The sequence below is a fragment of the Coptis chinensis genome, chromosome 4 (genome assembly GCF_015680905.1).
Source record: "Coptis chinensis isolate HL-2020 chromosome 4, ASM1568090v1, whole genome shotgun sequence".
In the NCBI taxonomy this organism is placed as follows: Eukaryota; Viridiplantae; Streptophyta; class Magnoliopsida; order Ranunculales; family Ranunculaceae; genus Coptis; species Coptis chinensis.
This window is the reverse complement of record NC_141459.1, coordinates 31,764,846-31,909,024: the sequence shown is the minus strand read 5'-3', so window position 1 is coordinate 31,909,024 and position 144,179 is coordinate 31,764,846. Positions and strand designations below refer to the sequence as shown.

The 144,179-nt window shown below is 38.6% G+C and overlaps 2 protein-coding genes, 3 long non-coding RNA genes and 2 pseudogenes across 10 annotated transcripts; 6 read left to right on the top strand and 1 right to left on the bottom strand.

Moving 5' to 3' along the window:
* Positions 1–25,941: 25,941 nt before the first annotated feature.
* Positions 25,942–26,035, top strand: LOC147503213 (small nucleolar RNA R71; annotated as a pseudogene).
* Positions 26,036–48,900: 22,865 nt separating this feature from the next.
* Positions 48,901–52,462, top strand: LOC147503212 (uncharacterized). The gene is made up of 6 exons (XM_086604739.1): positions 48,901–49,514; positions 49,702–50,324; positions 50,505–51,064; positions 51,182–51,526; positions 52,255–52,314; positions 52,454–52,462. Exons 1-6 carry the CDS (start codon positions 48,901–48,903, stop codon positions 52,460–52,462), a joined length of 2,211 nt encoding a protein of 736 aa, XP_086460865.1.
* Positions 52,463–56,205: 3,743 nt separating this feature from the next.
* LOC147503211 (uncharacterized) lies at positions 56,206–58,816 on the top strand. 3 transcript variants are annotated; one of them, XR_015220147.1, is made up of 4 exons: positions 56,206–56,388; positions 58,101–58,336; positions 58,603–58,662; positions 58,767–58,816. It is a non-coding gene; the product is annotated as an uncharacterized LOC147503211 (long non-coding RNA). The 3 variants fall into 3 exon arrangements; XR_015220146.1 differs by having other exon boundaries at positions 58,583–58,662; positions 58,767–58,809; XR_015220148.1 differs by having other exon boundaries at positions 58,564–58,662; positions 58,767–58,785.
* Positions 58,817–58,910: 94 nt separating this feature from the next.
* LOC147503210 (uncharacterized) lies at positions 58,911–60,954 on the top strand. Of its 4 annotated transcripts, XR_015220144.1 has the most exons (6): positions 58,911–59,296; positions 59,453–59,538; positions 59,854–59,964; positions 60,295–60,387; positions 60,466–60,546; positions 60,634–60,954. It is a non-coding gene; the product is annotated as an uncharacterized LOC147503210 (long non-coding RNA). The 4 variants fall into 4 exon arrangements; XR_015220142.1 differs by having other exon boundaries at positions 58,912–59,538; XR_015220145.1 differs by lacking the exon at positions 59,854–59,964 and having other exon boundaries at positions 58,914–59,296.
* A 20,252-nt stretch (positions 60,955–81,206) lies between these two features.
* Positions 81,207–81,924, top strand: LOC147503209 (uncharacterized). Its single transcript, XR_015220141.1, has 4 exons — positions 81,207–81,281; positions 81,404–81,536; positions 81,629–81,690; positions 81,795–81,924. It is a non-coding gene; the product is annotated as an uncharacterized LOC147503209 (long non-coding RNA).
* Positions 81,925–82,586: 662 nt separating this feature from the next.
* On the top strand, positions 82,587–83,744 carry LOC147503208 (uncharacterized protein At1g76660-like; annotated as a pseudogene).
* A 58,622-nt stretch (positions 83,745–142,366) lies between these two features.
* Positions 142,367–143,218, bottom strand: LOC147503207 (uncharacterized). Its single transcript, XM_086604738.1, has one exon. It carries the CDS (start codon positions 143,216–143,218, stop codon positions 142,367–142,369), a length of 852 nt encoding a protein of 283 aa, XP_086460864.1.
* Between the last annotated feature and the right edge of the window lie 961 nt (positions 143,219–144,179).

Below are 144,179 nucleotides of genomic sequence, written 5' to 3'. Positions count from 1 at the left end.
GAGTGAAGAAAGAAGAAGAGAAAAACCTGTGTAAACAAAAATTAGTTAGTTGCTTCAGAAAAAAGAAAAGAAAAGAAGTTTCCATCCAAGGAAAAGAAAAAAAAAAAAAAATAGAAATAAAATAAAAACTCCAAAAATAGAATAAAAGGGAGTCAAAAGCCAAAGAAAAAGAAAAAAAAAATATGGCTAAGGATGGAAACAAAGTGTAGAAGCAAAAGTAAATAACAAGGTTTTCTCTAGTTACATAATATGAAGACTCTATTATCTCAGACTTGTCCTTTAGAATATCCATTTCCTTCCTTCTTAAACCATCTCCTAATCCCCGTAACACCTAATAAAGACCTCTAGCTCAATTAGAAATAGGTTAGTGTGATAGTAAGTGGCGATGTGTTTGATCGACTCGCTTCCCTGTGTTATTTATTGATTGTAAGGTAAAAGTGTGCCCAATGTATTAATCGGAGTAGTGAAACTTGAGTGGAAAAATCAGAGTGTTGTTTCTTGACTATTATTGTGAGAACCTACTTAAGGACGCTATTCCGAGTTCTCAGAAACAAACCTGCTAAACATTTTATAGTACTACTCATTGTGTATATGTTTATTGTAGATGATAGATTATTATGCATATATTAGCTTAGGTTTTTGACTTGGTTATTCTTGTTCATAGCTAGTGAGACGTATAGATAATTTGGAGCATGAATAAGGAAACAATAGTTTTATTTTCTTAGTCGTTGTAGTATAGATGAAGTTTGTGAGTACCTTCATTGGAAAACTCTCACGAGGCTATAACTCGTCCACTAGGGAATTCCTAGTGGTTTAAGGCCTTGTTGCATATGGTCAATGCAATCGCACTCAGCGAAACGAGATTAGGTAGAACTCCATTTTTGGTCACTTATTCTAATTTCTCATCTTTGCTTGAGGACAAGCAAAATGCTGTTTGGGGGTGGTTTGATAAGAGCCCAAAACTGTAGTTTTAACCCCTTAATAATCATACTGTTAGACCAATTATGTGAATAATAAGTAAGAGTTAATACTGATTACGTGTTTTTATGCATTTCGGGCTTCAAAGTCCATTATGCGTAAATGTGCCACTTTAGCGAGATAAAGGAGCAAAAGTCAGCAGAACTTCCGAATGCCATATCTTTGGACTCAGACCTCGGATTGAGGCCTACCTTATGTCAAAACGACCGGCTCGGGAAGAGCTTTGCAATGATCCAAGCCTTGACCCAATCAGAGGAGCAGAAGTGGACGAAAAGTCTGTGGAAGCCAACTGCAGCTGAAGAGGCCTTTTTGGACTGAAAGAATTGGGTTTTGGGCCTGATTCTTTGGCCCAAAACATGGCTCCAAGCCCATGCACGATTTTTGGATCTGGATGTATAAAAACAAAAGCTTGACTCAGTGTTAATGGCAGTCAATGGCAGTTAGGTTAGGTAGATAGCTTAGAATAGAAAGTAGCCATTAAAATAGCTTCTAGATCTAGATTTAATTGTTTTATTTAATTAGTAGTCAAATCCTTTATTAGATTAAACCCTTGGATCTTGTTCTTCATTTGATTAGATCAATAAAGTAGTATTTTTTATCAATTTCGATTTTGTTATTTCCATTTCTAGATCTAATTTCAATTATTGTTCTTATTTCATTTTAGTCATTAATTTAGATTTCATTATTGTTTAAATTAGTAAATTTTAATGCTTATTATTATGTGTAGTTTTAATTTAAATGGAAATGATTGCGGAATGATTCAAGGCTAAACCTCCATTAGAGGGGGTTGAGAAGCCTTGATGAAAGCTTGATTCCGTTGATCGTAGAGTCGTCGTAATTTCTATTCCACGCCAGAAATAATTAGTTCACCATGAGAATGGGTTTAATTGTTCACATGCTAGTTATTAATTGGTAGAAATGCCATGTGTAATTAGGGATTAGGAAGAACCGCTTGTTCTGCGTAGCAGTTCAATTCGGGTTACGACGACTCGTCGTTAGTGGATTAAGTTGAGTTAAGGTGGAATCAATCCCCCTCTAACTCCTTATCTTAGAATCACCGTAGCATTCTCATAGTTGTCTGATAATCGACTAGTTGCATCTTGTGGGTAGTTGCACCATAGTTTAGTTGCCCCTTCGTAAAGCTCTCATTGACTTTAAGTAGAGTATTGAGACTAGAAAACAAGCATACGGAAGGACTAAGAGTGGAACGAACTTCCTACTCCACTTTATCTCATAGGATTGAGAGTAGAAGAAAACTTTGATAAATAAGTAACAAAAGTCTAGTTTTAGTTTACTTACGTTGTGAATTCATCGTTCATGTCGTAGGTAAACTATTCATTATTCAGTTATCAATTGTCTCCATTCCAATCGACCGACCATCACTTTGATTCTTCAATGAAATTATGTTAAATTGAAGTTTGGTTTTTCTTTTTGAAGTTATTGATATTGGTTTTCTTAGGTCGATTTGTGTTTTTTTTTTGGGATTTTTATTTCATTTGGGGAGTTGGAAAAAAAAGAATGAAAAACAACACGAGATAATCTCTCTAAAGAAAAAAGGACCAAACAGTTTCTAGAGTAACTACTTTTTGAGTATCCACCACTTGTTTTCCATACCCTAAACATGGTCGAGTACTATCGAATTTCACATGGCCAAACAGAGCCATAGTGATCAAGAAAGTGGACTTGTGATTTCTCTATTCAGAATTTACTTCTCCCTTATATCACTACTCACATATTTCACTCATATAAGACTTTAGGCTATATTCTCACAAGATTTGTAGAATAAGTACTCTAGCCTAGATTTCAGAAACTTACTACCAATACAAACATAGATGCTCATGCAATATATTTATAGAAAGATGCAATGACTATTACCTACATATTAACCTAAATTTCTAAAAACTATTCTAATTTAAGAGCTAATGTGAAACTTCTAGACTAATATCATCATGGAGAAAGAAACAATACCAATATTCCTAAGTGCATAGTGAATAGTATAAATAGTTATTATTAATATATTTTTATTTTTTTTTCCAGTTTTACTAGAAAACAAGTGCATATGTATAATATGCACTTGTTTTCTATATATATATATATATATTCCTAATAGGTGTTTTAAATTATGTGTGTTTTATGCCACCCCCAAACAAAAACATGCTTGTCTTCAAAGTATAGAAATAAGAAGGATAGGAAATATCATGGAAACGCGTGAAAATTTTAGAACACCTGCAAAATAAATTTAGAACATACTAATATAGATAAAGAAAAACAGATGCAACTTTATATGAGTTTCACCCATTATGGGAATAACAAAAATTAAATTGCTTGGGACATAAGCAGACACTAACAAAAAGTAAAACTTACCTCATATCCATCATTTAAGCGTTGTCCTCCTCTTCTATAAAGAAGTGAGGTTCCTTTGCATCTTGCCATGCCATGATAATTTGCCAGGCCTCACGCCATGTATCATCAATCCTTGCTAACCAGTTAAGTGTTACTCGGTCTGATGGGGTGTAAGGGGCAACCCAATGAGGTTGTAGCCTCCATCCCGGCCAAGTCTTAGCATGAAAAGATTGTATAATGCAATTGGTGGGTCACATAATATCAACCCCAACCTAATCAGTATAGCGGAATGCGAAATCAAAAAAGAAACATACCATGATGCGGCAAACCAAGACAGGCATAAGAAGGTACTTATGCTTCATACTATGGGCTCGTGCTAAACTAGGCACTAAGGTCTGGGGAATGTCATATAGCATACGTCCCTTAGCTAAAGCAAGGAAGACGTCACCGGCGGCGTTATTCACAGAAGAAAACCGCCATTCCCCTAAGATATTCAGCATAATAAAAAACATGATAGTGCCTACATTAAGGGACAGGCTACCAAGGGCTACATTAAGATGCCCTTGGTCCTCTACACGAAAAATCCCCGCCCCATAAGTCTCTTGGAAATACTCATAGTTATAGAGGTATATATTAGCAGACATATAGGCCCATGAGTTTCGGGGAGCAGGCATATCCATCCCAACAACAAAGGCTACCAAAAACTTGTTGAAATCCATTGTTATATCATCAATGGTGACAAAGAACACTTGTTCCCTACGGTCGATAAAAAAACTTACAATGATCATAGAAATAAGTAGTAAGTTTAGGAGAATAAGAGTCATTGGCACTTACCAGTAGATTCTGCCATCTTGACTACACAATCCTGTCATGAAACTAGTATCCATACGTGTTACTATCGAGCAATTCATCATTGGACTGCTCCGGTATGATTTGAGGAGATTTCATAGCAACCAAATACACTACTAGACTCCTGAAAGTGAGTGCAACAAAACCCAAAAAATAGAACTGGAGGTGTGTTGAGGTCAGGGCGCGGGCGGGCTCAAAATAGCCTATGGAAAGGGTGCGGGTGCGCTCATCTCTGACCCTGCGTTCCAGGTCCTTGGGCACGGGTGTGCTCTGTTGTAAGGCAGTAGAGAGGGCGTGCACGCTCCGAGTGCTGTTTGTAGGTATGAAGTGAGAGGTGTGGTGTGAAGTGTATGGTGTGCCATGTATTTATAGAGCACTAGTTTCTTAAACAAAGGTTCCCTAATGGATACGGAAAGCGATGGAATAAGAAAAGGCTTCTAAAACCAAAATAGAAACAGGCTCCAAAATCAAACCTATAGCCTTTAGGTTGGAATTAAAAATAGCAATCATCCAAATTCTAATCCTTGAGGTTGCACAACCCAAGAGTAGGTAATTCTAGCTACACCATATTAGCAACATGCTCACATAAACCATATTATAAAAACCTTACAACATTAAATTCCAAATACAGGTGGATAGGGTAAAATACAATGCTAAACAAATAATACCACCCCCAAACAAGTCGGGAAGGTGGGATTCATGAAAAATAGATAGCATGCTCGGACAAAAATTAAACTAACTTGAAATTTAAATAACAACCAAATACATAATCTAATATTAACTACTTAACTAAACAACTGGGAATCAAATTCTACAAAAAACAGGGAAATTTCCTAAAACAACAATAATCCAATCAACAACTAGCCACGAGATGAGGATGGCCCAGAGCCATCCATCCTAAGTCGATGACGCTTATGCCTACCAGAGTCAGTAGAAGAAGAACCTTCATGAGGTGGAAGGCATCGTAGAACTTCTACTTGAAATGTGCACTGTTGTTCCATAAAGACATCCATGGCTTCCTAACGCTCCGTATTAGTTAGATCGAGAGTCTCCATGTTATCCTAAATATCCTGGTGACTATCACTGAGCAACTGAACATTTTGCTGCAGCTTAACTTGGTTACTGAGAATGGTACCTTGCCGAGTCTGGATAGCTTCACAGAGGTCACTCAGAGAATGTTGGCCTGTACGAATCATCTCATACTCGGTATGGAGAGTCTGCAGGCCACGATGAAGTAATGAGATGCGCTCTATATCCGTAGTAGCTCTTTCCAAAGCATCTACATCAAAACATGTCGTGTCGTCCTCATCTTCCTTATCTGATACCATCTCAGCACCCCTAACCTCAGGCAAATGGCAATCCCTTTGAATACATTCCTGATAGATACGTGCATTTTCATTCAACTTCAAATTAATCTTACCAGTCTTCGGAACACATCCCTAATACAACATAACCTTTGTAATCAGTGTAGAGAAGGCTGCGGTCAATTTACCAACTGCTCTAATCTCATTCAACAAAAATTCAAGAATGCAAAACCCATACCTCTTTTCCTGAGGGGTCCAGAGAACGTGCAGACAACTCAAATTGATGTCACTGGCTTCCGTGGTGGCAATCACATTTCTACCAACCCACTGAGCCACAGCCAGCTAGTTTTGTCTCAGAGACGTCTGACGAACATAGTGCGAGTTTGGATTGTAAACTCCTTCTAAGACAGTCTCTGTCATCAACGAACCGATTCCACCAAACTGAGATTCCTGTATTGTGAATACGATGGGTCTTTGGTCAATGCTAGTAATCTCAGACAACACTGCTGTAGTCAATTCCTTCCGACTACCATTCACCTTCACAAAAATCCGACGACCATCAATCTCCCTCTTCTTGTAAAAATCACACACCAAATTAGTGTGATAAAAATCTTCTGGAGAATACCACAACCCTTCCCACTTCCTAATACGCATTTCGTGACCGAAAAAGGGTGAAAATTGTTGAAAAGTAAAAACTTGTTCCGGAAGAATTTTTGGGGTTTGAGGAGCCATTGGGTTTTGAATTTCAAAATTGGGGTGAATGCAAGGTGGGGGAGAGTGAATTAAACACTCGATCGAAATTTGGATAGGGGTTTTGTAGAGGTTCAGGCGCGGGTACGCTCAAGTTTAGGCTGGAGACGAGGGCGTGCGCGCTCAAGGTTTTCTGGGTTCGAGCTGTTCTTGGGTTTTTGGAGGCGGAGAGAAAAGAAAAATCACGTTTTGATTTTTTTTAAAAAAAATGGGTCACGTGACCGCGTAGGGTTAAATTCGTTTGGGCCCAAGCCCAAAACAAATCCTGTAATGCCCATCCTGTCCCTATGCCTCGTAAAACTTAAAACTAAAATTCCCGATTCGTTAACGGTCTGATTTTTGCGAACGAGCTATGAAAACGATCAGCAGAGAAAATACAATCCAATGATCTATAGAAAACTCAAATTTAACTATGGTTGACATATAAAAATATGGAAAATACTTTGGAACGCGTGAATGACATATGTTATATGATCGAAAGAAATCTAAATTCATAGATAGTGTCAACCTGAATCAAAATATGACTAAACGACATAAATAACAAGAATAGGAAGTTGAGCAATCAAGAATGGAATGAAAGACCAAACACCCCACCCCCAAACAAATTTTTGAAAACATAGTTTAGAAAATTTGTTTTAAAAATGTGGATATTTTAAAGTCAGATTCTCGAGACTTGCTAGATTACTGTTTATAGGGTTTTAATATTTTTTAATTTTTATGAATAAGGTTTAATATAAAGGAAAACAATAAAACAAATAAGACATAAATCACTCCATAGATGAAGCATGACTCAAAAACTAAGAAAATATGCAAGAGTGGAAAACGTGAATTATGCCAAACGTGGACTTAGGATCTGGTACTTACATCCACACACTCCAAAGGAGGGTCTGGTTGCCTTAATGGTGCACTCCCATAATATAAGATTGAAAAGGAGTACACCAAAGAATAAAATGAGTCTTTTATAGTCAGATACTCAAGACTTTATCTAAAACAAATATTAACATGCAGTTTACCATATATCAACAATCTAAAGAGTTGCGGGTCTGTCCATAAATAATTAACATAGACTGCAAACCCAAATATAAGTAGGCACCAAGATTTCCTACGACGTGGCGTAGTGGAATGAGAGTGAATACTGATGGATCTAGAACCAAATGTAGCATGCAATTTCTTTTTTTTTTCTCCAACAAAAGGGTGGCCAAGTGAATGATCGTGAAAATATGGATGGTTGTGGAAGATATGTGGGATATGGATAAATTTTAGAAGAAAGGAATGAAAAAAATGAGAATGTGGGTTTAGTACAAAACTCATTGGTGGCATGGGTTGGTATTATCACACATCTGAAAATGAAGATGTCAAGTGGCTCTTTTTTTGGGTATTATGTCGTTACCAAATGGGTTTAGGAAGTCATGAAGCACAGAAAAAGTAAGAGGGTCAAGTGTAAACTCAGAGTTCCTTGAAAATGTGGAGGGAGGGGAATCGAGGTGGTGGTAAATGATTGGATTTTATAAGGGATTAGCTCAGGTAGGTGATGGTCGGGTGGTGCGCTAGGTTGTTCTTGAGAGGGGGGATCATCATAGGCTCTTAGAAACTCGTTGAAATCCTCATCTAGCTTGGTCGCATCCATATAATTATGGTATTCATCTACATCTTTGAGAAAGTCATCAATCTCGTCCTAGAAGTCGAAATTATGATCTTTGTCTTCGTTCATAAGAGGAGTATCTACTAGTGTGGGGATGAAAGCGTCAGAGTCGGAACTTCTGAAGGAAAGGAATTGGTGCATCTAATTATCAGGAAATGTGTTGTCGAAATCATCTTGAGCTAAGCTCTCGATCATGCTAACTTCTCCATCGATAGTCGTATCGGGTAACTGTTACATCATTTTGAAAACATTTACCTCAATAGAAAGATGGCTAAAGGACATGGACATTGAACCATCGCGGTAGTTTATGAGCGTGTTGGTAGTTGCCAAGAAAGGACACCCTAAGATGATAGGAATAAAGTTATTAGCAACTTCTATGTCGAGGATAACGAAGTCGGCTGGATAGTAAAAATCTTGAACTTTAACCAGCACGTTTTTAACCATACCCTTAGGATACTTAATAGAACGATCAGCTAATTGCAACATCATTTTAGTTGGTTGCAGCTCTTTTAGGCCTATTTGTTTATATAGATAATAAAGGAGTAAGTTAACACTCACCCCCACCCCCACTTAGGTCTAATAAGCCTTGAGTCGTCGTGTGGGTATCCCCTAATGTGCATTGTACAGTAGGACTACCATAGTCCTTATACTTAACGATTCAATTATATTCAGATAGAGTTGGAAACTGTTCAGTTAAAAAGGCGTCTTTTGGAATGTTTGTTTTCCGCCTAGTAGTGCACAACTCTTTTAGAAACTTAGCATGTTATGGTAATTTTTTAATAGCTTCAAGAAAAGGTAGGTTTATCGTTAGATTTTTAAAAGCTTCCTTAATCTCGTCAAAATTTGTATCTTTGTTTAACATGGCTAGTATCTGTGAAAATAGTGGTTTCTCTCTATATTTAGCATATGGATCAATATGAGTTTTAACCTTGGCCGCTTTCCTCTTGGGTTGTGGTTTAACTGGTACTTCTATAGGAGTAGGATCTTCAGTTTCTATATCAGTATCTAGTAATTTTTCATTTTCAACGACCACTGGTGGTGTATTAATGGGCATAGTTACGGCGTTATCAACCACTTTGCTAGAACGGAGAGTGGTGATGGCATTTAACTCACCTACGTTTAAATTTTCATTACTAGTATTACCGGTTACTTCAAAGGCTGTATTTGGCATTTTAGGATTAGGTATAGCTTGACCTGGAAACACACCTTTTCGTTAGGCTTTCTCTTGGGTTAACTGTTGTATGGAATGATTAATGGATTGTAAAATCTGTTAGTTAGCTTGCATGTAGGCTTCAAAACGATCTGGTTGTGAAGGTGAAGTGGCCACTGGTAGTGTGACTAGAACTATCTCACGTTGATTATTAACGGGTGGGTTGTGATAGTTATTATTAACCGGTACGATACCTCTATTGTTATTATTATAATTTTTGTAATTATTATAATTACCTTATTCTTGTCCTTGTCTTGGTAGAGCTTGGTTGTAATTGTTTGATGGCCTAATATTTTGATTATTAACCCCAGAGGTGTAACTTATTGATTATTTCGCCAATCGTAGTTAGGGTTTTGTCTCCAAGGTGCGTTAGTTTCGCTATTTATGGAGCAAACATTACCCGGCTGTGATGGTGGTTGTGATAGTTGTTCAGAGACAAGAGGACAATAGGAGTCAGTATGCTCAAGGCTGTAACAAAAATTACATGGAAGAGAGTTGATGTTCATGACAGGAGTAGGCTTATGTTGAATAGAAATGGCTTCTACCTTTTTTGTGAGGGATTCGATTAGAGTTATAAGCTTGGGATCAGATTTAACCTTAAACATACTGGCAACCTTAACTGTGGAAGAAGAATTAGCGGAGCGGGGGATGTCATTACCCCCCAGTTATTATTATGCTTAGATTGATCTTCTAAAAACCTATAAACCTCTGAGGCCATTTATGATGATGTAAGGAAACTATAAACTTATAAACCTATAAACCTCTGATCTTCAAAGGAAACTACCCCTAGTCATTATATCAAGAACCTCTTTATGATGATGTAAAAGCCCTTTGAAAAAGGCACGAACAAGCGTGTCTTTCGCAAGGTTATGATGTGGACACTCGATGAGAAGATCAGTGGAACGATTCCAGGACTCTGAAAAAGATTCATGAGGATTCTGGCAGAAGAAATGAATCTTTTGAAGCATTTCATCTGTCTTCAGTGGTGGGTAAAATTGTTCCATGAACAATTGAATAAGTTTGGCCCATGAGTCCACATAATTAGGCATTTGGGCAGTTAACCAAGATGTCACCTTATCAGTTAGGGTGAAAGGAAACACCATTAGTTTAATTTGTTCTGAACATATGGTAGGATGATGAAATGTAGTAAGAACTTGTTTTATTATACGCATATGCTGATAAAGCTTCTCGTGGTCTCACCCATGAAAAAACCGGTAACAAATTAAATATATTCGGGGGAATTCGAAAATCCCCCACTGGGTCTGCAAGAACGATGCATGACTTAGGGCTACCATTTAGGGCTTTGTAAAAATCAGAGAGAGGAGTCTCTGTTTCTTCAGCCATTGATGCAAGTGTAGTGTATGATATTCTAGATAGGCGTGTGCGTTGATGTTTACGATAGATAATTTTAGATGGTTTACTCTTACCAGACCTTAATCTCATGCAAGGCTAAGGCCAATATCAATAAAAAAAAACCACTAGCAGCAGTCAAACAACAACCTGATATACTAGAATTAAACTCCTCTAACAGTAGAGACGAGGAGTGAAAGAAGGAGTACCGGAATGCCACCTTGCTATGCGTATGAATAACGTCTTTGATACGGGATCTCAGTGTATTGAAGAAGTTCGGAACACTGAATAGTCAAAATAACTTGAACAAAATGAGAGCCTGTGACTATCCTGTGAAAATCGGGCTTTTCAGAAGGGGCGCGGGCGCGCTTAAGGTATTGTTCGAAAAAAAAAATTCCAGTAACAAGAGGGTGGGCGCGCTCAAGGTACTATTTCGAAAAAAAAATTCTGAAAAAACAACAACCACAGTTAGAACCAAACAATTGGGTGGGTGGGTGAAATGGGATATTGGTAGATTGAAAGCACAACGAGAAAGTAATCTAACAAAACTAAGATGGCAGCGGCGCCATTTGATAAATGTAAAAACTAGCTTTTACTCCTACTTAACTAATTAAACTCGGTAGAAGTAAAAACATGAATTTAAGCTATTAGTTGTTTATCAAAGTTCTACTCTCGATTATCTTATAATAAAAGGAAGTCAGAATTCATTCCACTCCTAGTTTCTTAGACGTAATAATTTCTCTAAATTAAACAATCCTACAATATCAATGAGAGCAATAATTGAATTATACTAATATGGTGAAATTAACTAATTTAGATATTCTAACTTATACTATGGCAATTTAATACTAAGAAGTGAATAAGAAGAAGAGTATTAGAGGGATTTGATTCCACCTTGATTAATTCTTAATATGCTAGTATAGATTTGTTGTAATCCTAATCTTTCTGTTTTCACATAAAGTTTAGGTCTTTTTAATCCCTAATTATTCATGGAAATCTCTACCAACTAATAATTAGCATGTGAGGCAATTTAAACCCATTCTCATTGTAGGGGAAATTCCGAGTATCCCCTGATCTTCCTCTGTGCCTTGTGATCTTGAAGCCTCTACTGAATAGAGAAGGGATGAGATGATGGTGAGTTCAGGGTTGAATCGTCTGACGGCTGCCTACGTATCTCCTTTGTTCTTAAGGAGAATCAAACCCTTTTTTGCGTAGTTCCTAAGAGCGAATCCCTATGGTTTATATAGGAAGAGCTACGAGAGTATTAGGGTTAGGGCTGTCCTTATCGCTTCTGAGTTCCCTTCCATCTTTAGACTTTGCCTTCCTATTAGGATTCCTCTTCTTATGGAAGTATAAATCTAGACCATATCCTATGAGAGGTAAGTTTCCTTGTTGATCATAATGTCCCATCGTGTATGGGAGGATTATATCTAAAAGGTAACTCTTCAGATATGTCATCAGGATTCCTTCCTTATCATCATAGATCGCCATTTTCAGTTTCCTTATGTTAAGGAACTGTTTATATCAGTTCCTAACGACTTGGAGAGTTGTTATATTTAGAGGCGGTCAGCCACGTGCCTAGCACATGTCTACTAAACACTCGTGCTAAGCACGAGATCACTTATTCACGAAACTAATCCAATGGTCCTCATCTCATTTTGGACATCTATAGTCTTAGGTTATTTCCCATACACATGTCATCTGTTTAATGACGGAAATCCCCCTATAGATTCCCCCTCTCATGCCATCTAGCATGTGGGTGCTTTAAGCGACACTGCTTTTGGCGCGAGAATCTTTTTCCAAACTGTTACTAGAATTGCTGATGTATCCAACTAATTAAGGCTATAAAAAGACGTCTCGAACAGACACGCTGTTTCCTGAAAAAGGTAATAATGGCAGTTTTATCCCGAAAAGACGCGATGCTTGTGCTAATCGTAACCGTCCATCTTATCTGTATATAAAAAGATCTGGTGAGAGAATTCTCATTATCTCTTCTGCTACTTTTTTTCTGCATACTGAACCTTTTGATCTCCCATTAGTTTTTAACCAAAACTTGAAACTTTCTCTCTTTTCTGATCATGAATCCCAACTGGTCACTTGTAAACTTCAAAAATCTTTCCTCCCAAGAACTAATCCCAGAGAAATTTCACATCCTAGAGAATATCGGCCTGAAGTGGGGGATGTTATTTGATAAGTTGGCCTATAAAGAAGTGGCACTCATCACCATTGGTCAGCTTAGGGCCGGACTCACTCTTCCTCTTCACCCATTGCTGAGAGAGTGTCTGATTCACTTCAATCTTGCTTTTGGTCAGGCAGCACCCTTGTTTTACAGAATTGTCATGTATTCTACCCTTCTTGCCAAGAGGCATGGATTCACTTTGAACCGTTGGGTGTTTGGTTACTTTTATGAGGTTTGGCGTATTCGGGACCAGTCATAATATTATCTCATGACTAGAGACAAGAACTCTCCGATTGTCTTTTTTGAGGGGAAGCAGAGTGGCGAAGGCTGAGCTGATTACCACCTTCGTGTGCTGGGTGATGCATGGGATGTTTGTCCTTCTGATGCTGATGGTGAGCCAATGGGGATTCCTGTTCCCAGAAAACACACCCATGCTCCAACTAGTAAGTCTTCTTACTCATAAACTTTATAATTTGATATAAGAGTCTTTCGCTTGAATTTCTTTGCTATTGTTCCTTAGATGACTTTTCCTCTTGGAATCAACTAACTGCAACTGATGCTGTCATGGTGGACTTCATCAAGATGATCCCCAAGGAATAGAGGATGTCTTGGGTGATAGTTCCTGATCGCACCCGTCTTTTGGAGTATTTCAACATGTCTACTGAAGAACTGCTACAACTTGTCCTTGGTTTTCCCCTTTCGGGATAAACACTATGAATTCTGGGTGCACAACACTCCCTCCTCCTGTAGATCAGGATGCTGGACTTCTTCCTCCCCCCGTTCAGTATGACTCCTCTTTGATTACTAGAATAAGAGGAAACCGCAAGGAGAAGAGTTCTGGGGCAGTTTCCAGTGATGCTGCGACATCGGGTTCAGTTCAGGAGTCTACTGTCAGTGATGATTGTGTGATCACTGGCAGGAGGGGCTCTGAACTGCCTCATGAATTGCTAACGGCCAGCAAATTTAAAAGGGAAGTGCGTGCATCCAACCGTTCTAGATTGAATAGATCTGATATTGTTTCTACTTTTGAATTTGCCCCCTCTAGTAAGAAAATGAAATTTCGTCCTCTCACCGTAAATGAAGAAACACTTTTCAAGGTCCCTGCTAGTATTCCCCCACCTGTTAAGTCTTGTAAGAATGTAGCTGTACCCCTATCAGTTCCAGATCCTCCTGCACATTCTGAATAAACTGGTGATAATATCCCTCTGACTGTTGACCCTTCCCTCCCTAGTAATCGTAAGGGGAAGGGTATTACTAAAACAACCACCGTAACTATCGCTCTCCCTCCTCCTCAATTTGGTGATAGGAGGAGGGGGAGTGATGACATCCCCTTCTCGCCTCGATCTCCGGATTCCCCTGAAAAGGAGATGATCCTAGAGATGAGGCATTAGGGACGAACTGATGAACTTCCTGTTACCAACAAGCATTATGTAAATGGTGTTCACATTGCGTTTGGAGTTCTGGAAGCTACGCAACTTCTTGTTGACAAGGCTGAGGCCAGCATGGTTGGGAGCCTGGACCTGTCCTTTCGTCGATCTGCTGTTCATCTTGCTAAGGTAAAACTTTCCCTCTCTGTTTAATGTTCTATTTCTCTCATTGTGTCACTTACGCACTCTGCATCCTTTTCCAATTAGTGAATGACTTTTTAGCCATGAAAGAGCCTATCTTTGCGGCCTCAACCGGTACATCCACTGATGGCATGGCTACTGGCGAGCTGATCTGGGCCAAAGAGGCTGCTAAGAAAAGAGTTGAGGAGCTGCAGATCCAGGTTGAACAACTCTTGGCCAGAGAGAGGAAATCTGATACTGGTTTCAAAAACATGAAAGATATGATCTCCAACCTTCGGGGCTCTCTAGAAAAAGCCCAGAAAGGAGCTGCTGATGCTGCTACTTGGAAGGTGAAGTTCTTGGAACTGCGCTCCAATTTCACCACCCTGCAAGCAAAGCATGACTAGGTCCAAGGGGAATTTCACCATAGGAACACCGAGATAAGAACCTTTGGTCAAGTCATTGCTCATGCAAATGAGGTCATGTCAGGTTATGAGAGAGCTCTGAAAGAGAAACGTCTTCGTTCTGGTAAGAAGGCTGATAACCTCCTGGATAAGATCTCCGAGTTCTATTCCAAGGTAGTACAGGAGGTGAAGAAGAGATCAGCTGAAAATGCCATTTGTTTTGCTCTGAGAGTACTGGATGTTTCTGAAGAGTCCTTCAATGCGGCCAAACAAGTAAAGTTCGAGGAGGCAATTGAGGCTACTGGGTACGTTTCTAAGCTGGATGATCAAGGGCAGGTAACCAACCCTTTTGTCTTGTTTCCTTACCTGGACACCAGTATCTCTTCTCTATTCAATGTTCGGTTTCTCTCATTGTGTTACTTAGACATCCTATATTCTTTTCCAGTTAGTGAATAACTTTTTGGCCATGAAAGAACCCATCTTTGCGGCCTCTGCCGATACATCCACTGATGCCATAACTACCAGTGAGCTGATCTGGGCAAAAGAGGCTGCTGAGAAGAGAACTGAGGAGCTGCAGATCTAGGTTGACCAGCTCTTGGCAAGAGAGAAGAAATTTGATACTGGCTTCAAGAATATGAGAAACACTATCTCTGACCTTCGGAGCTCTCTAGAGAAAGCCCAAAAAGGAGCTGCTGACACTGCCACTTGGAAAGTAAAGTTCTTCGAACTATGCACCCACTTCACCACCCTGCCGGCAAAACATGACCAGGTCCAAAGGGGACTTCACCGTAGGAACATCGAGATGAGGACCCTTGATCAAGCCATTGCCCATGCAAATGAGGTCATGTCAGGCTATGAAAGGGCTCTAAAACAGAAACGTCTTCACTCTGATAAGAAGGCTAGTGACCCCTTAGCGGAGACCTCTGAGTTATATTCTCAAGTGGTGAAGAAGGTGAAGAAGAGGTAAGCTAAAAGTGCCATTCACTTTGCTCTGAGAGTGCTTGATGTTTCTGAAGAGTCATTCGACGTAACCAAACAAGTTAAGTTTGAGGAGGCGATTGAGGCTACTGGATATGTCTCACATTTGGATGATCAAGGACGAGTGACCAACCCTTTCATCTTGTTTCCTGATGTAGACACCAGTATCTCAGCTATCGAGGAAGAACTTATGAAGAAGACACCGATGATGACATGCCTCCAGTTCAACTTCCATTTCTGCCAGTTCCAGTTTCAGGTGAGTGTTCTATTCAGCCTTCAACCGTTCCAGCTAATCCAACCACAAAGTCTATTCTTAAGAGTGAAACAAGAGTTTCTGATGATGGTGTAGCAGCAAGCACTGATGGTGAACCAAAGTTTGATTCTACCCCTGCTTCATAGCCCTTTCAGTTGATGATTCATATAAACAATTATTTTTAAACAATTATTCTATGGGTCTGTAATATTGAGCTATGTAGCTTACATACAATTTACTCACTGAGCTCTGCAGCTCATTTATTTTATGCATGCATGCTGATAAAACATAAAATTGAATAGTTTACCTACGAAATGAACGATGAAACTCAAAACGTAAGTAAACTAAAACTATCTTATGCTGCCTATGTTTATCAAAGATTCTACTCTCAATCCTATGAGATATAGTGGAGTAGAGTGATTCGTTCCACTCCTAGTCCTTCCGCATGTTAATGTTCTCTTCGTATAAGTACTCTTACTCTAAAGTCTAATGAGAGATTTACAAAGTGGCAACTAGACTACGATGCAACTACCCACAAGATGCAACTAGTCGACTATTAGAACAACTATGGGAATGCTACGTTGATTCTATGATAAGGAGTTAGAGGGGGATTGATTCCACCTTAACTCGACTTAATCCTACTAACGGAATGGAATCGTCAGAATCCGAATTGAATCGCCGCTAGAGAACAATATGGTTATTCCTAATCCCTAATTACACATGGCATTCTTACCAATTCATAACTAGGATGTGAACGATTAAACCCATTCTCATGGTGAACTAATCGCTTCTAGAGTGGAAAAGGAAATTATGCGACGACTTTACGATAATCGAATCAAGCTTTCATCAAGGCTTCTCAACCCCTCTAATGGAGGTTTAGCCGAGAATCATTACTAATCATTTCGATTAAATTAAAACTAAACATAATATAAAGAATTGAAATTTACTAATCTAAATTAAACAATAATTAAAATCTAATTAATAACTAAGAATTGAATAACAAGTAATAAATGAAATCAGATCTAACACAAATGTAAATGACAAGAATCGAAATTAACAAACTAGCTATTTTATTAATCAATCTAATTAAGAATAATGATTCTAGAGTTTAATCTAAAACAAGAATTGGATTTGAAACTAAACTTAACATAAAGAATTAAATCTAGATCTAGAAGTTATTCTAATGGCTACTTTCTATTCTAAACTACTTTTATTTTCTAACCTAACTCTCTACCATTAACTATCTACCATTAACCAAGAGTGAAGCTTTGGTTTTTATACATTCAGATCCAAAAATCGTTCATGGGCTTGGAGCCATGCTTTGGGCCAGAGAATCAGGCCCAAAACCCAATTCTTTCATGCCAAAAAGGCCTCTTCAGCTACAGTTGGCTTCAACAGACTTTTCGTCCACTTCTTCTCCTCTGATTGGGTCAAGTCTTGGACCATTGGAAAGCTCTTTCCGAGCCGGTCGTTTTGACATAAGGTAGGCCCAATTCCGAGGTCTGAGTCTAAAGATACAGCCTTCGGAAGTTCTGCTGACTTTGTGTGTTGTTTCTGCCCGCGTCGACTTTTCAGCTTTTGACCGGGCTTTAGAAAGGCTTTGTATTCTTCAATCTTGGCCTTTAATAACAGAACTCCTTGGCAACCGACCTTTGCTTCTTTATCTAGCTAAAGTGGCACATTTCTGCACATAATGGACTTTGAAGCCTGAAATGCATAAAAACACGTAATCAGTGTTAACTTTTAATTATTACTCACATAATTGGTCTAAAAGTATGATCATTCTGGGTTAAAACTACAGTTTTGGGCTCTTATCAAACCACCCCCAAACAGCATTTTGCTTGTCCTCAAGCAAAGATGAGAAATTAGAATAAGTGACTAAAAATGGAGTTCTAACTACTCTCGTTTCGCTGAGTGCGATTGCATTGACCATATGCAACAAGGCCTTAAACCACTAGGAATTCCCTAGTGGACGAGTTATAGCCTCGTGAGAGTTTTCCAGATGAAGGTACTCACAAACTTCATCTATACTACAACGACTAAGAAATAAAACTATTGTTTCCTTATTCATGCCCTAAATTAACTATTCCTCTCACTAGCAATGCATATAGAGTAATCAAGTCGAAACCTAAGCTAATATATGCATAATAATCAATCATCTACAATAAACATATATACAATGAGTAATACTATGAAATGCCTAGCAGGTTTGTTTCGAAACTTCGGGATAAGCGTCCTTAAGTAGGTTATCACAATAATAGTCAAGATACAACACTCGATTTTTCCACTCAAGTTCAATTACTCCGATTAATGCGGTGGGCACACTTTACCCTACAATCTCAATGACAACAAGGAAGCCGGAGTCGATCAAACACATCTGCCACTTACTATCACACTAACCTATTCCTAATTGAGCTAGAGGTCTTTATTAGGTGTTACGGGGATTAGGAGATGGGTTAAGAAGGAAAGAAATGGATATTCAAAAAGGACAAGTCTGAGATAATAGAGTTTCATATTATGTAACTTAGAGAAAACATTGTTATTTTCTTTTGCTTCTATACTTTGTTTCCATCCTTAGCCATATTTTTTTTCTTTTTCTTTTCTTTGGCTTTTGACTCCCTTTTATTCTATTTTTAGAGTTTTTATTTTATTTCTATTTTTATTTTTATTTTTCTTTTCTTTGGATGGAAACTTCTTTTCTTTATTTTCTGAAGCAATTAACTAACTTTTGTTTACACAGGTTTTTCTCTTCTTCTTTCTTCCTCATTCTATTCTCAGACTTATCTAAATTGGGTAGGTTGATTTTTTTTTTTTATTTTTTATTTATTTTTTATTTTGTTTTGTTTTGTAATAGGGTAAAGGATTTGTGGTTTATGAAAGGCTAAAGAAAGGCTCAGAGGGGCGACTAGCGGAAAATAATTCATAGGTTTGAATTTCTGGCTATATCGATCCAAAGAGGGCCTAAATTCTCGCTTAGGATATGGCATAGTGATCAAGCAAGTGGACGTGTGATTTCTCTATCCGGATTTTACTTCTCCCTTGTGTCATTTCTCAAATGTTTCGCTCATGTAAGGCTTTAGGCTATATTCTCACAGGATTTGTAGAATAAGTACTCAAGCCTAGATTTCAGAAATTTACTGCTAACAATCATCGATACTCATGTAATATATTTATAGATAGATGCAAAGATTATTACCTACATATTAACCTAAGTTTCTAAAAATTATTCTGATGCAAAAGCTACGTGAGATTTCTAGATTGTTAAGAGCATAGAGAAAGAAAACAATACCAATATTCCTAAGTGTATAGCATAACTTATTTATTTATATTTTTGAATTTTTGAAATTTTAACTAGAAACAAATGCATATTATACATATCTATATCCTAACAGATGCCTTAATTACACGTGTTTCTATGCCCCCCCCCCAAACAAGAAGCATGCTTTGTCCTCAAAGTATTTTAAATAAAGAGGGTAGGAAAAATACCATTGAAACGTGTGAAATTCAAGAACATCTGCAAAATAAAGTTAGAACGTACTAAAATAGGAAATAAAAACTAACGCAACTCTATACGATTTCTACCCATTATGGGGTTAACAAGAATGAAATTGCTTGGGACATAAGCAGACACTAACTAGAATGAAAACTTACCTTATCTCCCGCATTACTCATCATCTTCCTCATCCTATTCTTCCATAAAGAAGTGAGGTTCCTTTGCGTCCTGCCATGCCATGATAATTTGCCAGGCTTCCCGCCATTTATCATCTACTATTGCTAACCTATTAAGAGCCACTTTATCCGACGGGTGTAGGGTGCAACCCGATGAGGTTGTATCCTCCACCCTTGCCAAGTCATTACGCACGGAAGGATCGAATAATACTATTGGTGGGTCGTTGATTAATCGGCGTAATCCAATCCGTGAAACGTGTACAAAAAATAGGAAAGAAACATAGCATAATACGGAAAATCAGAACATGCATAAGAAGGTACTTATGCCTCATGCTATGGGATCGAGCTAAACTAGACATCAAGGTTCGGGGAAGGTCATGAAACATACATCCCGTGGCTAAAGCAAGGAAAACGCTGCAAGTGGCATCATTCACAGAAGAAAAACGCCATTCCCCTAAAATGTTTAGCATGATCCAAAACATAACAGTTCCTATGTTCATGGACAGGCTACCAAAGGCGACGTTATATTCCCCTTGGTCCTCGATACGGAAAATGCCTGCCCCATAGGACTCATGCAAAAACTCATAAGTGTAGACATACATATTATCTACCCAATAGCACCATGGGTTTTGTATTTCAGCGGGCATAGCAAGTCCAAGAACAAATGCTAGCAAGAACCATAAGCGGCTCCCAGCCAACGTATGTGATCGCTTCGCGAAACCAAGCACCATAAGTAGTGCTTTGGAACAAATCTTCGAAAGACTGTTCCGGTATCAATGTTGGAGATGTCATCTCAAAATTACACTATGGAATAGCTGCGAATGATCCGGAAACTACCCGCAGAAAACTGGAATTTTTCTGGTCCACGGAAGTCAGGGCGCGAGTGCGCTCTAAAGCTTTGGAATTCTAGTGTTTGAGCGTGGGTCGTGCTCACCTTGGGCACGAGTGCGCTCTGACAAAAAAACTGAAAAAAAATTGCAGAGCGTGAGTGCGCTCGGAGTTGCTGAAACTCGAAAAATGAGACGAAACGTGGGAATCGTGGGAGTGAAAGGTGAGTGATGGAAGTTAGGTGTAGTGTGAGTTGTGAGTGTAGAATGTATGAAGTTTATATAGGTTTTAAGTTGGTAAAATGGATCGGGAAGTTGCCAAAAGGTTTTTACGGCAGTTTCCGGAAATACCAAAATTTCCAAACCCGAAAACGGAAACAACTCATTTTCTTGATTCTAAAACAAACCTAGTATCTTTTAGGTTGAATTTATGATAGAATCTACCTATTTAATCGAGATTTCATCCTACAATGATACTTATTCATAGATATGCCTAAACGGCCATATTTTCACCTTGACTCCGCAATAAATTCTAAGACGAGGGTCATATAAAAATCATGCTGGAATAGATAAAACCACCCCCAAACAATTTGGGAAGGTGGGATCAATATTAAACAACCACGCATAATGAAAATAACCGCGTTATATTAAAATTTTCATTCGAAGTACATTTCACTACAAAATTCAAATTACGGAAATTAAAACTTACATGAAAATAAATGACAATAATGAAACTACAAATAAAAATAGAAACATCAAACAATACTATCCCTAACCACTCCGGTACTGGTAGCGGAGGGCACACGGTCCGGAGATGGCTCCTGAGCTCCCGATGGGTCGGCACCATTCATCCTTCGGCGACGACGCTTGTGCCTCGATGGTGTGTCCTTAGAAGGAGAATCCCCGTGAGGTGGGAATCGTGCAAGCATGTATGTCCGGAACTGGCGCTGAGCTTCTAGCTCGGCCCTCATCTGTTCCCACCTCTCATCCTCTCTCTGGGTACGGATCTCGGTTATGATGGATAGTTGCCTGTCGAGTCCGGAGGTCTTCGCAGATAGTGTTGAGCTTAACGATGCCACGATGAATTACGGCCATGCGTTACGATCCCGACCAACACCTCTCCGGGCATCCGCATCAAAACAAGTCAAGTCCTCCTCATCCTCCGAGGCATTCTCGATTTTCCCCATCCTCCTCGTCTTCTTCTATATCTTCACCAACCTCCAAACTCGTTGGACACACTCCTTATAGATCGCGAGAGTTTCGTTGTAGGGGTGATGTAAGACCTATCGACGCCTTTGCTGCTCTCAACTTCAAAGATGATCTTGGGATTTATCAACACGGGGAGAGGTGCAAATGACTTCCCTACTCCCCTAATCATGCTAAGCAAAAATTCCAAGATACGTAACTTCGTACTTCTGCTCCTGGAGTATCCATAAGATGTGGAGGCAGTTCAGGCCGATGTCGCTGACCTTCTCCTTCCCCAGGACGTTCCGACCAATCCACTGAGCTGCAGCCAGCTGGTTGGTTCTAAGGGATGCCTGACGAACACAATGTGATCTCGCATTGTAGTTCCCTTCGGTAACTGTCACGTTCATCAATGGCTCTACCCCATTATATTGGGACTGTTGTAACATGACATCCAGATAGATTCTAGGCGGAATGCCTAGAATCTCCGCCAACAACCCAGTAGTTACTTCCTTTCTCCTTTTCGCCACCATAACAAAAATCCTAGTCCCCTCCAACTCCCTCGTATTGTAGAACCGTCGGACTAAGTCTTCGTGGTAATAGGCTTCAGTCGAGTACCACAAACTATTTCAGTCTCTACTGATCATTTCGTCACCGTAAAACGGCGCGAAGTGGTCGCCAGTAAAAGCTTGCTCCGGCAAAATTCGGCGATGTTGAGCCATTGGAAGTTTGAATACGGTTTGAGGTTTGTAGAAGGTAGAGGGAAGCAATGAGGGACACCTCACTAAAAAGAACGATGGTAGTGGTGGTGTGGTGGCGGCGGCAGCACCGATTTTTTTTTTTTTATTTTGATTTTCCGGTGGTTTTTGTTGATGTAAATTGGTGGAGGTTGTGGGGCGGCGCGGTTGGAGTAGATTTGGGTTGGGTCTTGGATTGTGGGCATGGGTTAATTCGGTTTTATTTTTAATTTATTTTTTTGGTCGGGTTTGAAGCTTTGTTAATGGCGGTTTGTGGAAAAAAAAATGATGAACTGATGGTGAAGGTAAGGGCTCTAAAAGTCTTGCCGGTGGGCGGGTTGGGTTGGGCTGCCCAAATCGAAATTTGTGAATTTTTCGATTTTTTCGTGAAACTTCAAATCAAAATTGCCGCTTCGTTACCGATCTGATTTTTACGAATGAGATATGGAAATGATCAGGAGAGAATTTCCAATCCAATGATCCATAAAACACTCTATTCCGACCGTGGATGACATATAAAATAGTGGAAAATGCCTCGAAGTGCGTGCGACGACGTTATATTAACGACCGATCTCTAAATTCAAGATTATGTCAACCCGATCGTAATACAATTAAACGCCTAAGCAACTGTAATGGGACATAAACATTCTAGGATCGGAACACGAACACCCACCCCCAAACAAATTTTTTTACAACGGCTTAGAAAATTTGTTTTAGCGATGGTCTTTTAAAGTCGATTCCTCGAGACTTCCTAGATTACTTTATTCTTTATTATATATATATATATATATATATATATATATATATATATATAATATATATATATATATATATACTTTGTAAAAAGAAAAACAATAAGCAAGAAAGACATAATTCACCCCATAGAGAAACATGACTCAAAAATTCGAGAAAAACATGCAAGAGTGGAAAACGTGAATTATGTTAATCGTGGACTTAGGATCCAGTACTTACAGCCACACACTCCGTAGGGAGGGCCCGGTTACCTTAATGGTGCACTCACCAATATATGGAAATGAAAGGAAATGCACCAAACACAAAAGTTGAGTCGCTTATAGTCGGATACTCGAGACTTTATCTAAACATATGCATGAATATGTAGTTTATCATATATCAACAGCCGAAATAGTTGAGAATCATTCCATAAATAAATATCATAGAAAACATATCCAAACACAATCAAGCACCAAGATTTCCTATGACGCAACCTAGTGAATTGAAAGCGAAGTTGGATAACCCTATTACGTAACCTAGCATGCACCTTTTTTTTCATTTTTGAATGAGTGGGTGTTCTAGTAAATAACTGCGGAAAAGTGAATGGTTGTGGAGAATATGGTGGATATGGATAAGTTGTAGAAGGACAGCATGTAAACAATGAGGATGTGGTTTTAGCACAAAACTCATTCATGGTGTGTGTAGGGACTGTTTCAAGTCTGAAAATGAAGGTGTCAAACGCTTTTGTCTTCTGAAGTATTTGTTTACTAGGTGGATTTAAAAAATTATGAAGCACAGAAGAAACAAAAGGATCGAGTGCAAACTCGAGATTCCTTTGAAAGGGTGGAAGGAGGGAAGTCGAGGTGGATGTTGTGGAAAATAGTTCTTGATAGGGTGAATCATGACCTGCTCTAAGAAACTCATTGAATTGCTCATCTAGATTGGTCATATCCTCGTTACTATGATAGTCCTCTACATCTTTGAGAAAGTCATCTATCTCATCCTCATCCGTAATATGTGTATCGACTAGTGTAGGGATGGAAATGTTGAGTCCGAACTTCTAAAGGAAAGAAATTTGGGCATATGATTATCGTGGAACGTGTTGTTGAAATAATCTCGAGCAAAGCTCTCGATCATGCTAACCTCTCCATCCATAGACGAATCGGGTAACTGTGTCTTTGTTTTAAAAATATTGACTTCAACAGCAAGATGGCCAAAAGACATGGACATTGAACTATCACGGCAATTAATGAGCGCATTGGCAGTTTCCGTGAAATGACGCCTAAGATGATCGGGACGAGTCGTTAATCGACTTCTGTATCGAGGATGACAAAATTAGCCGGATAGTAAAAATCCTAAACTTTTACCAGAACATTTTTGACCACACCCTTAGGATACTTAATAGACCGATCAGCTAATTGCAACGCGTCATTTTAGTGGGTTGCATCTCGTCCTAGACCTATTTGTCTATACAAATAAAACGGAGTAAGTTAACACTAGCCCCCAAGTCTAATAACGCCGTCGTCGTATAAGAATCTCCTAAGGTGCATTGTATCTCTAATTATGGTCCTTGTACTTAACAATTCCATTATGTTCAAATAGAGTTGGGAATTGTTATGTTAAAAAGGCGTCTTTTGGTATATTGGTCCTACGCCTAGTAGTACACAACTCCTTAAGAAACTTAGCATGGTGTGGTAGCTTTTTAATAGTTTCGAGGAAGGGAAGATTTATAGTTAGATTCTTGAAAACATCCCTAATCTCCTCATAATTTGTATCCCTAGTTAACACGGCTAATTTTTGTGGAAACGGTGGTTTTTGTCTATATTTAGCAATAGTATCACCGGATGTTTAACCGCGGGCTTTCTGTTTCTTAGGTTGTGTTGTAACCGGTACCTCTACTAAGGGTAGGCTCTTCAGTTTCTATTTCGGTATCTAGTAAAATAGTCGTGTAGGGGCTATCGGGTGGGGTAACTATAGGCATAGTTACTTTGTTATCAACCACTCTGCCGAATCGGAGAGTGGTGATGGCTTTTAGCTCACCTACATTTTCATATTCATTACTAGTATTATCGGTTACCTCAAAGGCTGTATTTGTTGTTTTAGGATTAGGTATTTCGCGACTGAAAACACACCTTTGGGTTGGGCTTTATCTTGAGCCAACTGTTGGGGTTAAATTATTAACGGATTGTAGAAGCTGTTGGTTAGATTGAGCCATGGTTTGGAAAAGTTTTTGGCTCACTTGTATGAAGGTGTCAAGACGATCCGGTTGTGTGGGTGTAGTAGTCACGGGTGGTGTGACTGGAACTATTCCACGTGAATTATTTATGGGTGGATTTTGATAGTTATTATTTACCGGAACGATACCTCTATTAGCATTATAATTATTATAACTACCTTGACTTTGTGCTTGACCTTGTCGAGGTTGCACTTGGTTGTTATAATTATTAAAATTATCCTGACCCTGTCCTTGTCATGGTGGAACTTGGTTAAAACTTTGTGTTGGCCTAACGTATTGATTATTGTACCTTGGAGGTGTGACGTGTTGGTTATTTCTCCAACCGAAGTTGGGATTTTGTCTCTAAGGGGCGTTAGGTTCACTATTAATTGAACAAGCCTGTTCATAGGCTATAGGACAGTGGGAGTCGGGATGCTCAGGGCTCCAACAGAAACTACATGGATTTGAATTTACGTTCATGACGGGATAGACTTTTGTTGAACGTAAATGGCCTGCCTTTTTAGTGAGTGATTCGATTAGAGTTTTAAGCTCGGGATCGTGTTTAATTTCAAACATACCGCGCCTTAATCAGTATTTGATGAACTAAGCGGAGCGGTGGATATCATCACTACCCCCTAGTTGTTATTTCGCTTAGGTTGATCCTCTAAAAATTTATAAGCCTCCGAGGCTCCTTTGCTTAAGAAACTACCCCCATTCATTATGTCTAGGACTTCTTTATGGTGGTGTAGAAGTCATTTGAAAAAGGCACGAACTAACGTGTCTTTCGCTAAGTTATGATGTGGACACTCTATAAGGAGATCGGTGAAACGATTCCAAGCCTCTGAAAATGTTTCATGAGGATTTTGTCGAAAGAAATGAATCTTGGAAAGCATCTCATCCGTCTTTAGGGGTGGGTAAAATGTTCCATAAACAAATTACAAGTTTAGCCCATGAGTCCACGCATTAGGCGCTTGGGCAATTAACCAAGACGCCTTTATCGGCTAAGGTGAAAGGGAATACCCTTAGTTTAATTTGTTCCGCACCAACCGTAGGATGGTGGAATGTTGTTAGGAGTTGTTCAATCCCACGATAAAACCGATAAGGTTTCTCATGGTCTAATCCATGAAAAACGGGTAACAAATTAAAAATTTTGGGGAATTCGAAATCCCCAATCGGGTCCGCTAGAACGATGCAAGATTTGGGGCTATCGCCAAGGCTTTGTAGAAGTCGAGAGAGGAGTCTTTTCTTCGTCGGGCATTGGTCGTGATGTGTGTGAAATAGTAGCTAGAGGTGTAGTGGGTGGTATACTAGATAGACTTGTTTGTTGATGTTGTTGTGTAATTACGCTTCGGTGTTTTGTTCGCCGCACCTTAATCTCATACAAGGCTAAAACCAAACTTAGCTAAACACATCAACACTCCAAACAATTCGATATACTAGTATAAACCTCTAACAGAGATGCGAGGTGTGGAAGAAAGGAATACTTGATTAAGGCCCTTGCTTCACTTATGAATAGCGTCTTGTTTACGCGTGTTCGTGTATATAACAAGTTAGAACACTGAAAAACTTGAAAAATCAAAGTTCAATCAAAACCGTAGAATTCTGAAAAAATATATCTTAGTAGCGGGTGCCGCCATAGATCAGATGGTCGGGTCGCCATGTTCCAAGAACTTAGGCGGGTCGCTTTCGGTATGGGGGCGGTCGCGACTCGTGTTCCGTGCTATAGGCAGTGCGCTCCCTTATAGGCCTGATCGCTTCGTGTAATTTTGTCGCGGAATTTTTCAACGATGAAACGGAAAACCACAGTATGAATCAAACAAGGGTGGGTGGGTGAAATGGGACTTTAAGAAAAAGTACTTACACTACGAAAACAATGCGAATGTGAAACTAAGATGGCAGGGGCGCCATTTGATAAAACATAAAATTGAATAGTTTACCTACGAAATGAACGATGAAACTCAAAACGTAAGTAAACTAAAACTATCTTATGCTGCCTATGTTTATCAAAGATTCTACTCTCAATCCTATGAGATATAGTGGAGTAGAGTGATTCGTTCCACTCCTAGTCCTTGCGCATGTTAATGTTCTCTTCGTATAAGTACTCTTACTCTAAAGTCTAATGAGAGATTTACGAAGTGGCAACTAGACTACGATGCAACTACCCACAAGATGCAACTAGTCGACTATTAGAACAACTATGGGAATGCTACGTTGATTCTATGATAAGGAGTTAGAGGGGGATTGATTCCACCTTAACTCGACTTAATCCTACTAACGATTTAATCGTCAGAAATCGAATTGAATCGCGCAGAACAATATGGTTATTCCTAATCCCTAATTACATATGGCATTCTTACCAATTCATAACTTGCATGTGAACGATTAAACCCATTCTCATGGTGAACTAATCGCTTCTAGAGTGGAAAGGAAATTGCGACGACTCTACGATAATCGGAATCAAGCTTTCATCAAGGCTTCTCAACCCCCTCTAATGGAGGTTTAGCCGAGAATCATTACGCAATCATTTCCGATTTAAATTAAAACTAAACATAATATAAAGAATTGAAATTTACTAATCTAAATTAAACAATAATTAAAATCTAATTAATAACTAATAATTGAATAACAAGTAATAAATGAAATCAGATCTAACACAAATGTAAATGACAAGAATCGAAATTAACAAACTAGCTATTTTATTAATCAATCTAATTAAGAATAATGATTCTAGAGTTTAATCTAAAACAAGAATTGGATTTGAAACTAAACTTAACATAAAGAATTAAATCTAGATCTAGAAGCTATTCTAATGGCTACTTTCTATTCTAAGCTACTTTTATTTTCTAACCTAACTCTCTACCATTAACTATCTACCATTAACCAAGAGTGAAGCTTTAGTTTTTATACATTCAGATCCAAAAATCGTGCATGGGCTTGGAGCCATGCTTTGGGCCAGAGAATCAGGCCCAAAACCCAATTCTTTCAGTCCAAAAAGGCCTCTTCAGCTGCAGTTGTCTTCAACAGACTTTTCGTCCACTTCTACTCCTCTGATTGGGTCAAGGCTTAGACCATTGGAAAGCTCTTTCCGAGCCGGTCGTTTTGACATAAGGTAGGCCCAATTCCGAGGTCTGAGTCCAAAGATACGGCCTTCGGAAGTTTTGCTGACTTTGTGTGTTGTTTCTGCCCGCATCGACTTTTCAGCTTTTGACCGGGCTTTAGAAAGGCTTTGTCTTCTTCAATCTTGTCCTTTAATAACAGAACTCCTTAGCAACCGACCTTTGCTTCTTTATCTCGCTAAAGTGGCACATTTCTGCACATAATGGACTTTGAAGCCTGAAATGCATAAAAACACGTGATCAGTGTTAACTCTTAATTATTACTCACATAATTGGTCTAAAAGTATGACTGTTACAGGGTTAAAACTACAGTTTTGGGCTCTTATCAAATGCTATTTTTTTACTGAGCACTGTAGCTCTTCTAGTTTATGTATACATTAGAAGCATTTTATGTTATATAACATATGTTACTAGGCATACTCTACCCCTGATGCCCCCAAAGTTCATTTGGAACAATAATAGGTGACCTTAGTAAGCTAAACAGATTAAAATGAGGCATGACCAGAATCTGATCAGGATATCATGGAAGCCATTCAAGTTAACTGTAATTATGAGTTCGATCGCAATAGAGTCATATGTCTTTGCGAAAGTAACTTGGTGCCATGAGCACGACACTGTGTTTAATAAAGATAGGTTCTATTTATTTAAAAAATAAATAGGATATCGCCAAAACAGCAATGGGGGAGTCTTCCTCAGTGCCATCATGCTGATACAAATCAAGGCCTATGATTTGCGTGCTAGGATCTGGATCCAACCCAGATCTTCCTAGGAACTCCTATGTTGATGTTTCGAGCTCCCCAGGAACTGGCATATAGTTCAAGCTCTCAAGAACACTATCTCTTGCCCCAAGTCAAACTGGCATACAGTTTACTGAACAGTTAGTGTGGTCCGATTCCCTAAAGGCTTAACCCATCGAGGATAATCGCAGTTTGAAAGAACTGGCGTACAGTTCCAGCTGCATGGAAATGGGAAAGGATCTAGCATACAGTTCAACTTTCCCATACTCAGTATCATTAGTTCTAAAGCAAATTGGCATACAATATTCTTAACCAGATAGTGAGAAGATAATTCCCTAAAGGCTTAGTCCATTGTGGATCATAAATAAAGAACTAATGCAAGGAATAAATTCAATGGCAATGTGGAAAACTTTATTAATGACTTGGAGAGGAGTAAACAATGCGTAAAAAAACATATAATAACAATTTTACTGATAGTACTTGCGAAGGTGCTGCGCGTTCCATGGTTTGACAAGAATGGCCCCTTCAATAGTGCATAGATAATAAAAACCAGTTCGACCAACCTTGTCGATGATGTATGGTCCTTCCCAGTTAGGCCCAAGCTTGCCATTGGGCTCTGGGATCTCGCACAAAACCAAATCTCCAGATTTGAAAGATCGAACCGGACTCGCTTGTCGTATGACCACTTCAGAATCTGATGGTTAGCAGCTAAGTGAAGTGTGACACCTTTTCACTTTTCATTTAGGAGATCCATTTCTCTACATAACAACTCCTCATTGTCCAGAGTGTGCACAACATCTGACTTCTGAGTGGGAGCTACCAGTTCTGGAGGTATGACAGCTTCCGTTCCATAGGTCAGTGAAAATGGGGACTCACCAGTTGACCATCTGGGTGTAGTTCGGTATGCCCATAGGACCTTAGGTAGTTTCTTGACCCATAAACCTTTCGCGTTGTCTAATTTACACTTCATATTATCCAAGATGACCCTGTTAGAGGCTTCAGCCTAGCCATTGCCTTGTGGATACCTTGGAGTTGAGAACAGATGGGTGATGTGAAACTCCTCACAGAGTTCAGTGACCAATCTTCCAGCGAACTGTTGCCCATTATCTAAGATGATAACTTTGGGTATGCCAAACCTGCAGACAATGTTGTTCCAAATGAACTTTCTGAAGTCCTGTTCTCGAATGAAGATAAAGGAAACTACTTCTATCCACTTAGTGAAGTAATCCGTCGCAACCAGTAAGAATCAGACATTGCTATGAGCAGGTGGTAGAGGTCCTACAATGTCATTTGCCTACTGTGCAAATGGCCATGGGCTGGCTAATAGGTGCAATTCTATTGCTGGAGCATGGATTAGCGGAGCATATCATTGACATTTTTCACAGTTGTGGGAAAAAATATGTACATCCTTTTGCATATAAGGCAAAAAGTACCATTGCCTTAGGATCTTGAGAGCTAGTGCTCTGCCCCCAACATGGTTGCCACAAATTCCTTCATAAACTTCTCGCATAACCTATTCAACGAGGTGTGGAGAGAGACATATGAGATGAGGTCCCAGAAAGAACTTCTTATACAGATCGTCTCCAACGAGGGTGAATCTTTATATCTTTGCAAGCAGATGCCTTGCTACATTCTTATCCTCAGGGAGTGTCCCGTCTTTGAGGTAGGACTTATATGGATCCATCCAACTTGGGGTAATAGCTGGAACAATACAAACTGTTGTAACTAGGATGTGAATGCTAGATTTCTCCTAGAACTCTATAGGGATGGAATGTGACTTGTTGTTGCCCAACATCAAGGCAACATATGCCAAAGCATCTGCGTGTCGATTTTCGGATTGAGGCAGCTGATAGAACTGAATGTTCTCAAACTTTCCTTAAAGACCCCTCACCAGTTCCAGGTATTTGACCATTCGTTCGTCCCTGGCCTCATACCCTCCATCAACTTGGAACACAACCAGCTGTGAGTCACTAAAAACTGTGAGGTGTGTTGGGCCCAGGTTGAGGGCCATTGTGAGGCAAGCAAATGTCGCCTCATACTCTGCCTCATTATTGGAGGCATTCCAACCTAATCGAATGGATTTCTCCAGCCGCATATTGTCAGGAATAACTAACACAGCTCCAACTCCTGCGCCTCTGTCATTTGTAGGAGTGTCCAGCTCAATAAATAAATAGATTTTTCAACCTTCTTTTCATCCACGAGTATCAGTATAGAACTAATGATGTAGTCAGATGAACAGAGATAAAGACCCAGGACTTCTCCCTCAACGGGCTTTGATAGGATTGGCGGTGCCCCCAGGTATGTTTTGAGTTGATTGAACGCCTTTTGGCATTCTTCCGTCCATGCAAAGGAGGTGTTCTTTCACAGTAACTGAAATAGAGGTTTGCACTTATCTGAACTCTTGGAGATGAACCTGTTCAGAGCTGCTAAGCTGCCTGTAACTTTTTGAACCTCTTTCATATTTTTAGGTGAGGGCATTTCTATGAGCGCCCGGATCTGATTTGAGTTCGCCTCAATCCCTCTCTTAGTAACTAGGTACCCTAGAAACTTCCTTGATGATACAGCGAAAGCACATTTTGCAGGGTTTAGCTTCATGCGATACTCTCGAAGAACGTCAAATGCATGTTGCAAGTGGGAGAGATGATCTCCCCATTTCAGACTCTTAATAAAGAGATCGTCTACATGCACATCCACAATGTCACCTATCAATCCTTCAAACATTTTGTTCACCAAACGCTGGTACGTGGCCCCTGCATTTTTTAGTCCGAACGACATGACCTAATAACAGTACATGCCATCCTCGGTTATATAACTTGCATGCTTGTGGTCTTCCTCATGCAATGGGATATGTTTGTAACCAGATGATCCAGTAGTGAAAGATAACAGTTCATGTCCAGCTGTCGCATCCACTAACTTGTCAATTCGTGGCAAAGGGTAGCTATCTTTTGGACATGCACGGTTCAGATCTGTAAAGTCAATACAGATTCTTCATGACCCATTCTTCTTTCTTATTGGGACAATATTAGAAATCAAGGTGGGGAAATTGATTTTTCTGACAAAATTAGCTGCCTTTAGTTTTTCAACTTCAGCTTTTACCGCTTTGGATCTGTGAGCACCTATCCTTCTCGATTTCTGCTTGACTACTACTACATCACTGCGGACATTGAGCTGGTGGCATGCCACGTGGGTCAATTCCTGGCATTTCTTTGAATGACCAAGCAAACACATCTCTGTGCTCTCGGAGGAACTGTATTAGAGCCTAGCACTCTTCAGAACTCAATAAGGTGTCGATGAAAGTGGTTTTTGGCAAGCTACCTCATCCAATTTCCATTTCCTCTAACAGCTCCAGTAAGGGGGGATCCTCCCTCTCTCGTGGGACTAAGTCTAGGAGAGGTGGATTCAACTGTAATTGCTATTTGGCGGGTCGCCTCACCTCCATTGGTTCAAAAGGGAGTGAGGACTGCTTCGTCGCCAGCATATAGCATGTTTTGGCAGCCACCTGATCCCCTCTGATTGTCTCAATTTCCCATTATACGGGAACTTCAGACATTGGTGATAGGTGCTAGGAACAACTCGGAGTCTGTGTAGCTAGGTCCTGCCCAAGATAATATGATAGGGTGTGTTTGCTTTTACCACAACAAAGTTTATGATGAGAGTTACCGAAGCAGTAGCTACAGGTAGTTGGATCTCCCCAACTGTCAGAGCTTTGTCCCCACTAAATCCATATAGGTTGGAGTAGGTGGCAACCATTTTAGTGTCAGGAATCTACAGCTTCTTGAATGCGATGTAGTATAGCACATCTGCTGAGCTACCTGGATCAACCAATATGCGATGCAAATCATAATCTCCAAAAAGAAGTGTCAGAACAAACGCATCCTCATGGGGGCTCTGGATGCTACAACAGTTAGCCTCAGTGAAAAAGATGAGTGGATCTTTATGTGGTACTGCATTAACCTAAGCTTGATAAGAGCCTAAAACTGTAGTTTTAACCCCTTAACAATAATACTTTTAGACTAATTATGTGAGTAATAAATAAGAGTTAATGTTGATTACGTGCTTTTATATATTTCAGACATTGAAGTCAATTATGTGCAGAAATGTGTCACTTTGGTGAGATAAAGATGTAAAGGTTGGTTGCTAAGAAGTTCTGTGATTAAAGGCCAAGATTCAAGGAGAAAAAGCCTTTGTAAAGCCCGATCAAAGCTAAAAAGTCAAGGTCAACGCGGGCAGAAACAACGCACAAAAGTCAGCAGAATTTCTGAAGTCTGTATCTTTGGACTCAAACCTTGGAATTGGGCTTACCTTATATCAAAACGACCGGCTCCGAAAGAGATTTCCAATGGTCTAAGCCTTGACCCAATCAGAGGAGTAGAAGTGGATAAAAAGTCTACTAAAGTCAAATCTAGCTGGAAAGGGGTCTGTGGACTGACGAAATTGGGCTTTGGGCTCAATTTTTTGGCCCAAAACATGGCTCCTTAGCCCATGCACGAAAATGTGGATCTGGTCTCCTCCATTTCAATAGACAAGACTTAGCTCTTAAGATATACTTAGGTTAGGTAGCAAGTAGCCATTATAGGATAGTTCTAGATCTAGTTTTCTTCAATTAATTAGTTTTCATACCTTGTTTTAATTTAGATTATTGAATCATTGTTATTCCTTTATTAGATTAATAAAAATAGTTAGTTCTTCATAATTTTAGTTTTGATTTAGTAAATTACTTAGATTTAAATTCATATCTTAGTTGTTAATAATTTCTTAGAGTTAATTTAATTTTGAATTATTGATTGGAATCATTATATTAATAAAGTTAGAATCTTTATATTATGTCTTGTTCAATTTCGATTGGAAATGATAGCATAATGATTCTAGGCTGAACCTCCATTAGAGGGGGTTGAAGAAGCCTTGATGAAGCTTGATCTTTGTTAACTTAGAAATCATCGTGATAATCTATTCAATTCTAGAAAGTAATTAGTCCACCATAAGAATGGGTTTGGTTGCTTCACATGCTAGTTATTAATTGGTAGAGATTGCCATGTATAATTAGGGATTAGAAATACCATTTTGATATGCGAAAGCATTGAAATTTGGATCACGACGAATCTTTGTTAGTTGATTAAGTCGAGTTAAGGTAGAATCAATCCCTCCTAATTCCTTATCATATAGTTAATTTAGAAATTCCGTAGTTTGAAGTATCGTATCTCGTTAGTATAATTCACATCGTAGTATAATTTCCCACCATTACTCTCATTAACTTTGGATTGGTCGATAGTCGTAGAAAACATTGAATGCTAAAGAACTAGGAGTGGAACGAATCTTTTACTCCACTCTATTTTGATAGATTCGAGAGTAGAAATCTTTGATAACACACACGAAAATAGTTTTAGTTTTACTTGCGTTTGAGCTTCATCGTTTATTCGTAGGTGAAACTATCGTTTTACTATTATCAAATGGCGTCGTTGCCATCTTAGTTCCCTTTAGTATTGTTTTCTTTTGTATTGTTAGTCTTCCAAAGTCCCATAACCCACCCACCCTTGTTTGATTCTAACTGTGGTTGTCCGTTTCAGCATTGAAATTTTCCTCGCAGAATTAAATGGAGCACGACCAGCTCCCTAGGCAGGCTAAATTGGAGCGCCACCCGCGCCCAAACGCCTGGAACTCCAGTTTTTACCTGAGCGCGACCCCCGCCTTGCCAAGGCAAAACTCGAGCACCCCTAGCGCTGAAGCGCCTGGAAGTTGAGTTTTTACCTAAGCGCAAACCGCGCCTTACCAAGGCAAAGTTCGAAGCCCCCAAATACTGAGCTCGGAGCTCAGGTTTGACTCGAGTGCGCGACCTGCGCCCTACCTAGGCCTATTCTGAGCGCGACCCGCGCCCTCTGCTGAAACTGCCCGATTTCCACAGGTTTGTTTCAAACTTCCATTTCTTCAAGGTTTTTAGTGTTCTAACTTGTTATATACACTGAGCACGCGTATACAAGACGCTATTCATAAGCGAAGTAAGGAGGCATTCAAGTACTTCTTTCTTCAACACCTCGTATCTCCAGTTAGAGGTTTATACTAGTATATCAGGATTTTTTGGAGTGTTGTCGTGTTTCGTTAAGATTGGTCTTAGCCTTGCATGATATTAAGGTCAAGCCGAAGAAAAACGCCTAACGTAATCAACCGACAACGTCAACAAACACGCCTTTCTAGTATACCACTCACTACACCTCTAGCTAGCATACCACACACCACACCTGAAATAATGGCTGAAGAAAGAGAGCCTCCTCTCTCTGACTTTTACAAAGCCTTGAACGATAGCCCTAAATCTTGCATCGTTCTATCAGACCCAGTGGGGGATTTTCGAATCCCCCCAAATATATTTAATTTGTTACCCATATTTCATGGGTTAGACCATGAAAAACCTTATCAGCACATGCATAGGATTAACCAAGTCCTTACTATATTCCACCATCCTACTGTTGGTGCTGAACAAATTAAACTGAGGGTGTTTTCTTTCACCTTAGCCGATAAGGCGGCGTCTTGGTTAAGCCTTCTAATTCTTCGGGACTCGTGGGCTAAACTTGTTCAACTATTTATGGAACACTTTTATCCACTATTGAAGACCGATGAAATGCTTTCCAAGATTCATTTTTTTCGACAGAATCCTCATGAATCATTTTTAGAGGCTTGGAATCATTTCACTGATCTTCTTATAGAGTGTCCACACCATAACGCTATGAAGAGTTAGTTCGTGCCTTTTTTCAAAGGATCAATTTACACCACCATAAAAAAGTCCTTGACATAATGAATGGGGGTAGTTTTCTCAGTAAGGGAGCCTTAGAGGCTTATAAATTTTTAGAAGATCAAACATAGTGTAATAATAATTGGGGGTGGTGATATCTCCCGTTTCGCTAGTTTTTCTACAACAGTTAGGGCCGCCGGTATGTTTGAGATGAAACCCGATCCTGAACTAAAAAATTTAATCGAATCCTTAACTAAGAAGGTAGAGGCTATCTCTGTTCAACAAAAGCCTATCCCCGTCATGAATCTCAACACCAATCCATGTAATTTATGTTTGAGTCCAGAGCATCCCGACTCCTATTGTCCTCTCGCTTATGAACAACAACAATCACAACAAGATAATGTTTGTTCCATTAATAGCGTACCTAAGGCAGCTTGGCGACAAAACCCCAACTTCGGTTGGAGAAATAATCAACAACCTCCAAGGTTTAATAACCAAAATGTTAGACAAGCAAACAATTATAACCAAGCTCCACCACGACAAAGTCAAGGACAAGGTCAGGGTAATTATAATAATTATAATGCTAATAGAGGTATCGTTCCAGTTAATAATAATAACTATCAAAACACACTCATTAATAATCAACGTGACATAGTTCCTGTCACACAACCTATAACAACTACTCCTTCATAATCGGATCGTTTTGATGCCTTTATGCAATCTTAACAACAGATTTTACAAGCCATCCAACTTTTCTTACAGTAGTTAGCACAAGAGAAAGTAAAACCCGAAGGTATGTTTCCAGGTCAAGCGATACCTAATCCTAAAACAACAAACACAGCCTTTGAGTTAAACGGTAATACTAGTACGGAAAATGAAAACGTAGGTGAGCTAAATTCCATCACCACTCTCCGTTCAGAAAGAGTGGTTGATAACAAAGTAACTATGCCTATAGTTACCCCACCTATAGTCCCTATACCGGATATCGAACTAGATACCGAAATGATAACTGAAGATCCTACCCCGGTAGAGGTACCAGTTAAACCACAACCTAAGAAACAAAAAGCCAAGGTTAAGCATCCTGTTGATCCATATGCTAAATATAGAGAGAAACCACCATTTCCTCAGAGATTAGCTATCTATCTAATAAAAAGCAATGGTGTGGGGTAGCAAGGCCTCCATCCAATGGTTGCCATTGTCTTTTCTAAGTTGTAACATGGCAAAATAAGCCAATCCCAAAGAGTATGCTTCCTTACGCCCTAACACTCGGATCTACTAGATCTTATTTCCTCATATCTTCAAACAAAACATCTATGCCCTATTCTTCCTGCCGCCGTCAAGAGTTGCTTTTTCTAAGTTTTTTCCGGTTAGATTCATTGATGCACCAACTGCGGTCGGGAGCACCAACCACCAGTAGCATTTCAAATCACCAAGTTTCCTGAGCTGAACGAATTTTTCACTCAAGAGGTTCTGCCTTTACACTCAAACAAAAGGGTGATCAACCACCTCAGACGTTTATCACTCTATCGTCCAGCATTATAAGGGGGTTTACATCTGCCCATTTAATCGATCTTGAGAGGCGCTAGCCAGAGATGAACCTCTTTGAAGATCTGGCCTCACATGAACTGTTGAACTGAGATGAACCTCTTTGAAGAGCTGGCCTCGCATGAATTGGAATCCTTGATGGAAGAGGTCTTTCTCATCTTTCAAGACAGACACTGTTGTCTGTCTTCCTTGATGTTTTTCTGTTACACTTTCACTCTAATAAATTGTACACACATACTTCACTACTTCTCTCTGCTTCAACAAAACTTCTTTCGAGGGTATGTATGTTCACACTATATTTATTTTTTCTGCATGATTTGTAGATCGATAAGAATACAGGCAAGAAGGGAGGGTCTGTGTCTTTGTAGTCTACGTGTCCAGCAAGAGTCGAGAGTAAATTTAGTGATTTGAGTTTATCTGCTATTGGAGGTGGTTTGAGTACTGACACCACCTGTTTAAGCGAATCTAAAGGTTTAACTACTAAAAAAAAAGGTTTTTATCTCGGTTCTAAAATTAGTCTTATCTCAGTTTTGCTTATAAGAGAGATAATATGTCTTGTAAATGAGATAATATATCCCATAACTTAGGTACTAACTTTGAGTATAAATATGTTATCTCGCTTTTTACTTAACCGAGATAAAATATATGGATTTTACCACTGGTGGTATGGAACTGATATAATAGGAAATTTCATTTATCTCACCATTGTGGAACTGATATAATAAGAAATTTCATTTATCTCACCATTGTGGAACTGATATAATAGGAAATTTAATTTATCTCATATTGAACTGATATAATTGATATTAAACCAAATATCTCAGTACTCAAATGATATAATTGTTATTATACCAAATATCTCGGAATAAATTTGGCAAAGAAAACAGAAATCCCAAAAAAATAGAAGTATCAAAAAAATAGAAGTCTCGCTCTACAGTACTCTTTCATGACTAGCACGAACTCACGATGGCAACTGCCGTTCTAATCCCAACTATCTCGCCTCTCTATTATCTCTTCCTATATATTGCCCTCTCTTCACCTCTCGCACCAACTCAGAAGTGATTTTCACGATGGTTTTTATCTCTAAGAGACCTGACTAAGAAATTTAAGGTACTATATTCTACTAGTGTTATATGCATTCTTTCTTTGTTTCTTTCTGTTTGTTAACCACTCTCTTTGTAGTGTCATGTGATTTATGGTGCAGATATTGCCCAAGACCTGAAGGATTTGCTTGAAGAAGATGACTTAGCCATTGTTCTTGACTCAAAGGATCGTCCACGGTGCATCATAGAATTCATTTCTCAGAGCCTTCAAATGCTACCTTTGGAGGATTCAAAGCGAGATATAGTTCAAAAAAATTAACAACTACTACTACTTCTGCATGAAGATTTTCTTTTAAGGAGACAATGGAAGTCTCACCTACCGTCATGGCATGTCTTTCAGTGGCTGCTGCTGCATGCATTGGGAGGAAGATTTATGATTACAAGATTTTCGCGTCCTCTAATCCGGAACTTTTATAAAGGTGGGTTTGAAGAAGTCAATCAAGTCATGACAATGTAGAAGCAAGAAGAATTCTGAATGTACGAGGGAGTGCTGATACGGAGAAGATTAAAGAGGCTTATAAGAATGTTATGTGTCTTAATCATCCTGATGTTGGTGGTAAAACAAGTAGAGGTTTCGTCCACCTATGGCAAGGAGACCAAGATCTTCTTGTGTCGGTTACCTTACAACGCTACATTGCCGAGAAGCTCCCATGGATTCAGTATCACGAACTAACAGAGGCAGGTCACATGTTCCCATATGATGATGGTATTGGTGAAAAGTTTTTGAGAGCACTTCTGCTTGGGATGCAGTGACCTCTATCACAAACTAGGTCAGCGCAACATTTATATGCTTTTGCATAGCTGTATTTTAGATTTTTTGGTGGACTTTTGTGTTGTTTCTTTTGTTTCCATCACAGTCTGATATATTCTTATCGATCATTCTCTTGTTTGTTGTTATAATTTATAAGAGGATTGTTTCAAAGCTTCTATGGTCAGTATCTCAAACTAGTATTCCAGTTTAGCATTAGATGCATTATTGCATTTTGATAACAAAGTTGTACAACTGTAGGTCTCCTAAATAGTACACCCAGTTTTTGCTCATAATTACTCTATATTTTAGCTCAAGTTTACATAGCAAATCAACAATGCTTACATGTAAACCAGCACAACCCAAATTTACTATCTGCAAATCGACCACAACTTACTGATTGTGTTTGTTATTTCCATCACATCTTGTTGATTTGTAGCATCTGATTTATCAAAAAGGATTTGAACTTTTAAGTAGGGTGGTGTGCAACGGTGATGCTTGTCCAGTACATTATAATTAAAAGAAAACACATTAATAAGTAAATCAAGAAAAGGTTTAAAAGATACAAATTACAAACATCAATACAGCAATACCCCCATGCCCTACTACTCATAAACTATAAATTCAGTAGCTTGTCTAAAAAAGCGCACCCGCACCTATGACCTCTTGGTATATCCATCTTGGCCTAGCAAAGCACTTCATTATAGTCATAGGATTTGATTATGCTTTGGCTTATGGTAGGCTCAATGCACTGCAGGAATCCAAATTTACTTGTTTTCATGAAGAAATTGCTATCTGTGAACAGCTCATTGGTATCCTAATTCCTCTTTCTTACACTTGCTTGCCCTCAAGGTTTTTAGTGCTTTGGCATCTCACCCTTCCGGTCATACTCTGGGACAACTGCAGGTGGATCGTTGTCCCTTCCACTTTTATCAGCGCAGCCTCCTTGTTCTGCATTGAGGAAGTATGTTTCTCTTTAACAATTTTGCATTACATTTTACTTAATTACATTCAGAGTGCATCCTGTGCTTTCTTATGTTATTTATTCATTTCTGACCTGTGAATCCTGTGAGGCATTCTTTATCTCCTTCTCATTGCATTTTGTTTGCTGGTTATATTGATTCATGTATACATGCATCACAGTATCCATATGCATTTATCTATACAGACGATTCCTATAAAACATAAAATCTATACAGACGTACAGATAACTGTATATATTTGTTAAGTTTATTTACTTCTTTCTTGGTAACTCCTTTGAGTAAACCTAGGTCAGCAATCTGCATGACTACCTCGGTAACGTGTTTGGGTTTGGTTATACATGAACCAAAACGTTGGAGGGCACAATTTATGACGGGGAATTATTTTGAGGGCTTTGTCCACTTTCTTATTGCTGAATGAAATACGTAACTATGATGCAAAACTTAAATAGAACTTTGTTGTTGCTGCTAACAAAGCTGCAAAGGTTTGATGAAGTTCTGCTCACCTGTGGCCATGGCTTTGAAGTGAGACTATATACCAAGACTCTATATGCATTCATTTAAAGTCGCCAGCTAGACTATGGGGTGTGCCTAGGCGCCTCTAGTCTTGAGGCACAATAGTTAAACCTTGAGAATAGGCAATGGGCCTAGGGGCATGCGTATCTAGAGCGCTGGTGTTGTTATCTAGAGCGCTAGTGTTGCGCCTATCATACGAAAGAGAAAGTGTTACTGATTGCACAAGGACACAAACTTAAGTCTGGTCATTACAGAAACAATGACCTGTAATCAACTACAAATGCCATTTAGTGGTAAACTGGATCAATTCAAAAGGTGTTTAGCTGGTGGAAGTAGAGCAACTACACCCCGAAGAGGATGTGTATACTTCTTGAAAATGGCTTGGAGCTTGTCCTCGCTGGCCACCAAGTGGAAGTGAGCCAAAATCTTGGCACAGTCCAGAAGCTGTGATTCAGAGAAACCAGTGTAATGTTACCAAGATCAGCAGCAATCTTCACCACAAGGTATATGGTAATGATTTACCATGCATATAGAGAATATAAGGGTGGTTTGTCATTGAGTCTAGGTGAGTAAGTGCATGTCTGAGAAACCCGAGCTACATGACACCTCTAGGCACTGGTGCATTGCCAGACTAAAAGAGGACATTGCTTTGGTTCTTAGTGGCCAAGTCTCTAAAATAGGACATTGCTTTGGTTCTTAGTGGCCAAGTCTTACAACTTTCCAATGAGAACCTTGGCTGTGACATACAAAAGTATTTCGGTTAACCTCAGCTAATTCTTACAAGAGTAGTCAGTCGACCTGCACTCACCGAAACATAAGACGTTAACATTTTTGAAATCCACCCTTCCAGACAAAACCAAATATAAGTTTTTAGCTCGATTGAACTTTGCTTAGTGTTTTACTGAAAATGTTCAGCTAACCTTAGCTAACTTTTTAAAAAGGTTCGTTGAAAGTTGATATAATTCCTCACCTCGGGAGATGTTTATAGACATTGCCACTTTTCTTTTCCTTTGCTTGCATGCTTTTACTATTGTTTTCACTACTCTTATATATGATACGAAATAACAAACACTTGTTGGTATCAAACTAGTGGTTGACGTTGTAGTTAGCAATTAGAATGCAGTAACCACATGAAAGTGGTGTTTGAATAGGAAGCACGTGAACATATTTTTGTGTCTGATTTTATATGAAGTATATTTTTTAGTTTCTTAAATTAGCTTAGCTTTGTGATCGTAAGTGGGTATGCATCAAGTCGAGCCTCTGCCCAAAATGTCCAGTGCGATGAATACTTTATCAACACAACAGTGAGTCATATGTTTATACCCATAAGCATTTTGCCGTTGATTACTTATGCAATTTGGTGTCAAAAAATTTTCTTTTATTGTAGATTTATGTTAGAGGATTAGATCCAAGTGTCAGTTTTGAAGATCTCAGGCAGACATTTTCTCAGTATGGAGACACTACATTTTCTCAGTATGAAAAACAAATAGTTTATCTCTCATGGTGCAAAAATCCAGCAAGCAATAAGCAGGTACAATTAGTATCCACACACATAGATACAAGAGAGAGAAGGAAAATAAAATGAAACTGACAAAATGGTTACGAAGCTGTTTTTCATCATCAAGCTTCGATCTTCACCACATTATCGGGTTTTGTGATGATTCTTTTATGTTTGTTTGCCAGCTGAGGGTGAATCGTGGAAATCATTGGAGTGGAACATATTATGGAAGTCAGATTTCTGAAGGATATGGGTATGCTGCAACCCCACTTCCAGACTCCAGCTGACGATTGATGTGAATACCTTGGGAGTTGTCGATTCTTAGCAGGAACCATCTGTAAGGAGGAAATTCAGCAGGAACCATCTATCTCCTTTCCTGAATATATAGAGAAAGGTTAAAAAAATGTCTTATTATAGTTCGAAGAATAGTAATTGATACAATATTTGAGTTTTTATAAATAATTGACTGATCACTAGTACTCTTCGAAAGTTAAGTTCATGCTCGACATTGTTCTTTCTTATCTTAATGAAATAAGTTCTTCAAAGAATTTACGGGTTGCTTTTGTTAATTGGTGTTGATGTTTATGAATATGAAAGGGAATGTGGTGGTTTGGGACAGGTTTTTATTTGATGGTTAATTGTCATGAGCAATACCAGCAAAAAATGACAAAGGGTGAGATAAAAGGTTGTCCAACAATCTCCCTTTCCAAAAGAATTTATCACGGTTAATTTTTGATATTATCTCGGTTTCAATAAAAAAAAACATCTCAGTTTTCTTCTATACTAATTGGTTTCAATCAACAATTCATCTCGGTTTTATTCTATATAATATCAGTTTCATTTAGAAAACTGAGATAATATATTTAGATAAGATGTCAGACTTCTGAGATAATTTAGTAGCTTATTATCTCGGTTTTATAGAACTCTATTATCTCAGTGGATTTTACCTCGATTGTTTTTCCCTAGAAAACTGAGGTAAAAACTCTAACATCTCACCTTTTAGCTGAGCTTATAATCCCTTGTTTTAGTAGTTCGGCGTTAATTTGTCCTATTCATACCTATTCAATGATTTTTGAAGTTTTGGTAAGTGTTTCCGAAAAAGATAGGAGTTTGGTTGTATTATGAATTGTTCAAGTTGGTTGGTTCTTGTTGAAGGTGATTTAAAAAGCTGTAAGTGGCCTTCTTGGAGCCAAATAGCTGAAATTCCTGTTGCTTTTCGATGATTCTAACATTTTATTTGCTTAAGTGGTGGTCATCTGTTTAGACATTATGATGCTTCTGTTATCAAGTTAATTGTTTAGGTATATGGACATACATATTACACTCTGTTTGAGTAGTATAAACATTGTAGGTGCAGATATTCACAGGCACATCCACTTTATATTGTTGAGGAAACTATTCTCAGTTATGGATTCTTGGTCCTTTGTGCTCTCTTTTGTAAACCGTATCAAACATAACAGACCCAACTGAAAACAGTTGTTACCAGAGAACATCACCATGTAATTTACAACTTACAAACTTACAACCACAGACATGTGACCCAACTGAAAATAGTTTTACTCGGAGAATACCATATATAATTTACAACTAACGTTTGCCATCAAGGCTTCGTTGCCATACCAGTTCCTTTCAGAAGGTGAAGTTCCTTCTCCTTACTTTTGTTTTAAAGTCTTCATTTGGGAACAGGGGTCTTCTTATATGGCCGTTGGAACTCAAGGTGTAGAACGAAGGGACACCTATGCATCACTTGATTTTCCCTTTCCACCTGGGTTTAAAACTAAGGTACATTGACACTGGTATGTGTATCACTATTGGATACACATGTGAAGTGTCCGACACAGTGAAATACCAAAAACTAAAATATCTATCTAATAAAAAGCAATGTGAAGCGCTCGCACAGAGGAATCAGACGAACAAAGGAATTAGTTACTGGATTTTTTTCCTCAAAAGGTTATTACCTGATTGCGCCACTCCTCTTTTCTTTCAGAGCTCACTCTCATCAATACAAATACTATCAATGGCTAAAGCAAAGAATACCTTTAATATATACAACAGGAACCAAACTTCCAGACTTTATCAACGTTTTTTTGTTGGTATTCGAAGTCAATGTCTACCAAACTCCAAAAAAATAAAATGTTTTTTTACTTTCTTTTACTTTTATATATGTGCTCCACCCTCCACTACCCCACTACTTTTATATATGTGGCCCTTTCCGCTTTTAGGCTCTGTGTGGTCATTATCCTTTCCAATCCTTAGTGAGATGTAGGCATCTATTCTGGCATCTTTCACTAATCAATTTACTAATTTAGTGTATTTTTAAGTTGCCTTTAGGTCTTGATTAAGCTGATGCCATCTAATCTGTACGATCATATCTCCACATTCCAAATTTCCAAGTACAATGGACACATCTGTTTTATTGATATTAAAAAGCTTATTAGCAATAGATTAATCATACAGTGTTATTATCTTTATTCATTCCTCTAAATTCAAATCTAAAGTTTTTTTTAGAAGCATTGAATAGACTGCTTCTTCCAGTTTAGAATCATGTTTTGAATGCATTTAAGTGTCTGCTCAGAGGGGTTGTAAGTCACAAGTTTATGGAAAAGCCTCTTCAAAATTTTAGCAGTGCCCATCTTTGGGCTTTAGGAGTGTGAATGAGCTAAAAGTTTGATCATGGAAGGTAGTGGGAGGTTATTGAGCCACTGGTTGCCATTAACATATATGTGGCACTTTTATATATGTGGTCTAATTTACATCTGTTTGCTATCGTCTGATTTTTATTTCTCATTTGTTTTTTTTTTTTTTTTTTTTTGGCATGGTTTACTATCGTCTAATTTTTTTAATCCCTTTTGTTTTATTTACTGCAACTTAATTTTTATCTGTGTTTACGCCTAATTACTACTACCTTTACATGCAAAATAATCACTGCTCATGGTTTACTACCGTCAGCTGCCCTCTAATTTTTTAAATCCCCTTTGTTTTATTTATTGCCACCTAATTTTTATCTGTGTTTACGCCTAATTACTACTACCTTTACATGCGAAATAATCACTACTGCTTTGTCTTTTTTTTAGGCACCCTTTTTCATTGCAGATTCGACTTTCAATGGTATGTTATCCCCACCTATCTTTTTATGTTTATTTCTGCATGTTTTATTGAGTATCTATTTCTATTTGTTTCTACAGGATCCCATAGATAAGGGTAAACATCCAATGGACCCTTATAAGGATCCTTCGAACAAGAAAAACAATATTTATGTTCCCGTTCAAGATGGACTCTACCTTCAACCACATACTCCTCAATGACCTTCTTGCCCCCAGGTATTGATAACTTCTATTAACATACTTTGAGTTACCCAAATTGTCCTAACACTCTTATTGGTTTCACATCACATTTTTGAACTCTCTTTCAAATATTTATAGCTTCTTACGCGACCAATTCTTGACAAAGGAAAACACCCTATGGACTCCTTTAAGGAACCTTCAAACCAAAACAAACATGTCTTTGTTGCCCCCCAAGAGAGGCTCAATCTTCAACCGCCTCTTGGCTTCTAGGTATTTCTTGCTTGCATTGCCTTATTTATTCTTTTGTTTTATAAATGTCCTCTATCTAATATCCCGCCATCCGGTTAAAAAAAATGTAATGGCCTGATGTATCGTGTCCATAAGGTGTTTCACTGCCATTTAATATACTGACTTTATGAATCTCATTTCCCCACTTGCGAATTATTTTCTACACTGTTGCTTATGTATATTGCATTGTCTTATTTCTTCTTTTATAAATAAATGTGCAAATTTCCATCGATAGTGTTCCTCTATCTCATCTCCCGCCATCTGGTTCTCATGTAAGATGAGCTTTAATTAAAATGTAATACTATAATTGCTCGATCATGCATTATCCAAAAGGTGTTTTTGTACACTATAATCGAAGTAAATTCACTGCCATTTAATGCTTGCTTATATGTATAATATTTACCCACTAACTGTGTTGCATGTGGTCATCCATCTATTCATTTACAATTTGCTTTTATTTTTGGGTCTTCGATCACTTATTATCCTTGACTACTTTATTCATATCTTTACATTCCATGTTTTCTAATTTTAATACTAACTGCCATATTTGCTATTATCCATTCATTCATATCTTTACTATTCGGCTGATTATACTTATAATTAGGTGCAGATAACAAATAGAATGCTAGGACAACGTGCTCGATGGGAAAGAGAAAGGAGCACTAAACTAATTGGCAACTGTCATGTCATTGACCACCAACCGATGGGTTCAACATTGAATGGCTCTCCTTCACTTCCACAAACTCCACTTCAAGCTGACAAGCATCAAGCACTTCTCCCGCCATCCGGTTCTCATGTAAGATGAGCTTTAATTAAAATAATATTATAATTGCTCATGCATTGTCAAAAAGGTGTTTTTGTACACTATAATTGTAGTAAATTCACCGCCATTTAATAACTTCCATTTAATGCCTACTTATATGTATAATATTTACCCACCAACTGTGTTGCATGTGGTCATCCATCTTTACATTTCACGTTTTCTAATTTTAATACTAACTTGCCATCTTTGATATCATCCATGCATTCCTCTTTCGCCCAATCTATTCGGTTGATTATACTTATAATTAGGTGCAGATAACAAATAGAATACTAGGACAGCATGCTCAAAGGGAAAGAGAAAGGAGCACTAACCTAATTGGCAGCACAAACTTCACCATCCAAGGTGCACAAGTAGTCACACGTCATGTCATTGACCACCAACAGATGAGTTCAACATTGAATGACTCTCATTCACTTCCACAAACTTCACTTCAAGCTGATAAGCATCAAACACATAATAGTCTAGTTACACCTCATGCAACACCATACCAACGTCTTTCTTCTTCAGAGTCTCTTCGAAAATCTCTATCATTCCTTAATCCTGTAAGGCTATTTATGCTCCCCGAAGAATGTGTCACATCAAGTGCCCATGCTGATTCATCGGATCAAAACAACACGTGAGTACTTCACTTAGCAGTTTTCCTTAATCAAAATCTATATATAACTCACCTGTGCAAGTTTCATTGCAGTACATGTATATCTTCTGCTTCAGTATCCTTAATTACCTCATGCAATTCCACATTCAACCAATGAGAACTTTGTACCAACACCGTCTCACCAAAATGTAAGGTTACTACGTAGTTTATTACATCTTTCTCTTGGTTCTTTGTGGTTTGGTTTATAGTTTCAAAGAAAACCATAAGATCCTACCTAACATCACAAGTTTCTTCGCAGTACGCGTAATTGTAGGTCTTCTACCTCATCCTTTGTCCATCCAACATCACATTCGACAAATGCAGCTTCTACATCATCATCAACTAACCGAAATTCGCGGTATACTTCTTCACACTTATTGAAATTGGAATACCAAAATAATGGCACCTTTGTCTAAATATATACAATTATTTCTCTTGCGAACAACAACTATTTGGGGATCCTGCACAATATTGTGAGGAGTTTCACCATAATGATTTTGACCGTTCAATCTCTGCTAATAATGCTGACATAAGTGATGATGAAGACAAAGTTGACAATATTGTTTCTAACCGTCTGATTGAACAAGGAAGACACTCCTTGGGGAGAATGGATGTTCAATGTCCATTTTGTACTGCACTCCATTGGATGGATGAATGACTAAAAGATTCATCATTATCACGTCCTCAATTCGGGACTTGTTGTTCGCAAGGGAAAGTCAAATTGCCTCCACTATGGTCATTACCTCCAGTCCTTAAAGCTTTATATGATGGAAATGATCGCAAGTCAAAGTCATTTCGGAAGTACATGAGACAATACAACCAAGCTTTCGCATTTACGAGCCTTGGAGGAAATGAGCGTGTCTTTACTGGACGAGGTCCAAGGCCTTTTACTATACATGATCAGTTGCATCATAGAACTGGATCTCTAATTCCTGACACTGGGCGGCAGCCAACTTACTCTCAGCATTACATATATGATCCCAGTGCTGCATTGGATATAGATTAACTTCGTAATCCCCGTTTGAACACAGATGTTCTGAAGATAATTCATGCAACTATGCTCCAGTATAATTGTTTCTCTACTACTTTTCACCACACATACGATGTTCTTAGATCTGCCTCTCTTTAACATGGTGAGAACTTCAATGTACCTGCTTATTTGCATTACAGTGCTACTAGAGACAGACGTCGTTACAACTTGCCAAGCGCAGATGAGATTGCTGTCATTTTACCTGGGGATGGCAGTGAGCGAGATAATATGAGGGATATTGTGATATATCTTAAAGGAGGGCAAGAATTCATGCAGATCAGTGAATGTCATCCAACTTACTTGCCTTTGCATTATGTGCTAATGTTTCCTTATGGAGAGCTTGGGTGCTCACCTGATATGAGGCGTTCAAATACTAATGACTGATTGACACAGATGGATTTCTACTGTTACAGGATATTTGAATGCCCTGGAGAATATTCTGCAATCTTACGCGGGCACAAACTATTTCAAGAGTTTCTGGTGGATGGATGGGCATTGACTGAACAAAACAAAATGAGAAGTTATAGGCTATAGCAAGACAAGCTTCGGGCTGAACTTTATCAAGGTACCACTGATGTTGCAGCTGAAGCTTTCGACCCAAACCAGATTGGAAGATGAGTGGTCTTACCAGTATCTTGTGTCGGCATCCCTAGGCTCATGTTCGAAATTTTTCAGGATTCAATGGCCATTACACGTTACAATAAGCATCCTGATATATTTTCACAATGACTGCAAATCCACACTGGGACGAAGTTGTTGAGGCATTGTCTGAGCACCAAACTGCAACTCATCGATCAGAGGTTGTGTCTCGTGTCTTTGAACTAAAGCGAAGGGCCTTGATGAAGGAAATTAAAAAGAAAGGTGTGCTTGGTACTGTCATTGCACATGTCTACACCATTGAGTTCCAGAAACGCGGGTTGCCCCATATGCATACACTTATATATCTCCGACATTCCGACAAGATCCGTATACCTGCTCAAGTTGATCGCATTATATGTGCAGAGTTTCCTGATCCAGAAACCGAACCTGAGTTATTTTGGACCGTCCTCACATGTATGGTTCATGGTCCATGTGGACTAAATAATCCTAACTCTCTATGCATGGTAAATGGTAGATACAAGCATCACTATCCCCAGACTTTTGTAGATGCTACCACCATGGATAAAGATGGATATCCTATCTACCGTTGTCGTAACAATGGTAGATCATATATTGTGAGGGGGCATACAGTTGATAACAGGGATGTTGTTTCTTATAATCCTTATCTTTCTAAGATGTTCAACTGCCATATTAATGTTGAAGTTTGTGCTGGGATCCATTATGTTAAATATATTCACAAGTATATATTTAAAGGGCATGACATGACAACAATAGTGTTGAATGAGTTGGATGAGATCCAACAATACTTGGATGCGAGATACATTGGCCCACTGAAAGTAGTTTGGAGATTATTAAGTTTCCATCTACATGAGGAGATTCCCACACAGTTGCTTTGGCACTTTCATCTCCTCGAATGCAATGCACAGAGTTTATAAAGTTGATGAACCAATACATGATATACTATCAAGGGCGGAGCGCCAAAAGTCAACTTTGACTGCCTTCTTTGATTGTTGTGCATCAGATTTAAGAGCAAGAAGCCTCACTTATCAAGAGTTCCCCGAATACTATGTTTGGAACAAACAATCTCAGACTTGGACAAGAAGGATACGAGAGGGAAAATTTGCTATTGGTAGAATGTATTTTGCCAGTCCTAATTCCGGTGAGCGATTTTACCTGCGCTTACTTCTAACCGTTGTAAAAGGACCTCAATCATTTGATGATCTGAAAAGGATTGGTAATGGTCCTCCACTTCCAACTTTTAAAGATGCATGTGTTGCACGTGGACTTTTGGAAGATGACAGCGAATGGGTGCAATGTCTACAGGAAGCTTCAGTCATGCAGACTGGATATCATCTTCGCCGACTATTCTGTGTTATTCTCGCAGAGTGCAATCCTTTGCAACCCCAAACATTGTGGAATGATTTTTGGGAAAATATATGTGATGACCTTCCACATAAGCTTCGCACAATGTTCAACATTCCAGAACCTACCCCTGCTGAAGTGCAAGATTATGGTTTATTTCTCTTAAATGAGATTTTGATAGTGTCAGGTAAATCACTAGATAATTTCCCTTTAATGCCGCTGCCTCTGTTAACTACAAGATGGAACTTAGTTGCTGCAAACCGACTCATATGGGACCAGCGACAATTTTAGTTTAATCCTCAAAATGCAAAAGCACATGGCAATAGGGTTCTCCTAAATGCAGAGCAACGGTTTTCATATCAAACAGTGATAGATTCCATTTCCCAAAATCTAGGAAAACTCTTCTTTTTGAATGGAGCAGTAGGAACAGGCAAAACTTTTGTTTACAACACAATCGCTGCTACGTGTCGTGCTAAGGGCCATATTGTTATTATGGTCGCTTCATCTGGAATAGCTTCATTACTAATGGTTGGTGGTCGTACTGCTCACTCAACCTTTCGCATCCCACTAGATATTCTTGATACCTATGTTTGTGGGTTTAGTAAGAATTCAATGCATGCCGAATTATTCAGGGAAGCTAAACTTATTATTTGGGATGAAGTCCCAATGCAAAATAAGTTTTGTGTGGAGGCAGTTGATCACACACTTCTAGATACTCGCGACAATAATAAACCTTTTGGTGGAATAACAGTTGTACTTGGTGGTGACTTCCATCAATGCCTTCCAGTTATACCAGAACAGATTGTGCGTGCTTCCTTGCGGTCTTCCTTCCACTGGAGTCACATTCATGTTCTAACTCTTGCCCAAAACATGCGATTGGAAAATGGAAACTCTGCAAATATTGCGTTCACAAATTTCTTAATGGAGGTGCCAAACTGTGTATTTTTCTTTGTACTATTTTGCTTAATATTGATATTCATTTGCATCATTCTTTGTACTATTTTTATTCGTACTAATATTCATTACTATTTTCTGGTTAATTAGATAGGAAGTGACCCAAGTGAGATAGTTGAACTACCATCAACAATTCATCGATGTGCAAATCTTCAGGATCTCATTTCTACTACATATCCTCAGCTAAATCAACCTACCATAGTTACACCGAAATATTTAACTGAGCACACAATTCTATCTGCACACAATGATGATATCAATGATATTAATGCATCAGCTTTAAATATGTTCCCAGGGGAAAATACTCTATTTCTAGCTGCAGACAAGATGGCAGACGAGGATGCAACGAATCCAGCCAATATTAATCAATACCCAAATGAGTACCTAAACTCACTTGATCCAGCTGGTCTACCACCATTTCGTCTCAACCTAAAAGTCGGTTGTCCTATAATGTTGTTACGAAATATTGCTCCCAAAGATGGATTATGCAATGGAACCCGATTGATGGTGGTCCACTGTTGACCTCACGTTCTTTTTGCAAGAATTTTGACTAGTGAAAAAGCGGGTAATCATGCATTTATTCCAAGAATATCTTTTTCACCGTCGTCTTCTGATTTTCCTTTTCATATGACAAGAAGACAGTTTTCTGTGCGTGTTGCTTATGCCATGACTATAAATAAGTCACAAGGACAATCGGTGAAGTATGTGAGGATTGACCTTCGCACTGAAGTTTTCAGCCACGGTCAATTATATGTTGCACTATCAAGGTGCACTTCTTCGCATTTAATCGATATTCTCCTCCCTCCAAATTCGGAAAGTCACACCCCAAACTTTGTTTACCCAGAAGTCTTACTATAATCCGTAAGTTCTTTTCATTTATAGTCACGTGTTGAGTAGTTTCTCATTGAATTTATAGTCATCAAATTGATACATTTGTATTTGCTCTTACTTGGTTAATTTGCTTCGTTCAAATTATGTAGGTTTTGCTAGTTGGTGTGTAATTACATTTTGTCAATATTTCATTGAAGAACTTTTTGCAAACCTTGGTTAGTTTTTTTTCCCCTAATTTCTTATTTTTGATCTTACAACACCTGAATTTATAGTTCTATACAAATCTATTTCAATTCCTACTAAATGGTGACGTCTGTTTATATGGTATTTAGCTGAACAAAGAAATTTCAATTCTCATATCTTCAAACTTAGTGATCTCTACTGATTCTCAGGTATGTTCCTTTTCATTTGTTTCATTTTTCCTTCCCTGGTCTTTCTCTACTTATTGTGTTGTTTATTTTTTTCATCCATGAACGTGGCGATGGGACCTTGGCTAGTCACTATAACTTAGTGATCTCTGCTGATTCTCAGGTCAAGTGAAACAGGTAACATCTCTTCTCTTATAACTCAATCTCTTTGATTTTCCATGTAAAGATTCAGTTTGTTTTAAAATCGTTTAGCCAGAGATGAATTATTTGTTTTCTTATATGTAAAGGTTTAGTCTGAGCTTCTTCTAGTGTTGTTACAGGTATTTATTTGCTTATTTATTAAGGGTTCTATTTTTTGGTTTTGGGTTTGTCGAAAAATAATAATTTTGATTGATTTGAGCTTTGATTTGGTTCTGCTGCTTTTATAGGTATTTTAGTGCAGGTAGCATTTCGGTGGTTATTGTTTGTTCTTTGATTTATTAGTGTTGTTACAGAAAGTCGCGTTTATGGAATTACCCCAATGGAAACTTTAGGAAATATGGTATATTTATACATTGTAAATATCATTTGTTAAGGGTGTAGACCTTTTGATAGTTATGGGACTCGGATGCATGTATTTTACTTGTGTTTTCGGTAATAACTTTGTACGAGGTGCTTTGATGATCTGGCATTAGTCGAGACATTCAAATACTTTGGCGTACTAAGTCATAATGCTGAAGTGGTCTCATTTTTGTAAGCCAGTTATTTGACTGCTCTGGCATCTGTCAAGACGGTTAAGTAACTGGATTAACCAATGAGAAATATATGATTGTGATTTTCAGGTTATGATAGGTTTATATTTATAAAATGTCAAAAATACAGAGGAGATGCTGCCAAAATTTTACTATAAAAACCACGTGTCATAGGTTTGTAATTGTTTGAGTTTTGGGGCGTTACATATTTGCTTGTTCCAAAACTAGAAAAGAGTCTAGAGGTGAATACAATCGTTCATTGTTTCACTTCTAAATTGTCAATTTCTTCTTCCCTTCAGTACATATAGTATTTCCTACTCACTCTATTTAACGAATTTAAAACATATAATTACATACTTCTTCGATGAAGTTTCCTTAAGGCTTGGGATTTATGATAATGACCTTGACATTGGCGAATGAGGATGGGGTTTCTGGAAGAGTTATGATTGTCAACAATGTTATCTGTACTTTCGCTACTTTTTTTTGTACTTGGCGTACTTTTGTGGGTGCTCTTTTTGGTACTGTTTTGATGTCCTCATTCAAACCACTTGTGGGAGTCTGATTATGTATCTGTTTCTCATATTGTTCTTATTTCATTTGGTTTAATTGGTGTTCTTCTATGTTTAAGTCCATTTAGATGAATGAGTCTAGAGCATCTGTGCAAATCACTACCGGATTTATTGATTGAGAATTGTCTTTGCAGCCTTTTAACATGATCCAAAACATTGGAAAGTAATAAAATAATGGGGAGGTTCTATCCAAATTACCCTTCAGGTGGTTCAAGTTAGTGTGATGTCGAGTTTCTCAGCCTAATAATCATTCCTGACCATAAATAGAACAATAGCCACTATAATAGAATCAAAACGGGGGAGGGGGGTGTGTTCAAGTTTAGGCTGCTTCTACAGAGTTAGCGTCGCAGGCGACTCTATTAGTGTCGTACGGCACGGGCATACCCTATGTTAAACAAGGATACAAATTTTGACGAGATTAGAGACGTTTTTAAAAATCTAACGATAAACTTACCTTTTCTTGAAGCAATTAAAAAGTTACCTCACCATGCTAAGTTTCTCAAAGAGTTGTGCACTACTAGGCGTAAGACAAAGATTCCTAAAGACGCCTTTTTAACTGAACAATTTCCAACTTTAACGGACCACAATGGAATCGTTAAGTACAAGAACCCTAGTCGTCCTACTGTACAACGCACTTTAGGGGATACTCACACGACCACTGCTTTATTAGACCTGGGGGCGAGTGTTAACTTACTCCCTTATTATTTATATAAACAAATAGGTCTATAGAAAATGCAACCTACAACAATGACATTGCAATTAGCTGATAGGTCTATCAAGTATCCTAAGGGTGTAGTGGAAAACGTGCTAGTTAAGGTTCAGGATTTCTACTATCCGGCGGATTTTGTTATCCTCGATACAGAAGTCACTAACGACTCTGTTCCGATCATTTTAGGGCGCCCTTTCTTGGCAACTGCCAACACGCTTATAAACTGCCGCGATGGTTCAATGTCCTTGTCCTTTGGCCATCTTTCTGTTGAGGTCAATGTTTTTAAAATGATCAAACAGTTTTCTGATACAAATATCGATGGAGAGGTTAGCATGATCGAGAGCTTAGCTCATGATTATTTCAAAACCACGTTTCCGGATGACCAAATGCACAAATTCCTTTTCTTTGGAAGTTCCAACTTCAACAAGGACTCCTTGGACGTAGATGAAATTGAGGAAGATTTCCTTCATCTCTTTTGCAACTCTTCCCTGCCACCTCACGAGTCCCACCCTGCCAACATCCATTTATCTCTTGACGCTATGACGGAAGATGAATTTTTCACCCTCTATCCCAGTGATTCTTTTGACCTGCCTATTGAGGAATGTCTGACATATCTCAAGGCTTCTACTGATCTAGACCTGAGAGCTCTAGTTGACACTCATTCATCTTCTATCATCAATTTTCCCCACCTCCCACCTTTTCAAAGGAACCTGGAGTTTGAGCTTGAGTCTCTTGTTTCTTCTGTGCTTAATGATTTTCTAAATCCTCTTAATATAGAAATAATTCTCAAGAGAAAAGCACTTGACACCTTCATTTTCAGAATTTAGATAGTTCCCACCTACACCATGAATGAGTTTTGTGCTAAACCCACATTCTCATTTTTTCCATTCCTTACTTCTAAAACTAATCCATATCCAACAGATCTTCCACAAACATCCATTTTCTTATAATCATTCACTTGGACACCTTCTCGTTCAAAGATGAAAAAGAAGGTGTATGCTCGGTTACGTTTTAGATCTATCAAACTTCGCTTTCATTTCAATAAGTTGCGTCGTAGAAAATCTTGGTGTTTGATTCTGTTTAGGGGTGCATTCGATGTTATTTATTTATGGAAAGACCCACAACTCTTTAGGTTGTTGATATATGGAAAACTACAGGATATATATATATATATATCAAGTTATTTGTTAAAGTCTCGAGTATCTGACAATAAACGGCTCATTTTGTTGGTTGGTGTACTTCCTTACAATTCTATATATTGGTAAGTGCACCATTCAGGTAACCGGGCCCTCCCTATGGAGTGTGTGGCTGTAAGTACCGGATCCTAAGTCCACATTTAATATAATTTACGTTTTCCACTCTTGCATATTTTCTCGGTTTTTGAGTCATGTTCTTATATGGTGTTAATTATGTATTAATTATTTTTCCTTTTTCTTATATTAAATCTTATTCATAAAAAGTTAAAAATATCAAAACCATAAAAATAGTAATCTAGGAAGTCTCGGGAATCTGACCTTAAAAGACCCACGTTAAAACAAGTTTTCAAACTTTATTGCCAAAAATTTGTTTGGGGGTGGGGTCACTACACCATAACACTGATTTTGCAACATATAGGAAAATTGATTCCTAACACATATTCAACCGTTACAAAGCGTGTGACACATGCATTCCGTTAGAAATGTTACCAACCGTTACATATTATATAAGCAAATACTTGATTTATTTGGTCACGTTTAGATAGATATTATGTAACAGATACAGAAGCGTGACCAAATATAAAAAATAAAATAAACCTGAAAATAAAAACAAGATAAGGTGGATGGAAACTTTGAGGGAGAATGCTTTTCATTCTCTCGCTCACTGGAAAAGAAAACTTAAGACATGCCGGTCTTAGAATTTCTTTGTTGTTCTTCTTATCGATGTTGTTGCTTATTGAGGTAACCCATCATTTTGCTTTTCTCCTTCATTTTCTTCATCTTCTCTTCTCCCCATTTTATAACAGTTAGGGTTTTGGCTACGGTTTTCGATTTACGCAATCAATTACACAAATTGTTCAATCTACTCAAGGAAGGATTCTCTTTGGCCAAAGGTAACGTGCAATGCTTATCATTTAGTGAAGCCTCCTTTATGTAGGGTTTCTATTTTTCGAAAAAATGAATTAGCTTTGGCTAGACATGAAATTAGTATGGTTTTTTTCTTCTTGTTATTGGTGTAACCTGTCAAACATGGCTAAAGGTTGCATCTTTGAATGTTAGATTTCAATTCCCTTTAAATTTTCTTATGTATCAAAGACAAGGGTAAAAAATCTGCTTGTGTTGGCTTCATTCCCTTTCATTATTCGAGGGAACCTAATTACTATAGAAATTTTGTTAAATTTCCACTTCAATTTTTTTATAATCTAATTGAACTAAGTTGTATGTTGATTCTTATCTCTTTGGCTTTCGAATTATGTAAAAAAGCTTTGTTCTCAAAGTGAAGTTGTATATTTTGAAGATGGTTGATTGTTTAAATGATGGGTTACTTCACTTACTTGTGTTGATACTTAGATCTGGCATGTACGTTGTTATTGTTGGCCTTTTCCAAATGTGACTAATTTGATGAGGACCTTGTTTAAATACATGATTATTTGATTGTATAGTTTGTATGGAATTTGCTTTTATGTTACCATTTGCCCTTCTTGAGAATTGTATCTCTGTTTCCTCTATGTTAGGGTTGTTGTGCTTACCGGGAAAGTCTTGGCACTTCACCTGTCCAAATCCGAAACCACAAAGGTTCAAATAAAAGAGCAGGCAATACATGTTAATTTGAACAATATATATATAGCGTTGATGTTAATAGAATCTATTGATTTGAGGAAGACAAAAAAAAAAAAAGGAAAGGAGTTTATGCTGAGAGTGGTGAGTATGACTGAATATAGTTGTAGTTGTCTTATTTTTTTTATTGAATTAGTACTATCTTATGGGTTTACCTATTCTTGGCATTTCTCTTTTTATTGAAAGTGGTTGTACTGAGTGAATATATGACCACATGACCCAGTTTCATTCACCTACTCAATCAATCTTTATAAGCCAAGGACTCGTAAGCGAAAACTAAGTCAGCTAATTTATACACCTCCACTTTTAAAATTAAGTATAGATTTGTAGTCATTTGAAGAAATTCATTATTAGGATGCATGGATGATTTGTATGTGCTCCTTTTGGCCACTTGGTCACTTGATTGTTGTAGATATTTTGGAAAATTACTATTAATGATTGTGAACAAACAATGTTTTGACATTAAATTAGATTGTAGAATAAGAATTTTATCATTATGAAGTCGATTGGATTGAATTGAATTCGTTGATCTTGTCTTTGCACTCTTGCTATCGATTTCGGATGATAAATTTAAGTATTGAAATTATACATTATGTAGATTAGGGTAGTAAACTTGGAATAGACTTGAGATAAACACGTTATTATCTCAAGTCCAATATGTACCTTAAAAGGCTTAAATACTTGGGTGTCGATCTTGAATTTGTTTTCAGTTATTTGGCCATGAATAGATGTGAAACTAGCCTAATAAAGTGCTATTTAAAAGGATTGGGTTTTACCCAAGGAAGTCAATAAATGGATAGTAACGCATAACGAACAAAATGGTTCGGTTGGATTTTCAAGATGTCGAGTATGGGTGAGGAGAACTACCAAATGTTGTATCTTGCTAGTCAATTTAAAATGTACTCTAATTGTTGCATTTACTCCTAGTATACAATGAAATAAGAATACATGGAATGAGGTGGATTGAATTTAGTTTCTTTTTTTGCAGAGTTCTAGTTATGGCTGGAGATATCAATGAAGGAATGGTAGAGGGAAAAATTTATGTTTTGGCCTTTTAATATTTTTATGTATTGGGCTGGAGATATCAATGTCCTATTTGGTGTTTAGGTAACAGGGGCAAGCTAACGTTGAGAATGGTCCAGTGTATAATGTCTGAGTGTTAACAAGTGAAGCGTCCTTGGTGCTTTCATGAGATGCTCATGATTTCGATATGAGTCCCCTGAGGTATCTTGTATTCTTTTCGTTCATTAGTCATAGCTCGTATCCTATTTGAGGCCTCATCCTATTTACTTATTCTATTAGGGGATACATAACAGAATATTAGGGAATACATAACAGAATAATGGTTGAGAAGATTTGGAGGTTGTGCACTGAACAAAATATGGTTGATAAGTTAGACTTCTAACTTCTGTGTGAAACTGTTCACTCGAAAGAAACTGATATTTTTTTAGTTCTATGCGAACTTTTAAGGTTATTTTCACTCACTACAGAACAAAGCTGCAAGGAAGAGTTGTGCAAGAGACGCACTGGTATATGGCATCTTTAAATAGGTATGCCTTCAAAAGAATAAGAAATTAGTATTGATCTTAAATCCTTTGTGAAAAGGCATGGGAATGGCTGTTTGTATTCTGTAATTCTTATCTTTGCTTTTCAGCCTTGAATACTGATGGCAATGGCTAGAGATGGATTGCTACCATAGTTCTTATCAGATGTTAATAAAGCGCTCAAGTTAAGTGTCAAGAGTACAATATTGACCGGAATAGGTCTTTGACTCTTTGGCCTTCTTTATGGATGTTTCACAATTAGCGGGGATGGTAAGTGAACTTCATCATCATGAATCTTTTGTGTGTCTTACTGTATGTGCACATGTTTGAAATTAGGACTTGGGTACCATGTAAGATTTTTTACTTCTCTAAATTAGGCCCAAGTAAAAGTAAAATTATTATATTCTAACTTAAATCCACTGGGCCAACACACTAGGGACTGGTAGTGGTACCTACCATTAGATGGGCCAAATTGGATTTTTTGTTAGCATTTTCTAGTCTGCATTTTGATAAACTTGTTCACCACTAATCAGTTGCTCCCTTCACTCACTCCAATTCATGATATTTCGTTACCTGCTTCACTCACTCCAATTCATGATATTTCGTTACTATCAATGCCTGGAAACTTGAGTGAAATAAGGTAAACTCAACTTCTCGTTCACTTATTTTATTCCCACTTCTTATTAGTTGGCTTGATATTATGTTTAATCTCTGTGTAATGAAGGACCTTTACTCTTTCTTTTCAAATTTGTTGAATATTTATCTCGTGCCTCATGCCTGTTTTACTAATTTACAGCAAGTTGGCGGTGCTCTTATAAAGAATGACGATACCGCCTCTGAGTTGCGAGGAATTGCTCCCACCAATGATAAAAACAAGTCCAGGTTAGTGATATATCTTCTTTTGTGATAAGTGTATTGAATTAAATCCAGGTTATTATACGTAAATTCCAAGGATGTTACAAACAGAGCTATTAGTGGGGCCATATGAGATGCAATTCGCTGAAGAATGAAAGGTTGCATGATGCATTTGAGCTCATAGCCACATTATATGTTGGTCACTCAATGACGTCTTGTTTTTGTGGTTTAATTGAAAATAGAAATTATCTTTTGCTGGATACTTCTAGTACCAAAATTATTAGTATCTTAGCAACTTAGTAAGTTTGATTCAACTATCTTTGTTTTGAATATTGTTTCTAGGATCACACAGCGTAATAAAAGCAATTTACAACGGTTCTAAGTTCTTGAAGAGCTCATTTTGAATGAGTAAACACCATTTAGAAGGGACTTAGGACAGCACACAACCTTAAGGTATATTTTAGAATCTATGAAGTCGATGTATTTATATTTTAGTGCACTATTGTCCTTTTTGACGAGGACTATATATACAATGATGCCTTTATATTAATCGTATGATATGATGTACCATATTCATTTGTGTGATAGCCAACTCTTGTGTCTTATATTACGTATATGTCTTATATTACGTAAGTATTATAGAGGTGGCATGATTACAGCCCATTAAATAGCATAAAACATACCCCGCGGCGATCTTGTGTGAGTAGGGTAGAGTAATTCAACAATTGGTATCAATGCACCATCTTTTTTATTTTGTTGATCGATTTCATACTTGTCCAACAGGCAGAGGTTGGTCACAAGAAAGGCTTTGAAGATGCATTACAAAGATTTCGAGGAAAGGATGCTGATATCTCTGAAGAAGCCGCTGAGATTAGTGTATGTTGTTCATTCATAAGGTTATGAGAAAATGATTGGGAAGACATGAGATTAGACCATCTCCCTTTTTTGGTACAGGATTACACGGAAACCCTTCAACGCCTCTCAGAAGCTCGTGTATTAGACTTGTTTCAGAGGAAATATGCTCATTCCCTCCTTGTAAGACTTATGCTTTGTACAAGTTGTGGCCTGTTGACTATACATGATGTCACTACTGATCTTCTGTTTCATTCAAATTCGTTCTAGATTGGAGTTGGACTGATGGTATCTCCGCAGCTTGGAGTTGATACCGTTCCAGTCCTTGTAGGCCCTGTATCTTACTTGTTGCTCTCTAAACCTGCAAAGGGTGTAGAGAAATCATTCTCGCCTCTGTCCTTTCTGGGGAGAATCCTGCCAATTTACAAGTGTTGACAGCACCCTTGAAGTCTATATGTTGATGTTAATATATGATAGACAATCCTTTGTAGGGAAGTTGTGGCTGAATTGAAGGCACCGGTGCTTCTTCTTGGATTCAATTTGATGAACCCACTCTTGTGAAGGATCTTGATTCTCACCAACTACAAGCATTTACTCGGGGCTTACATCGAACTAGAAGCAACTTTATCCGGTCTAAATGTTCTTATTGAGACCTACTTTGTTCGATGTTCCTGAAGCATACAAGACTATCACCTCTTTGAAGGTTGTTACCGGGTTTGGATTTGATTTGGTTCATGGAGCAAAGACCCTAGATTTGATTAAAGGAGGCTTCCCATCGGGCAAATACCGCTTGTTGGCTTTGGTTGATGGAAGGAATATTTTGGCTAATAATCTCATTTGCTTCTCTTAGCACACTTCGTGCTCTTGAGGGCATTGTGGGCAAAGGTATTCCTCATTGTGTGTGCGATCACGGATATTATCTTTTATTTTGAGGAGAAGTGTTGTTTGAGTTGTTCATTTTCCTCCTGCAGATAAGCTTGTCGTTTCCACTTCAAGCTCACTTCTCCATACTGCTGTTGATCTGGTCAATGAGACTAAGTTGGACGATGAAATAATATCATGGATGGCATTTGCTGCATAGAAGGTTGTTGAAGTGAATGCTTTGGCGGGGCGCGTTATCGCCAAAAGGATGAGGTATAAAACTTATTCTGGTCACTTGCTCCAGGCATCCCCATTTAGATCTATGAGTGCCTTATCTAATGGTGTGGCATGTTTTGGTAGTTTTGTTTTCTCAATATGTATTGCTATATTTTCAGGTTTTTTTCTCTGCTAATGCTGCTGCTCAAGCTTCTAGGAAATCCTCCCCAAGGGTTAACAACGAGGCTGTGCAAAAAGTTGTAAGTGTTCAAGGATTATTTTATTTTGCTTGTATCATCATTGTACGGAAAATAAACCTGGTATTTACCCTGTTATTGTTCTCGTGGCTTGTGCAGTTTCTTTGCTTTGAAGGGTTCTGACCATCGTAGGGCTACAAATGTGAGTGCGAGGTTGGATGCTCAGCAGAAGAAGTTAAACCTTCCCATCCTTCCAACAACCACTATTGGGTCTTTCACTCAGACCGCAGATCTTAGAAGAGTACGTCGTGAATACAATGCCAGAAAGTGAGTGTGGAACAACATTTTTATAAGAATTGTTTATTGATTTGTTGTGACAAACTTAAATTTATGGTTTGACTGTATCTACTTTTTTAGGATCTTGGTTGGATGAAAAATGTATGCTATTTGATGGAATGTAGTAATTACTTTGTTAGCATCACTGTTGGTTCACTTTGAAGAGATTGTTCTTGTTGAATTGTAGTTCTCAAATCTGTTTTTAAGTGTAGATATACCAATTGTAGGGCCAGAGAAACCAATTTATTTTTTTTATACAATGGAAAATCGTTAGTAACGGATACAGAACCGTTAGTAATAGATTTTTTTTTATAGAATGAAAATTCGTTAGTAACGGATACAGAACCGTTAGCAATGGAAAATCAAAGTGACGCTTATATCCGTTACTAATAGATGATAAACAAATTTGATAACCGTTACTAATAAATTATAACGGTTATATATCCGTTACTGAAATTAATTTTAGTGACACTTTATAACCGTTAGTAAATTTTGTAACGGATAATAAGTGTTACAAATATCCGTTACTAATATTAGTCACGCTTTTGTGTCAACGAAAAATAACCGTTACTAGTATTTTTTGTAACGGATGCATATCCGTTACAAATAGGCTGTTATGGTGTAGTGGGTGTTCGTTTTTCCGTACTGGATTGTTCAACTTTCTATTTGTGTTGCTTAGGCCGTTTAATCGTATTTCAATTCGGGTTGACATTATCTATGAATTTAGATTTCATTCGTTCGCATAACTTACGTCATGCACGCACTTTGAGGCATTTTCCATCTTCTCATATGTCACCCACTGTCAGAATAGAGTGTTTTATGGATCATTGGATTGGAAATTCTCTCTTGATCATTTCCATATCTCATTTGCAAAAATCGGACCGGTAACGAAGCGGCAATTTTAGTTTGAAGTTGGGTGAAAAATCGAAAAAAAAAAATTTGAAAAACCAAATTGGGCTTGGGCCGAATCTCGTGCGCACGTGCCATGCACGTGCGTCTCCATCTTCAAACCAACAGTCGCGAGTTTGTTTTCATCACCGCCATTAACAAGCTTTAAACCTTAGCACCAAAATTTAAAAAAAAAAAAAAAAAAAAAAAAGAAAAAAAAAAAAGAAAAGAAAACCTAACTTAACCCACACCAATTTCAAACAATTTCAACCATCGAAAAGATCCAAAAAACTAAGAATTTTGAACTGCCACCACCACCACCGCGCCTCTTTCCATTCTTTTAAGTGAGTTTGATTTTAACTCCATTCCCCACCTTATTCAAACCCACAAATCCACTCAAAACTTCAATGGCTCTAAGACGAAGAATTTTCATGGAACAAGCTTTTACTGTCGCCCGCTTTACGCCGTTTTTTCGTGACGAGATGATTAGGAGGAATTGGAATTGGTTGTGGTACTCGACAGATGATTTCTACCACTCCAATTTGGTCGAACAATTCTATAAGAAGAGAGAGTTGGATAGTCATAAAATTTTCATGAAAGTGGGTGGGACTAGGAGAGCATTATCGAGAGAGAAGTTGGCTGAGATTGTAGGCATTACGCCTGAACGCCACCTCGAAGCCACCGTGCAGGAATCCTAGTATATTAGAGTTCCTGCATTGATGAAAGACACTCTCATGGAGGGTCAATACAATCCGAATTCTCATTGTGCTCGACAGTCATCTCTGCGAACCAACCAACTGGCTGTAGCTCAGTGGATTGGTAAGAATGTCATTGGGAAGGAGAAAGTGAGTGACATCGGTTTGATATGTCTGCACGTTATCTGGATATTGCAAGAGAAGAGGTATGAATTATGTATCCTCGAGTTTTTATTCTTTTTAATAAATATGATTAGCGGAGTTGGGAAGAGTATTACACCATTTCCTGCTTTAATTACGAAGATAATGTTGTCTTGGGGGGTGGAACCAAGAACTGAGCGACTATGTTGAAATTGCATTCAAATGAAGTTATTTATACGGAGTGTATCCAAAAGACTTGGATGTTGCCGGAGGATAGGGTGGTTGATTCGGATGAGGAAATGGAGGACATGGCATGTTTGGATGAAGATGCCTTGGAGAGGTGTACGTCTGATTTAGAACGCATGTCAGTGTTGCATACTGGCGTGCATTGCATTTATGCTATTTGTGAAGATGTACGGGATAAGCAGATTATAATTTGAAATAAACAAAAGAACCTTCAGACGAGTTTTGAAAACCTCGAAAAGGGTCAGGATGATCTCTTGTATAACATGGGGACACTCCTTCAGCATCACGATGCGCATTATAAAGAGATGAAAGTAGAGATGAAAGCAGCAATGGAAGCACAATGCCTGTTCTAAGTAGAGATTCTACGACGCATGCCACCCTTGGAGGTTTCTATTTCAGATGAGTCTGAGAGGCATGAGCGTCATCGTCAAAGGACGGATGGCTCAGGCCCTTTTTCATCTCATGCCCCATCTTCATCCCAGGCCCAATCTCCATCTCAGGGTCCATCTTCATCATGTGGCTAGAGTTTTCGAAAAATTTGTTGTTTCGATGTTATTTAGTTGTTTTTATTGTTTTTATTGTTTTATTAGTTCGGATATTAAGTTTTGAATTCAGTAGTTAAATTTGAATTTGGTAGTTAAATGTTGTTTGAATTTCAATTTTAATATAATGTGGTTCTTTTCAAATTGTGCATTGTTTTTATTGTTAATCCCACCTTCCCGAATTGTTTGGGGGTGGTATTATTTACTATAGCATGATTTGTTATATGATCCTCCATTTTAGAAGTTGTTTTGGAGTGATGGTTGAGAATATTGCCCATATTGGCATGCCTAGGATTAGATGTGGTGTTAGGATGAAATCTCAATGAGTTAGGCAGTTACTATCCTAAATTCAACCTAAAAGATATTGGGTTTGTTTTAGAATAGAGAATATGGGTTGCTTCCGTTTTCGGTTTCGGAAATATTTTGTTTCCGGCAATTGCCTTAAAACTTTTTGGCAACTTGCCGATTCATTTTGGAAGCTCACAACCTATATAAACTTCCTTCATTCTTCACTCACAACCCACACTACATCCCACTTTCATCTCTCACCGTTCACTCCCACATTTTCCTTCTTTTTCCTTCTCACTTCCGCATTTCAGCACCTTGGAGCGCACCTGTGCCCCAGTGGAACGCCACCTGTGCCCTAGGCACTGTCAGTCAAAATTTCTTCAGAGCATGACCCGTGCCCTACCAAGCCCAAACTTGAGCGCGACCCGCGCCCAAAACATTGAAATTCCAGTTTCATCCTGAGCACGACCCGCTCCTTACCAAGACTACACGTGAGCGGGCCCTGTGCCTAAGTGCCTGGAACTCAAAATTCACCAAGGCGCATCCTGCGCCCTACCCAGGCATAGGTTGAGCGCACCCCACGCCCTGACCCACGTGGGCACGAAAAATTCAGATTTTTTGTGGGTTGTTCCAGGATCGTTTGCAGCTATTTCAGCGAGTAGATTGGTGATGACATCCCCTCGTATCATACCGAAACAGTCTTTTGAAGACTTGTTCCAAAGTAACACCTATGGTGCGTGGTTTCACGAAGTGATCATTCTAGCAGGCTGGGAGCCACTATTGGTAAGTCCTGATGAACTTTATTCTCCCGCTCTTACATCTTATTTTTATGATAATTGTAAGTTCTTTGATAGACCAGATGAAGAACAAGTGTTCTCCATCATCATCGAGGATGAAACGATGGAAATTTCCAGGTTCTTGCTTGCCTTTGTGCTTGGACTTGCTATGCCTGCTGAAATACAAGACTCATGGGCCTATTTGGTGGATAATATGTACATGTATAACTATGAGGATTTACATGAGCATTACGGGGCATGAATATTTAGGATAGAGGACCAAGGGGATTATAACGCCTCCCTTGGTAGCCTGTCTATGAACGTGGGCACTGTTATGTTTTGGATCATGCTAAACATTAGAGGGGAATGGCGTTATTCTTCTGTGAATGATGAAACTTGTGATATTTTCCTTGCTTTAGCTGGGGGACGTACACTCTATGATATTCCCCAGACCCTAATGTCTAGTTTAGCCCAAGCCCATAGCAAGAGGCATAAGTACCTTCTTATGCCTATTTAAATTTGTCGTATTATGCTATGTTTCTTCCCTATTTTTTGTGCCCGTTTCACAGATTGGGTTGGGGTCGACATTATGAGACCAATTGTATTATTCGATCGTTCCATACAATGACTTGGCAAGGGTGGAGGATACAACCTCATCAGGTTGCACCTTACACCCCATCTGACCAAGTGGCACTTGACAGGTTAGCTATAGTAGACGATAAGTGGCGTGAAGCCTGGCAAATTACCATGGCATGGCAGGATGCAAAGGAACCTCATTTCTTTATTGAAGATGAGGAGGATGAGGTTTAAACGGGAGTTAAGGTAAGTTTTTAGTTTCAGTTAGTGTCTGCTTATGTCCCAAGCAATTTGATTCTTGTTAACCCCATAACGGGTGAAACTCATATAGAGTTGCGTCTGTTCTTCTTTTTCTATATTAGTATGTTTTAACCTTGTTTTGCAGATGTTCCAGAATTTCACGCGTTTCCATGGTATTTCTCTACCCTATTTATTTAAATACTTTGAGGACAAAGCATGCTTCTTGTTTGGGGGCATAGAAACACGTGTAATTAAGGCATCTGTTAGGATATAGATATGTACAGTATGCACTTGTTTTCTAGTAAAAATTCAAATTTTTTAAAAATATAAATAAAAAATTTATGCTATACACTTAGGAATATTGGTATTGTTTTCTTTCTCTACGCTCTGAATAATCTAGAAGTCTCACGTAGCTTTTGCATTAGAATAATTTTTAGAAACTTAGGTTAATATGTAGGTAATAATCTTTGCATCTATCTATAAATATATTACATGAGTATCTATGATTGTTTGGCAGTAAGTTTATGAAATCTAGGCTAGAGTACTTATTCTACAAATCCTGTGAGAATATAGCCTAAAGCCTTATATGAGTGAAACGTTAGAGAAATGACACAAGGGAGAAGTAAAATCCGGATAGAGAAATCACACGTCCACTTGCTTGATCACTATACCATATCCTAAGCGAGAATTTAGGCCCTCTTTGGATCGATATAGCCAGAAATTCAAACCTATGAATTATTTTCCGCTAATCACCCCTCTGAGCCTTTCTTTAACCTTTCATAAACCGCAAATCCTTTACCCTGTTACAAAAACAAAACAAAATAAAAAAAATAAAATAATAAAAAAATAAAAAATCAACCTACCAATTGTAGAATGAGTCTGAGAATAGAGATGAAGAATAGAAAAGAGAAAGACCTTTGGAATCAAGAATTTGTTAGTCACTTCAAATAAGAAAAGAAAGTTTTCATCCAAATAAAAAAAATAATAAAAGAAAATAAAGAGTTAGAACTCCAAAAATAGAATCAAAGGAGTCAAAAGCCAAAGAAAAAGAAAAATATGGCTAAGGATGGAAACAAAGTGTAGAAGCAAAAGTAAAGAACAAGGTTTTCTCTAGTTACATAATATGAAGACTCTCTTATCTTAGACTTGTCCTTTTTGAATATCCATTTCCTTCCTTCTTAAACCATCTCCTAATCCCCACAACACCTAATAAAGACCTCTAGCTCAATTAGGAATAGGTTATTGTGATAGTAAGTGGCAGATGTGTTTGATCGACTTCGGCTTCCTTGTGTGTCATTGAGATTGTAAGGTAAAGTGTGCCCACTACACACTGGAGTAGCGAAACTTGAGCAGAAAAATCCGAGTGGTTTTTGTCTTGACATTTATGTGAGGACCTACTTAAGGGCGCTTATTTCGAAGTTTTCAAAAGCGGACTGCTAGTGCATTTCATAGTATTACTCATTATATATATGTTTATTCGTAGATGATTGATTATTATGCATATATTAGCTTAGGTTTTGACTTGATTATTCTGTATTCATTGCTAGTGAGATATATAGATAATTGGGAGCATAAATAAGGAAACAATAGTTTTATTTCTTAGTCGTTGTAGTATAGATGAAGTTTGTGAGTACCTTCACTGGAAAACTCTCACGAGGCTATAACTCGTCCACTAGGGAATTCCTAGTGGTTTAAGGCCTTGTTGCATATGGTCAATGCAATCGCACTCGGTAAAACGAAATTAGTTAGAACTCCATTTTTTGTCACTTATTCTAATTTCTCATATTTGCTTGAGGACAAGCAAAATGCTATTTGAGGGTGGTTTGATAAGAGCCCAAAACTGTAGTTTTAACCCCTTAGCAATAATACTTTTAGACCAATTATGCGAGTAATAAATAAGAGTTAATACTGATTACGTGCTTTTATGTATTTCAGACATTGAAGTCAATTATGTGTAGAAATGTGTCACTTTGGCTAGATAAAGGAGCAAGGGTTGGTTGCTAAGAAGTTTTGTGATTAAAAGCCAAGATTCAAGGAGAAAAAGCCTTTGTAAAGCCTGGTCAAAGCTGAAAAGTCAAAGTCAATGCGGGCAGAAACAGCGCACAAAAGTCACTAGAACTTCCGAAGTCTGTATCTTTGGACTCAGACCTCAGAATTGCACCTACCTTATGTCAAAACGACCTTCTCGGAAAGAGCTTTCTAATGGTCCATGCCTTGACCCAATCAAAGGAGCAAAGATGGATTAAAAGTTTGCTGAAATCAAATCCGACTGGAAAGGGGTCTGTGGACTGAAGAAATTGGGCTTTGGGCTCGATTTTCTGGCCCAAAGCATGGCTCCTCAGCCCATGCACGAAAATGTGGATCTGGTCTCCTCCATTTCAATAGACAAGACTTAGCTCTTAAGATATACTTAGGTTAGGTAGCAAGTAGCCATTAGAGGATAGTTCTAGATCTAGTTTTCTTCAATTAATTAGTTTTCATACCTTGTATTAATTTAGATTATTGAATCATTGTTATTCCTTTATTAGATTAATAAAAATAGTTAGTTCTTCATAATTTTGGTTTTGATTTAGTAAATTACTTAGATTTAAATTCATATCTTAGTTGTTAATCATTTCTTAGAGTTAATTTAATTTTGAATTATTGTTTAGAATATTTATATTAATAAAGTTAGAATCTTTATATTATGTCTTGTTCAATTTCGATTGGAAATGATAGCATAATGATTATAGGCTAAACCTCCATTAAAGGGGGTTGAAGAAGCCTTGATGAAGCTTGATCTTTGTTAACTTAGAAATCGTCGTGATAATCTATTCAATTCTAGAAAGTAATTAGATCACCATGAAAATGGGTTTGGTTACTTCACATGCTAGTTATTAATTGGTAGAGATTGCCATGTATAATTAGGGATTAGAAATACCATTTTGATATGCGAAAGCATTGAAATTTGGATCACGATGAATCTTTGTTAGTTGATTAAGTCGAGTTAAGGTGGAATCAATCCCCCCTAATTCCTTATCATATAGTCAATTTAGAAATTCCGTAGTTTGAAGTATCGTATCTCGTTAGTATAATTCACATCGCAGTATAATTTCCCACCATTACTCTCATTAACTTTGGATACACCGATAGTCGTAGAAAACATTGAATGCTAAAGAACTAGGAGTGGAACGAATCTTTTACTTCACTCTATTTCGATAGATTCGAGAGTAGAAATCTTTGATAACACACACGAAAATAGTTTTAGTTTTACTTGCGTTTGAGCTTCATAATTTATTCGTAGGTGAAACTATTGTTTTACTATTATCAAAGCTCCTGTAGTCAGCTCGCTGTTCATGATCCTCATCTGCTTGGCGATGCGCATTTGATATCGCACACTCTTGTCAGTGATATGTCTACTTCGTTTGCTTGTTTTTCTGGAAATCATATTTATTTCGAGTCGGCCATTGAACGGTCCAGTACCTGGGGGATCCTGAATTGACGTGCTGATCTTCTTAGACTGTAATGCGTTCGCCTGTTTGTGTGCCACAAACTACTTCAAATACCCCCTTTCAATCAGATCTTGTAGTTCATTTTTCAAGGTCTTGCAGGCTCTGGTGCTGTGACCCATACTCTTATGGAACTTGCAGTAGGTCTTTTGGTCTCTGGTACCCAAGGAGCCTGGCTTTAGCGGAGCTGGCCATTTGAGGTAACTCTGATTTTTTATCGAGCCCAGAACCTCATCTGGCATTTTGTTCAAAGGAGCGAAGTTTCTATCCATTGAGGGAAGAGCTTCTTCAGCTCCCTTCACACGTGGCTTCTTCTGTGGTTTTCCATCTGCACTATTGGCTACATTTTGGTATTGCCCTCTGGGCATTTGTCCCTTTGATGGGGATTCGGCCCTTTGGCGACCACGATTATGGTCTCTCTTAGATTTTTGAGGGGAAGAATATCCATTCCCTTCTCGAGGAACCAGGAAGTGTCCGACTAGTCTTCTTTGCTTCCTGACGTTTGTTCAGGACATCCTCTTCCCACCCCGTATAAGTTTCAACCCTGTCAAGGAGTTCCTCTAAATTGCGGGGTGGTTTCCTGGAGAGAGATCTGAATAACGCGTTCTTTTCATCCAACCCTTGTTTGAAAGCTATTATAGCAGTCTGTTCGTCACAAGACTCTATTTGGATTGAAACTTCCATGAACCATTGCATGTAGGATCTTAATGCCTCTCCATTCTTTTTCTTGATATTGAACAATGCATCGATCCGTTTTGGCTGATGCTTGTTGTCTATGAAGGTCCTAAATAGTTATTCTGAGGACCTGATTTGACGCTCAGGTAATTTGTGGTACCACTAGAGCTTAGATCCAGACAGGGAGGCTTTGAACTCCTGACATATGACATGATCATATCTCTCATATTATCCCATAATGGCACGATACCTGAATACGTGATCCACCGGATCTGACTTGCCACTAAAGACACTGAACTTCGGTTGTCTGTAACCACGGGGATATGGTTTCCTCATCACCTGTGATACAAATGGATCTGCCTGCCCCCATGATAAGAGCCCAAAACTGTAGTTTTAACCCCTTAATAATCATACTGTTAGACCAATTATGTGAATAATAAGTAAGAGTTAATACTGATTACGTGTTTTTATGCATTTCAGGCTTCAAAGTCCATTATGTGCGTAAATGTGCCACTTTAGCGAGATAAAGGAGCAACGGTCGAGAACTTCGGAATGCCATATCTTTGGACTCAGACCTCGGAATTGGGCCTACCTTATGTCAAAACGACCGGCTCGGAAAGAGCTTTCCAATGGTCCAAGCCTTGACCCAATCAGAGGAGCAGAAGTGGACAAAAAGTCTGTGGAAGCCAACTGCAGCTGAAGGGCCTTTTGAATTTGAAAAGAATTGGGTTTTGGGCACGATTCTCACGCCCAAAACATGGCTCCAAGCCCATGCACGATTTTTGGATCTGAATGTATAAAAACAAAAGCTTAGCTCTTTGTTAATGGTAGCTAGTTAGACCTAAATTAATATATAGAATTCTAGATCTGTTTTAATTAATTAATTAAGTTTTAGTTCCATTACAATTCTTGTTTTAGATTAAATTCTTGAATGATTGTTCTTGATTGATTAGATAAATAAAATAGTTATTATTCAATTTCGTTCTTGTCATTTCCATTCTAGATCTAATTTCAATTCTTGTTATCATTCAATTCTTAGTTATTAATTAGATTTATTATTGTTTAATTAAGTAAATCTCAATTTCTTACATTATGTTTAGTTTAGATTCAATGGGAAATGTTAGTTTGATGACTCAAGGCTAAAACCTCCATTAGAGGGATTGATGAAGCCTTGATGAAAACTTAGTGGTTAGTATAGAATTGGTAGTAGAATCTATTCCACTCTAGAAGGTCGTGTTTTGCCATGAGAATGGGTGGACGACCTCACATGCTAGTTAGTGTCCGGTAGGAATGCCATGAACACTAGGGATTAGACTCGAAATTCTTGCCGTGAAAACGTAAGAATCGAGATACGACAATCTATACTAGGTTATTAAGTTGGATTCGAGGTGGATTTAATTCCCCTCTATTTCTTTATCTAGAGTCAAACAATCGTATTCCCGTAGCTTTCATAGATTAACTTTAGTTTATATTATATCTTGTTATTTAAATTAACGCGTCTTGTTAGCATAACATTTCGTAAAGCTCTCATTGACTTAAGACTGATTTCTTAAACTTAGAAGACAATCCATGCTAGGGAACTAGGAGTGGAACGAACTTCTTACTCCACTTAGTGCAATTCGCATTGAGAGTAGAAGCTTTGATAATTGAGATAGTAAAAGTTTAGTTTTAGTTTACTTACGTTTTGAATTCATCGTTCATTTCGTAGGTAAACTACTCATTTTACTTTTATCACCCCATTATAACAGATTGAACAAGAGAGTCTTGCATTTTTCTCCTCTTGCCTGTCATCCGATGCATCTGACGGATCAGGTCATTCTTTTCAGTTTCCCATGCACTTCTTTGGTAGAGAGTTTCCTGTTCTGAGGTCTTTTACGGTGTCGAGGGTCGACATCACGATCCTGGTCAGGGGACTCCAGTTCTGAGGCTGTTCCTGAGTCCTTATATGAGTTGTTGTATTCTGACTCAGATGGCTCGCATAGTAATGGATCCCCATGCCTTGGGTTCCTAGCACGACCACCTTCCAGAAGGTCGTCATCATCGAGATCGATGAGTGGCTCCTTCCCTGTGTCAGACTAGTATAAGTGCCTTAGCAGCTGTAATTCTCGCTCAAGGTTGCTTCTTTGCTGTTCTAGAGCCTGCACCGCCTGACTCGCCTGAACAGACTCTGGGTTGGTGAGGACAGCATTCTCACCAATATAACGTTCCTCCTGAGAGTTATTCCTGGGACCTGCTCTGAGGAACAACTAGTCCATCAGGGTTGGTTACAGGTCCTTGGGAGGGATCATTCTCATCGTGGTAATCGACATTCTCACCCCCTTCAGGCATCTCGTGTTCTTTTTCTCTGATGGCGACGCTGCATGTGGTAGCACCACCCTTTGTTTCTTTTGCTCCTACCATCACAACATCAGTAAGAGTTTTTAAACTAAATCAATCATTTAAAATGAATATTTACCTGCTTTCATCCGCACAGACGACGCCAAAAGATGTAGGGGAAATTCCGAGTATCCCCTGATCTTCCTCTGTGCCTTGTGATCTTGAAGCCTCTACTGAATAGAGAAGGGATAAGATGATGGTGAGTTCAGGGTTGAACCGTGTGACGGCTGCCTATGTATCTCCTTTGTTCTTAAGGAGAATCAAACCCTCTTTTGCGTAGTTCCTAAGAGTGAATCCTTATGGTTTATATAGGAAGAGCTACGAGAGTCCTAGGGTTAGGGCTGTCCCCACCGCTTGTGAGTTCCCTTCCATCTTTGGACTCTGCCTTCCTATTAGGATTCCTCTTCTTATGGAAGTCTGAATCTAGACCATATCTTATGAGAGGTAAGTTTCCTTGTTGATCATAATGTCCCATCACGTATGGGAGGATTATATCTAAAAGGTAACTCTTAAGATATGTCATCACGATTCCTTCCTTATCATCAGAGATCGTCATCTTTAGTTTCCTTCTATGTAGGAACTGTCTATATCAGTTCCTAATAACTTGGAGAACTGTCATACTTAGAGGTGGTCAGCCACGTGCCTAGCACATATCCACTAAACACTCGTGCTAAGCACGAGATCACTTATTCACGAAACTGATCTGATTGTCCTCGTCTCATTCTAGACATCTATAGCCTTAAGTTATTTCCCATACTCGTGTCATCTGTTCAATGGCAGGAAATCCTCCCTACACTCATGGTGATCTAACTACCTTCTAAAGTGTAATATTTTACTACAACTTATTCTACACTAACACATCAAGTCTTCATCAAACCTTCAATCAAACCCCTCTAATAGAGGTTTAGCTATGATTCATTAGAATATCATAATTAAAAGAATAAGAATAAGAATAAGACATAATGAAGAACCACTTTATTAATAATAACTTGAATTGAATTAATGGTGGCTAGGCTAATAAATCAATAACTTGGGTTTAAAACTAAAGAAAACTAATTATAGAAAACTTAATTAACTAAGGGTGAGATCTAAATTATTATATCTAATGGAAGGGTTAGATTATAAAGTTTAGCCTTACTTCTCTTTATATAGGAGAGGGCTAGGTTTACAATTTCATGCATGGGCTTTGGAGCTATGTTTTGGGCCATTAAATCAAGTCCAAAACCTAATTACTTAAGTCTAAAAAGGGTCTCTCTACTGGAAATTATTGCAATAGCCTTTTTGTACATTTTTACTTCTCTGATTAGATCAAGGACTAGACCATTAGAAAGCTCTTTCCACGCCGGTCATTTTGACATATAGTAGGCCCAATTCCGAGGCCTGAATCCAAAGATACGGCTTGCGGAAGTTCTGTTGACTTTTCTGCTCTATTTCTGTCTGCGTTTACTTTGACTTGTCAGCTTTGACTGGGCTTTAAAAAGGTTTTTTCTCCTTGAAACTTGGGCTTTAACCATATAACTTCTTAGCAACCAACCTTTGCTCCTTTCTCTTGCAAAAGTGACATATTTCTTCACATATTTGACTCCAAGACCTGAAATATACAAAAGTACGTAAACAGTACTAACTCTTATTTATTATACACATAATTGGTCTAAATGTAATATTATTAAGGGGTTAAAACTATAGTTTTGGGCTATTATCATATATCACCTGAAGAGACACATTTAATCATTGCAGAATTACACGAAGGAGAGTGTGGGAACCATTCAGCTGGAAGGTTATTGGCGAATAAAATCACGAGGCAAGGATATTTTTGGCCTCAAATGCACGAACCCATGGCCTTTTACGCTATGGTGAATGGAAATTGTCGGACCTCTAGCACCTGGAAGAGGGAAAAGGTGATTCATGCTTGTGGTCACAGACTGTTTCACCAAATGGGTAGAGGCCATAGCCTTACAGCACATAAAGGAGCAAGATGTGATAAAATTTCTTTTCAAAAGAGTAATATGTCGATATGGGTTGCTATATGTCATTATATCAAATAATGGGCCACAGTTCAAGGGAGGAAAGGTACAAGCTTTCTTGGAATCATACAAGGTGAAGTATTTCATGTTTGCACCATATTATGCTCAGGGTAATGGGCAAGTAGAAGCAACAAATAAAACCATTATGGATAATATCAAGAAAAAGTTGGATGACAAGGAAGGTCTCTGGGTGGATTAGTTAAATAGCGTTCTATAGGCTTATAGAACGACACCTCGAACTGCCACGGGTGAATCTCCTTTTATATTAGCTTATAGAATGGAAGCAGCCACCCCATCAGAAATGGTGGTATCGACATCCATAACCAAAGTCTTAACGACTGGCCTAAATAATGAAGTAATGGCAGCAAAAGTCCTCAATCTTGAGGAAACAAGAGACCAAGCAAGATTAAGGCTTGACACATACCATCGGCAGCTCAGAAAAGTTTTCAACAAGAAAGTGAGAGAAAGACATTTTCAAGAAGGTGATTTGGTCTTGAAAGTGGGTACTCAAGCAACTAAAAAGAAAGGGGCTGGCAAACTAGTAGCAAGTTGGGATGGGCCTTACATCATTCACAAAGTAGGAATCAATAGAGCTTACTACTTAAAAATGGCTAAAGGTGTAATATTACCAAAGCCTCAAAATATAAGTAATTTGAAAGCATTTTATCAATAAAGAATATTTTGAGTATCATCATGTGTTTTTTTCTCAAAAGTTATACATTCAATAAAAAGATTGTTATTTCCAAAAGCAATATCTATGCAAATATCACAGATGCTCGTATTTCTAGAATTATATATTGATAGTAGGTCAATCAAAAACCCTGGTGATCTGTAGATCCTCATCTCGATACTAGGTCAAACCTAAACCCTGGTGATCTGTAGATCCTCATCTCGATACCAGGTTAAAAAATCTAGTTCTTGACAACAATGTCGAGTTCGGGTAAAAAAATCCAGTTCTTGGCAGAAATGTCGAGTTCGGGTAAAAAATCTAGTTCTTGGCAGCAATATGAGTTCGGGTAAAAAAATCCTGTTCTTGGCAGCAATGTCAAGTTCGGGTAAAAAAATCCAGTTCTTGGCAGAGATGTCGAGTTTGGGTAAAAAATTCAGTTCTTGGCAGAAATGTCGAGTTCGGGTAAAAAAATCTAGTTCTTGGTAGCAATGCGAGTTCGGGTAAAAAATCCAGTTCTTGGCAGCAATGTCGAGTTCGGGTAAAAAAATCCAGTTCTTGGCAGCAATGTCAAGTTCGGGTAAAAAAATTCTGGTATTGACAGGAGAATCGATATCAGGTCAAAATCGTGATAAGAATCCTGGTATTGGTAGAGATGTCGATATCAGGTCAAGATTGTGAGAAAAATCCTGGTATTGGCAAAGATATCGATATCAGGTCAAGATCGTTATGAATTTTTTTGCATATATAGTATCGTATGCTCGATACCAAGTCAAAATAAAAAGAGGGAGACGCCTAAAGTATGTCACAATAAGGAATACTTTTCTATCTTATTTTTCAGTTCCAAATATATCAGGGGAATAGTATTGAAATTCAATTTTGTTCTTTTTATTGTAATGAAAGCTTGATGGTGAAGCAATAGTAGGCGGATAATAATTCATTAAAATAAGAAAAACATAGGCCAAACAAGGCTGTTACATGTTAAAGGAAACACTAAAATAACATAAAGAAAAACATTAATCTTCATCTTCATCGTCGTCACCCTCGTCCTCATCTTCATCCTCATCATCACCATCGTCACCATCATCCTCATCATCACTATCATCTTCATCGTTATCCTTTTCATAACAGTACGGGTCGGAAGCCATTCATCTTCATATTCTTCTTTTTCTTTTTCATCTTTTTCTTCTTGTTCTTCATAGTCATCTGAGTAATCGGTGGTAGGACAGTCAGACTAATGAGGCCAGTCGGGGAGAACCATAAAAATGGCAAGAATAATAAAGAAGTTTGAGATAAGAGACATTTTTTTTTTAGGATTGGGTATTTTCAGAAAGAGGTTTACAAAAGATTTTTTCAGAATCATGCAAATGATGGTCTTTTTTTTTTATAGCAATAAAAATTATAAAAATGAGGTAATTTAATGGGGATTTGCAAGAAAACGAGGTAATTTAATGTGGATTATTAAGAAAACAAGGAGAGTTAATGAAAAAGTAATTCTTGGGTACGGGAAAGTTTTAGGTTTTAATGATAGTAAAGTTTAAATGCATGTTGGACTAAGAGCCAGTTGGTTGAGTTTATTTATTGTTAAAAATGAATGTTTACATTGAGTAAATGTTACAAGGTTCATTACCAAAGTGGGATTCAAGCAAAGTGACGAGCTCGAATCCTGGTATCTGTACCAGGTCAAACAGAAAATCCTGGTGATTTGTAGATCCTACTCTCGATACCAGGCCAAGAATATTACTAAGTATCAATCTATACTGCTTTTAAATGGAGTGGTATCGAAAGTCGAATTTTCTTTTCAAAATATTACTAAGTATCAATCAATACTGCTTTTAAGTGGAGTGGTATCGAAAGTTGAATTTTCTTTTCAAAATATTACTAAGTATCAATCGATACTGCTTTAAAGTGGAGTGGTATCAAAAGTCAAATTTTCATTTCAAAATATTACTAAGTATCAATCAATATTGCTTTAAAGTGGAGTGGTATCAAAAGTCAAATTTTCTTTTCAAAATATTACTAAGTATCAATCGATTCTACTTTTAAGTAGAGTGGTATTGAAAGTTGAATTTTCATTTCAAAATATTACTAATTAAGTATCAATTGATGCTGCTTTTAAGTGGAGTGGTATCGAAAGTCGAATTTTCATTACAAAATATTACTAAGTATCAATTGATACTGCTTTTAAGTAGAGTGGTATCGAAAGTCAAATTTTCATTTCAAAATATTACTAAGTATCAATTGATACTGCTTTAGAGTGGAGTGGTATCGAAAGTCAAATTTTTATTTCAAAATATTACTAAGTATCAATCGATACTGCTTTAAAGTGGAGTGGTATTGAAAGTCGAATTTTCTTTTCAAAATATTACTAAGTATCAATTGATACTGCTTTTAAGTGGAGTGGTATCGAAAGTCAAATTTTCATTACAAAATATTACTAAGTATCAATTGATACTATGCTTTAAGTGGAGTGGTATCAAAAGTCGTTTTTGTTCTATTTTCAGATAGGTGTTTTAGTATAAATGATTAGTAACTGATGTAGAGTAAATATTAAACAAGCCAAAATGAGCAAAATAGATCCATTTCATATATCGAACCAAGTTTAAGAAAAGAAGACAGTTCATTGTATCAATATTACAAAGCAGAGTAAATTTCAGCTCGGGGTGAAATTTTTGGGTGGATTGAGAACTTTGCATCTGGCTTCAAGTGCTTGGTCGACACCAGCAAGCATATCGATTCCCTCTAAAGTAGAAGAATCAAGACGAAATGAACCAAGATCAAGAGGTGGGATGGCCACATTATCTTTAGTGCTGTTTTTCTCGTTCTTGATAGCCTTAGTGATAGGGCTAGCAGATTCGACAACATCTTTCTCAAGATCAGGGGCAACAGTTTTAGATGGCATATCGCTTTCATCATCAGAATCAAGGTTGTATTCAGTAATAACATCAGTAGGAAGGTATGATCTAAAACTCTTCATAGTTGAAACACAATATTTCATATTGTCCTCAGCTGCAACTAGCTCAACTAGCTCGAGATTAGCTTTTTTAAGTTCTGCCTCAAGACCAGCTATTTTTGTTTTTTCTTGTTTGAGTTTCACCTCCATATCAGCAGAAGAGTTCTTCATTTTCTTAATCAACTTGGTATTCTCGTTAACGAATTTCTTCATATCGGCATGCGCAACATGATGAACGGTTTCAGTAGCATTGAGTTGGGAGAAAGTGAGAGCATGTTTTTTCTTTTCTTCTTCAAAAGAATGTTAGAGTTTTTCTTTTTCTTTTTTCAATTTGTCATTATCATCCCTAAGAAGGCGAAAGGTACCCATATCATGCTCAAACTGACCGACAGCAGCAACTTTAGCCTAGAATCAAGATATAGTAGATAAGTATATTATAAATAATGGGCAAATAGAGATAAGAGTAAGGCCAAAGGTATATACTTACTTTTTCGAGGGAAGAACACAAAATTTGAAATCGTTCAGTTGTGGTGATTTCAGCCATCACTGATCTATCTCGAGGAAGAATTGTATTCATAATAAGAGCTTCTCCGAGTCCAAGTGTCGGAGGATTAGAAAATAAATAAGTAGATTTCATAACCCTTTTCTGGTTTTGAAGGACAAAATCAACCACAAAAACTTCAGATGGAGAAGAAGAACCAGAAGCAGTGGATGGAACAATGGGTTTATGAGTGGTTGGAATAGTTGAAGATTTAGATGGCACAAGGACAGGTGCAATAGTAGTGGTAGTTTTTGCAGCCTTAGTCACTTTCGAGGTTGGTGGTGCTTCAGTGGAACAAGGTTCTTTTCTTTTTCTTTTTTATGAAGACCAGTATCAACATTTTTTTCTTTGGAAGAGGTAGGAGCTTGGGAGGAACTACCACCTGTTGCTTTTTTCGTGTTCAGAAACTTGTTAAGAGATTTGGTTGATTTGTCTTGAACATGAGGAATGCGAGATTCCATATCTGTGTACAATAAGCAGTGGTGATCAAACACATCTTGCAAAAGTGGATAATTATAGAAGTCTAGAATTTCTTGTTTGATTTTTGGAAAGAGATCTTCGGTCATTTTAAAACCATTTATCATATAATCAAAATAACATCGAAGAGTGTTAACAGGCAATTCAAAAGAATCAAAAGTTTTTCTAAATTTTTTTTCATACGAACATGGCTATTTTTAAAATGGAGCAGTTTTGGAAGGGATAACAGGTTGGGGAGTTGAAAGATCTTTACCTCTAAGCACATTACTCTTTAAAGTGTATAAGGGAGCAACATAGTTGTTGACATCGGGTAAATCGACGTTTGAAGCTGGATTGCCATATTATCAGCACCAGTTCTAACATATATTTCTTCATCAGTGCCTTTCAGAAGCTCCGTTACTCGAATGAATTCTCCAAGACTTCTCGAGGTTGCAGGTTTTAGTACTGAAACAAGGTCACAATGGTAGACCAATCAGATAAAAGGTTCCAAATGGAGGGGCGAAAGATTGGTTCAAAAGATGGGTTCGTAAAATAACGTACCTCTAACATTAAAAATAGGGTGAACTAAGGAAGGAATAGCGATCGAAACAGATGACTCCCATTGACCAGATACAATGATAGGATATAGTGGCCATCTAAAGTCACTATCTCGATTTATTCTTATGATACCTGGTCGGTTGCTTCGTCTCTTGGGATAAAAATAGTCACTAGGCTCAGATATACCATTTTTGTTCTTTTTAGTACGTTCGACAAAAGTGTAGTGGTTTTGAATGTTGATAAGCCGAATTCTTTGGGTTCTCCGTACATCGGGTTCAAGATGAGAATTATAATAGTTGCAAATATACAGCAATCTCCAAAAATTGTCCGTGTCTTGGCTATAACCTATAACTATCATGGACCCTTAAATTCATCCGGATATTTTTCTTACGCATGATACCCTGGATAAATAATTAAACCAAAACACTCCAATACCATTTAAAAGGATAACTTTGTCTTTTTATGCTTTTGTAAATATATGATACCCATATTGTCCTTAAATAAAACTATTGCTTAGTACTTTAATTAGGAGTAATTGGTCATTTCATTTCATGTGGCTGGTGAATAAAAAAAACCAAAACCATGCATCATTTCAATTGTACGCCACCATAAATGCATTTAATTAGCCATTTAATCAATTAATTTATTAGACGTTAAAAAAAAACAAAAAGTCCTTCAACCTTCTCTATCACCAATGGAGAGGGTTGCTCTCATTTTTTCATGTGACCAGATAAGAAGAACAAATAAAAGAAGAAAGAATCATCGTATATTCGTATCCATCACTCCATCGATTAGCAAGTTGCATAATTTGAAATCAGGTATGTTTATTTTTTTCCTCAAATCTCTCAGTCAATCAAATTTCAAATTTCAAAATCAATTTATATTTTATTAGTTCTTATGGTTTTTACCTTCCATCGGATTTGGTCCTATTGCAGGTACGGGATTATCGAAAGGCTTTATCTGACTCAGAGATATTTGTTCTTGATTATCTTTCATGAAATACAAGGTTTGTGGTTTTGTCAATATATGTTCTTGAGGTATTTGAACAAACATCTTCAAGAAAATGATCTTTTTTTTTGCCCCTTTCTTTGTTGTTGTTGTTGTATTAGGACAGTTTAAAAAGATGAATACTTCGAAAGAAAACAATTCAGGACTAATGGGACCCAAGAATTTGCAAGGTAATATTTTTGATCTTCTACTTGATGATGTGGGTGTGTTTTGGATTGAGCTGTAAAACTAAAACTAAAACCACGGTTCTGATTTGAATTTTTTTTGTTTGGTTTGTGGTTGATTAATAAAGGTGGTGCAAGAGTGGGATTTGGGAAGGTGGTAACAGCTGAAGTTGGACGTAACCGACGAGCTTTGAGTACGATTAATCTGAATGTAATTAGAAATCAGTCTTGTGTCGTTGTGAACAAAAGAGGATTACAAGAGTAAGTTCTAAAAACACTTGATAAGTTCTCTCTTTTAACCTAATTGTAATACTTGATCTTTTGCCTTATATGTATACTGTTTGATTTTGAAGGAAAAGCAATGGAGTTAATGATAGAATCTAACTAATGTTCCGGTTCATCGACCAATTACAAGGTTAGGAGTGAACAATGTATTAAGTTTTGTATTTCTTTCTGAGCTGGAATGAATTAAATGTGCTTTTATCGATAGTTAATGATCAGTTTTTGCTGTTTTATAAGGCGGTTTGCGGCGCAATTGGCAAACCAGAAGGAGGTCAAGCAACCTTCTCCTCTCAAGATATTTACTTCAGAGGTACATATTTGTTGTATCCTTCTTTTTCGTTTTATGTTACAACTATTTGCAGGGTACTGATATTTCTAAATTGTACTGAAACATAAGAAAATAATATAGTATGAGTTTGTTTTTTGTTTTTCTACTGAAAATGTTGGACTTGGGACTCATTAGAAAGAATAATAGTCCATGGTCGAGGAACTTGTATAAACCAGTTTGAGCTAGCCACAGTAAAGTGTCCGAGTCTTTCTACTGATGGGTGAATTCACCTCTTGTAGTTGATGATTTTCTCTTGATCAACATCATACTTTGCATTTTATTGGTAAATCTTATTATAAATTACGAAGATAAATCAACTTATCAAGCCAATTTCTGGTTTCTAAGTCATGGAATTTTGAATAGCTACATGTACTCAAGTTTATATTGTTCGAGTCCTCGCTTTCAAGACGCACATTGAGGTGATACACTGGATGTTATCTGTACTTTCTTGTGTTTAGTTCTTGTTTATATGGAAGCCAAATATTACTGGATTTTAGTGAGAAAAAAATGCACCCTCTTTATTTTCTGTATTTCTCTTCCCCACAACCCGTCAGCTAGAAGCTTTTAACACAATTTGATAAATAACAGATGCTAAGTTTTCAGAGTAGGTTATGCTTTTCCAATTACAACATTGATTCTCTTGAGACCCTTAGTTTTTGAAAGTTCAATTTTGTTGCTCAAGTTGCTTTGTAATTCTAATGATGTTGGTAATATTTGGCTGGCAAGTATGGTGCATCGGTTGTTTAAAAGGAAATTAAGTTGGTGTTTTGTTTTTTTGTTTTTTTCCTTTGTTCAAAATACATCAGAAGATTTTCAAGTAACTTAGTTGTATAGCTGTAAGTTATTTTATATCTCAGTCATGAGAACTAAATTCTGCCGTTGAGGTCGTTCAGCATGCTCAATTTTATATGCTTTTGATCTGCCCCATTTTGTTACTGTAAATATAAATTGTTACTAGACTTATTAGTTTCTTGCATTTGGCTAGCACGGGGGTGTAGGATTCAGCCTTCATTTCGTTACTTGCTTCAACTTTAACCTTTCTTTGGATGATTTGGTGCAAGTCTACCTTTTCTTGATATCTCTTTTCTTTATTTTTTTTAAGTATTCATTTTCAAGATTTATATATCTACAGAAAGTATGTGCTAGCTTACTGAAATTTCTCTTTACAAGCTTACATATGTAACTGTATTGGGGCACATTGCAGAAAAGAAGATGGGGGATTCGCTAGAGTGGATATTGGTGTTTTGGATCTCATAGAAATGGGAAGCGAATTGGCCATTCTGCCTTAGTCCCTGAACATGTAGTGTCAGAAACTGCTGGGGCTTCCACCGGAAATTCAGCCCATCCACCTACTATTGCATTACCCTTCACCACTCCTCCCTCTTCCCCTGCTTCATTCCTTCAATAACCCCCTTCGCTACCGGTCCACCAAAGCAGAGATTCTTATCCTTCACTTCTCTATTTACAAATGTCTATTCCCCTGGTCCCAATTCCATCTTTGCCATTAGGCCTTATGCGCACGAGACCCAGTTAGTTTCTCCACCTGTTTTCTCAACCTTCACCACTGAACCATCCATCGCTCCCTTTACTCCCCTCGGAACCTTTGCATCGGACAACACCTTCGTTACGGAGGTGCCATTTGCTCGACTACTAACATCCTCATTTGGATGCAAGTTGCAGAAATAGTGTAGCCAGTCGAAATTTCCACCTTCTCACTATGAATTCCAGTCCCTATTATCTCAGATCCGGGAAGCCCAGTTGGCCACCTTATCACCCGTTCAGTGATCTCTAATTCGGGCACTTCTTCTCCTTTCCGGATAATGAGTTCACTTCAGCGGACATCCTTTTCTCGAGTTTAAGTCTTTGACCGAGAACCTCCTAAGCTTTGGAGTATTGATGGGTTCTCTACACGCAATTGGGGGCCACATCAAGGTTCTGGTTCCATAACACCAGATCTCGTGACACCACCTTCCGGAGACAATTTCCATCTGGAGAATCAGATTTCGGAGGTTGCATCACTTGCAGACTCAGACAATGGGTCCCAAAATGATGACATTGTCATTGGTCACAGGGTATCGTTTGAGTTAACTGCAAAAGTGGGTACCAACTGTATGGGAATGGATCATCTGGCATCAGTAGAATCTACAGCAGAGCCTTTATTAGATAGAACAATAGCGAGAGCTACAACTGAAAGAGATTGCCATTCCAATGGAGCAGAGAACTCAATCAACTGTCATGAGAATCTTTTAATAAGATTGTTTTGTATTACAGGAAGCTAAAAAACCAAAACTATCAATACTACCGAAAGACTGTACTATCATAGATGTGGATGAGTACAAGGCAGCTAATGACTTGCCTTTGCCGATGTTCACAAAACTCACAGAAGTTGAGATTGTATGTACTATCTATGTTGTTGATTAACTAAGACAGCTCTGTGAAATGGGTTTTAAAAATTTTAACTGATGATCTTACACGTTGGGATTATTGTAGGAGGAGGTTGAAATGGAGGACGTATCGCCAGATCCTATTATTGATATAGACAGCTGTGATTCGAATAATCCACTTGCCGTTGTTGAATACATTAAAGACATTTACTCCTATTATAGGAAAACTGAGGTACACTAACTTTAGTCCTGTTTTGTTTCAATAAGCTATTTAGCCGTTTTAACGTTCATCAGAAAAAAAATTCCATATTCAAAGTAAATTTCTATAAGAACCTAGCTTTATGTGACCTTAGATAGAAACTATATAGGGATCGATGGGAAATAATATATGGTCGCAAACTTTACTATTCACTCAAATTTTGTTTAGAAAAAGATTTGTTTGTCTTCTCAAATACAAAAGCCCCTTTGAAGAATTGTTTTGTTGGTTGAGTTAAATTGATTTTAATAGTCCTTGGGTACTCTATGAGTCTGATATGTTTTGGAATTTTTTTTTAAGGAAGGAAATTACATATCTTCCAGTGGTTTCGTCATTGAAGCAGCTCATGCACTACAGCCTTGGCTCTGTTGCTCTTGGTTCCCTGATTGTACCATTTGTCCACTTAATATTAATTACGTGTCTTTAATTACCATAAATACATATAGTCCTTTCACATTCCGTCTCCCTCTCAATCTCCGTCTCTCTCTCTCACTTTCTTTTGCCAACAGTAAAAATAACAAAATGAAAAAAAATCATATTTTCTCCAGAGACAACAAGATATGTACCACTGTACAACTGGACTACTTATGAAGAAGCTTTAAGAGAAAATCCTGTTTTAGCTAAAATGATGATAAGTGGAGTAGTCTACTCTCTGGGAGATTGGATTGCGCAGGTAACTCTTTGACGTTCATCAGAAAAAAAATTCCATATTCAAAGTAAATTTCTATAAGAACCTAGCTTTATGTGACCTTAGATAGAAACTATATAGGGATTGATGGGAAATAATATATGGTCGCAAACTTTACTATTCACTCAAATTTTGTTTAGAAAAAGATTTGTTTGTCTTCTCAAATACAAAAGCCCCTTTGAAGAATTGTTTTGTTGGTTGAGTTAAATTGATTTTAATAGTCCTTGGGTACTCTATGAGTCTGATATGTTTTGGAATTTTTTTTTAAAGAAGGAAATTACATATCTTCCAATGGTTTCGTCATTGAAGCAGCTCATGCACTACAGCCTTGGCTCTGTTGCTCTTGGTTCCCTGATTGTACCATTTGTCCACTTAATATTAATTACGTGTCTTTAATTACCATAAATACATATAGTCCTTTCACATTCCGTCTCCCTCTCAATCTCCGTCTCTCTCTCTCTCACTTTCTTTTGCCAACAGTAAAAATAACAAAATGAAAAAAGATCATATTTTCTCCGAAGACAACAACATATGTACCACTGTACAACTGGACTGCTTATGAAGAAACTTTAAGAGAAAATCCTGTTTTAGCTAAAATGATGATAAGTGGCGTAGTCTACTCTCTGGGAGATTGGATTGCGCAGGTAACTCTTTGAGGCTCTCTGATACATTTAGTTTCTATTTCCATAGTTTTCTTCTCATATTCTGTTGATTTGTAGTGCGTTGAAGGAAAACCTCTTTTTGATTTTGATCGGACACGCATATTCAGATCAGACCTTGTTGGGTTCTCTCTTCATGGATCTCTTTCTCATTATTATTACCAATTCTGTGAGGTGATTATTATCTTTTGATCTTTTGTAAAAGTCGTTAATTATACCTTAATTTTATCTTATTAATTAAAATTGAGTGGAAGCCTGACACAGGTTTTGTTGCTTTGCAAGCTCTATTCCCCTTCCAGGATTGGTGGGTTGTTCCTATCAAAGTTGCCTTTGACCAAACTGCACGGGCAGCACTTTGGAACATCATCTACTTTGTGGTTCTGGGGTTGTTGCGTTTCGAATCGCCAGCCAGCATCTCAAGTGAACTAAAGGCCACATTTTTGCCAATGCTTACTGTAATGATATTTCTGTGGTTTCGTTTTCTTCATCTCCTCATTCAGTTGTTTACTGCAAAATTTTTAACTATATGTAGCCTGTGTTGTCCAAAATTACAACCTATAAACTCTTATCTCTCTCTCTTTTTCTTTCCTTCTCTCTCCTTTTTTCATTTTATACCTCCTAACTGCTCTACTTCTCTAACCGCTCCCATCTTCTCTAACCGTTCTTCTATCCGCATGACCTCCTTCCATGTCCCATGTCCAGGAACCGTCCACCTGTCTCCCCAGAGATCGTGTCTTGGCTACTGTGCTCCAGCTCTTTCTTTCCCTATTCAACATCTCCCTCAAGTCATACTAACTCTGCCGACCTTCACGCATTTCGAGATTCTGTGGCCTTCATATTATTCGCGGACTATACCCTGTGCTCATTCGTCTTCTTCCGTTATGGTGCCCCATCCCATAACACACCAGTTGTCTTAGTAGTCATTTATTAGGCTGATACAGATGCCCCCTCTCGGTCCTCGGACCCTTAGTTCGGGGTCCGAGATACTTTCTGCCAAATTAAGCCGCGGAGCTCGGGTACATGTCCTGGAGCTCATAACCAAACAAGGGGAGGGGGTCCGGTTAGTCAGTGTTGGGTCCTTTCCTTATGGCCAGGTGTTCCCCTGGCTTTGATTTGAGAGCTCTATACCCCTCGAGTGCCTCGCACACTTCTAGCAGTTATGATGGCATGCAGAACCTGTTGCCTCGTTATTAGCCCCTCCACGTGTCACCCCCTGCGGGTTTGGGTTCTCCGTACATCGGGTTCAAGATGAGAATTATAATAGTTGCAAATATACAGCAATCTCCAAAAATTGTCCGTGTCTTGGCTAGCACTATAAGAAAATTGAGCTTTGGCCACAAGTACAACCTAGCTTTGGCCACAGTCATTAGCTATTGCTAGGGTCCCACGAGCAATAGCCGTGGCTAAGTTTTTAGTGGGCCGTGGGGTATTGTTTATGTAGTTCGGCTTTTACCTCCCATATTGCCCACGGTTGTGTCCATTGTTTTGCCAACCGTTGGATTAGATGTCCGGTTAAGATCTCATAAAACCTTTGTGAAAATAAAAGGAGCCGCAAAACAATTACCAAAAATCGAATATAACCAAATGTCTTCTCTCCTATAAACTGCTAAAAAACCAACCCAAAATCCTTAATCTCAACTTCAGGCGAATTATCTTCACAACTCAACTATGGTTTCTCTTCAAAGTCAATAACTTCAAGTGAAACCATAACCATAGAAATAAGAACTGAAGATCCTGATTCAGTGCAGTGTTCTCTTGCCCTCTCTTCTCTTACCCCAAGGGTTAAGAACTGAAGATCGAGAACAAGCATTTATTTCTGCCCCCTCATTGCCTCTCTCCCATTTACCAACGAGGACCAGGTCCAGTTTCATTCTCATATCTTTTTTTTTTATCTTATTTTGATGTGAGATTCTAATTTAGGTTTTTCTAATTTTAATTGGTTTCTTCTTACAACAATTAGTATTAGTATTAGTAAGCTTAATATGTTGTATGTGATTGTGTTGATAAAGTATCAAATTTAAGGTTTTGAGATGTTGGGTATTGTGGGGGTTATGGATCTCTTTTGGTTGTTGTGATTAGGGTTTGACAGTTAATTTTTTGGTCAAAGGTTTGATTTTGATGTTGTTGGTAGTTGTTTGACTTGAGGAATTAGTTTGTTTTATTCAAGTGTTAGATAGATATGCTTATTTGGTTGAAATTACAAGTTTTAAGTTTGCCATCTTTTGAAGAAAAAAATTGTGCATTGCTTTTTTGCGTATGTAAGAGAAAAATTGGAGTTGGGATTGTTATGTTGCTATGTGAAGAATGTATGTAAGGATGCCACTGGTAACTAACTTTCAACTTGCGACCCTTACGCTCAATTGGGACGATTCTTAAGAATGACGTATATAGTGGTGTGATGAAATTTCTTGTCTAGATGATTATTTAAAAGTTTGTGGACAAACTCCGTCATTATTATTATTTTTTTTCACTGATTTTTTAGAGGAGCACTAGAGTTGTAGGTTCCATCTTTTTGTATAGGCTTATCCAATTGATGGGCCTATATAGTCTGCTATTCATTTGCCCAGTTCTGCAGCATGTGCTGCTAGACTTACTCTCTAGTTTCTACTCCATTCGAAAGCATTTTATATTCAGTCCACGCATATGGGCCTATACTATTCATAGTATTATTTTGCTTCCAGCCATGGTATTATGGCAACAATGTCGAATGATTAAGCTTAGGGTTTGGTCACCTTTAGGGTTTGAAGAACTCAATTATATGATTAAGGTTATCTAAATTGTATGTTTCAATTGACAGATTTTTTCTACTGATACAAAGTTTTACAAAAATTGAAGTCATTTCAATCTATAATTTATGCTAAGGAGGAGCTTGTTTTAATATATAAATTAACCATGGGAAATTTGATAATTTTCTATGTTATTAGGTTATTGTGGCATTTTTATTTCAAACTAGAGCTAACTCATTTTAGAATGAAAAATGTTTATTTTAGACTCTCGTCGCTGTAAATTGATGGTTAGTTGCGCTAGGTGTGTATTGGTTATTAGTTATTTTAGACGCATAACAGTTTTACATGGTTCGCTTGGTTTATTGCTAATTCGGTATAATTTTGTTAAGTTGCAATATAATATTGTGGTAAACTCAAATACTCAATCTGTTTGTGCTTGTGTTTAGTAGTAAATAGTTGGTTTGCTTGGTGTGCGAGCACCGTATATTGGATGCCCAGCGAGTATATAAAGGATAGTAGATATAGTGGCATGGGTATAAGGCTATGTGGTGTGCAAACACCTAATGCTAGTACATAATCCCTTATAGTGCCTTTAAGGGATGGGGCATCTTCTAGTATTAGAATATGATAGGATTTAGATCCTAATTAGACATAATCCAATATGCCCTCATCACTAAACATTAAACTACATTCCAATTCTTTGTACATTTGAGGTATGCATATCGGTACCTTCGTCATGCTTCCAAAAACTTTTCGGAAAAGGGAATCCGAATTTCAACAATTCAAGGTGTAGTAGTTAGTCTTTCTTAATTAATGGTAACAAGAAGATCATTATCTGGATTATCGTGATACATAATGAGTATGCAATGTAATTATTCTGTTCAAGATGCATCATTATTCTGTTTTTCTTCACACGTGGTATGATATGTTTTTCAGTATTCATACTAATATCTTTATAGTATTTGTTTTCCGCAAACTTTTCTAATTCCTTGTATTAGTTTTCTGGCCTGTGTTTTCCAAATTCGCCTCTTGCCAAGTATTGGATCTGAACATTTTTAATGTCTTATACAGTTATACTAAATGCACAAGGTAGCCTATGCACTAAAATGAAACATATTTGGATGGGAACATGGTTGAACCTAAAATATTTTGCTTCATGAAGTTCAGGTCATTAATTCCTTATGATACTTCTACTTGTTGTTCAAAGATATTAAGGTACCTGTCTCAGACCTGTCGACTAATTGATGTGCAGGAGGCATGATTTTTGTTATTAGTTTTCAACATTTTTGTTAGTATCTAATGCCTAAAGAAAAATTTAATCTTACTTCACTTAAATGAAATTACAACGATTTTAAGAGCTAGAAGCCCTTGTAGACCGATGAGGAAGGAAGTTTCAATTGTGTGTAAGAAGATCGACACAGTGAACAAAGAACTCAAACCACTAGGACAAAGCTGCCAAAAGAAGGTGAACTAATCGAAGAATGATTTAGGGAAAGATCTCGACAATAAGAACACCTTTTTTTGCCTTGAACTATGATATTGAATTATCTTTTGTGCCTCCTTTATGTTTTCTATTTCTTTTCAAAGTATGAAATCAGGATGGCTGGGAGCTTAATCCATATATGTAGTGATGCTAGCAGTGAAAATACTTGTATGATTCATAGAGAGTGGATTGACTTTAGCTTTATATCGAAGTCAAACACCAATCTAGCTGTTTCTAAAGGAGTGAAGCTTGCTTCAAGTAAGCATATAGAACTTTCATATAAACTTTGAACATAGTTTTCATTAGGATTTGATGTAAGCTAGCTAGCTATTTATTTAGAAAACATGTGTTAATGGCTAGCAATACGTCCATACCTCATGTATGCGATTAAATATTCCGATGTCTTCTTTTGATGGAACTTCAAGATAGTGACTATTTTAATACTCTCTATACTCACTTTTCTTAGAAATAGAGGATTCAAGAAGGATGTATGGTCTTATACTGAAAGATGTAAGTTGTTGCTACTTCATAATTCATTATATAGTTATGTTCTATTTTTAGTTTGCCACTCCTTTCCTTTATTGTTGATACATTTGTTGCATTTCCATGTTGCTAGAGTTACTACTGAAGTTAGTCCCACTGAAAAGGTGTGGTTTAGGTTTCTTAATTCATTTTTAGGTTATTCTAATGTTAGTGCCCATTTTTAATTTTGGTGTTTTTTATACTTACAATTGAAATAAATTAAAGTTAACTTTCTACTATAAGCTTTTATGGGAAAAAGTAAGTGTGCATATGAGAGTAGCTATATTAGAGATTTTGACTTACCCAATTCAAATGAGAACTCACAAAAGACAATACCTGACCTAGGTGAACTATAAGATGAAGAGTATGAACCTTTGAACAATACCAGCTAGTTTGGTATTGTAACAGACCTTGGTTTGAATCCTGCACATAGAACACCTTGGCCGGTTTAATTATAAATAAGGATGGCTTTTACAATTTGATGATTAGGGCTTTTATTTTATCTCATTTAGATTTACTCTCCCAGGTTGTTTGAAATGTAAATGAAGCAAAGAAGTTGGAGTCAACAACATTACAATGCAGACTTTGGCAAGGATTATTTTTAATTTGATCTTTGCTATATCACATGATTTTCTGTGAGAAGCTATATTAGAGATTTTGACTTACCCATTTCAAATGAGAACTCACCAAAGACAATACCTGACCTAGGTGAACTATGGGTCGTGGCAAAAGGTTAGCCACAGGCGCATTGGCAACGGTTTTCCGACAGCTTATAACAGTGGCAAAAAGTCTTTAGCCATGGTCTATGGTCGTGGCAAATGCTCAGTATTCTTGTAGTGCAGGTAGTTAAGTACCTCTCGATCGAGGTCAGTTAAGGGGGCCGTAAACCAGCAGCCAGTTGCCCAACAGTAATGATGATTGTTTGGGAATCGCCACTTTGGCATCTAGTCCCTTTCCTACATCCAGCACAATGTCGAAGAATGACAATGTCTGGTATTTGGTATGCAGCTCTAACTATGTCTAAGTTGGGTCTTTTTGGAAAGTGAGGATTCAAACCACCACTACATATGTTGTTATCTTCCATAATTTCGCGTTCTGACTCTGAGGTCACAGTCTCGAAAGGATGGCAAGCTAAGTCATCAACCAAATCGTTGAAACCAATCTGGTTCATCGATTCTGATTCTTTGTGATGTTGAAATTTGGAAAAGAAGCATTTGCCGAGTTGTAGACTCGATATTTTCATTCGACATGACGGTATCACTAGAAACAATAAATTTTTTATTAGAATTATATCCCTCATCTATACTACTATCGATATACTCTGTATAATTGTATAATATATTATTTGTGATACACATGTCAAGGTTTCGTGGTGACAATGTTGAGTTTCGAGGTAAGGATGTGTGTCTCAAAAGCATACGTTCTTGACATTGAAACCAGGATCATTTTGATAGGGTGCGCCTAATGTTAACACAAGTTTTTCTCCTAGCCATACTGTCAAAAATTATAATTCAAAATCTAGTTAGTATAGGTGATTGTACAAATAAAATATTTAAGTTCAAAACCTAACCCTAACCTTAACTATTTTAATTTAAGAAGGGGAACAGATGCGTTTTTAAAAGTAAATAGATGAAAAGAGAAGGGTTTATGGTATCAAAAAGTATATTGATGTTTATTTTAACTAACCTGACAAGATTGCAGGTAAATCTGGTGAAGAAGACAACGAATAAATCCAAGATGAAGCTTTTCAGAGGTTGTTAATGGTGGTGGGGTTTGAGTGTTTCAAGCTTTTTATGCGATTAAGTGAAGAGAGAGAAAGTGAAAGCGTGTTTTATAGTCGGTATTTCGAAATGATTTTTTGTTTCTAACAGTAACCGCTTGATAATTTGAAATTTGAAAGTTGAATTTGAATTTTTAAATGTAATTTTTTTTATTTTGCTCAGTTGTTTCTCGAAGCATTCAAATTTTTATATTGAAATTTGAAAGTTTCGAGAGGGGGCAATGTCTGGGCAAATATCGTCAACCCGATATTCCAGCCAGATATCATAATTAAACGCGAAATATAGACATAAATGTCGATATCTCGAGCTTAAGTCCATATGTTGTAGGTTAAAAGCGGGAAAAGGAGGAAGAAGAGAAGGGACACATGGCAGGAAATGATTGGGCAAGACTACACCTGAACCACTATATAAAGACTAGATGGAGGAAGATAGAGGAGATTGGATTCATTCTAAAAAAACTGTAAACCCAGAGCGAAATAGAGAGAGATAGAAAAAATGTTGTAACCGCCATTGTTGATCAATAACCAAAGTTTATTCTTTTATCATTTCAATTCTAAATCTTCATCAGTTCATTGATAATCAGATAGTTTTCTTGATCACTACAGTTTTTATAGACATTGGGGGTGTACATATGGTAGGACACGTGTGGTGGTATGGACAGATGTGTGGTTACGACGAGCACGTTTGTAGTAACACTAGGTGTTAAGTTGTTTGAGTTGACATGTGACGTAATGATTTGGGTATTACGGTGGATGGGGGCCTAATGCTAATGATTGCAATGAGAGTAGTAGGTAATGATGTCACGAGATGAAGTCGAGTGACAAGTCATTGATGCTGATCTAATGTCGAATGAATCATTGATACTTTGATGAATGTGCGAGTCACTAAGCATGGGCGAGTGTTCAGCTTGATGAGTGTACGAGTCATTGAGCTTGACAAGTGTACGAAGTTGAGTCAGCTTCGAGTGTGACGAGTATCCGTATGTATGGGGTCGTTATGAGTTGGTGGAGTCAATGTGATCGACTTAGAGTAGGAGGTTCCTTACATCTACCATACTTGAAGTTCTAGCCTTCATAATCGGTGGATACTTGAAGACTCCCTACTATTTCGCAAGATAAATTATCAAGTATACTAGAAAGTAGAAACTAGACTAGTGCATCTGTGTATATTCCCTGGGCCAAAGCACCCATGCAAATTACAAATAGAAGTTTCTTATTAAAAAAAAAAATCTCCTTCCATTGAAATGAGAAATCCATTTTTTTTCCTAGTATTTGTAGCGTTCTCTTGCCAACGATATATGTTAGTATGTATCTATATAAGGATGTATAGTACTAGTGTCTGCATAAGAGCTTGATTTAGGTTTTTCTTCTTTTGGTCTCTAGAAACAATCCTCATTTTCATTGCTAGTGGATGATATCATTGTGTTCTTGCCGTCTAAGGCAAGTACCGATATCGCATAGATAAACACAAATTTGCAGCTTCTGTGGTTGTATAATCTTGTATTTCAACATATCAAAGTTGCTTTTCTTTTTCTTTTTCTTTTTTTCTCACTAAAATACTTGACATGTATATATTATAATAGAGAGGGGTCTAGGGACATATCTTATAAAAATACGTAAACAAACTCTTATTTGTTAGGGCATTTATAAGTTTTAGATTAGGCTAATTTTTTTTATAGATGTGATCTCCTAACTATTCTAAATATTGTCATAAATAATCAAAAAAATTATAAATTTTTAAACTTGCCAAATATAATATAATAAATAGTAAAAATGAACGGTCCATAATTAGCCAAATTTTGTAATTTGTTGAGTAAATTTGGCAAATTTTGAAATTTTTGATTATTTGTGACAAAGTTTAGAATAGTTAAGAGAATATATCTACAAAAAAAAAATAGCCTAATCTAAATATTATAAATGTCCTAACGAATTTGAGTTCGTTTACGTGTTTTTATAAGATATGTCCCTAGAACCATTCCCATTATAATAATATAGGAATACACTTAAAGAGTTAGAGTCCAAATAACATTTTGAAATAGTACCCATATCAGATGAGCTAATCGCCCATTTTGCAAGATCATGAGCCTCTTCCATTAAAACAAAACATATCAAAGTTGTTTAACTTCACCATTCATTTTTTTTAATCAAGTTGTTCATATGAATTTGGGCATAAAATAGGAAGCATGCCCGGAGAAATGTTTCATTGGATGCATATATATAAGATTCTATTAGAAATGAATTAGCTAGATTATAGAACTGCAAAAACAATATTTGGGTATTTAGGATGACTTGCAGTTTAATGATCGACACACGAAGTTTATAATCAATTCCAAGGTCAAATTGTGAAAATGGATAATTGTAGTCTGTAGATCAGTACTTCGAATCCGGGGATTTAGTTTAAAGCTACAAGTCTACAACAGAAAATCATTCTCTGCCCCTTGCGTGACACGGAAACACTAGAACAGCATAATTCCTTCTTTTGAAGTTATTATAAAGGGGCGTTTTAGTATTCCTTCACATACAAGATCAGGTGGGGAAAAGGGATTGATTATTGGACAGACTGAGTTCGTTCTATGAGCGAATTGCCTACGTATCTTTCTCTCGATTCTGGGGGGAGAGAAGAATCAGGTCTGGCGTAGTTCATATGGGAGGTATTTATAGATGGTGAAAGTGAATCTTAACCCAACACGTGTAAAGATCAACGCAAATGTAGAGTAGAGATTGAAAAGGCATGTGAGAACTATGTTGGTAGGCATGCTGTAATTATGGGGATTAGTAGCAGTGGTTAGTAGCTTGCGACAGTGGTTAGTAGCTTGTAACAGTGGTTTGTGTAAGTGCAGTTTTGGTCATGATTGCTTCTAGAAGATAGGCTGAGTCATGATATAGAACGATCTGCGTAGTGATACAATATATTCTAGAGCGATCTCGTAGCTCGTGGACGCGAGCTAGTGACGTAGGTTAGAGAAGTAAGTCAGAGGTCGGTGTGGTGTTTCCACCATGCTGATCACGTGCTTGATATTCCTGAATGAGAATGTCACTCCCTCACACATCCCCCTCTCAGTAGGTCGTGCAATTCATTGAAGCGATCTGCTGAGAGAACGCAGTAGCGCGTGTTGAGCATGCATGAAGAGACGAACTGATGTAAATGGAAATACCCAAGGAACTATAGAGATCGATTCGTACTATCTGGTGAACTGGTATGCGGTAATAGCTCACACGTGTATGGCACATGATCAAATCTGAGCAGTTGCGGAGAAAACGTGCCTCCCCATTTCTTTGGGATTTGAAAAGATAGGATAGCTTATTGGAAGTCGTGTGCGGCTAGGGTTAGGGTGTAATCATAACGCTTTGGGAACTGGAGGGGCAGTTATACAGAACTGGAGGGGCAGTTATACAAAACAACGCTGGCTATCTGAATCGCCATTTCTTGCTTCTCTTTTTCAGAAAAATTCACTACATCAAGAGTCTTCAGGTTAGTTTTCTGCCATTGTTAATCTTCCACTCTCTGCTTCATTCTTGCTTTTTGTTGTTGAGTTGTTAGGTCGTTCGTTTTGTTGCTTGTTGCTGGAGTTGTGAGTGACAAGAGAAAGATGTCTGACTCAGACGATACACGATCTAATGAGATTGGCAAAGTTTCTCTTGGTTGGGATGATGTGGAAGAAGAAAAGGAGTCAGTTTTTGGTGTGAGTGAGGGTGGTGATGATGATGAGGTTAAGGGTGGGGAAGATGATGCCCAATCTGCATCTGTGGTTGCTGTAACTAGCACTTCACGTCGCGATGAGAGATCATCGTCCAGTGGGCTGCCGCCTAGGACTGTATACAAACACGCTTTGAGGCGTTCCACTACCTGAGAAAGACTTATGGGATAACCGTAAGCAGTCTGGAGATCTACGAGCCAGGACATGACGCACAGGTCTTTAGTGATAGGTAGAATCCACCGAACTACGGGGTTATAGTTTGTGAGGGGCAATTGAGGGCTCATATGACGATACCATTCTCTAAACTGGTCTATGCATTTTTGAACTTTTGTGGCAAAATGCCTTGTCAGTTTGTGGGTAACACGTGGCGGTTGTTCAAGGTGTTTGACCTGCTGAATGCCAACGGTGAGTACCGGATAGGGGTTGCTGACATTATTAAGCACTTCTCAGTAAAGCGATCTCAGGCTCTTAACTTTAATTTGCAAACACGAACTAAGAGGTCAAGCGTGCTGGACGGTGTGAGTAACGAGTCTTGGGACAAAAGGTCGTTGCTATTAGTTGGGAACTTCTGTGATAGAGGGTTTGGTGTGGAAAATAGGATATGTGACCTTACTGGTGGGTACCAGTATGCTATTTGAGTGGTACGATATTGCATCTGTTGACTTTGTATTGACACTACTTTTTTGTTGTCTATGCAGAGCTCGCTATAGAGAAGGGAACTGATCGGAAGGTGATTGAGAAGTTCACAAGGCTAACTTGAGCACAGAAATAGGTGAAGCTTCCTGAGGTTGCACATTTCTTTGTGGAACGGGGAGGGCCTGTGATTAGGGAGAAGAGGAAGGTTCAAAAGAAGAGAGCTCTGGGTGAGGTGATTGGTGAAGCATCTAGGGGACCTGTAATAGAAAAGTGCAAGAGCGACCTGGTGACAAGGGAAGATAAGAACCAAAGTCGTGCTGGTCCGAAGCGACCCCTTGGAGGTGCTGGGGTTGAGAGGGGTCTAGAGGGTGCACCCTACGATCTGGATGATATCAGCTTTGATATTCCTGAGCGAAGTCACACTTACCGAAGAGGAAGGGCGACGAACCTGAGGCCTGGTCTGCGAATGTTGCGAGGGTAGTTGAAACGTGTTTGGGGGTAACTCGGGACCTGGCGGTGAAAGGTGAACTGGGGGGCTCGTAGTTCGAGGTCTAGGCCGCTGGTCGACTTCAACGTGCTGGGTGAGGAGACCATGGAGGTCGCTCCGACCAAGGTCACTGGAGATACTTCTGATAAAATGAAGGGAAAGGCTGCTGTTAAAGAAACTGGCAAAGGCCACTATGGTGGTGGGAAAGATAAGCTGGAGCGCAACCTGTTGTATGTAGATGAGACGTCTGGCAAAACACGCTTTGTAAAGAGGTCGGATTGTAGCTACAAATCCGCACCTATAGTTGCTTGTTTGCTGGAGGGGATCACGCTGGATGGTGATAGGAAGGATTTGGATTCCAAAGAGTTAAAGTTGAACTTAAGGGGAATGGATAAGGCATGGCGCTTGGTAAGTACCTCCTGTGTTGTGATTTGTTTGCCTTGTTCCGCCTCATGTTATTGCTTGATACTGACGCGGTGTACTGTTCTTATTGATGCAGCTTATTGCTGGGTACCAAAAATTGAAAACTGCTGCGCTGTTCACTGAGATGGAAAAGACTGAGGTCAAGTCCTTGAACGACGAGCTCTCGACTCTTCGAGAAGTGGAACAGTTTAAGAAGAAAGAATTGGACACTTTGAAGACACAACTCACTTCATTGACTTTGGAGAAGACGTCAGTTGTCAACGAGTCGGTCGAGCTGAGGCATAAAGTGGACGACCTGAAGAGAAAGTTAGCCGCAGCGAATACCTTTGCTGAAAGATGCAAAACTGCCACAGTGCAGGCAAAGGAGGCCTATTTGGCCATTCGTACTGAGGTAGAGGAGCTGGAGAAAAAATATGATGTGCTGTAGGAAGAACATGAATGTGGGGCTTTGGGTGATCGTAGGAACGAAACACTCGAAGATGCTAGTAATGTTCCTGAGGTCGTGCCTCCTTCCGCTACTGGTGCATTAGCTGATCCTTCGCAGGTTCCGATCGACTTGGACGTGACCGTTACCGATGTGGCTGTGGCGACCTCCGGCAAACCTAGTCCCTCTCAAGTACTGAATGCACTTATCACTAAAAGCTTTGAGAATGTTGTTTAGAAATGGGGATTTAAGTTTGTGTTTATGTGTGGCCTTTGGCCTAAAACAATAGAGCTGGTTTCCTGGGGTAACCTGGGAGATTCGCTTTAACTATTAATTTTTGTTTGTATCGTACTTGGACGACCTGGACCTCCGGATTGTTCTGGAGAGTTCGGGAAGTGATACTCGGTAGTTAAGCGAGCTAGATTTCTTGAGTAGACTCAGCAGCTCAGTTAGTCTACGAACTGGGCTTAACTTTGGCAGACAGTTCGCTCTTTTGCTTGTATTGAACGAATGTCACTTCATTTTGCTCAATTACTTGGTGCTTTGCATATGATATGTCTGATTACGCTTTGTAAATGCATGGCTGTTGTTACGACCTGTGGTAAGAGTGAGATAGGCTAAATGACCTGTAAGCTTGTTTACGCGTCATGCTTGTTATTCGTTTTTAGCATTGTAGGTCGTACGTATCTTTAGGACGCATGAAGTGTTCTAAGTTTTAGAGCAACATGGGCTACAGTATGTGTATGGCACGTGTAGGAATATGGGCGATCGGGAGATATGAAATGATGGCTACCAAATGGCCTGATGTTTGGCGTCTCGATGCAATTATGACGTGCCTTAGGAAGGGACATTACTTGGGCATAAGTAGAACTGTTAGTAGATGCTCAAGGGTATTTGCTCTCCTTCATCTCCAAGCTGCTGTGCTCCAAATTTCTTGCCCGCTTATCTTTACTGATCAACTTAGGTACGTGTTCTTCTTTACTTAGTTTCCTGTTGAATAAGAATGCTTTGCTCTTGTGTTAGTTCAGTGATCTTTGGTTTCATTTCTAGACTCGAGTATGGCCAGGTGACGTGGAGATGCTGCTGGTGGTTGACACTCGCTCCTTTTTGTGTGTAAGATGGTGTATGTGGATGATGTAGATAGATGATGGTCGTTGAACAAAAAGAAGCGTATCAAAACCTAATTATCCCTCAATAAGTAAAGGATGAGTAGCGTATCGTTCCACTTTTAAGTGTATGTTTATATGAAGGACAGGACTGGAAAGGGGGTTTGAGGGATTAAAAACTATAATTATAGAGATTTTAGATTTTAATGCTAAACTAAACTAAACTAACTAAACTTATACTAAAGCTAAGAATTGGAAATAGGGAGAGAATATGAGAGAGATATATTCAAGAGATTCAAATCCACCAATGCTTTTGATTCAATGACTTTTTGCTTCATGTTGTTCTCCAAGTATACTACAATCGGGCAATCGAGCGAGTGCCGATGCCTTTTTGGGTGAAACATCGTTAAACAATTAACTCTACTTAAGGTTGTTCCTATGTTCATGTTACTAGTATCTTCTTTCCTTTTATGTGAGCTTGGGCAGCTATTCAATGAATCACCATCTAAGGCAAACACAAGGAATACTTCCCTTACTCTAAAACACTACACAATTAGAAGAAAAGTAGAGAATAATAGTATAATATTTAATTACAATAAATAAAACTCTATTCTAGCATTATATTCAATTGCAATAAATAAAAGCATGTTACTAGCAAATATTCAATTGCAATAAATAAAACCTTAAACTAGCATGATATTCAATTGTAATAAATAAAAACCTTAATCTATACTTCCATCCCCTGGTGTGGGCAATGTAACTAATAACTAAAAACATAAAGAACTAACCTGATTGAAGAACATCATGAACCAGAAGAATCATTAAACCTTAAGCATTAGCTTTATCTCCTCCCTTGAAGGAGAATATTAGCCTTCCATATAGAAGGAAGAACACGAAGAATGAGAAGAAGAAGAGTCGAAGAACATAAGACTAGAAAGACTAATTTATTAAGGCTCAACTAGTTAAAATCGATCTTTTATTATTAATCTCTCTCTGCCTCAAGTTCTGGAGACAAGAATATAAGTGAATTGGCCTTTTACATGAGGCACTCAGGTCCTCTATTTATAGGGGTTACAATGAGCTCTAGAAGCATTCCAAATCGTCATTTATTTCCTAATACAAATAGACTTCTTTCAGAGTCCAACTTCATCTCCAAAACTGAGAAGGAATTGGCTACAGTGTCGATTCATGCGTCTGGATGCACTATTCATGCGTCCCAGACTTAATCAATGCGTCTGGACGCTCGATCTATGCGTCCCAAACGCATGGGTCGCGGCTGGACGCACGATAGTCGCGTCTGGATGCACGATAGTCGCGTCTCAAACGCGAGACTCTATTTTTCCACCTTTGGTCTATTTTTCTTTCCTCTTTTGCGGGTTTTGATCCAAAAAACGAATCCTTTTGCCTTGGGCTTCCAAATAGGCTTTAAAATAGGTCCAAGTCGCATCTTTAATAGCTTTAATTCCTTGGCCTCTTCCATGATTGTCCACGGGCTTCCCATGTGATCCTTAATGCTCCGTATTGCTCTGTTTTACCCCTTTTTCTCTAATATTCTACAAAACTCTCTTTTTCACCTTAGAATCTTAAAACATAACTTACAAACACTATTAGTCTACTAAGATGGCTATACAAGAGGCATAATTGAGGGTTAAATTGCACTTTTTGAGCACTTATCACAACTCCCAACTAGCCTTTTGCTAGTCTCTTAGAAAATAAGATAAAAAAATAGATAAGTGATCAAAATTACATCCTAAAAAATAAAATCCTAACTCACTTTTGCAGGCATCGCGATTGCATTTACCATATGCAACAAGGCTTTAAACCTTTAAGTTCCCTAAAAAGGACGAGTTATAGTTTCGTGAGGGTTTTTAGGTGATATACCCACAAAATCAATCAATAGTATGTTCAAGAATGATAGTATTTTTCAGAGAGGGAAATTCCTTACCCACATAGTGCTTACCCCAATAGACAGTCTCTATTGCTAACTATATCGCTGCAAAGACTCATAGATTATGATGGGAGATAGTAAAAATTGACAAAATTCTCAATCAAGGCTTATGTGTGTACTTAGTCAATTTCCTATACTCTCCTATCCAAGAAACGGAATCTCTAGTTTACCTTTAGACAGTTAATCTGGACTTTCAATCCTCACCGGTCATACTCTCATAAAAGAATCTCTCAGAAGATGATCTACTATTTTACCTCATGTATGTGGGGAAAATAATAATGAATACGAACATCCCACATACTACCTTGAAAAACGGACTTCTGGATGAAATTAGTCTCATGGAAAGAATGTCAATCACATATGAAGTGTCGGGTCCTTCACTTTAGCATCCTCTCACCTATTCTAGACTTCGTACCATACTTTAGTGATAAGTCATGGGTTGTAACTTGGCTTGGGTATTGGTTTATGAAGGAAAGGTAAAAAGGATTCAAATGTTGTTTCTGAAAAACACTAAAGGTTTTGCTTCTTTCTTTGGAAGATTTCTTCAAATTCTGTATTGCAGAGAAAATTCTTCTTTTGCCTTAGCTTTTCCATCCATTCTATTCAATTTTTTTTTTTTTTTTCTCAGTGGTATATCCTTGATTAGTACTGGATATGCTTGTTTTCCACTAGCTTCTTTCACTTTGAACAAAATGATGGTCTTCATTGTATCTCTCTGATATTTCCTTGTAATCTTTCTTTTATGGTCTTTCTTCCTCCTTGTGCCCCTCGTATTCTCAGAAACATATGGGTATGGCTGATAAAGATTTTGGCTATACTCCTTGTCTGGAGTTGGGTAAAGGATAAAGGGTTTTGGAAGAAAATGGCTTATTGTAAGGCTCAAAAGGGTTTAATATGATGGTCCTACTAGGTGGGATAAAGGCTGAATGGGTTCACTACTTGACTTATCAGTATGATACTCTGTTTCGAATAGACTACAAGACCTAATGGCTATCTCCCCAGTTGATGTCACTTCATGATTAACCAAATCAACGAATAATGAGACTATATTACAACGATATAAAGAACTAAAAGATGTTGAGTCACTAAGACTCGAATTTTTTGTAAGAACTCTCCAAAGAATGGGTATAAATCTCAAGTCTCACGGGCTAAGTCTAAAAATTCTACTTCCAGTTTACTAGGGGTTTAAATCTCTCTTCTAGCAAAAGTATACAAAACTGATAAAGTATTATGGTGGTGCCTTGATAAAGAATTCTATCAACAAGAACTATGTCCAAGCATAATAAATAGTCTAAGCGGTAATGAAATCAATAATATCAACTATCTATCAAACTCAAAACTAAGCAGTATATAATATATATCCAAGACTCATCATTAAAATTCATGCTACTAATATAGAAACAAAAATATTTTTGTTTTTGAAAACTAATTTTTGAAATTCATTTCTCAAGTACTTCTCAAGTACACCCTCCCCCTACTTATGCATGCATTGACCTTAATGTATAAAGAAGTAAATGAAATGGATGAAAAAAAAGGTAGGATATTACCATTGATGCCGAATATCAGAATTAGTTCAAGAAACAAATTTTTAGGTCTTTTTACGTCAGATCCCCAAGACGTAATGTGAGTCTTTTAAAGTCAGATTCTCAAGACTTTTGTGTCCTTTATAGTCAGATCCTCAAGACTAGTATATCATGCATTATCAATTTGGAGTGAGGAGATCAGATTTTCTTACCCAAATCTGACGAATGTTTGGAGGACGAGGAGGTCTCACCATGTGTGTTATCGAAAATACTCCTTGATATGTCGGAAAGATTGATGGTGAAGTTGCTTCTCTACCTTGAACTATTTCAGGTCTGATGATTTTGTGATAGGCCTTGTGGTTCCTCTGTGTAGAAGATTGACGAAAATCTTTCTTTCTAATAGGACAATAATATCTGATGTGCCCTTTACCACCACAGCACTGATAATAGATGTCTTGCTGACTGTGCTCAAGGTGGTTGGTAGATTGTTTCACATACTTCTCTCGTTCAGACAATGATGGTGTAGAAGAGGCTTCAACAGTGCAATGCTTCTTATCAATATGGTCCACTTTCTGCTTTAGAAGACTCATTTCAGTTTCTAGATTCTGTTGTTTTTCCAAAACTTCTTTAAGCTGATTCTCTAGTAACTGATTTTTCTGGGCAGAAGTATGTTGTTCATCCTTAAATATAGAGTTCATCTTCTCAAGGTATGATACTCTCTCTGTCAATTTTCCATTATGCTCACTCAAATCCTGAATTTTCTATAGAGATTCTAAAAACATGAGTAGCAACGCCTCTGTGGTGTGGTTTTTAGGTTCATCATAGTTTTTTTTATAGATTGAGCACTTTCAATTGTATCTTCGAATGGGACGAATTCTTGTATCATGCTATCAAGTACACCTCTCCACCTTCGGCTTCATCACAATCCTTATGCAACAGGTGAAAGATATTTATGTCCATGGACATCTTACCAAAGTTGATCTTCATTTCACCGTTGTGACAATTTATCAAAGCTTTTGTGGTAGCGAGGAAAGGTCGGCCTAGAATAATTGGAATTTTATCAAAGGCTTCCTGGGTGTCTATCACAATGAAATCCACTGGATAGTATAAATCGGCTACTTGAACAAGAACATCCTCAACTATGCCTCTGGGAATCTTGGTAGAATGGTCAGCTAACTTCAATTTGACTTTTGTAGGCTTTAGGTTCTCTAGGCCCAACGCTTGGTACACATGATATGGCAAGAGATTAACACTAGCACCAAGGTCTAAAAGAGCATTACCCGTGAATTTTTCTCCTATCTTGCATGATATTGTAGGACTTCCTAGATCTTTGAGCTTGACCGAGTTTCTTGTCATGGATAATAGATGTTGTTTGTCCAAAGAAAGAAACGCTTTGGAACATGAGTACTTCTCTTTATGTTGCATGCATCCTTCAAGAATTTGGCATATGATGGCAACTGCTTGATTGCTTTGAGAAAGGGGATATTGATGTTATCTTTCTCAAATGCCTCCTTCATCTCTAAAAATTGCTTGTCCTTTTTGCTTTGAGCAAAAAACATAGGAAAATGTGCCTTTGGTACAAACTCATCAGCATGTGTTTGCTCTTCATTCTCTTTGGCATTCTTGCATATCTTGTCTTGTTCATCTTGACAATTAGGAGTGGAAAGGATTTCCCCCACTTCCTTTCGAACTTCATTTGAAATCTTGACCGATTGCTCTGTAGCAATGTCATTATGAGATGGTAAGTCAACCTTGTTGTCTATCTTCAATCCTGATCTGAGAGTAGTAACTGAGTTGACATGATCATGGAGTTGATCAGTACTAGAAGTTGTCCTAATGTGGCATACATCTTCACTCTTCAATATTGGTTCCAATAAGCTAGGTTAAGTGGCTTGTGTCTTCTGAGACAAAAGCAAAAGGTGAGTTGGTCGACCTTAGCCTCTAGAGACTCCATTCTAGAACATTAACTTGCCTGAGATTGCTGGAGATTGAGCTGAGACTATACAAGAAGCTCTAGAACACTTTCAAACTTCTGATTTTTCTGTGATAGCAAAGTAATTGCATTCTCCAGGTTGGCAGGTGTGGCATAATTTCTCCTAGGATCAGGCACTAACTCTCCACTTGTATTGGAATTTTGTTGAGAGTATAATTGTTGTTGAGGGACCAACTGTGAAACTTGACTTGTCTGTGGAATATAACTTTGATCTTGTGAACCTGGGGGTCCATCGTTCTGTCTCCAATAATTGCCTTGAAAGTTATTACCACCTTGGTTGGGCCTCTGAAATGAGTTAATATTGTACTATCCAACTGATGCATGTTGATAGTAAACAGGACATTCTAGGGTTGCATGAGAAGTGTCCGAACAGACTTCGCAGTATTGGCTAGCTTGCATGACTGGGAGAGATTTAGCTTGAGACTTGTTGAACTTGGAGGGATTCATAGAGAACCCGATTAAATTTCTTACTCGAGTTTCAATCTTTGGGCCAGCCGGCCAATGTGAGACTTCGGTTCTTGATCCGCTTGTTCATGTGCTTGGTAGCCAAATTGCTTTGGCTCCCCCTCCATGCTAGCGACATCCTCGTTGCTAGTAGTCCATTGTTGTGTTTCTTCAGCTAAATTCTCGAGAAAGTTGTAAGCTTCCTCTCCATCCATTGATGTAAATTTGCCTTTGTGCATTGACTGTATCATCTGCTTGTTCATCATCGAGAGTCCTCGATAGAAAAAAGGAGCTAGTGTGCTCTTGTCGTATCCATGATGTGGACATGAGACTAGCAGATTATTGAATTTCTCCCAGCTTTGATGATATTCTTCAATCACCTTCCTTTTGAAATTGATGATGGCTTGCTGCTTGGCATCTATCTTCTGGGGTGGGTAGAACTTGTTCATAAACTTTGTTCTCAACTTCTCCCAGTTGTCTATTGAATTGATCGGCTGTGCAGTTAACCATTCAGATGCTTTACCTTTGAGTGAGAGTGGGAACAGAATGATTTTGATACTCTCATCCCTGATATTCTGGTTCTTGAAAGTTCTGAGGACTGATAGAAATTTGTTCATGTGAACATAAGGCTGAACATTGTCTAAACCGTTGAACTTTGGAAGCATAGAGATTACTGATGCTCTAAGCTCAAACTAGTTAGCTTCGCGCTTTACGAAAAACAATACCGGGTGGGTCTCCAATGATTGGCGAATAGAAATCGCCAACTTCTTCCTCCTGTTGTGCTTGCATGGGTGGGATAGCTTGAATTATTTGGATTCATAACACCTCCATCATTGCTTTGCGGGCTATTGTTTCAATCTCATCTAGTATTCTTGTGAGTAGGTTGTTAAACCTTGTCCATTGTTGTGTTCTTACCGACGATGATATGGACGACGGGCATACACTAGAAAATGCTATCTTAAAATGACGAAAAACTATCCTATCTATGCTTGAATGCAATTAAACTAATATGTAACTATTCTAAATTATACTAATATGCAAAACTACTTTCCTTCAACTGGGTTGGGCTTTGCAGCTAGTATCTAGCCCGTTGTCTAAAGCTGTCTCTTCTAGGGTTATGGTGAATCACTTGGATTGCTTAAGTACCATGTCCCACAGACGATAGTCTGTTTGTCAAGATTCAGACAAGAAACACTAGAGTTTGATTTTTCGCTGTGTTGGCTTACAGCTTCAATTGTTGAAAAGATCCTAAATGCAATTATACTAGAAAGTAATAAAACTAAACTAATTATGATACAACTAAACTAAGAATGAAATAAAAAGAATGAAGATTCGACTAACCTGGATGGTAGATCTTGTCTTCGAGATGTCCTTCAAGCTTCTCTCTTTCTCAAAAGGATGGATGATGTGGCTAAAATTACCTAAAGATCCAAACTTCTAATCTTGAAAGAAAATGTTAAACATAAACAACTTAAAACGGCAGCAACGCCATTTGACACTCGCTCCTTTTTGTGTGTAAGATGGTGTATGTGGATGATGTAGTTAGATGATGGTCGTTAAACAAAAAAAAACGTATCAAAACCTAATTATCCCTCAATAAGTAAAGGATGAGTAGGGTATCGTTCCACTTTTAAGTGTATGTTTATATGAAGGAACAGGACTGGAAAGGGGGTTTGAGGGATTAAAAACTATAGTTGTAGAGATTTTAGATTTTAATGCTAAACTAAACTAAACTAACTAAACTTATACTAAAGCTAAGAATTGGAAATAGGGAGAGAATATGAGAGAGATAGATTCAAGAGATTCAAATCCACCAATGCTTTTGATTCAATGACTTTTTGCTTCATGTTGTTCTCCAAGTAGACTACAATCGGGCAATCGAGCGAGTGTCGATGCCTTTTTGGGTGAAACATTGTTAAACAATTTACTCTATTTAAGGTTGTTCCTATGTTCATGTTACTAGTATCTTCTTTCCTTTTATGTGAGCTTGGGCAGCTATTCAATGAATCACCATCTAAGGCAAACACAAGGAATACTTCCCTTACTCTAAAACACTACACAATTAGAAGAAAAGTAGAGAATAATAGTATAATATTCAATTACAATAAATAAAACTCTATTCTAGCATTATATTCAATTACAATAAATAAAAGTATGTTACTAGCAAATATTCAATTGCAATAAATAAAACCTTAAACTAGCATGATATTCAATTGTAATAAATAAAAACCTTAATCTATACTTCCATCCCCTGGTGTGGGCAATGTAACTAATAACTAAAAACATAAAGAACTAACCTGATTGAAGAACATCATGAACCAGAAGAATCATTAAACCTTAAGCATTGGCTTCATCTCCTCCCTTGAAGGAGAAGATTAGCCTTCCATATAGAAGGAAGAACACAAAGAACAAGAAGAAGAAGAGTCGAAGAACATAAGACTAGAAAGACTAATTTATTAAGACTCAGCTAGTTAAAACCGATCTTTTATTATTAATATCACTCTGCCTCAAGTTCTGGAGACAAGAATATAAGTGAATTGGCCTTTTACATGAGGTACTAAGGTCCTCTATTTATAGGGGTTACAATGAGTTCTAGAAGCATTCCAAACTGTCATTTGTTTCCTAATACAAATAGACTTCTTTCAGAGTCCAACTTCATCTCCAAAACTGAGAAGGAATTGGCTACAGTGTCGATTCATACGTCTGGACGCACTATTCATGCATCCCAGACTTAATCAATGCGTCTGGACGCTCGATCTATGTGTCCCAAACGCATGGGTCGCGTCTGGATGCACGATAGTTGCGTCTCAAACGCGAGACTCTATTTTTCCACCTTTGGTCTATTTTTCTTTCCTCTTTTGCGGGTTTTGGTCCAAGAAACGAATCCTTTTGCCTTGGGCTTCCAAATAGGCTTTAAAATAGGTCCAAGTCGCATCTTTAATAGCTTCAATTCTTTGGCCTTTTCCATGATTGTCCACGGGCTTCCCATGTGATCCTTAATGCTCCGTATTGCTCTGTTTTACCCCTTTTTTCTAATATTCTACAAAACTCTCTTTTTCACCTGTAGAATCTTAAAACATAACTTACAAACACTATTAGTCCACTAAGATGGCTAAACAAGAGGCATAATTGAGGGTTAAATTGCACTTTTTGAGCACTTATCAGTGGTGATGAGGGGATGAGGGAAACCTTTCCCCTTGTGATGGAGGAGATGGAGTTTAGACCCCATCCTCATGGGAACCGTGGCAAGCGCAAAATTGTTGGCTCTAGTTCAAAGAAAGACAAATGTGCCAAGTGACACTACCTCTTTTTGTGTGTGTAGATGTGTATGGATGATGTAGAAGTATGATGGTCATTGAACAAATAGAAGCGTATCAAAACCTAATTATCCCTCAATAAGTAAAGGATGAGTAGGGTATCGTTCCACTTTTACGTGTATGTTATTATTTGAAGGACGGAGAATTTGGAAAGGGGTTTGAGGGATTAAAACTAATATTGTAGAGATTGTAGATTCTAATGCTAAACTAAGCTAAACTAACTAAACTGTGGAGAATTTATAAGAGAGGGAATTCAAGAGATTAGAATCCACCAATACTTTTGATCTATGACCTTCTACTTCATGGTTGTTCTTACAAGTAGACTACAATTAGGCAATCGAGCGAGTGCCGATGCCCTCTTAGACTAAAACATCGTTAACAATTAACTCTACTTAAGGTTGTTCCTATGTTTATGCTATTAATATCTTCTTTCCTTTTATGTAAGCTCGGGCAGCCATTCAATGTATTACCAAGAGCAACATCAAGGAGTACTTCCTAATAGGGCGGCCATTCAATAAATCACCACTTAAGGCAAACACAAAGAATACTTCCCCTAGGCAGCCACTCCACTGAGCTACCCTTCTAAGGCAACACAAAGAATACTTCCCTAACTCTAAAGAACTATACTACTAGAAGAAAAGTAAAACACTAGCATGATATTAATATTGCAAAACATAAACCCTATTCTATACTTCCATCCCCTGGTGTGGGCAATGGAACTAATAACTACAAACATAAAGAACTAACCTGATTGAAGAACACCATGAACCAGAAGAATCATTAAACCTTAAGCACTGGCTTCATCTTCTCCCTTGAAGGAGAAGATTAGCCTTCCATAAAGAAGGAAGAAGAAGAAGAAGAAGAGTTGAAGAACATAAGACTAGAAAGACTAATTTATTAAGACTAAGCTAGTTAAAACCGATCTTTTATTATTAATCTCTCTCTGCCTCAAGTTCTGGAGACAAGAATATAAGTGAATTGGCAAATTACATGAGGCACTTAGGTCCTCTATTTATAGGAGTTACAATGAGCTCTAGAAGCATTCCAAACCGTCATTTGTTTCCTAATACAAATAGACTTCTTCCAGTCGACTTCGCCTTTCAAAACCGAGAAGGAATTGGCTAAGATTAATGATTCATGCGTCCCAGACTTAATCAATGCGTCTGGACACTCGATTTATGCGTCCCAGACGCCATCAATGCGTCCGGACGCTCGATACATGCGTCCCAGACGCATAAGCCGATTTTCTCTATTCTGCTCTATCCTTCTATCCTCTTTTGCGGGCTTTGGTCCATACAACGAATCCTTTGGCCTTGGGCTTCCAAATAGACTTTAAAATAGGTCCAAGTCGCATCTTTAACAGCTCCAATTCCTTGGCCTTCTCCATGATTGTCCACGGGCCTCTCATGTGACCCTTAATGCTCCGAATTGCTTCGTTTTACCCCATTTTCTCTAATATTCTACAAAACTCTCTTTTTCACCTGTAGAATCTTAAAACACAACTTATAAACACTATTAGTCCACTAAGATGGCTAAACAAGAGGCATAATTGAGGGTTAAATAGCACTTTTTGAGCACTTATCAACAAGGTGGAGGGTCGCGAGCGACCTGGAGGTATCATGTTTAGGTCTCCTAACTGGGGAGGGGGTAGCGACCTGAACCGAGAGGAACATGGCAACCTAGGGCGAGGTCACAATGTTGTGGCTGGTAGTTTGTCCTAGCATTCTTGTGATGTGGGTAGCGACTTCTTCTACGTTAGGAAGACGGGGAAGAAGCACATGGTCAAGCGTTCTGATTGCAGCTTCCATTCGGCCTCTATAGAGACATGCCTCCTGGAAGGAATCGTGCTAGATGGGGATAAAGCCAAGCTGGACGATGAAACTTTGGAGATGACCCTGAAGACCACAGACTTGGCATGTTGTTTGGTGAGCTTTGTACTTGCACTGATGTTTTGTGGCGTGAATGACAAATATTAACATTGTCGTTCTTTTTACAGTTTCTGGCGGGTTACGATAAGTTGAAGTGAGCTGTGCAACGTCCTGATAATGTCGATGGTGGTGCGGCTGAGCTGGTTAGGATGCGTACTTCCTGGGAAGCTGATAAGATGAGGATGAAGGCCTTGAGGAAAAAACATCAGGACGTGCTGGAGGAGAAAACTGTGCTGGTTAGTTCGATGATGGACCTGCGTGAAAAGTTGGCCTCTGTGACTGAGTACGCCAAGTAGTGTCAAGTTGTGGCACGAAAAGCGCAAAGGGAATATGATCAAGTTTGTGAAGATCATGCTATGCTGGCGGAAATGTACGTTGAACTACTGGAAAAGCAAGATTGTGAAGCTGAGGGTACTGCTGCACTTGTGGTAAAATGCGATGTGAGTAATATCCCTTCTACCAGCACTGCTCTGACTGATAAACATGTGGTTACTAATGCTAGACGATGATTGCTGGACATATCGTTGTAAGTTATGAAAATTGTTGGATGTTTTGTTAGTTCACCTCTCTATGAGATAGTTAAATAATAGAACTGGTTTCTCAGGCTCGCCTAAGCAGTTCACCCTTTTAGTATTAATACAAAACGAACTGGTTTCCACGAAAGTGGCAGTTCGATATTTGCAAAAATTGTAACTATACCGATCTGGATTTCTTAGGTAGACCCAACAGATCGGTGGATTAGTGAACTGGTTTCCTGAGTCTTTTCAAGCAGTTCAATTGATGGAAGCTTATGAAATGCATGTTGTTTATATACGCCTAATTGCTTGTACTTATTATGTTGCTCATGATGTATATGGCATATAGTGATTACGAAGTTTGAGACCTAGCTTAGGGAAGCGTTCTGCTCGTAGATAATGTTCTCAACTGTGGGTTGCCCACTAGTAAGAACTTTATGGGTTAATGAGCCTGGTAGCTCAGAGGAGTGTGCTAGCTTATTATAGCGTAGGGCTCGCTGAGAGCGTTCTGTCTAAGTTGATCTTAAAGTTTTAGGTAATCACTAATGAGAATTAGAGAGGCTATGGAGCTTGTAGGCTCAAGAGAGCATGTTGCTCACGGAGAGTGTGTTAGCTTATGAAAGCGTATTACTCACTAAGAGTGTTCTCACTGAGTTGATCCCAGAAATATATGTCCTCAACTAGTGAGCATTGGAGAGGCTATGGAGCCTGTAAGCTCGAGAGAGCGTGTTGCTCATGGAGAGCGTGGTAGCTTATGAAAGCGTATTGCTCAATGATAGCGTTCTCACTGAGTTGATCTCAGAAGTATAGGTCCTCAACTAGTGAGAATTGGAGAGGTTATGGAGCCTATAAGCTCGAGAGAGCGTGCTGCTCATGGAGAGTGTGTTAGCTTATAAAAGTGCATTGCTCACTGAGAGCGTTGAAGCTCATGGGAGTGCTGGAAGTGTGCGTATACTGGTGGTGCTTTCAGTGCAAGTTCGGTGTTTTGTTGTTGAGATTGAATGGAATATGTTGTAATACAAGCATAAGTAAACTAAACCTGAGAAATAAAAAACATGGAACATACAATAATGCATTTTTATTGATAAAATTTCTTTAACAAATAAGTGTTCCAAGGGCGTGGCAATGGTTTCCCTTCTTAGGTCTTGATCCAGTACGCTCCATTGCCAACAACTTGTTCCACTATGTACGGTCCTTCCTATATTGGTGCTAGCTTGGAGTCATCTTAAGTCTTTTTCAGAACTAAATCACCAGGTTGAAAAGATCGAGGATGTACTCGCTTGTTGTAGGATTTCTTTAGAGTTTGCTGGTAAGATGCCACTCTGATGGCTTCGAGGTCGCGGTGTTCTTCCAGCAAGTCGACCTTTCGAGCTAGGACGGAGTCATTATGTCCAGACTCGACGAGTTCTGAGCAAGTCGTAGTGACTATCAGTTCGGTGGGAATAACGGCTTCTGTGACATAGCACAAGGAGAATGGTGACTCGCCTGTGCTGGAGCGAGTTGTGGTGCGATGAGCCCACAAAATGTTCTCTAACTGATTTGGCCATTGGCTCTTGTTCTTTTCAATCTTTTTCTTTAAATTTTCTAAGATTGCTTTGTTGCTAGCCTCGGCTTGGCCATTGCTTTAAGTGTATTGAGGAGTGGAGAATGCATGGACGATCTTCCACTTGGCCAGAAACTCCTTGACTATTTTTCTCTTGAATTGGGAACCATTGTCCATCACCAATGTGTGTGGTAAGCCAAATCTGGTAATGATGTGAGTCCAAATAAAGTTTCTTACGTGTGATTCCTTGACATAAGCTAAAGAAATTGCTTCGACCCACTTAGTGAAGTAATCTGTTGCAGCTAAGACGAAGCGAAAATTGGTACTTTTTTGTGGGATGAAAGGTCCTATGATGTCCATGCCCCACATGTGAAATGGCCACGCTCACAATGTTGATCAACTCGCGAGCTGGTTGGATGACGTTGTGGCCAAAGGTCTGGCATTTAATGTACTTTAGGACATATGTTTTGGCATCGATCTTTATTCAAGGCCAAAAGTATCCTTGGGAGATCGCTTTGTGGGCCAAAGAGCGACCTCCAATATGGTTTCCGCACTCTCCCTCAAGAATTTCAGCAAAAATTAATTGACCTTGTTCTGGGCTTATGTACCTCAAGTGAAGTCCGCCAGTAGATTTTTAGAATAACTTGTTATTGACCAAGCAATAACGACGTGCCTGATATGGAATTTGTCTGGCTTTGGCACGCTCTTCTGGGAGTGTACCGTGCTAGATGTACTCTATGATGAGCTGCATCCATGTTTGACTCATCTGATCTTTAAAGAGTAGGCACAGGTCGTTAACTTCTATGACGAGTTCAACTTGGTAAGTAGGTCGGTCAATTACTTCAAAGTGTAACTGCTTATGGGCACAGTTCGGTGTTTGGGTAGCCAGGTAAGCTAAACTATCCACGTGACAATTTTCGTCATGCAAAAAATGATGTATTGTGGCTTTCTTAAAAGAAGGAAGTAACTGATAAACAACTTGAAGGTATTTAGAAAGGTTACTTTCGTGGGTAGTGTACTCTTTAGCAACCTAGTGAACAACCAGCTGCGAGTTACTAAAGACTTGGAGCTCTTGTACACCGAGCTGTAGCGCCATTCGAAGCCCCATGATTAATGCCTCGTACTCCACCTCGTTGTTGGAGGTTGCAAAGTCGATGTGAACTGATTTCTCCATCATTGCTCCATCTGGGGACACTAAGACAACTCCGATTCCACTTCCTCCGAGGTTGCTAGATCCATCCACAAAGAGAGACTAGACGGTCTTGTCATTCTTCTTTGTGGATAGGATATATGTTTATGGTTCCCAAGTTAGGTCATCGACAGGGAAATCTGCTAGGAAATCTGCAATGACCTGCCCTTTCTGAGAGATGCGTGGGACGTACTCAACGTGGTGTTCCCCGAGTTCTTCGGCCCATACTGCTATGTGAGTTGTCTTGTTCTCCTTATGAAAGATTTTTTTCAACGGAAGGTCGGTTAGTACTTTAATCGGATGCGCTTGAAAGTAAGGCCTGAACTTCCATGCAGAATATAACAATGCGAGTACTGCTCTTTCAATGTAAGAGTAGTTCTTTTTAGCTGGAGTTAGTATCTTACTTGTAAAGTAGATCGGTTTCTCTAAGTTGTTTTCCTCTTTGAAGAGAACCGAACTGATGGCAAAGTCCGATATTGCTAGATAAAGCCCCATCGTTTTGCCATATGTTGGTTTTGCCAAGACAGGAGGTGTAGTCAGGTACTCTTTGAGGGTGGAGAACACTTGGTGGCACTGGTCGTTCCATAAGAACTGCTCACCTTTTTTAAAAGGTTACAGGAATGGTCGGCATTTGTCAGACGCCCTGGAGATGAATCGGTTAAGTGTTGCAACCATTCCTGATAGCTTCTGTATTTGCTTCTTTGTCTGTGGATCAAGCATGTCCAAGAACGCTCAGATTTGGTCTGGGTTAGCCTCGATCCCTCTTTGTGATACTTGGTACCCCAGAAACTTCTCCGAGGAAGCTCTAAAAAGGCACTTTTCTGGATTCAGCTTCATTCGAGTTCGGCGTAATCTAGAGAATGCTTGCACAAGGTGAGTGAGGTGGTCACCTGCTTTCTTGCTCTTGACAACCATGTCGTTGATGTAGACTTCCATGGTATCTCATAACATGTCCTGGAACATGTCAGTGACCAGCCATTGATAAGTCGCTCCAGCGTTCTTGAGACCGAATGGGAGGACGTTGTAGGAATAAATTCCCTACTCTATAATGAATGACGTCTTCTTTTGGTCTTCTTCAGCGAGTGGTATCTGGTTGTACCCACTATATGCATCCATGAAGGACAAGAGCTCGTGGCCACAGGTCTGGTCCACAAGTCGATCGATTCTAGGTAAAGAAAAGTTGTCCTTAGGTGTTTCTTGGTTGACAATGGTGAAGTCAACGCAAAGACGAACTGTGTCATTCTTCTTTGGAACTGCTACTATATTAGCGATCCATTCGGGGTAATCGACCTTTCGGATGAAATCGACTTGTTTGAGTTTGTCGACTTCACCGTTGATTGCTTTTTGAAATTGCAGTGATAGTCTCCTAGGTCGCTGTCGAACTGGTTGAGCCTAAGGGTTGACATTTAGTCTATGACATGCAACATTAGGATCTATACCCGGTACATCAATATACGACCAAGCGAAAACATCTTTATTTATGGATAAAAAGTTTACAAGTTGGGCCTTAAATGTAGGATCAAGGTTAGCCCCTACATAGACGAATTTAGGATCGTCTTCGGTTCCTAAGTTCACTCGCTGCCTTTCTTCAGCTTGTACCGTGGCTTGTAGTGGTTGGGCGTTCTCTGGGGGACTGTGTTCTGGAGGTGCTTTGTCGATCTGAGGAATAGTGGGAGTGGCCGCAGGAACTGGAGCGACTTCTGTGGTTACGACAACAGGGTCTGGCGTGACCTCTGTGGTCATGACAACAGAGGCTGGAGTGATCTTCTGAAGCTATATTGATTGTATAAGACATGGTGGGGCGATCTCTGGGGTCTTGACAGGTGTAGCAACGACTGCTGGAGCGACCTCTGGGGTCCTGACTGGTAGATCAACACCTGCTTTAGCGACCTTTGGGGTTTGTACAGATGAATAGACCTTCTTGCTGGAGCCCCCAGCGTTCTGTTTTAGTGCTTTGGCTCTGACCTCAGCGACCAAGTCTTTGGCCATTGTGTAATTGGTGGGCTCGTTCCTTGTGCTGATAGGTGAGTCAGCAGTCTTGTTCGCTGGGAGGATTTGGTTACAATGATAAGCCTCAAGCTGATTGCTTCGAAGCTCCATCATGCCCCTAGGGCCTGGAAAACGGAGAACTTGATGCAGTGTTGACGGCATAGCTTGCATTTGATGGATCTATCGCCATCCTAGGATGGCGATGTAGGACAACTTGATGTCTAGGACGCTGAAACGCATATTGAAGTTGAATTTGTCCTCTGTAGATCCCACTGAGACTGGGAGTATGATATCACCAATTGGGTCGGCTCTGGAGCCATTAAACCCGTAGAGGGGAACGATTAGATCTATGAAGACTGACTTGGGCAAGTTCATCTCTTGGATGGTATGGTAGAACAAACTGTCACACGAACTACCAGGGTCTATCAGAACACGCTTGACTGTCCAGTCACTGATTTTGACATGGACTACTAGTGCGTCATTGTGCGGGAGGCAAACCTTGTTGAGGTCGGCCTCCGTAAAAGTGATATCACTTGAACTGCGACCAGAACTGCGTGGAGCAGGTGTAGCCTGGGAAGAGAAATGGTAAACTTCTTGAAGGGCATCGACGCGCCTCCTTTTCTCTCTAGACAATGTTACTGAATCATCTGGAAATGTGATCATATGAATGGTTATGTCATTGTCGCAATCTGACGAGTGCTGACGTCGCTTATGGCGGGAACGGTCTCTGGGACGTCCTCTGTTGTGAGAGCGAGCTTGAGCATTGTGGCGATCATGGAAGGGTGGAGTTCTACTACGCACCCTGCGAGCTATAAGTTTATGGCACAGGTCGCCATCAACGATGTTGGTGTACTGCTTGATATGCCCTGCTTCGATGAGGTCCTGAAGGTAATGCTTTAGCCCCCAACACACATCGGTCTCGTGACATTTGGCTCGGTGGAAGGCACAATAAGGCTTGCCCGATCAATCTTCTGGCTGTCGTACAGTAGGTCGGTAATATGTGGCTTTCTTTATCTTTTCCAGTATGTAACTGGGAGATCGTGTGAGAACAATGAACTCACGGTCATTGTTCGTTCTGTTCCCGGACTTCCGCTCTTGCTATCGGGGGTGCTTTTTTGAAGCTGGGTGGTCGTTGGATATTGCTGCGACTTTTTCTTCTTCTGGTAGGCCTTTCTATAACTTAATGTATATGTCTACTCGAGTGTATAGCTCGGATAACGTCTCGGGGCGTTCTTTCATCAGCGATCTGGCGAGTGTCGTGTTGTGCACACGGCAGGCGTTGGAGAATGCCAAGGTGGCGAATGACTCTTTAAGACCAGTTTCCATGCATAGTAGTTCGGCTTTGAACCGACCTAGAAATTTACGAATGGTTTCGTCTTCGCCCAGTGATAGCTGGAATAACGAATCAAGATCAGCTTTTTTACACCTGTTATGGATGTACTTACTAGCAAACGAGTCGGTGAGCTGCTCGAAGGTCTTTATTGAGTCTGGCTCGAGTGAAAAGAACCAATCGAGTGTGCCATCTTTGAGACTGGCGAGAAACAAATGACAGTGAAGATGATTGAACTCTGGAGCACTATATAGTGCAAGACTTTGAATGTAGCGAGCCACGTGTTGAGCAGGACACGTGCTGCCATCATACATTGGAAAACGTGGTTGAATAAAATCTGGAGGAGAAGCTTTGCTAAGTACCTCAGCAGCGAACAAGGATGCACGGTATGTCTTCATCATCTTTTGAAAGATCTGGGAAGTGTCTTTCTTGACTGCACTTTGGTCGATCCTTTGTGACAGTTCGTTAATCTGTTGATTAACCTCATTAATGTCGTCCTCTGCTAAGGTACCAGGTGGATTCTGCGTGTCCACTTGCGCGTGAAGTGTGATGTTCTCCTGCCTGAGCAGGGTGATTTGCTCATTCATCGTTCCTAGCTAACCTACCAAACTCTGGATTTGAGCTTCGAGGCTTGCCATGCTTCGTGGGCTTGAGTATTTGTCTTTTTGGTTTAAGGATTTGTGAAGTGGTTTCTCAAGAAATCGAGACCACAGACGGCGCTAATGTAAAGGGGCGTTTTAGTATTCCTTCACATACAAGATCTGGTGGGGGAAAGGGATTGATTATTGGATAGATCGAGTTCGTTCTATGAGCGAACTGCCTACGTATCTTTCTCTCAATTCTAGGAGGAGAGAAGAATCAGGTCTGGCGTAGTTCATATGGGAGGTATTTATAGATGGTGAAAGTGAATCTTAACCCAACACGTGTAAAGATCAACACAAATGTAGGATTGAAATTGAGAAGGCGTGTGAGAACTATGTTAGTAGGCATGCTGTAATGATGGGGATTAGTAGCAGTGGTTAGTAGCATGCGGCAGTGGTTAGTAGCTTGCGGCAGTAATTTGTATAAGTGCATCTTTGGTCATGATTGCTTCTAGAAGATAGGCTGAGTGATGATATAGAACGATCTGCGTAGTGATACAATCTGTTCTAGAGCTATCTCGTAACTCGTGGACACGAGCTAGTGACGTAGGTCAGAGAAGTAAGTCAGAGGTCGGTGTGGTATTTTCACCATGCTGAGCACGTGCTTGATATTCCTGAATGAGAATATCACTCTCTCATAGTTATGCTCATTTTCTTCTTTTTGTTTTCGTGTGTAATCTTGTATATAAATTAGGGAGGAGTTCATTTTAAAAAAACACATAAACAAATTCAAAATTGTTAGAGCATTTATAAATTTTAAATTAGCATAATTTTTGGTAGATATGATCTCCTAAGTACTTTAAATATTGTCACAAAAAATTATTCAAATTCAAAACTTGTAGCCCCATCAAATGTACTCTACAAATTAAGAATTGTGGACTGTTCATTTTCAGGATTCTTGATAATCTATTTGGCAAGTTTAAAAAAATTTAATTATTTTGATTTTTTAGAATAGTTAGGAGATCAAATCTACAAAAAAATAGGCTAATCTAAAACTTATAAATATCCTAACGATTTTGAGTTTGTTTACGTGTTTTTTTTTTTCAAAATATGTCCTATAACTCCTTCCTTTCAATTACAATTACAAATTTGACACACGCAACAAAGCGCATCAGGATAATCAGGATAGTAGTAGGGTAGTTGGCCAGTTGGCCTGAAGCTTGATGAAAACTGTGCAGGTTTGAGTCCCCTTGCAAATTACAATGCTATTGAAACTGACTAATCTAAAGTAGGGGTGTCAAAATGGCCCTCAAACCCTTAGCCCCACCCACCTCCTATCCCGCCCCATGGGGGCTGAAAAAGCCCTCAAAAATGAGGCCCTCACACATTAGGTGGTTTGGGTCGATCCGCCCTCAAGCCTTTGAGGGGAGGGTAAGGGCCTAGACTTCGAAACTTAAACCCTCTCTTAAGCCCGGCCCTCATTAGGCCCTCAACATTTATTACATATATTTTAATAAAAAAATTTACAATATATTTCATTTTAATATTAATATGCTAAAAATCACTTAAAAAAATGTTTATCTATTAAGTTTGCCAACTTTATAATTTCATTATAATATTTTATGAAATGAATTTAATTGATCTTAATTGACTAATACAACTTTAATAAGTTTTTAGTAGTTTGAAGGTTTAATTGTGAAGTCGATTCGATTTTATCATTTTTAACTAATGTTTCTAAATTTATTTTGTAAATCAAATGTATAACATAAGTATCGGCCCTCACGTTTGGCCCTCAAGCCCGGCCCCTCCAAGCCCTCTCGAGAGGGTTGAGGGCAAAGCTTTCGAGATTTAAGCATTGGCCCGACCCGACCCGGCCCTCGAAGTAAATGAGGGTAGGGCTGGCCCGACCCTCAAAGCATGAGGGCTTCATTGTTTGAGGGCCGGCCCAGCCCATTTGACACCACTAATCTAAAGGTGGGACTCGGGAGTTGGGAGTGATAGCCTACTCCCTCACTGAAGGTAGTGATGTGGTTACGGGCCTACAAGTAAGAGTACGCTACAAGTAATCTACTTTGAAGGTTTCCCTGTTTTGTTTCCTCCGAACAAACGTTTTGTACCGGCAAACATATTAGCACTAGTTGCCACGTATCTCAGGGTCAAACCAAGTATATACATTGGCATTGAATGATGAAAACAATATGTCACTGTGTGTTGACTATTGAGGTCAATAATTTACCTGATCACTTGTGCTAAGTCAAGATACAGTAAGATTGACAGAGAGAAGTTTTCTGTTTCTCTTGAATTTTGATTCAGAAAACAAAACTGCATGCAATAAATTCATGGAACGTCCACTTCAACTGTAAAGTATATGATTTGTTATGGCTTGAAAGTTTCCTGAACTATGGAAAACACATAAGTCAACGACTGCAAAGTCCAGTTTGGAATTCTTCAAACATCACGAGGTGGCATAAGGCCATAAGCAAATTAAAGTGCAAATCTGAAAGAGTGATTCCATTTTATTGGCAGGACCTAGAGTCAAGATTACAGTGCACACGTGCACCACTAGTCACCGCTCGTGGACACTTCAAATTCCCCTGGTGGTTCAGAATTTCTGATAATACTTTGAGTTTGTCTACCCGAGGATATCTATAGGGAGGATATATTTATAGGGACGAGATCCAAGACCATGGTTGGATGTGTGATCTAACTGTCCAAAAATAAAAAATAAAAAATAAATAAAAAATAGAGATCACTCTTTAAAACCGTTGAGTTTGTTTGTTTGAGTTTGTTTTTGATTTTGGGGTCATTGGATCACACATCCAATAGTCTCGGAACCCTCATCTTTATGAGGATATTCTCGTGGTAGCCCAGCCAATTACTTTGATCTCTCTTTTAGGCACCAACTAGATTGTGGCATACTTTGAGCGTTGTGTACTCATCGTCTCATCTATGGTACCTGCTATCAATGAGGCTTAAGGTATCGACTAAGAATTACGTGGGTGCTGGAACCAAGCCAATGTATGGAGGCTATGCACCCACGCCCGTCCATAGTTACAAGTCGATGGCTATATACTTTTACAGTTCTACATTATGGATTATTAGGGTTTATACCAATACCAATCGATTCCCTCACTACACAGATAATTTGTATTTGAACTCAATTCAACTCCAGACAAATTCTAAATATCAACTATAACCTATACTAACATGCCCAACTCGCTAAACAACTATTAACAACAAATAATAATGTAAAGCAGTAAAAGCAAACCACAACACAAATATATATCGTGGTTCGGCCAATGGTGCCTACTTCCACAAGAGCTAGTTCTTTATAAAGTGGGAAAGAAGATTACAATCACTCCTTGTAGTCTCTTACCTTACTAGATCACTCTTATCTCTTTACAGGATTGTCTCTCTGTAAAGGCTATCTCTCAATCTTGATAGCTTTCAAGATTAGGTTTCTCTCTTTGTTCTTGTGTATTTTCGTGTCTCTTCTGAGTGTTAGGTTTTGCCAAAAAAACCCCAACCCTTATTGCAAACTCGCGGTCCACAAAAATAGAATTCTCTAAAAAATAGGCATGGGCGCAGGGCACGCCTTAGGCAAGACCAAGTCGAGCGCGGGTTGCACTGAAGGTACTGGAGGTCGATCAAGGCATGAGCGCGGGTCGCGCCTTGGGCAAGCCTATTCTAAGCGCGGGTCACGCTCTGGCTTATGCACACAAGCATAACACCTTTTCTCCTCATGTGAGGGATAACGCCAACAATCACCCCCTCCCGAACAGTGAAGGGGGATACCTCCATGCAATTTCCAAATCAACAGGAGGAGTCTGCTACCATTTTGGCGGTAGCACATCAAACATCAAACTTACCTTTCGATAAGACTTTGGTCATCATATCCGACCCGTTCTTGTCGGTATGGATCTTCTCGTTACACAAATGTTTGTCTTCGAGTACTTGTCTAATCCAATGATAATGCACGTGTATGTGCTTGGATCTAGAATGAAAACTTATATTCTTGCTCAAATGGATGGCGCTCTGACTGTCACATAGAATTACAAATTGTTTCTGCTTTAGCCCTAGTTCGTCGAAGAACATCTTCATCCATAGCATCTCTTTGCAACACTCAATGGCTGCAATATACTCGGCTTAACCTCTTCTGTAGTAGAGAGGGCAACACACTTTTGCAACTTAGATTGCCAAGAAACTGCTCCCCCTGCAAAAGTAACCAGATAACCGGAGGTGGACTTTATCAAGTCAACATCACCTGCCATGTCTGCATCAGTGTAGCCTTCAAGTAAGGGTTTACTTACACCAAAACACAAACATGATTTGGAAGTGCCCTTGAGATATCTCAATATCCACTTAACACCTTCCCAATGCTCCTTCCCCGAATTTGGCAGAAATCGGCTTACAACACCAACGGTGAAAGCAATATCTGGTCTTGTACACACTATTACGTACATCAAGCTTCCCATTGCGGATGCATAAGGAATATTTTCCATCTAACTCTGCTCCTGCTAACCCTTTGGACACATCTCTTTGGTCATGCAGAACTAGCCACCAAGCGGACAACTGACTGGCTTCACTTGATCAATGTTGAATCTCTTCAACACCTTCTCAATGTAGCTTTCTTGAGAAAGCCACAATTTTCCACTCTTTCTGTCATGAGTGATCCGCATCACAAGTATCTATTTTGCTTGACCCAAATCCTTCATCTCAAAGGACTTACTCAAGTCTTTCTTCAGTTTGGATATCTTGTTGATGTTCGGGCCAACTATCAACATATCATCCACATACAGCAATAACACTATGAAATCCCCATCTTGAAATCTCTGAACAAACACACAATGATCGGAAGCAGACTTCTTGTATCCTTGCTTCGCCATAAAGGAATCAAACTTTATGTACCACTACCTCGGTGCCTGCTTCAACTCATACAAGCTCTTTATCAGCTTGCATACTAGGTGCTCCTTGCCTTTGACTTCAAACCACTCTGGCTGGTCCATGTAGACATCTTCTTCAAGGTCTCCATGAAGAAAAGCTGTCTTAACATCTAGCTGCTCAACCTCTAGGTTCATACTTGCAGTCATACCCAATACCACCCAGATAGAAGTCATCTTCACGACAGGAGAGAAAATCTCATCAAAGTCAATCCCTTTTCTTTGACCGAATCCCTTCACAACAAGGCGAGGTTTGTGCCTTGGGTGAAGATTGTTCTCCTCATGCTTGACTTTGTATATTCACTTATTCTTTAGAATTTTTTGTCCTTGCAGTTTCTCTACAAACTCATAAGTGTGATTCTTATGCAAAGAATCCATCTCATTATGCATGGCCTTCAACCACTTTTCTTTGTCTATACCTTCAAGTGCCTCTTGATAGTACATAGGTTCTCCATCATCCGATAGTAGCACGTACGTATGTAGTGGATACCTGGTTGAAGCTAGTCTATCTCTGTTTGACCTCCTTGCCCCATCTGCTGGTGCCTCAGGAGTATGCACTTCTGCTTGCTCTGGTGGTGGTTCATGCATCTCATCTGCATCTTCTATACCAATAGGTTATATCCCATCATGAACAATAGAATTCTTATCATGAGCTTCAAACTCATGGTTATCTGTATTCTCAATGCCTTCTGCACATTCCACAGTAGGAACTTCTGGTTCTAAATCAACAAGATCATTAGTGAAAGGCTGTAGCTTCTCACCCTCCTGAAAGTCTGCTATGGTTTGGTCTTCCAGGAACACAACATCTCGACTTCGGATTACCTTCTTGTTAATCGGATCATAGAGTTTGTAACCAAACTTTTCATCTCCATAACCCAGAAAAATGCACTGCTTGGCTTTGTCATCAAGCTTGGATCTCTCATCTTTCGGAATATGCACAAATGCCCTGCACCCAAATACCCTCAAGTATCTATAATCAACATCTCTGCCTGAGCATACTCTCTCTGGATAGTCACTATTTAGAGGCTTCGACGGCAATAGATTGATCACATGCACGGTTGTACGCATTTCTTCTACCCAATAGGTTCTAGATAGCTTAGAGTGAGACAGCATGCATCTCATCCTCTCTAAAATGGTACGGTTCATTCTCTCTGCTATTCCATTCTGTTGCGGTGTCTTGGGAACGGTTTGCTCATGACGAATCCCATGACTCTAGCAATACTCTTCAAATGGCCTAATGTACTCACCCCCATTATCTGAGCGAATACACTTCAACAACTTCCCAATCTCTCTTTCCACCATGCTGTGGAATTTCTCAAGTACGCCAAGTACTTCATCTTTGGTCTTCAGACTATATGCCTATATCTTTCTTGACGCATCATCAATGAAGGTCACAAAGTATGAAACTCCCCCGTGGGACTTCACTTTTATAGGACCACATAAGTCTGGGTGCACTAGTTCAAGGACATTGTCCTTTCTGGGAGACGGGAATCTTTGGAAAGACACCCTGTGTTGCTTTCCTACCAAAAAGTGAGTACATATATTTAAATGTGTACCTTTGATATTTGGCAAGGCCTTTTGCTTAGCAAGAACTTCCATCCATTTTATGCCCATATGATACAGTCTATTGTGCCACAATTCGAAGGAAGCTTCTTCTTTTACCGCATTCACTTCTGCTTTACACAAACTAGCCTGTGTTTTGTAAAAAGAGCAAGTTTTCTTCCCTCTGGCTACTACAATGGAACCTCTGCTCAGTTTCCATACCCCATTACCAAACGAGTTTACAAAGCCATCGTCATCTAACTTCCTAGCCGAAATTAGACTTAGCCGAATGTCAGAGAGATGTCTTACATCCTTGAGTGTCAAGGTGTAGCCGACATTGGTTTCTACATGAACATCACCAATGCCTATAATCTTTAAGACGCCACTGTTACCCATCTTCACTTCACCATATTCACCACCATTGTAGGTAGTGAAGAATTCCCTGTGCGGTGTGACATGATAGGATGCTCCTGTATCTAACACCCACTCTGTATCTAAGATAGCACACACCATAATTTGACACAATTCCTACTAGGTCGTCGACTAGTGTGATAGTTTCTCTGCCTGTGTTTCCGTTCCTCTGCACCATGTTTTCATGTACACAGTTATTCTTCTCATCCCTCTTTAGTGTTCTGCACTCATATCTGAAGTGGCCCTTGGTGGCACAATAGTAATATTGCATCTCTGCCTTAGGAGTTCTAGCTTCACCCCTAGATTTACTTCTGTCATCACCTCTAGAACGAGATGGTTTTCTGTATCTACCTCTCCCCGTTTCTCTGTGACAGTGATCTCTGAGTGAGAGGAGCTGCCTTTTGAACTCCTTCTAGTCTTCTCATTCAACAAAGACGCGGTAGCCATCTCCATGGTAACGATTCCATCCTTGGTTGCTCCGTGTAGAGAGACTGCTAATGTCTCCCAACTTTCGGGTAGAGAGCCTAATAGAAACAAAGCCTCAACTTCGTCTCCCAAATTAATCTTCATCAAATGCATCTGATTAATGGTATTCTGTAATTTGTTAAGATGCTCAGACATTAAAGAACCTTCTTGGTACTTCGTGTCGGCAAACTTTTTAATGACCAGTACTTTGTTTCCGCTCGACTTCCTCTCATAAAAGTCTTCGAGTTTCTTCTACAAGCCAAAAGTTGTAGTCTCTTGGGATACATGGTGAAAGACATTGTCGTCAATCCACTGTCGAATGTACCCAATTACTTTTCTGTCAAGCTTGCTCCACTCAGCTGCAGCAACCGCTTCCAGTTTTTCTCCTCCATTCTCAATGGGTTGTGTCAAGTCCTTGCAATAAAGCAAGTTTTCCATCTTGGCTTTCCAAATACTGTAGTTCTTCCTATTCAGACTCGTCATGCGAGTGTTCATGGAATGGTCCATTTCTACAAGTTATTTAAACTCAAATTTTCTCTCAGGAATTTTGTCAAACACCTTCTGACCAAGATTTGGATAACACCCTAGGCTAATCTAACTTGGCTCCGATACCACTTGTTAGGGTTTATACCAATACCAATCGATTCCCCCACTACACAGATAATTTGTATTTGAACTCAATTCAACTCTAGACAAATTCTAAATATCAACTACAACCTATACTAACATGCCCAACTCGCTAAACAACTATTAACAACAAATAATAATGTAAAGCAGTAAAAGCAAACCACAACACAAAGATATACCGTGAGTTCGGCCAATGGTGCCTACTTCCACAAGAGCTAGTTTTTTATAAAGTGGGAAAGAAGATTACAATCACTCATTGCAGTCTCTCACATTACTAGATCACTCTTATCTCTTTACAGGGTTGTCTCTCTGTAAAGGTTATCTCTCAATCTTGATAGCTTTCAAGATTGGGTTTCTCTCTTTGTTCTTGAGTATTTTCGTGTCTCTTCTGAGTGTTAGGTTTTGCCAAAAAAACCCCAACCCTTATTGCAAACTCGCGGTCTACAAAAATAGAATTCTCCAAAAAATAGGCATGGACGCTTCGCCTGCAAGACTAAGTCGAGCGCAGTCGCTACTGGAAAATCGAAAGTCGAATCGAAGGCATGAGCTGGTCGCGCCTTAGGTAAGTTTATTCTCGAAAGCTGGTCGCCCGTTTCTCCTTTTATGTACGCAAGCATAACACATTTTCTCCTCATGTGATGGATAACACCAACATGGATATGATTAAATGGAAATGAGTTACAACTTACAAATATTAATAATTTTCTACAGAAATTGCGCAAATAGATGCATGCCCCAGTTTCGATATAAAAAATGATAGAGTTTTACATTAACAGGTCTCAGTTTAATTTTAAGTACTAAAAATCCGCATCAGAGCTAACACATTGAAAATCCTTAATTGCTGCACAAGGCACAAAGGCACTAAAAAGGAGTGACCTCAGTGATCCATCACCAATGCAAAGAAAATGATGTACGTAGAAAGGTTTCTTATCTATATATACCAAGAGACCCATTCAAACTTTAAGATAAAATGCGTAATTGACATTGGATGGCAAATTGACAATAGATAAACCACGAGCCCATTGATCTTTTGGTAGAGTAGTCGTGGTGCATTAAAAAAACCAACAAAAAGAAACCAAAAAAAAACATCGTTCAGCAACCACCTAGAAATTGCGCTGGAATGTAAACACGTTGGTTCTTGGGTCTGAACATCACATATTTTCTTTATTTTTGTGGGGTTAAAAGTCCTTTAAAGTCAAGCTTAACCGACCATTCCGAATAAATGGTTATTTAATATCAGTTATTATTAAACTTTTCTTTGCCGTCGAAGGTCCTTTTACTAGAAACGTTTTTCTCAGCTGATCAATCTGACTTGACTTTGCCGAGTTTTGCTCCTTCACCCACCCTTGGCGACTTAAAACTTTAGTGGGGTGGGGTCTTTAAAACACTAGCATGTTCGGGAAAACAAATAGAAGCAGTACAAAAAGTGAAAGTAGAAGGATCAATGACTCAATGAAGAGATCAGAAAAAATTTAGAGGATAATAAGGATATCTTTGTACACCTTTTCGTGATTTGATCTGAGTTCTTGAGTACTTAGTACCACTCCAAAGAAAATTATAGAATGGAAAATCTGTAATTAACATCCAACCAAAATCATTTGTAAGAAAGCAGAACTCTGTGTCTGCGGCAATCCTCTCAGTTTTTCCTTGGAATGGAAAAATACAATACATAGCACTGTTTATGGCTAAGCTAAATAATTTACTAGATATTCGCTCTTTGAGAGCTTGGACTTTTAATAAGTATTGCTTAGTTATTTATCATTGGGTGATCTTGGACATACCCAACAAAACACTTCCGTATTTCAATTTTAAAATAAATAAATAAAATGATTTTAGATACATTTAGTTTCCTAAATTATCTTTCTATTTTATTAGGCGTACCCAAGATATTTATTTACTAAAACAAGTCATTTACTCTACGTGATTTAGTTGTACTAGAAAAATACTGCGGTTTTTTTTTTTTTTTTTTCTTCAATAACTTCTTATTCTTTTATCTCATCAATAAACATGCAAACACTCACTTTTGATTTGAATCAGTCATATCAAAGTAATGAGAATGAATACCAACCGAATGAGGATGAAAAAAAAAATCAAAATCAAATTTTGACGAATGGGAGAACGCAAAAGACTATTATACTTTGGATTACTACAATGAACAAATACAAACACCAAACAAAAATGTGAGTTTGTTTGCAATATTAAACAAAGTGCTATTTTTTTTTGGATGCATACTGAGTATAAGAAACCTAAAGTAATTTTTTTTTTTTGATAAAATTTTACTTTGAAAAGCCTCATCCTATTAGTAGTGCATCTCCAAATGTATTGTCTTTGTTTCAACTGAATTATGAGTCAGAAAATGAAGAGTAAGAAAGCCCAACAGAAAACTTTAATTTTGTTTGTCCGAATACGACCGACGCATTTACAACTGCAACAGTAAGAACTTGAAAACACTTTTATAAATTTAGTATATTGTTTTTCCAATTGGTGATGTAATACAATCTAATAACAAAATGATTATAGGTATTTGAAAATCGAAAAGACCTTGTTGATTTGTGCAGAGAGGTAGGGAGAGAAATTGGTTTTGTGGTTATCATTGCAAAGTCGGATAACGTTGAAAGTGGCCAAAGACCTAGGGTGCTTTTAACTTGTGAGAGAGGTGGTGTTTTTAAACCTCAAAAACCAAAGAAGATAGATCGATACAAGCTATCCATGAAACTCCCTCAATAGACAGGAACGAAAATGTGCAAGTGTTCATTTAAGTTGAAGGGTTATCAGCGTAATCAAAGGGGATGGAAAGTGGTAATAGTTTGCAGAACTCATAATCACCGTCTTGCTGAAAATCTTACAGGTCATTCTTTTATGGGAAGGCTAACACAAGATGAAGAAATGATTGTGATCGAGATGTCTGAGGCTGGCGTTAAACCAAGAGAAATTTTGAATGCTTTGAAAAGGAAAGACGGCCTAGAGAATTTGTCAACCCTAAGTACCATCTACAATTTTTGAGCGAAACATCGTCTTACAAAATTGCAAGGGAGATCACAGATGCAACAATTATTGAAGATGTTGGACGATCGCGATTACTATGAGTCTCATACAGAGAACCTGATTACAAGAGAATGTAAGGATCTTTTTTTTTGCTTATTCAAGATCAATTAAGTTGGCCAAGTATTTTCTGGAAGTGTTGATTATTGATTGCACCTACAGGACTAATCTTCACAATCTGCCATTGCTAGAAATTGTTGGGTTTACGTCTACAATGAAGACGTTTGCTATTGTTTTTGCATATTTAGATTTAGAGAAGGAAGATAACTTTGTTTGGACTTTGGAAATATTATACAGTGTTTTGGAAGGCAAGTCATCTAGTGTGAAAGTTATTATGACTGACAAAGACTTGGCATTGATGAATGTTGTGGCACGTGTATTTTCCATGGCTAAACACCTCCTTTGTCGTTGGCACATTCAGACTAATGTGATTACTAACTGTAAAAAATCTTTTGAAAAAAACAATGAGTTTCAGAGTTCTACAAAATGGTTTGTGATTTATTCAGTTCACCTACTGAAGATGTCTATAATGAAAATTTGGTTGTGTTTAGAAATGAATATGCACATATGACACGTGTGGCACAGTATGTCGAAGAGTTGTTGAACAAGTACAAGGAACAGTTTGTGGCAGCTTGGGTTGATTTATTGATGCACTTCGGCACTCATACCAGCAATATAGTAGAATCCCAACATTTATCTTTGAAGAGAAATTTGAGAAGTTCGCACGGCAATTTGTAGAAAAATTGGGATGTAATTGATAACCTCCTTGAAAATCAGCTCAATGGTATACAAGCTTCATTTAATATTAGTCGCAGCATTATGCATCATTATAGTCGAGACAAGGCATACAGTGAGATTAGAGGATTTATCTCTAGGGAGGTGATTGATATGTTGTCGAAAGAACTTGTACGTTCAAACAAAGTGGGAATTTATGAAAAAGAATGTGGGTGTATTTTGAGGCATACTTGTGGTCTTCCATGTGCTCATGAGTTGGTATATATGGTAAAACTTGGTGATGGTTACATACCCTTGAGGTCCATAGATCGCCATTGGCGGCAACTTGATTTTGAGCCAGTGGAACTTCCAAGAGGGTCACTGGACATTTCACCTGAGGTGGAAGGAATTAAGAAGAAGTTCAACTGCTTATCAGAACACCAAAAACTAATGTTGATGAATAAATGTTTAGAGCTTACTGATCCAAAAACTACACACATGCAAGAGCCTCAAGAAAAACTCAATGTCAAAGGTAGACCATCAATTTCAAAGAAACATGTAAAAGTATCAACTCAAGATTAGAATGACACAGGAAGAGAACCATCTGCTTTTGAGTATGCACAGACGCAAGAGGAGAAAAAAACAAGTGAACAAGTTCCAAAGAAGAGAGGCAGACCACGTAAGAACCAAGGAGAAACTCAAGCAATTGAAATAGTACCTAAAAAAATAGGCAAACCACCAAAGAAGCCAGCTCAAACATCTTTGCTAGAAGATTTGAATCCATTGCTTAGCAACTTTATTGTTTCATGTGAGGATGTCCTTGGGGATGGACACTGTGGATATAGGTCCATAGCAAGATTATTGAACTATGGTGATGAGACTAGATGGTTTACCGTGAGAAAGAGGTTGTTGGTCGAGTTGATGGAATATGCGGAAGAGTATATTGAATGGTCTAGATTCATCACTTTCGTACACTTAATTCAAAATTTACAAAGTACAAAGTCGATGACGATGAACCCGACTGAGTGGTTTGAACTTCCTGACATGGGTTGGTTAACTGCTTGTGCTTATAATTGTGTGTTTGTCACCCTAGCGCCAAAGCTTACCTTCCTTTGAGAACTCCACCAAACTTGGAGCATACTCTCATTATCTCAATTACTCATATAAATAATGGCATACATTATGTGCCGCTTATACTTAGTGATGATGCTCCCTTGCCACCAGTTAAATCAGGTTACCACAGTCTAGCCTACCCGGGCATCGGTAACTTGTGGATAACAAAGGTTCAAGAAAAACTTACCGACTGGGATAGGAAGGTAAATAAAAAAAAATTATATGCTGGACTTGGGTGGAAACATTTTTTGTTCTTGATTTAAGTTTGTTAAATTATGTCTATTGTAATGTCTAGGCTTGTTGAATTAATTTTAGTAAGATGTTAAGCAGGTTGTACAGGAGCAAACTAAAAGAATGTGCACAAGCACAACACAGGGGACTTCAAAAAAGAGAAATAGAAATAAGAAAGGCATGTCATATCGATGGGTTAACTGCAGCAGATTATTTGTTTGTGGATTGGGTGAAAGGGGGAGAAAAGATAAAGGGGAAGGGGGGGAGTGGTCTCATGTGGTTGCCTATAGCAAACCTGGTAGTTGCTTTGGGGTTTATTTATTTCTTATTGAATCACGCTTATAAAAGTGTTGGAGTCTTACTTCCAGGCTCACCCTTACTGCCTTCCGTACTAGGTTGATACTTTTGATATATATTTCCTCTATGTATGGGTGTTTCAGTTCTAAATGGCAATCCTAGCAGCTTGTTTTATGTAATTTAGTTTGAGAGTTCTGTAGTAATAGTGTATATCTTGGTTTGCTATTTTTTTCAGTGGGATTGGTCTTATTTCACTTTTGAGTAACATTTTAACTTGTCTTATACTCATTTATTTTTTGAAGAACAAGGTGATACAAATATTGCTCAAGGCACAAGCACCGACCAAAATGTTAATTCTAACATTGGTGAAGCAGCTGCACGTCCCAATTCTTTAACCTACATATGTGGACTACCTGATTTAAATGAAGATGTTCATTCTGAAGTGAGTGGATCGTCTGACCTTGACTCGTTTAGCTTTCAAGAACTCATTAACAAGGCCAAAGAGAACATGAATAGAAGCAAAAACAAAATACTAGGTCAGATATAATTCTAAAAAATATGGAAATCAAGTATAAGTGGGGAAGTATTTTACGTGACTTTAATCATTTGATCTGCGATATGATTAAAGATTTGGCTGAGGTAACCCCGGATGGGCATTGTGGTTATAGATCCATAGCTACACTGCTAGGATTTACGGATGATTTAGCATGGCAGACAGTAAGGGGTCTTATGCTGGAAAAGTTGATACAGTATGTAGATTACTATACAAAGTTGTACAGTAATGACGGATTTGAAAACTACAAAAGAAACTTGGAGTGTACCAAGTCTTCTACAATGAACGAGAAAGAATGGCTTGATCTCCCAGACATGGGTTCCTTAGTTGCAAGTGCTTTTAATTCTGTTTTTGTCACCATAGCGCCGCGACAATTAGGTGTCATGTACTTTTCGTTGATTACAAGCTCACCCAAAATGCTTTGAGGAAGAATGATACTTCTTCCGCTGAAAGGCAAATTTTAGGACTTGTTTTTTTATAAAGGTTCTCTTTTTCTGACATGTATGTTTGTTCAAGTCTCTGTTTTCCTCCTTGTTTTATGCCTCTTTTGTGTGTTATGTAATAAGAGTTTGTTTTGAATGATCAGAATAACTTCTATGTGTAAATGTGGGTTTTGATCCTAATTCTTAACGCATTGATTAAACCCGACCCTTACTGCCTTCCGTACTAGATTGATACTTTTGATATATATTTCCTCTATGTATGGGTGTTTCAGTTCTAAATGGCAATCCTAGCAGCTTGTTTTATATCTTGGTTTTCTATTTTTTTCAGTGGGATTGGTCTTATTTCACTTTTGAGTAACATTTTAACTTGTCTCATACTCATTTATTTTTTGAAGAACAAGGTGATACAAATATTGCTCAAGGCACAAGCACCGACCAAAATGTTAATTCTAACATTGGTGAAGCAGCTGCACGTCCCAATTCTTTAACCTACATATGCGGACTACCTGATTTAAATGAAGATGTTCATTCTGAAGTGAGTGGATCGTCTGACCTTGACTCGTTTAGCTTTCAAGAACTCATTAACAAGGCCAAAGAGAACATGAATAGAAGCAAAAACAAAATACTAGGTCAGAGATAATTCTAAAAAATATGGAAATCAAGTATAAGTGGGGAAATATTTTACGTGACTTTAATCATTTGATCTGCGATATGATTAAAGATTTGGCTGAGGTAACCCCGAATGGGCATTGTGGTTATAGATCCATAACTACACTGCTAGGATTTACGGATGATTTAGCATGGCAGACAGTAAGGGGTCTTATGCTGGAAAAGTTGATGCAGTATGTAGATTACTATACAAAGTTGTACGGTAATGACGGATTTGAAAACCACAAAAGAAACTTAGAGTGTACCAAGTCTTCTACAATGAACGAGAAAGAATGGCTTGATCTCCCAGACATGGGTTCCTTAGTTGCAAGTGCTTTTAATTCTATTTTTGTCACCATAGCGCCGCGGCAATTAGGTGTCATGTACTTTTCGTTGATTACAGGCTCACCCAAAATGCTTTGAGGAAGAATGATACTTCTTCCGCTAAAAGGCAAATTTTAGGACTTGTGGTTCTCTTTTTCTGACATGTATGTTTGTTCAAGTCTCTGTTTTCCTCCTTGTTTTATGCCTCTTCTGTGTGTTATGTAATAAGAGTTTGTTTTGAATGATCAAAATAACTTCTATGTGTAAATGTGGGTTTCGATCCTAATTCTTAACACATTGATTAAACCCGACCCTTACTGCCTTCCATACTAGATCGATACTTTTGATATATATTTCCTCTATGTATGGGTGTTTCAGTTCTAAATGGCAATCATAGCAGCTTGTTTTATGTAGTTTAGTTTGAGAGTTCTGTAGTAATAGTGTATATCTCGATTTGTTATTTTTTTCGGTGGGATTGGTCTTATTTCACTTTTGAGTAACATTTTAACTTGTCTCATACTCATTTATTTTTTGAAGAACAAGGTGATACAAATATTGCTCAAGGCACAAGCAACGACCAAAATGTTAATTCTAGCATTGGTGAAGCAGTTGCATGTCCCAATTCTTTAACCAGCATGTGCGGATTACCTGATATAAATGAAGATGTTCATCCTGAAGTGAGTGGGTCATCTGACCTTGACTCATTTAGCTTTCAAGAACTCATTAACAAGGCCAAAGAGAACATGAAGAGAAGCAAAAAAAATAAAAAATATACTAGGTTAGAGATAATTCTAAAAAATATGGAAATCAAGTATAAGTGGGGAAATATTTTACGTGACTTTAATCCTTTGATCTGTGATATGATTAAAGATTTGGTTGAGGTAACCCTGGATGGGCATTGTGGTTATAGATCCATAGCTACACTGCTAGGATATACGGACGATTTAGCATGGCGGATAGTAAGGGGTCTTATGCTGGAAATGTTGATGCAGTATGCAGATTACTATACAAAGTTGTACGGTAATAACGGGTTTGAAAACCATAAAAGAAACATAGTGTACCAAGTCTTCTACAATGAACGAGAAAGAATGGCTTGATCTCCCGGACATGGGTTCCTTAGTTGCAAGTGCTTTTAATTCTGTTTTTGTCACCATAGCGCCGCGGCAATTAGGTGTCACGTACTTTTCGTTGAGGACAGGTCCAGAAAAAATGTTCCGAATAATCGCAATTTTCCACATAAACAAAGGACATTTTGTGCCAGTTGTGCTCAAGGATATTGCTCCACTACCTCTGGTTTGGCGAGATTGGCAGTCTGTTAGATGGCCAGAAGCAACAGTGTGGGAAACTATTCTGAATGGACGAAGGAGAAGTAATAGCGGCAAGGCACAGGCAAACCAGCAAGGATTATCTAGAATTAACGACTGCTGTTCGGAGTTTGAGGGGCTATAACAACTATGTTACTGCAAGGATTAAACAGGAGCATGACAACTACTTGGTTATCGTGGCTGGAGGAGGGAAAGGACACCAGCAAGATGCAACATGTCTGATGTGGAATGGGATTAACTTCAGGAGCAGGTAACTACGGAATTTTTTCACTAAGGCACGACAACAAAAGATCAGCTTGCAAACTGATTCTAGAACCGTGGTTTATTAACAAGGGGAAATCATCACCTGTGGCAAGCAGAAAGTTGATAGCATATGCAGAAGAATCTAGAATCGAACTTGTACTTCAGGAATGAAATAAACTAGTTGATGCTTTAGATAGAAATATTTACACAACTAGTTACATATCTATCGACTAAACTGCTTCTCCACAAAGTAACAGTAGATCCAATTCAGGATATAGACTGCGCAATAAGCCCTGCATGGAGAAAACATAATAAACTAATATAAATAACATATACTTTTAAACAAAAACAATGTGTACTTTGGAAAATGAAGAACCAAATTATAAACTACACAATTATAATCTCATCCAAGAAGATAAAAACTGTTTTTGTGCTTGATCACACATCAAATAGGTGGGTTGCAACCCTTGTTGCTGAAACTCAATTATTATATTTGTCGGGGCAAAAAGTTAACCAGACACTCTCGATGTAATGGTGCTTCTGAAAGCTCGAAAGAAATATGATTAGGTATTTTGGAAGAAGAGAGACTGCACCAATGTTCTGGTTGCCTACGTACCCAGTGATGAATCAGGGATCAAGTCTTTTAAAATGTAGTTCTGGAGGCTGCAGAAGCCTCCGTATATATAGCAATCTCCTGCCTTGGCGGCCAAGAAAGTGATTCTCAGAGATTGACTTCCTTGATGAATCCTAGTATGATCCTACTTCTCAAATAGGATCATTCCCCAAGATTTCATTCTATCTTTGTGCAAGATCTTATCGGATTGCACTAGGATCTCTTGCTTCCGCAGATTGTATTACTGGATCCGAGTGATCAAGACGGATTGGGTCCATGAACTTGGGCAGTCTGGATGGGCCCTGGACCTGTTGTAAACTTTGATGGATTAAAACACTGGATGATCCACAACATTTTTAACAGCTACCAGGCTGGTCCACTGCTGGGCCCATACCTGGTCCATGGTCCGAGTACACTTTGGACTGGAAATATGATGTAGGGTACGCACATTATTCAATAAGATTTACTGAATTCAGCCCATTATGGATTTGAAAAGACACAGGGGCAAGGTATAGCCAAGGGATTGAGGATGAAAATATAGTGTAGACCCCAGTAAGTGTGATGTAATCAAACTACAACAATTACAAGCAATATGCACCAACCATCCATGAAGTGGATGGTATATATAGTCAAGTCGAGCCCACGTTTGCAAAAAAGAAGGTATGTGACAAAGACCCTCAACACAAATACCGTTGGCATCTGCGACAATTCTTAAATTACAGAATCCTTCTGGGTTATATAAATATTGATAAACTGTAACGTAATCACTAAATTACATACAAATATGCAAAATCAAAGAGAAAACAGTACCCGAGTAGGAATACGTATTCTCCTGTTAAATTATCCACATTTCCGCTTCTTTGTAGCAAAACTAATTGGGGAAGAATTTGTCACGCCCCGAGACCCCAGCACACATCCCAAGGACGAGGAGTGAATCTCGAGGCTGACACCATCACAATTCTACCAAAATTTCGGCAGAGTTTCCTTTGTTTAATCGACATTCGTAAACCCTAAAACCTGTCATAAACCTGTACATTTCATAATACCCTTCCAACAACCATATATACACAAAATCTTCACCCTATACACCACTGTGATGCCCATATACATATCCCAAAATGTTTATGATGAACAACACTCCAATACATCAAATAAATACATCAAAATGAGCGGAGCTCTATATATATACAACCAAAATGACTAGACTATCTCTATACAACCAAAAGTATAAACTTGACTCTGTCCTCGTCAAGCATAAGAAAATCCTCTCAAATCACCATAACCTTCATCACTAGGGTTAGGAAAAACCTCCTCCGCAACTGGCTCGTCTGAAATGTTAAGTAGGATGAGCAACAACTATGCCCAGTAGAAACATACAAAACCAATAAATAGTCTACTTATAGAAAACATTTAAAACATGCAGGGTTTCTATAATAGTATTCAAATATTGTGACTATGTATATATACATCACTAACTACCATAAATCATCTCGACATGTTTCATTGATATACAAAATAGAGTTTTTCACAATCATCATACAACTATTGTGGCCGCTGCATCCTATTAGAATGGTAAAGTGGTAACGACCGGGTACCCGATCCCACAGGGCAATCTCGGTTCAAGACTTTCCAAATGTGAACCATGCACCGTTGTTTTCCCCGATTTTACCGGCGGGGGAGCTGAAATGTCGTTGTTGTGTTCAGACATACAAAATCCCCAAAAAGCTTTTAGGGCTCGGTGGGCCCCTGTGACCACCTAACCCCCATACGGGCTGTCACCTAACTTACGGTGGTCAACCGTTTGACGACTGCAGACTGCTCAGGATCCTGACACACATCCAGGAGTAGACTAAACTCTTACTCCTCGCGTCTAAACCTCATCGAGGTAGCATGTAACCCCACACAAGCTAATCACCATACAGCGTGACACGTACAAGCATGGTTATCTAGAAAAGTAGAAAAAGGAATTCTCGGACTACATCCAGTGATGCATCCCTTTAAAGGTGGCCCACCACCTCGAAAGGTGTACACCACAGTTGGAATCCTAAAGTGAACTGCCGTCTCCGGAATTGCGACAACAGTTCCTTCTTTTTAGGAATTCACAATTCCTTTTCTTAATCCCCTCGTGATAAGCATAGTAATATCTATATATATACTCGTATTACCGATTGTTTTCCAAATACTATAGATACATATTTAGTTTTTCTTTTAAAACTGTTGATCCTATATGTGTGAGTTCCTGGATTTCCCCCATCGATCACATACACCCTATGACTCCCAAACGGCCAGTCATAGTAAATGACAACCGATGATTCCCAAACGGCGAATCATTGTAAATAACAACAAACTCTATCCCGGGGACAATCCAGAACCTCACACATATTTACAAACAACCGGGTAATCCTCACCCGCATACAAAATCCATCTTTCTGTCTCCTTATTGAGACAAGAGACGCGAACCCTTCCCAAAACCAGTTTTCTCTTTTAACAAAGAAAACAAATCTCCGCTATCCCGATTTTACCAAAAAAAACATTTCACACGAAAGCTATCTATATATAGTTTATAACGAGGAAATACAATGCAAAACATGAATATAATATATACATGCATGGTTGATACGCAACTATCTATTTCCTATTTAAACAATTCAAATCATGCATGAAAATAAGCAGACCATATATTGGTATGTAGGTTCCTACCTTAGCAAGCTCCGTTCTCCTCAAGCCCACTTAACTGAATCAATCCCGCTTAACCAAATCCACTCGAATTCACTCCTATAACAGCATATACATATACGTCGATTATTAGAATTGATCGAACAACGAGGAATTCTTATCTAGTGTAAGCCGAGAAGAATCTCGACGTTAAGAATTGGGTTTCGATAAATTTTCATCTAACTACCGTTAACAGAGCTACAGGCCATTTCTGGCACTTTTACTCTGACAGTCTCCGCGGCCTTTATGTCAATACCACTCCTATCAATTCCACTAACGATTAAGATTTTTCCCAACTCCAACTACAAACAAATTCCACTCTTCAATTCACCTTAAATCTAGAAATAATTACGGGGTGTTCCTTATCAAACGTTCATCAATCGACCTAATCCTAAACAAGTATATAAATAACATAACTTCTCTGAAATAGAGTGAATATTTATAATTCTTACAGAGGTAGTAAGAATAGCTCCCTAACGAGCTGCTCCACCGATATCGCTCAACTCAACCTTCTCCAAACAAGCTACTGCCGACATTCAACAACCAATTTCAATTATTATTATTATTTTTTTCCAATACATCACAATCCCATCCAAATTTCAACACTCCAACCATAATAACTTCATCAACAAAGTATAGAACTAGAGAATACCAAAATCTCTTACCAATTCAGCAACAAAATAGCTCCTAGCTCTCTCCTCCACCAAAATTGCTCCACTCTATCTCCACCAACAGCTACTGTCGACATTAAAACCACCCCATTTGAATTATCCTTCATCAATACCACCAATTAAATCGAATCAAGTTTACACTATCGATTGGAGAGGAATTACTCACCTGTCGCCGCGATTTTGCTTCGGTATACTCGAATTCTAGCTAGCTAACTCCAAGCATCTTGCCGAAATACCACACCCCGTTCAATATTTCCATCAATACATCACCCGGCTTATCGACATCGAAGTTAAAACTAGTTGTTTGAAACAAATTACACTCACCCGCAGCGTCTGAACGAAGAAATTCCACTCAATTTGAATCTTCACGCTTGGTTTTTAGTGTTACTAGGTTGGGAGTGTGAAGAATTGAGGGTTGGATCGATGGGAATTGAGAGAATTTTGATTTCTCTCTCCTAGGGTTTTACAAGGGCGAAAATTAGGGAAGAAGAAGAGAATTTAGGTGCGATTTTTGGTTTCGCGATTTTTTTTTTTTTTTTTTTTTTTTTTTTTTTTTTTTTTTCTATTTGGGCCGATATATTTAGGCCCAAGCCCAATATATTCCAATTAGGCTTAAGGTCCTAACACTCCTAACCACCAACTCGTTTGACGTCGCGTCGTAATTATTTTTCCGGCCCATCCCGCTAAATTAAAGCTTCTATATTCTATCTCACCGCATGCTATAACGATGACCCAATCATGCGTGTAAGCTGTTAACTCGTGCAAGCTTCGAACGCAGAAAACCGCTAACCGACATTTTTGGTCAAATTTCCGTATAAGATTTGCTTATCTAACGAGCTTAGGAGTCGGAGTTAAGTTTCCTTAAGTTTCGTACGTTGGAAATATAAACCCGACGACCAATTTACATAAATGACCCTAGATTTAATATAAAATTTACAAAAATACCATTAATAATAATTCAGGACTTTACATCCTGCCCTCCTTAAAAGAAAATTTCGTCCTCGAAATTAAATCATACCTTATTTCTCGAACAATTCTGGATATTGTTGCCTCATATCGGCTTCTTTCTCCCATGTTGCTTCCTCTACATTGTGATTTCTCCACAAGACCTTTACCAACGGAATGACCTTTGACCGCAATCTCTTTTCTCTCGCATCTAGAATCTGAACTGGCCCTTCCGGATAGGTAATGTCTTCTTCCAACTCCAACGATTCCAAATCGACAACATGTAGTGGATCCGGCTCATACTTGCGCAGCATCGAGATATGGAACACGTTATGGACACGTGATAGCCTTTCTGGTAGCTCGAGCTTATAAGCTAGCTCAGAGATCTTCAATAATCGAATGGTCCCACGTATCTAGGTGCAAGTTTCCTTTCATCCCTAACCTCTGAATGCCCTTCTTCGAGATACTTTCAAGAATACCTGTCACCTTCATAAAATTCCAAGGGACGCCTACGCCTATCCGCATAACTTTTCTCGACGACTGGGGAACGAGAGCAACCGACGATTCATTATCACTCTAATCTTCGGTGGTGTCACTAACCATCTCTGCCCCAACATAATACTATCTCCAATTTCAGTCCAGCAGAGAGGTGTTCTGCAAGGTCTGCCATACAACGCTTCAAACGGTGCCATACCAATACTAGATTGGTAACTGTTGTTGTAAGCAAACTCGGCCAATGCCAAATGAGTCTTCCAACTACCCCCAAAATCAAGCACGCAAGCCCGAAGCATATCCTCTATGATTTGGATGACTCTTTCCGATTGTCCATCGGTCTGCGGATGAAATGCTATACTGAATTTCAGTTTGGTCCCCAATTCCCTTTGAAGACTTCTCCAAAATGAACCGGTAAATTGAGTACCTCTATCTGAAATTATCGAGAGTGGTGCCCCATGCAACCTCAGTACATCTGACACGTAGATCTTACTTAACTTTTCAGCAGAGTAAGTAGTCTTAACAGGTATGAAATGGGCAGACTTGGTCAGTCTATCAACAATGACCCATATAGAATCCATTCCCTCACTGGTCCTCGGTAACCCGGATACAAAATCCATGGTTATATTCTCCCACTTCCATTCCGGAATCTCCAGAGGTTTAAGAAGACCAGGTGGTCTATGGTGTTCAGCTTTCACCTGTTGGCATGTGGCACACTTCTTAACATATTCCGCAATGTGTCGCTTCATGCCCGGCCACCAAAACTGACGACGCAGATCTCTGTACATTTTGGTACCACCAGGATGAATGGTATACTTCGATCTATGTGCCTCCTTCAAGATACTATTCCGCAAAGAGTGATCAAAAGGTACCCAAATTCTTCCTCTGAATCTGATGCTTCCGTCTCCGGATTTTTCCCAATCAACATCCTCAGCATTATTCACATATCCTCGGTACCTAGATCCATCCCTCGATGTATTCTGAGCATTCACAATCTCCTGAACCAAGGTGTTTTCTGCCGTCACTATCATCTGTGCTAAATAACAGCACTTCTGAGGATCTCCACTTCCATTTCCCGTGATTTCAAAACCATAAGAAGCAGCAGCCTCCAGCAATTGCCACTACTTCATCATCATCTGAGCACAAACATGTTCTCGCTTTCTACTCAATGCATCGGCAACTACATTTGCTTTACCCGGATGGTATTGCAATGTGAATGTATAGTCCTCCATGTACTCAACCCATCTCCTCTCCTCATATTCAAATCTTTCATGAGAACAAGTACTTGAGACTCTTGTGATCAGAGAATATTTCAAACTTCTCATCATACACATAATGCCTCCATATCTTTAGAGCATGAATAATCGCCGCTAACTCCAAGTCATGAGTAGGATAATTCTTCTCATGGGCATTCAATTGTCTAGACGCATACGCTATCACTTGGCCTTCTTGCATTAAGACACATCCTAACCCGGTGTTAGAGGCATCAGTATAAATCACATAACTCTTCTCCGGATCTGGAATAGTCAAAACTGGCGCTGTTATCAATCGCGTCTTTAGCTCTTGGAAAGCTTTTTCGCATGCCTCCGTCCATTCAAACTTCACATCCTTTTGTGTCAATCTAGTTAAGGACGACGCTATGCTAGAGAATCCTTCTACAAAACGACGATAATAACCTGCCAATCCCAAGAAGCTTCTGATTTCCGTCGCTGACGTCGGTCTCGGCCAATTATTCACTGCCTCTATCTTTGAACGATCAACTTTGATTCCATTCTCCGATACAACATGCCCTAAGAACCTCATTTCATTCAACCAGAACTCACACTTGCTGAACTTGGCATAAAGCTGATGATCAACTAATGTTTGGAAGACAATCCTCAAGTGTTCCTTGTGTTCAGCCCTAGTCTTGGAATAAATCAAGATGTCATCTATGAATACGATAACAAATTGATCTAGGTATTTCCACATCACTCGGTGCATGAGATCCATAAATGCAGCCGGAGCATTGGTCAATCCAAATGGTAACACCACAAACTCAAAATGCCCTAGCCGCGGTGTGAAAGAAAGCATGTCTTACGTATATCTTCTTCTCAATTCTCATCGATGGTAGCCTTGCTCGAGATCTATCTTCGAGAAATACTTGGCACCCCTTAACTGATCGAACAGGTCATTAATCCTAGGCAACGGATATTTGTTCTTGATAGTCACATTATTCAGCTTCCGATAATCCACACATAGCCGAAATGACCCATCCTTCTTCTTCACAAATAACACTGGTGCTCCCCAAGGTGACTGGCTTTCCCTTATAAACCCCAATCTTTTCAATTCATCTAATTGGGACTTGAGTTCTCTCATTTCGAGAGGAGCCATTCGATAAGGAATCATCAAAATAGGCGACGTTCCCGGCATTAGATCTATTACAAAATCTATCTCACGCCAGGGAGGCAATCCCGGCAATGCATCTGGGAACACTGCCGCAAACTCACTAACTACTGAGGAACAAGCTCGAAGATTCAACCCGCCCCTTGGAGACTAAGACCAGCTAACAATCCGTATCAATCATACTTGAAGTCAGACTTGGCCTTCACCACTCGAGATACCGTATTTCTAATCCCCTCAAACACAACCTCAGGCTGTCCCGGTACTCTAAGCGTCACTGTTTTGGCAAAACAATCTACATGGGCATGATACTTCCCTAACAAATCCATCCCTATGATGATATCGAAATCTTTTAGGTCCATCACCGTTAGATCGACTATCATCTCCCTATCACCTATCTTTATCACACAATGGTGACAAACTTCAAAGAACATAGTTTTCTTTCCTAGAGGAGTAGATAAAATAAGCTTCCTCCCGGTATTAACTACTTCCAACCCAAGAATTTCCACCATATTTTTAGAAATGAAGGAATGAGTAGCACCCGTATCAAACAAGACATGCACCTTATGAGTAAACAAACATATCATACCTTCAACCACTTGATCGGTAGCGCTGATATCTGCCCCCATAGCATTATATACCGTGGCTTCCTCTTGCACTGATGCAGGATCCACAACTTCCTCCTCTGGCACTAGATAATACACCTTGCCCTGTGGTCTATGTTCCACCCCTGAAGTGGACTTGGGACAAAACCGCTTGATATGCCCAGCTTCACCGCAACTATAGCAAACCACACTCTCCCCCCGACCTACTCGTGGTATTACAGATTGCAATCTAGCTCTCGACCACGAGGCCTCAAATTCTGCACCGTGCTCACGTCCGAGAAGGAGCGGTACCCTCGGTGGCCTCATGATCCACTCATCGGTCCATGAATCTAGTAGACTCAGGCTTGGCCTAACCACATTCAAACCCCTGTGTACAGCTGGTGCCCTCCACTGTGGTGCCTGCTGAATGACTGGCCTATACATCTATTGCGACCCTGAACCACTACCTTGGTAAACCTGCCTCTTTCCCATATCCTGCCTACCCTGAGATGCCGACTGTCTTACCTTTCCAACCTCTTGCCTCTGTAGCAATAACTGATCATCCACTCTTTCAATACCTTGAGCCCTTCTCATAGCCTCAGCATAAGAATCGATCTGAAGGACCGACATCTCGCTCTGCATATACGGTTTCAGCCCGTCAATGAATTTCCTAGCCTTAGCTTTTTCTGTGGAAATCAACTCCTTCCCGTATCATGAAAGAACTGTGAATTTCTCTTCACACTGCCCCACTGTCATGTTTCCTTGTTCTAACTTGAGGAATTCCATTCGCTTCTTATCTCTCGCCGCCTCTGTAACATACCTCAAAAGGAAGAGTTCCTCAAACTTAGCCCAACTCATAGGAAACGTCTCCACGCCCTTAACACCGATCCACCGGTGTTTGGCTTCACCTCTAAGCATGAAGGCGCAGCCAAAGTAACCAATTCAAGATCAAGACACATCATGGAGTCCAAAGATACTAGACATGTCTAACAACCAGTCTTCGGCTACTTTAACCTCAGAAGACCCCACAAATTCAGGTGGACGTAGCCTGATGAAATTTGCAAGGAGAAACCCCGATTGACTTTGCACTGGTGGTCTGAACTCCTCCACTCTCACTACGGTTAGCGATGCTACCTCTGGTGTTACGCCAGGTGGAATAACAGCGGATGTTAGAAGAGGTTGGGGCTCGCTCCGACTAGCCCTCAAACTTTCAATCTCAGCTCTCATCTCATTTTATGCTTGAGCCATTTGATTCATCATAGCGAGGAGCCTATCCATTCAGTCCTCCCGACCACAATCCGTAGCATCATCACCACTAGTACTTTCCGGATCCATGGTGACTATTCTGCACATACACAAAGAGCCAACTCAGTGTATGATACATTAGAGAGAGAGTTCTCAAAAT

Bases quoted from the DNA above. Each gene is read 5' to 3' on its own strand.
- LOC147503212 (XM_086604739.1), top strand. From the start codon at position 48,901: ATGACTGCAAATCCACACTGGGACGAAGTTGTTGAGGCATTGTCTGAG. The intron at 49,515-49,701 runs GTATATATTTAA...TGCAATGCACAG, and splicing joins TATGTTAAATATATTCACAA to AGTTTATAAAGTTGATGAAC. The intron at 51,527-52,254 runs GTCGGTTGTCCT...TATGGTATTTAG, and splicing joins CATTTCGTCTCAACCTAAAA to CTGAACAAAGAAATTTCAAT.
- LOC147503207 (XM_086604738.1), bottom strand. From the start codon at position 143,218: ATGTATAGGCCAGTCATTCAGCAGGCACCACAGTGGAGGGCACCAGCT.